The sequence below is a fragment of the Lathyrus oleraceus genome, chromosome 3 (genome assembly GCF_024323335.1).
Source record: "Lathyrus oleraceus cultivar Zhongwan6 chromosome 3, CAAS_Psat_ZW6_1.0, whole genome shotgun sequence".
Taxonomy (NCBI): Eukaryota; Viridiplantae; Streptophyta; class Magnoliopsida; order Fabales; family Fabaceae; genus Lathyrus; species Lathyrus oleraceus.
The window spans coordinates 27,113,457-27,257,635 of NC_066581.1; the positions used below are offsets into that span (position 1 = coordinate 27,113,457).

The window sequence follows — 144,179 nt, forward strand, 5'->3', positions numbered from 1 at the left end:
CTGAATAAGAGCATCCACTGTATTCTGAACCAAAATATTTCCAGTTTCAGTAACACTATTATTTTCCTTGGTTTCTTCATCAATGGATGTTGAAAATATGAACTGAATGTTCTCTTTGTGATGAGGACATATTGAATATATGGGCGCCTCAAGCCCCTCAAAGGTAAATAGTCTCCGTCCATTTGCATCCCACACCTTTATCAACTTATCATCTCCATAAGTTACAATGCACAATTGTTTATTTGGAAGAGCAAATGACAAATCATTCACACCACCAACATGGGCATCAATCTCTATACGCTGGGTTAGCTCATTTGAGCCGGTGTACGCATATAAATGAATCAGATGTTTGGTAAATGCAACACCAACAAAACTTCCACCAGGGCTCCATGTGACACGACTAACAGGTATAGGAGCCTCCTTGGATGCAGCTGCCTGAAATGGTAATGAGCACGCCGACACATCCCATATCTTGAACGACTTTGAGACCAACTTTTCTCGTAAAATGAGTTCCTAGAGGGTTTCTTCAAATTTGGTTCTCAACAACTCCCCAAATGACCATAGATCATTTGAAACAAGGAGCCTGTCTTATAGAGCAGCAATACCAGGGTCTCCCTTGGCAAACACCATTTCCACTAAATCAATAGTGACCCTAAAGAAAGGCCACTGATTTGTACATCTCTTGAAGCATTTGAAGATTTCTAATATCCTTGTCAATAACATGCTTGAATGCTGCCCCAAAGCCTAGCCACACTGGAAGATGAAACCTTGTTTGTGTCCAGGCAAAGATCCAAGGTATTGCACGGAGTGTTTCAATACCTCCACTTGGCTTTCGCTTTGCCGGTCGACTTCCGATATTCATACGGCCATACTCCAACTCTGGAGTGGCCAGCGTGAAATACTCAACAAAACGTGGTTCTTGGAATACCATACAACAATATTCTTCTGTGGCAATGACAACCATCTGATCCATCAAAGCACGTCATTCTGGTTTGGGAGATATTGGAGGATGCATTCCATGCTTTAGAGTAGCTGTAGTGAAACGTTGTAGTGTTCTGAAATACAAGTGCTGCTCACCAAACGATTGCTCAATAACTTCGCCTTGGACAGTTACACGGAGTGATCCATGGATAGTATCTAGAGGCTGAGACAAGATAGCAAGATGAGTAGGACCGCCACCTCTCCCAACAGTCCCTCCGCGACCATGAAACATGGTTAGTTTAACACCAAATTCCTTAGCTACCTTTATAAGCTCTTCTTGGGCCTTGTATAGCTGCCATGCTGTAGAAAACCTTCCAGCATCTTTACCTGAATCAGAATACCCAATCATGACTTCTTGTTTCCCATTGATCCAATTTCTGTACCAATCTATTGAAAACAACCTAGCCAAAGCAGCAGGAGCTACCTCCAGATCTGCAAGCTTCTCAAACAACGGTACAACTCTCAACGATTGCTTGACATGGCATTCGCGTTGCAGAAGTTCAACTGCAAGCACATCAGATGGTGCAGTAGCCATTGATATGATATACGCTCAAAAGTTGTCTGATGGTAATTCAACTATATTTTTGAAGTTCAGGTTATTGATGAAGGAAACATTTTTACATTCTTGCTCCACAACCTTGTAATAATGAGCAAACCTTATATTGCCATTTGTGTGATCAGGTTGTGCTATTGGTGATAAATCTTTGGTATTTTCCAGCTGCAAATAACACTCTGACAACAGACCAAATACATAAGCAAGGCGAAGTTTATTGCAAATTTCATCTTGACATGAGCTGAACTGAGTTGGTTTTTGAATTACAGGGGCTAACTTCTGGCAGGATAGCAGTGTAGATCGGTGGTATGCTGCTGCAAGATCATCAAATATGTCGGCAATTCTATTTGCTGCTTTCCCATGTATTCGTCCTTGAATTTGAAACATGTTTGACATGCTGACCTGAAGTAGTCCAAATGCGACTTTTGCATTACAGGAGGTTCATGGAGCAAGGGTGACGGATCAAACTGCTAGGTTCCTGATGCATTACTTGGCAGATTGATGTGTGGTTTGCGTCACTTTCTAGTTTTAACTGAGGCCTGTAAGCACAATGGTCAGTTCAGGAATTTAACTATTTTGAAATGACTTTGGTGGGTCTTAGTATGACGGTAACCGCACATATATAATCTTGTATGATATTACTAAACACTTCCAAACTCCTTTGCTTTGTCAATAAGACCAGCCCTTCCAAAGAAATGGACCATACAGGAATAATTCTCAATCCTTGGATTTATTTGCATAGACTTCTATCATTTTTCTGAATAGCAATTGTCCTTGTGCTACAAGACCAGAATGAATACAAGCTAATTGCTACCATTGTTACATGATCTGGTTTAATATTACTATTGAACTGATGTACAATTTATTTTGCTTGTTTGGAAACCAAAACCTACAGGTTTGAGGTCTGTTTAGATGTCGGCTATCAATGAGTAAAATTTCTTCATCTAAAGAGATGCAAGTAACAACAACAAGCTAAATCATCCATGACTTATGTTTTTTTTGGAAATGGAAGTTTAGAAGGACCCTATCAAAGTAAGTAACATCGAGTGTTGCTTCAGAGATTCCTTCAAAATTTCGACTTCAATTTCAGCTTTACTCGCTCGTTCATCAAGGCCTTCAGCGTCGTCTTGTGCCTTATTAAGATCACTTTCAATTTTGGACTACTTTTCCAAACTCTTCTGGTACTGAACAAAGAGAGCATCCTTGTCATACTGCATTTTGGACATGGTTTCCCTTAAGGTTTGAACTTCAGCATCAGATTCTTCTGAACTCCTTTCATTATTTTTTGATCGATGAACTGGACGGGAAAATCCTGGTCCTAGTGGTTGAGCCTCAGGGCCCAAAGAATTGCATGGCAAATCATCATTCAGGATGTAATGTGCTGAGTTGGGAAATGATTCTGGCATTGTTTTTTGTGCATGACGTAGCTCCCCCATTGCATGATCGTATCGCTCTGCTAATTCCCGGTATGCTCGGTAGAACTCCTCCACTAATTTCATGAGTTCCAGACGCTTCTTATAGTACATTTCTGCCCTCCTTGCAAATGAATCTGCTTCCTCTTCAATGAGCTTGATCATTGATTTGACTTTGGTGTCTATATCTGTAAGATTTTCCTGAAGCCATTTTGAATTCTTTGGGTTGTTGTGGCTATCCCACCACCAAGAATATAAGCGCCTGCACTCCGATTGTGACAAGGTATCCATGGCTAAGATGGTTTTGATTTGGCAAAAACTTGATGATATTAATGTTGTTCTTAATTGAGACTCTTCAGTTCTGTTTTGCCATTTCTTGTACCAGAAAAAAGTATGAAGATTTGAGTCAACCAAACCCCACAATCAGAAAATCTGACATTGGGATTATCATGATCACACACGGAAAATGCAAGAAACAAAGTAGCTTTTTGCTACCCCATTTTCTCAATCTCCAAGACAAATTGTACCAATGGGAGAGGAGCTAATAAACCGAGGATATTGTTGGTTGTTATTATTCATAGTTGCTCGTCGAAGGAAATTAAACAAATGACTCTCTAGTGTTTCCAAGTTCATGTAGTCCTCCTTAGAGGAAACAACTTTTAACATTGCCTCCTCTAGACGTTTTTTACAAGATCCTTAATCCTCCTTTTCTGAATATCATCAATTGGCTGATGATGATGCCGGTGCAATAACACATCACAGATCTCGCATGTTTTCTTTGTAGTGAAGTCATTGTCCTGATGCATTTCCTCCACAATTTTTCGCCAGAGTACGTGGAATAGATTCAAAAAGAAATGGCAGCAGTTGTGAGTTCATTGATGATTCTAGCAACATTGAAACCGGCAATGACATCGGCATCCGTGGTGGCCTGTCTCTGTGCATCATTGAAATAAGCTGGGGTGGTAACGACATCATCATAAAAGTGTCTTGCCAAGGAATGCTTTGGCGGTTTCCTTCATCTCTTTGATGCATCTTCATTATCCCACACCTATGAAGCATAAGGCTTTTGTGTTGGTTCAAAACTAGAATGAACGATATTGTGTCGTCCTCGAATTCCTATGATTGGTGCTGATTCTGAAGTTTGTTTTGTGAATAGTTTGGAAAACCTTTCTCATGCTTCCATGGTTCATTATGAGCGAAGTCGGCAATTTCCTCCTTATAATTAAAACTTAAGTGTTACCCTTGTAAATCATGTATGTTTCGGACAAGTTATTGATTTGTAATGAATATGACATTGATGTGAATGAAAAATTGGTGTTTCTCGTAGCAAGTCCAAAATCTTTCTTTGTATCTTAGAGACTTCATGTATTCATGTGATGAGATGTTTTTTTTATTATAAGTTATTCATATGCCATGTGCATGGATGATAATAATTGAATGAATGAACGAAGTAATCAAACTATGAATGAGCATGTGGAAATTCTTGAATATGAATGGAATTTTTTTCAATGTGAATGAAGAAAATATGAATGTAAATTTGGAATGTGAAAAACGTAAAAAATATGAAATAGTAAACATGAACATGTATGAAGGTGAATGAAGAAAGAATGCAAACGAGTGATTGATGGGGAAAAATTTTCAGGGCCAAAATCGGGGTATGACAGTAGTATAAAATAAACATATGGAACAAATGAGATAAACTTACTTTGTTGCGTAATGGAATGTGAAGTTGTTCACATTAACGGGGGATAGTGACAACACTCTCGCAAACCCCATGCTTGGAGAAAAATAACACAAGAATAAAATAAACAAGTACCCTTTCGTGCATTTTTACACAAAGAACTATATAGATGGGATAAAACAACTTAACCCCAGTTAATATGCGATGAACTTTTGTCTATCATTAACAAGGACCAGCTATTGAAGATGAGTACAATAATCTCGCATATCTTTATATGATACAATTATACTCCCACATACATGAAGGCATGGATAGCTAAGACTAAGGCGGTTGAACGAGTATTCAGAAATTGGAAGGATTCATACAAATAACTTCCACAATATCTGGTGGCACTTAAGCATTATGCTTCTAAAATAGTTGCAATTTTGGAGATCTTGTCGGTATATACCCCAAACAGGACTCGTGTTAGTGGAAATGGAATATTCCACCGACTCTTCTAGGCGTATGAACCATGCATCAAAGGTTTTGCATTCTGTAAACCTATTATACAAATTGATGGAACATGGTTGTACATGAAATATAAAGGAACACTACTCATGGCAGTGGCACAAGATGACAACATCAATATTTTTTCAATCGCCTTCGCTCTAGTTGAAAGGGAGACTACTGGTGGATGGAGTTTTTTCTAAAAAATCTCTGATTACACATTGGTCTTCAACCTAACTTATGCTTGATTTCAGACAGACATCTATCTATTGAGAGTGCTTATAAAAACCTTGATAACGGCTGGCAAGATCCTCCTTCTACGCATGTCTACAATATTAGACACATCGGTCAAAATTTCATGCGGGAGATCATAGACAAGATGCTACGAAAGAAGATTGTGAATCCAGGGTATGCATTAGTAGAACCTTCCTTCAAACACTACCACGAAGAGATCATATTGACAAATGCAGATGCATTAAGGTGGATCGATAATATTCCATTGGAGAAGTGGACTAGGGAATTCAACAATGGTCAATGATGGGGACACATGACAACAAATCTTATGGAATCAATGAACTATGTCTTCAAAGGCATCCAAAATCTACCGATAACCGCTTTGGCGAGAGCAACCAATTTTAGGTTAGAGTCACTATTTGAGATCAGACGCTTAAAATGGAGTTCAGTGTTACAATCAAAGCAATTATTTAGTGAAACTTCAATGAAATTCGTTAAGGAGGAAGTTTCCAAAGCTAACACACATGTGGTCACAATGTTTGACTGTTGTAAAGATTGATTCAGTGTAGATGAGGCAATGGACCATAACGAGGAGAGCCCAAGATGATATTATCGAGTCGAACTAGAGAGAGGTTGGTGCGATTGCGGAAAGTTCTAAGTCTTCCGCATGCGTTGTTCAGATGTCATAGCGACATGCTCAAAGGCTCAACAAGACCCTTCCAACTTACTATCTGCCACTTATAAAGTCATAAACTTATGCAATGTGTACAACAATAACTTTTCAGTGGTAGCAAAGGAAGATTATTGATATGCATATCAAGGGGAGATAGTTTGACACAATAAAATTATGCGAAGAAAGAAAAAGGATCGCCCTAAAATATATGTGCATTAAGCTATGTAAGAATACTTAAATCGTAAACATATACATTAATAAAGATGTATTAAAAACTAATTAAGATTGAATCAAATTGAATATTGATTTAATCAAAATTTAAAATTAAGATATAATTCAATTATTTTATTTTAAATAAAGAATTAAATAAGTGTAGATTTAATTTTTGAGAAAAAAGTGCAAGATCTAATTTAGCCTCTCAAGAAATAAAAATAATATCTAGGCTTTGTAGAAAATAATCCGTATTTTGTCCTTGTTTTATTTACATTTTATTTTATTTTATTTATAAAAAAAATAAAAGAAGAGAAAATAATGATTATTTAATAATTTGCTATTAGGAAAATAAAGACGGAAGGAAATAAATATTTTTATTTATAAAACAACATTAATGTCCTAAAGAAAAAAATATGATAAATTTATTTATTTTAAAATATAATAATAATATAAGAATATCCTAATTATTTTTTGTGTAAATTCTTGATATGACTAACTATACATTATTACTATTATTTTGTTAAATTAATGATTATTTATGTTTTTACATCTTTTTTGATATTAAACTCTTGAAATTAAATTTAAGATTTAGAAAAGGCTTGATAAAAACTAGGGTGGAATTATCTAAAATAATTTCATTTGTAAATGCTATTTGCCAGAAATAAGACTATAGGTTTTCAATCATAAACCACGGTAGAAAAATAGTTCTATTGTATTGTTAAACGAGTGACGCATCAAAAAGTTAGTTGATTTAGAGGTGATTGACGCTGAATTTATTGAGGAGAATTATGGTTTAATTCCCGCAACTATGATTGAGAGGAAGCTAAAATCACTTGATGTCAAAACTGATTCTCGAGTCAGACTAGTCAGTCTCTTTTATTTTCATTACTATTACCACTTTGAAGGTCGTCTCAATGAATATTGAAGCCTAAAATGAACTCTAAGAATTGAGTCTTTATAAAATTAATATTTTATATATAAATAATTTAAATATATTTTATTTTTTGGACTTTTTGAGATGCAAAATTATTTATTAAATTATAATAATCGATTTCTTGTCAAATTTCTTTTTCAATTGATAGTAAAGTCAATTCATTTAATCTTTATTAAGACATTGTTGATCTTAGATAGGATTTTATTAATTTTAATTTCAAAAAATATAACTAGACCTTTCAATTGTTCTATAGTAACATCAATGAACAATCACCTATATTTTCATATTACTTTTTTTCGTTTGTTTTAATAAATTTATCTAGAACCCTTTTTTACGATGCATTAAAGCTTAATTTGTTTTGTAGTTTTGAATAATCTGATTCATATTTTTGAGTTGACATTATATATTTTAAGATAAAAGCAAAAAATAATTTACAAAATATAAATAAATATTAAAGAGAAAAAAATTAGAACACTAGAACCTGATTTTCACAACATTAAGTGTTATATTATTACTTGTCTGTTTTCATGTTCCCCAAAAATAAATTATTGTTTGATTCAAAACCTAAAAAATTGATAACATGAAAAATATTTTAAAATTTGAAAATTAAAAGAGTTAAACCAACAAACAAATAAAAAATGAATAATTAAAAGAACGGGATTAAACACCATGCTGCAAGCAAATACACAAACTTATCAAATTGAATAATTCAAGATAAACATCACATACCTATAAATAGTGACGTAACAGAAAATAGAACTTGGAATGGAGAACAACTTAATAAAATAAATAGTTAAAGAGACTTGACAATAAAAGTATGAAATTGAGAGTAAGGGAGGAAGATGAAAAGGAAGAGAGAAAGATAATGTGTACGCTAACATTAAAAAAAAGGTGGGATGTGAATAGAAATATTAATAAAGGATGAAATAGAAATTGCAAACAATAAGGCTGAAAAATAATAACATATAGAGTATGGTAATCGACAACGACATTTAAGCAATGCAATTAACAAAATAAGTTATTTCTTTTAATTAATAATAATTGACAAGCTTTTTTTTACACAAAAATAAAATTGTTCTTTGAATTTAAAAACCACAACAATTGATTGATGTTATATTTATATATTTTTTTATAACTAAATGCTATATAGAAAGTGAGGATCAACTTACTTCATGAGTAAATTTTTTTTAGTTTGCTCCAAATCATAATCTTTAAATTGAATCTAATTTAATGGTTAATTAACATTTTTACTCAATTAACCATTAGATTAGATTTAATTTAAAGACTATGATTTAGATTAAGCTAAAAAACGTACTCTTAGAATAAGTTGATCCCCAAATATATATATATATATATATATATATATATATATATATATATATATATATATATATATATATATATATATATATATATATATATATATTAAAATAATTAAAATTTGAAGGAAAAGTGACTAACAATTCTAGTAAGGAGAAGAAAATTGTTAAAATACTTATGAATATATCTAAAGTAGATGATGTTGTCACCAATTTTCCTGGAAACCGCATGAAAGGTGTTGTGAAAATAGAAAAGGAAGATGGTCATGCCGAAGGTCCCTATCCTCCCGAACAACAAAAAGATTTTATGTTAGAACTAACTAGTATTGGACTAGCAACTGTCTCAATTACAAAGCAGAGCAAAGATACTAAAGAGTCTCTTCGTCCTTAAGATAAATCTAAAAGCCACCAATATGATTTTCTCTTTGATGTTGTTCATCTCAAAATTATCTATCCCATCAAGGATCAATATGAAAAATCTAAATCATATAAACCTTCTGATCTCCCTATTCCTAAAATTGTTGATGTAGTTTTAAACCCTAATTGAGACAAGTAAAACTATAAAAGATTAATATGATAATAATAACCAAACCATATAAACCCTAACAAATTATGATAACCATCTTGGTGAGAATGTCATTGAGAATTTCATGAGTGATGAAACTGGTGCGAGTAAACCCTTGCATGTAACCCTTGTTGAGGTTGATCCTAAAAGCATTTGTGAAAATGTGGTTCATGATGTCAACAAGAATCTGTCTAATGTTGCTCGTAAAGATGACATTTTGAGTGATAATGATTTAGAAGCCAATCAAGATGACGATAATAATGTTATTAAAGACTTTAGTACCAACAAGGAAGAAATAATCACATTCCAATACTATATAATGCTTTATGGTTTACGTTGTTTGTTGTGATCTCTATGGAGATTGTAATTGTTTTATAACAGGGTTTTGTCAGAAACTTATATTTTTGTATATGTACTAACATTGGGGAGAGTGTTTGAGTTAAAGTGAAAGATGTTTTAAATTCAGGTAGAGCCGAATTAGAATTTGGTAAAGGGCACTGGATTGGGGAGTCCAGATGAGACCTTCATGTACTATTGACTACTAATTAGTGAATTTCCTTTCGTTGGGTTGATGCCCTTCAAATGTAGGTGTTTTTGCATTGATCTGGGTTAACAATCTCTTATGTTATTTATTTTGTGTATTCATTATTTGTCGTTGCACCATCACATTGTTGTGTACATTGTCTGAATATTATGTGTGACATTTTGCCACAGTTAGAAAAGAATTTCACATGGTAGTGGTACAGTTAGACTTAAAATTTTCAATGATCATGAGTTTCTTCTTCACCATGTGAGGTATGTGTTGAACATGTGATTCCACAGACAAGAGGGGGTGGATTGTGGAGGTTTGAAAAACTTTGGTTGAAACAAAATTATTTGCAAAATCAGAGTTTAATTTTTCTTTTGTAAAACACATGAATAAATAGGCAGCAGAAAACCAAAACAAGAATTAATGGAAATTACAAGAAATAAGAGAGGGAGATTAATACCATAGAATCATACAGGTTTGGCCTTGAATGACCTACTTTTGTCCCCAAGAATTATTTTTGAGAGTATCCAATAAACTTAAGAGCTTTTAGAAAGATTTTCCCATGAACCTGCTTATACCAGGAAATGAACTTTTCAGGCTAACTTATAACCAAACAGTGAACAAGGCTTAAAATTTTTATTCTCCAAACCAAAAGATATTTTCCACGAGATGATTTCGCACTAAGATAGAGTTTTGAGTTGTCTATCCTCTGAACCAAACCGGGGTTTTACTAGTTTAGCTCGCAATCAAACAACAAATTTCTATGGAATAATATTTTACACAAGAGGTAAATCATATTTGGTAAATTAAAAATAAGCCCTTACCTAAAACAAATATCCTCACTTAGACTCGAGAATGCACTCAAAGCACTATGACTAAATATATGTGAGAAAATGAAAAAGAAGCTCTTTATTTTGTGTGAAATAATAAAGTAAGATCACTACTCATTTTCTAGATGTGAAAAAGTGATAAAGAAGCTCTTTATTTATAGAATATGGTATGATATAAATTTGGAAATAATCCATGTGCCAATTCAATGTCATAATCGATTAGGATAATCAATTAGACACTATAAATAGATTGTTAAGGCTCCAAATGAAATATTTTGATATTTAGCAATTACCAATCATTAAGAGACTGTCCCAATCAATTTTATACTCAACGAAAGAAACATATAATTGATTAGGTTAATGAGTTAATATATTATTTAGTGTAAAATAGTCTTCTAATTAGTCAGACACTCCTCTAATCAACTAGTTAGGCCACAAAACATTTTTCGAAGAGCTTGGAGTTGTGCTCTTTTGACTCTTGTGGAACTCTGGTACTTCTGCTTCATGGAGTGCCAAATGTGCTTGGCAATGTCTCGATTGAGGATCGTCTCCATAATGGTTCAATCAATGGCTTGGAACAGATAATTCTTAACCTTCAAATCTTTTAGCTTCTGGTCTGCACTTGATTTTTGTTGTACTGAAATTAGCTCCACTCCTTCTGTTGCAGGGACTCCAGTTTCCACCAAATTTCAATACTCCTTTGAGCGAAGAAAATTTTCCATAAGCATGGACCAATAATCGTAATGGCCATCAAACTTAGGAATTGCAGGTTGAACAATGTTATTCTCAGCTGCCATGCTTTGAATCTCTCTCTTTTCACTCTTCCTTAAGAAATTGCAGTTTCTTTTCTCTCAGAATCAAGCCCCGTGATGGAGCTCTGATACCAGATTGTTGTAAACCTTAAGCAGAAATAAATTCACACAAAATATATTAAATGAATTGTTATTTATTTGAAGAAAAACAAATGGCTTATATAAGCCTTAAAATGAGAAAAATAAGAAACAAACTACTCACGTTTTACTGATTCTAATAAAGTGGTAAATGACTAAGAAAATAGTAAAACTCTACCAACATGTCATAAATACTAGGATTTATTAACTGACTGCACTTTGACAACTTATGTTATAACCCTAATAACCCGAACATACCCAAATATTAATAACAATATTATTATCAAAACACAAGGGTCAAGTTGGAGGTTTCGTTGACACCCGTTCTATAATTAATATGTGTGTAAAAAATTATTAATAATATATACAAATTAATATCTATGATAATTTTAATATAAATGTACTTGTTAAAAAAATATTATAAAAATAATCATATATTTATAGAAATGTTTTTGGTATTTAGAGTATTTAATAGATTTAAAGTTATTTCACATAGAGTAATGAGAAATTTTATATATGATTTTTATAGAGAAAATTAGAGCATCCTCTCCAATTATAAGAATGAGTTACGACCATATATCCCACCTCCTTTGCTATTGATGTGAAGAGTAAGCAACTCATTATCCCTTGCTCAATTGCTCAAGTGCTAAAGATTAATTGGAAATAAAATATTTCTAGCATAATCTAGGGTTTACTGTGGAGACTTTTTTTCAATAAGCTTCCGATTCGTTTTAAGAGTTCATATGTTTTATTCTCTCCGGTTGCTTCACGTTTATAGATTCTGGTGTTGGTTTGATTGGGATATTTCTTCTTGCCACTCCCCAATAAACCTGACATCCTCCAAATTTTCCATATTTTCAAAATATTCTTGCTAATATTTTCACTTCAAATTTTACTTTTCTTTTATAATTTTCACATTTTCAAACATACTAAAATGAAGCTTTCGGTAGTTATTTTAAAATTTCTGAGACACAATTTTTCATATTTTTCAAAGTTCACGTATTTATATTGGAAATTTGAGAAAATCCAATAAAAAGATCACAAATTTCAAAAATCCCGAAATACAATACCAAAAATTCAAAAAATATCCTAGGATAAACAAAAAAATACCATAACTTTTGAAATTTCTAGTATACAAGGAAATTTTCAAATTTCTGATAGATAAGAAATTTTGATTATATTTGAAATTTCCGATAACAGATGCAAAAACAGACACTACTGGGAAGATGAAGTTAGGAAGTTTGTAATCTTGAACGCAAAACAACTTTTATGGTAAATATGTATCTATTATATGTGATGACTTTTTAATCGAACCAGTTATGCAGACCGTTGTGTCAAATAAAATTGAAAATTCATGTTTTTGATAATACTGGGATCATACCAGAAATTTGGCATTATTTTCAATTTTTGGTGGACCGGAATTTATAACCATTTTACGCAAAAGTGATGATTTTCGATATATCTTATTCGAAAATTTTGAAATTTTTGGTAAATAGCTTCCAAAAATTTAAAATTTATGGTACATATCTTACGAGAGCGGGAGAAAATCTGTAAATTCATAAAAATCTTGATATAGATGTGAAGAGTAAGAAACTCATTCTCCCTTGCTCAAGCGTCGGAGATTAATTCAAAAGAAAATATTTTTAGTATTATCCAGATTTTACTGTGGAGACTTTTTCTGACTAAGCTTCCGGTTCGGATCAGGTACCGAGAAGATGAAGTTAGGAAGTTTTAAATCTTGTATACAAAACAATTTTTGTGGTAAATAGGTATCTATTAAAAAACATTTAAAATTAAAATTGATATCCAGTATTTATTGAAGGATTAATAATGAATAATAGTTAAAAAACATTGAAGGATTAATAATAAAAAAACTATATATTCAGAATGAATAAATATATTTACAATTTTAATTATTAAAAACAAAAACTAAAATTGATATCCACTATTTATTGTCTTATCACATCTAGATCCGGTGTTCTAACTTATCACTCACACATAAACAATTTTGTAGAAACCACAACCATTGACACAAAGCAATAGAACCATCGTTCACTTAAGAAAAATAGATGTTTGCAAACTTGGAGAAAGGGAGAGTTTTGTGGAGAAAAGATTCAAGCTTGAATGTTTTGAACGATGGATTAGGTTGTGTTCATTTATAGGATATAATTGCTAGATGATTATAACTAATAATACCATATTTTAGGAAACTATCAGCCAAAAATCTAGGAAAGTAATCGTTACCCAATTTTAATTTTAAATATAATCTTTACTCTCTTAGGATTGAATCAAGATAAAATTTTATTTAGAATTTAATTAAGATTGCATTAAATTGAAAAACTTACTTTTTTGCGTAAGGGAATGTGAAGCTATTCCCATTGACGGGGGTAAGTGACAACATTATCAACCAACCCCATGCTTGGAGCAAAAAAACGCAAGAATAAAATGAACAAGTAGCCTTTTGTGCATTTTTATACAAAGAACTACATAGACGTGACATAACAGTTGTACCATAGTTAATACGCGATGAAATTTTGTCTGTCATTAGCAAGGATCCGTCATTGAACCTCAAGTACAATAATCTCACATATCGTTACACAATACAATTATACTCTCTCGTACAGGAATGCATGGATAACTAGAACTAAGGCGGTTGAACGAATATTCAGAAATTGGGAGGATTCGTACAAAAAACTTCTACAATACCTGATGGCACTTAAGCATTTTGCTATGGGGGCTATTGTGCATTTGAGACCCTGTCGACATATACCCCAGACATGACTCGTGTTAGTGGAAATGGAATATTCCACCGACTCTTATGGGTGTATAAACCCTACATCAAAGGTTTTGCGTTATGTAAACCTATTGTACAAATTGATGGAACATGATTGTATAGAAAATACAAAGGAACACTACTCATGGCAGTGACACAAGATGACAACATGAACATTTTTACAATCCCTATCGCTCTAGTTGAAGGGGAGACTACTGGTGGATGGATTTTTTCTCTAAAATATCTCCGATTACATGTTACTCCTCAACCTAACTTACACTTCATTTCATACATCTATCTATCTATTAAGAGTGCTTATAAAAACCTTGATATCGGCTGACAAGATCCTCCTGTTATGCATGTCTACTACATTAGACACATCACTCAAAATTTCATGCGGGAGATCAAAGACAAGATGCTACGAAAGAAGGTTATGAATGCACAATATGCATTAACAGAATATTCCTTCAAAAACTACCACAAAGAGATCAGATTGACAAATGCAGATGCAATAAGATGGATTGAAATATTCCATTGGAGAAGTGGACTAGGGAATTCGACAATGGTCAACGATGAGGCCACATGACAACAAATCTCGTGGAAACAATGAACTTTGTCTTTAAAGGCATCCAAAACCAACCGATATCCTCTTTGGTGAAAACAACCTATTTTAGGTTAGGGTTACAGTTTGAGATCAAACATTTAAAATGAAGTTTAATGTTACAATCAGAGGAGTTGTTTAGTGAAACTTCAATGAAATTCATTAAGGAGGAAACTTTCAAAGCTAACACACAAGAGGTCACAATGTTTGACCGTTGTAAAGGCTGGTTCAACGTAGATGAGGCAATGGACCACAAAGAAGGGAAGGCAATGGGACACTTCGAGTTGAACTAGATAGAGGTTAGTGCGATTGTGAAAGTTCCAAGCCTTCCGCATACCATGGTCACATGTCACAGAGACATGTTCAAAGGCTCGACAAGACGCTTCCAACTTACTATCCGCCGTTTATAAAGTCATAAAATTATGTAATATCTAAAACAATAGCTTTCTGGTGGTAGCAAATGAGGATTATTGGCCTGCATATCAAAGGGGAGATAGTTTGTCACAATGAAAATATGCAAAGAAAGAAAAAGGGTTACCCTAACAACACACATATTCAAACCAAAATGGATACGACGAACAAAATGGTGAGATTACGTAGTTCATGCCGTCAACCCGAACATAATCGTACAAATTGTCTCAATATTGTAGCAAACTCCACAACATAATTCAATAATCCACTTTTAGTCTTGCTTTTTATATGTAATTCATTTTATGTAACCATTTTATTTTAGATTGAAAATAACGTTCATTTCATAAATATCACAATATTCGGTTTCAACAACTAAACAACAATTTAAACAACAACTAAACAACAAGACAAACAAATACAATGACTAAACAACATATATATGCAATTACGACCATCATGACAATTTTCTCACAACTATTTATCATAATACGACAATCAATGTCAGTTTTACTTGACTTCCAAAACCGAATTTCTCCATTGTTGTTGTACACCATAACAAGTGTTTGAATTCTTCTGATATTTTCATCATCTGCAAAATCTCCATCTAACCAACAGATCAAGCTCTACTGAAGATGCTCGAAAGTCTCCGTGTTTCAGAGTCGGATCTTCATCAGAGGCTTTACTGCTGAATAAATCAAATTGATATTTATCTTGACAATATAACACATCATTTTGAAGATAAACTAGAGATAATTAAAAGGTGGGTGAAAAATGATGGATAAGAGATGCACTATATAAAAAAATTCAAAACAACACAGTAGCCACTGACTATGGCGCATGCTCCATAGACACTTACATGACATGATTGTATGCGCCACACCCTATGGCGCCTTGGTTCAAATTATGAGGGCATGTGTCATTGTCTGTGGCGCTTCCTCTCGTTGTCGAAATATTTTTGTTTGAAACATGGTTACTTTAGTATTTTTTCTAAAAATATGATTCTTTTGATTTTTTTTTTAAATATGATTATTATAAAAAAAATTCAAAATTGAGTGATCAAAATCACCTCAAAAAAGTTTAGCATACGGTGATTTTTAAGTATCTTCCGTTCTTTTTCAAATATACACTTTTTATAATAAAAAATCAAATAAAATATATGTGCATTAAAGTATTTAAGAATAACCTAAACTTATATAGTAATCTAGGATCATTTTAATATAATTGTATTGTTAAAAAAAATACTTAAACATAACCATGTGTTTGTAGAGATGTTTGTGGCATTTAGAGTATTTAATGAGAAATTTTATATATGATTTTTTATAAATAAAATTAGAGAATCCTCTCAACTCTAAGACTAAGGTATTTATGGATTCATGTGTTGGCTTGGTTGAGAGATTTCTTTCTACCACCCCCAATTAAACCCAATAGTCCCAATTTTTTAATATCTCCAAAATACCCTAGCTAATATTTACACTTCAAAATTTATCTTTCTTCTATAATTTTCACTTTTTCAAACATACTAAAACAAAATTTTCAGTAGTTATTTTAAAATATTCAATACGCAACTTCTCCATTTTTCAAAATTCACGGATTTATATCGGAAATCCGGGAAAATTCGGTAAAAATACTGGAAATTTCAAAAATTTCAGTATACAATATTGGAAATTCTCAAAATATCCGGGAACAAACAAAAATTTTCGGAAATTTTCAAAATTCCGATATATCAGAAATTTTGAGTATATTTGAAATTTCCGGTAACAGACCCTTAGAGACAGACTTGTACTAAAGATGCAAAAGCATGAGAATCAAAATATGTAGGACGAATTAGGCATTTGAAAGATGAAAATTACGAAGTCATCCTAAGTAGTTTTGTATTCTTGTACGTAGAACAACTTTTGTGGTAAATATGTATCTATTATATGTGATGACTTTTTAGTCGAACCATTTATGCATGCCGTTGTACCAAAAAAATGAAAATTCATGTTTTTGATAATTCTGAGACCATACCGGAAATTTGACATTATTTGCATTTTCCGATGTATTCGGAAAATTTAAATTTTTGGAATTTTTAACCATTTTATGCAAAAGTCATGATTTCCGGTATATCTTAATCGGAATTTTTTTAAATTTCCGATATATGGCTTACGGAAATTTGAAATTTACCGTACCTGTCTTACGAGAGCAATAAAAATCTGTAAATTCACAAAATTTTCCGTATGCACACAAAAATTATGATACGAAGCTGGAAATTTCAAAATTTCAGAGTTTTTTACAAGAGTATCAAGGTAAATTTGCTCAAAACAGAGGGTATCAGGTTTAATTGTGGGGTATCATGGACCACTTTCACAACTTTGATAGTTTGTTGACAGAAAGAATCAATATGATTTTTCGTCTGTTTTTTTAGTTTTCCATTGACTCTTTGACTAACTAGAAATGCTCACTTTTTCAAAGAGGATTTATTTATTGAGAAGGACTTAGTTTACTTGTGATTGGTTTGGAGCTAGTTGTAATACTTCTATTCATTCTAACTTCTTAGATTGACTTGACAATCCTTTATTGTATATTAGATTGTGGTTGTATGCTAATGTTTGAAAATCAATTCTACCTTTCTCTTTCTATTGAGTTGAGTATTACTTATACCACCCTCTCTCATCTAGGCTACTTGTCTTGCTTTCCTTAGAACCACCCTCTCTCATGCCAAGCCAAATTATTCCGGTACAATAATCAATAAAATAATTATAAATGACAATATGTAATAGTTAAAAAACATTGAAGGATTAATAATTAAAAATATATATAAATATTCATAAAGAATCAATATATTTACAATCTTAATTATTAAAAATTAAAATTAAAATTGATATCCACATCTAAACTCGGTGTTCTAATTTATCACTCACACATAAAGGATTTTGTTTATCTAATATTTGACGACCAATCTTCTTTAAATCCACCTTGCATGCATGTTCTTCAGGATATCTATGCATTTTACAAAATACATTTCCACAACGACAATTAAATCCTAATAGTCCCACTTTTTTGTTGCAACTCTTGCACCTATTTTTCTCTGTCTTTATGTTTTGATTGTCGGTAAGAGAAGTAGCTGCCATAGCCTCACAGATACTATCAGTATTAGGGGTCATTGAAGAACAAGAAGATGTTGATTCAAAAACAAAGCTTTCATCATTTGACTTTTCAATGTTTTCTTTGAGATAATCATTGTAACACTTTGAGCAGAGATTGTTGTTTGAAGAAGAACCGTAGAAACCACAACCATTGACACAAAGCAATGGAACCATGTTTCACTTAAGAAAAATAGATGTTTGCAAATTCGGAGAAAGGGAGAGTTTTGTGGAGAAAAGATTCAAGCTTGAAAGTTTTGAATGATGGATTAGGTTGTGTTCATTTATAGGATATAATTGCTAGATGATTGTAACTAATAATACTATATTTTAGGAAACTATCTGTCAAAAAATTAGGAAAGAATTAAATAAGTGTAGATTTAATTTTTGAGAAAAATATGCAAGATCTAATATAGTCTCTCAAAAAAATAAAAATAATTTCTAGGTTTTGAAGAAAATAATCCGGACTTAGTCCCTAATTTATTTGCATTTTATTTGATTTATTAAAAAATTTAATTAAATAAAATGAAGATAAAATAGTGATTATTTAATAGTTTTATAAAAGGTAAATAAATACGGAAGGAAATAAATATTTTTTTTATTAAACGACATAAATGTCCTAAAAGAACTAGTTTTTTTTAAATAAAATATTAATTTTGGTATATCCTAATCTTATGTAAATTCTGGATAGGACTAGTTATATATTATTTTTGTTTTGTTAAATTAATGATTATTTATGTTTTTAATTATTTGTTATATTAAACTCTTAAAATTAAATTTTTGATTTAGAAAATGTTAAAATCTCTTTTGAAATGATCTAAAATAACTTCATTTATAACTACCATTATTGTTACCACTTTGCAGAATATTTAAGTCTAAAACGAATTCTAAGAATTTGACATTTATAAAATTAATTTTTATATAAATAATTTAAATATACTTATTTTTTAGACTTTCTAAGATGTAAAATCATTTATTAAATTATCATAATCGATTTCTTATCAAATTTCTTTTTCAATGGATAGTAAAGTCAATCATTTAATCTTTGTTAAGGCATTGTTCATCTTAGATAGGATTTTATCAATTTTAATTTCAAAAACTACAACTAACCTTTTAATTGTTCTAGAGCAACATTATGAACAGTCACATATATTTTCATATATTATTTTTTTCGTTTGTTTGTGGTCAAGATTTTTAACATTTTAGATTTGAGAAATAAATATGTGGATTTTGTAGAGAAGAAAGAGAAGAACTCATAGGAAGGTAGGGATGACAAGGAGTAGGGGATACTATAGTATCCAAGCCCATACCCGCTAGCATATCAACGTTAGTACTCGTACCTAGGGATGTACATGAGTTGGATAAACTCACTAAATTCGGCCAAACTCATTCAAAATGATCCAAAAAAGAGGATTTGAATGGGTAATTCGGTTAATATGATCTTGGAAAATGAAAAATTATTCAAAATAATTGGATTTCAGGTAAACACAGACCCAACCCATAAAATCCACTCAATCCATAAAGTTTACCATTAACTATTAACTATTTTGTTTTTTATGTCTCTTAATGAATTGATATATGAACTAATATTTATATTTTTATCATTGTAATTTTGTTGAAGATATTAATGTTGAAGTCAAAACTTCCTTTTTGAATTATGAAGGATATTTTAACATTGTTATTGTCTCTTTTTTGTATTTTGATGAATGATGACTTTGATGTATTCATACTTGATTGCTTCAATTTTAGGCTCTTAATTTATGAGCCATGCATTTGAATTATTTAGGATATTACACTTTGATTATTTTGATTTTAATACTAGTAAGTTTTTAGTAATTTACGTAATTCTAGTTCTAGGTATTATCAGAGGTGGATCCAGACATTATATATTGATGTGGCTAAATATGAAAAAAAGTACGAAGTAAATTATATTCAGAATAAGAAATAATATTGTTTAATAAAGTACATTTACAATGAAAATTGTCTACTATCCATTTCTGGAAAATGAACTAAAAATAACAACATTGTTAATTGTTCCAAGACCATCTTTTTCTATAAAAGTTACAAGACGATCATTTAACCATTGATCACTCATTTTGTTACATAGTTGACTCTTCACAAACTTCATAGCTGAAAAATTACGTTTCACACTTGTAGTTGCTACCGGTAAGACTAAAGTCAAATTCAGAAACTTATAAACCATATCGAATGTGTTGCACTTATTTGTTTCCACAAGTTTTGCACAAAGATCTAAAATTCCTTTTAAATTTGCAAATTTTAGGTCACATATAACATTTCTAACATAATTTTGAAGTTGATTTCGCACCATAACTTCCGACATATTTACAAAATCATTTGATAAAACTGAACCATCCTTAATAATGTTTTCACATCAAAAGTTGCAAATGACGATGAGGGACTTAAACATGAAACACATTGTAAAAGTTCAGTATTCTCTTCATCAAACCTAGCATTAAGCTCGTGTAATTGCAAATCTAAAACACTAAAAAAACAATCATGCCTATAATGAGTCAAATTAGAAACACTAGAAGTTGTAGCATGTCGTCTAGGTTTCTTCCCTTGCACATATGGTGCCTCCATATCAGGCACATAAATATCATGCTTATTGCAAATTTCCATAATCTTAGATATAAGTTCTTCTCATCCATCATTCTTTATTTCTTGTAATTCTTGTTTGGTAGCATTGACAAGTGATAAAGCGTTCAAAATATCTTGATCACACTTTTGTAGCGTTACACTCAAATAATTTATAAATCCTAAAAATCTCAACCATCATATATAACATGAAGATAAAATCAAAAGAATGAAGCACATCTAACAAAAGCATAGTTTCACCATATACTCACTTTACATTTGATTTTCAACCACCCATTAATAAATGCAACCAAGCCAAGTGAAAAAATTGGAGAAATAAAATTAAAGATTGATAAATATGAGAGGAAGAGACGAGCATGAGAGATGGTGTGTGAGAGAGAGAGAAATGTGAGTTAATCATATTTTTTATAAATTATTCTAATAAACATGTATTTTTATATATAATATAAAAAAATTGATTATTCTAATAATAATCATTAGTGTATATATATAATATATAAAATATTTTAAAAAACTAGTGTGACTATAGCCACACCCTACCATCACCTGGATCCGTCCATGGGTACTACCGTAATACAAATTTGATTTTTGCAAATACTTTTATTATAAATTTTATATACTGTTTAGACATTTGCTGTTAAAAGAATAACGTTAATACGGTTAAAGTATTTTTCAAGAAAAAAAATAATTGGAGCCTTTTTTTAAAAAGAATGTCAAATTATTTACAATTATCCAATAAAACAAGGAAAAGAATTGGGCGACCCACTACTAAATCCAATGGTTTTATCCAAACCGACCCAATGATATTGTGGGTGGTTATTTTATTTCACCCAATTCAATATAGTCTATGTGGTATGAATTTTGACTTTGGCCAAACCCAACCCAAACTGACTCATTTACACCCCTACTCGTGTCCTCTAGGTATGTAAGTGCCCATACTCATACCTGTTACCCGCATTTATAATAAAAATAAATATATCAAGTATAAAATATCATATCATTTTAGCTTTTTAAGATCATTAAAAATTTTCAAAAAATTTACTATTGAATTAAGAAATAAACAAATACTTATATTAAATATGTAATGGTTTAACATTGACGTATTCTTAAAAATTGATAGACTTTTATTTTTATATGATAATATAAATTAAAATATATAAGTAAATATATTTTACGGGTATGGGGAGGGGTGGGTACTAAGGTGTCCATACCCGCATCCATACTCACTTATTTAAATAAATAATTATCCAAGTTTGTGCATGTACCCATTTTTGCGGATTTTTACCCTACCCATTATAGGTATTTTTGTGGGTACCTACTGGAAACGGGTCAAATTTCCATCCCTATAAGAAGGGACGACGTAAGGGTAAGACAACCCAAGCTAGTGAAGGAGAATAGCGATCCAAAACGCAGCGGAAATTAATTTTTTTTCCTTTAGTGATCCTTACGAATGGACATGATCAGTGATAAAATTATCACCTCTTATGGCGATTGAAACCTTTGATGCAGATCTAAGGAGTGATCACGAACGTTGAATGGTGACAACGCCTCTCCTCAGTTCACACGAACGGATTCCTTCAATCTCAGTGCTAACTGCTACGAATGAAGGCTTTAAGAGAGAGAGAGAGAGAGAGAGAGAAACGAAATTTCATATATACTAAATGCTTATGTAGAAGGGTTCTATTTATAGAACCACTTATGTGGGTTGTAAGCTAAAAAGTCCACTTAAGTGTATGTGGCCTATATCTTATGATATACCAAAACCACTTAAGCACGTGGTATCTTGCCATATTTCGTATTCTACTTAAGTGCACCATACCTTAAATTGTTCTACAATTAACTTAAGTGCACTATACCTTACGGTGTTCCTTATTTACTCTATCTCTCATCAATCCTTCCTTTTGTGTGTGACCATGTAGGTTCTCGCGACATTGGTAATTATATTAAATCATGTATTTAACATAATAAACAGTAAGCGGTATCTAGCAACACATCACTGCTACCAAAGACACGAAAATGTCATGTGATATGATAAATCCTTTTGTGATAATACTAATGTGTACAATTACCCTTTTGCCCTTATGTCTATATTGAACATAAAGCATAGACTGTGTCATCCTTGTCCAGTTTAATATTGAGCCCTTAGACATTTCTCCTATTATGCATGATGGACAAAATCCATCTAGGTCACTCATGTCCTTCAGCATGCTTAATGGAGTACCCATCAATTGTCTTTATGTTCATCCAGTTACAGACAATGTTTGATCAGCAATAAGGCACTCGACTCTACATCTAGGATCCATAGTGGTTTTAGGTCAAAGAGTGGTATACACCACTATCACCATGAGAATAACTTATGACACTTTGCATAACATTCTATATAGTATTCTCATAGCAGGTAAATCCAGTATAAATATTACTCTTAATATTCATACCTATGTTTAAGACTTGATAACTCCTTATCCATGATCCATGAGATGTGATCATCAGTCTATATACATAATAGTCTTAATGCTTTAATGTTATCCCATTTTACAACAAAGCTCGACTACAAATACTTTAAGAATATTGTCCTTATGTTTAATGGGATCTCATGATTAAGTCACACTTGATACATTAAACGGACTAACTATTCTAGAGACTTTATTAAATAAACATAATAAAAAAAGCCTTTTATTATTAATAAATAATTCGATACAAGTACCAAAAATATTGGACTCTAGGGCTTACACCAACAATCTCCCACTAGCACTAGAGCAAATCAGACATACCCCTAATGCCCATAGATCTAGTATGGACATCATGCTTCTGCTGCGCAAGAGGCTTTGTTAGTGGGTCAACAATATTGTCAAGTGTTGGTACTTTGCATATTTTCACATCTCCTCTATCTATTATCTCTCGACTGAGGTGATAACTCTGAAGTATGTGTTTGGATCGTTGGTGAGATCTAGGCTCCTTAGCTTGTGCGATAGCACCATTGTTATCACAATAGAGATCAATGGGATCCACAATGCTAGGAACTATGCCAAGTTCATTAATGAACTTTTTGATCCAAACAGCTTCCTTTGTTGCACTTGAGGCAGCAATATACTCGGCCTCAATTGTAGAATCAGCAACTATATCTTGCTTTGAACTTTTCAAGCTCACAGCGCCACCGTTTAAGCAAAACACATAACCAGATTGCGATCTAAAGTCATCTTTATCTGTCTGGAAGCTAGCATCGGTGTATCCAATTACAACAAGCTCTTCCTGACCTTCATATACCAAGAATGAGTCCTTAGTCCTTCTCAAATACTTAAGGATATTCTTGACAGCTACCCAATGAGTATCACCAGGATCAGATTGGTACCTACTCGTTGCACTTTAAGCATACGAGACATCTGGTCGAGTATATAACATGGCATACATGATAGATCCTATTGCAGATGCATATCGAATCTTATTCATGCAATCCCTTTCTTCCTTAGTTGAAAGGGATTGTGTTTTTGATAGACACAAGTCATGTTGCATAGGTATGAATCCTTTCTTGGAATCATGCATATTAAAGCGTCTCAGCACTTTGTCTATGTATGTACTCTGACTTAGGCCAAGTAGTTTTTGTGATCTATCTCTATAGATCCTAATTCCTAATAAATAGGCTGTTTCACCTAGGTCCTTCATAGAAAAGTATTTCCCCAACCAAGACTTTACTTGTTGTAGGGTAGGGACATTGTTTCCAATGAGTAATATGTCATCTACATATAATACCAAGAATACGATCATGCTCCCATTAACCTTCTTGTAGACACAAGGCTCATCTTCATTCTTGATGAATCCACATTGTTTTACTGTTTCATCAAAATGAAGATTCCAGCTTCTGGAAGCTTGCTTCAATCCATATATTGATCTTTGTAACTTACATATCTTTTGGGCTTCTTCTGGTATGTCAAGTCCTTCATGTTCTGTCATGTACACATCCTCAAGAAGATTCCCATTAAGGGAAGCAGTTTTGACATCCATCTGCCATATTTCATAATCATGATATGCAGCGATAGCAAGTAAAATCCGAAAAGATTTAAGCATTGCAACTAGTGAAAAGGTTTCATCATAGTCAACCCCATGAATTTTTTTATATCCTTTTACAACCATTATTCCCTTATAGGTATGTACCTTACCATCCATGTTTGTCTTCTTTTTGAAGACCCACTTGCATCCTATAGGGTTAACTCCTACAGGAGGCTCTACCAAGGTCCAAACCTGGTTTGTGTACATGGAATCCATTTCAGATTTCATGGCTTCTAACCACTTCTCAGACCCGGGACCAATTATGGCCTCTTGGTAGGTCACATGCTCATATTGATCCATGAGTAATACATCCCCTTGATCAGTTATGAGATATCCATATCTCTCAGGTAGGCGACGTATCCTGCTTGACCTACGTTGGTCTTGTTCTACTTGAGTAGGTTGCTCTTCCACAACTACTTATGTTTCCTGCTCTAATTCCTTCATAGGTGTATCAATGCTTTGTGATTCTTGAATTTCTTCAAGCTCTACTTTCCTCCCACTGATTCCTTTGGAAATAAAATCATTTTCTAGGAAAACTCTAGTTCGAGTGACAAACACTTTGCCTTCAGAAGGATTGTAGAAGTAATACCCTCTTGTTTCTTTAGGATACCCCACAAATAAGCATTTGTTATATTTGGGCTCAAGCTTAGTTGAAATTTGTCATTTCACATAAACTTCTCAACCCCAAATCTTCATGTAAGACATATGTGGTTTCATACCACTCCATATCTTATATGGTGTCTTCTCAACCTTTTTGGATGGAACACAGTTAAGTGTGTAAGCTATTGTCAATAGTGCATGTCCCCAAAAGGAGTTTGGAAGATCGGCATAACTCTTCATGGATCGGACCATGTCTAACAAGGTTCAATTTCTTCTCTCAGATACATCGTTCCATTAGGGTGTTCTAGGAGGAGTAAGTTGGGATAGAATCCCACACTCTTTCAGATGGTCATCAAACTCTAGGCTTAAATACTCACCACCTCGATCTGATCGAAGAGTTTTAATATTCTTACCTATTTGGTTTTGTACTTCATTCTTGAATTCCTTGAACTTTTCAAAGGACTCTGATTTGTGTTTCATTAAATACACATAACCATATCTACTGAAATCATCAATAAATGTGATGAAGTACTGAAAACACTACGCCAAAAACTGGAATAGACAGCGCCCCTTAGAGGGCGCTTTATTACAAAAGTGCACTCTAAAGTGAAGAGAAAAAATAAGGAGCATACTATTGGAATAGACAGCGCACTTTAGAGGGCGCTTTTGTAACAAAGCGCACTCTAAAGTGAAGCGAAAAAATAATGAGGAAATGGAGGGACACCAATAGAGGACGCTTTATTGAAAGCGCCCTCTAAGGGTAACCTTAGAGGGCGCTTTTTAAAAAGCGCTCTCTATGTACATGTACATTTCCAGTTTATAAGGCGCTTTTGGAAAGCCTTAGAGAGCGCTTTTAGAAGCGCCCTCTTAGGCCCCCTTTAGAGGGCGCTTTTGTAACAAAGCACCCTCTAAAGTTAAGCCAAAAAAAAAAATAATGAGGAAATGGAGGGACAACAATAGAGGGCGCTTTAGTGAAAGCGCCCTCTAAGGTTACCCTTAGAGGGCGCTTTTAAAAAAACGCTCTCTAAGTCCATGTACATTTCCAGTTTAGAAGGCGCTTTTGGAAAGCCTTAGAGAGCGCTTTCAGAAGCGCCCTCTTAGGCCCCCTTTAGAGGACGCTTTTTTTACAAAAGCGCCCTCTAAGGTCCCCTTTAGTAAACATTAAAATTATAACATATACTGCATGTCTCTTTATTTTCCCTCTCTATAAGCTATTTCGTTTACGTAACTGGGTTTTCTCTCTACTATGATTACTCTCTACTCCGATTACTCTCGTCCTCCGTTCGTTCTCCCTCCCTCACCGTCATCGTCGCCGTCGCCTTTTTCTGCTGCTGCGTTCACGTTCACGTCCACCGTCACTGTTCACTTTCTTCTCCATCGTTACCGTCACCTTGAAGGTATTTCTCTTCTCCATCGTTACCGTTCACTTTCTTCATGTGTTTGATTAGGGCATTTTCTAAACTTAGTTTTACATTTTGTGCATTATGTTGATTAATGTTGTTTAGGGCAAACTGAGTTTTTTATTTCTGATTGAAAACTGATATCATTTGAAGTGTGTTTGAGCTTGTGCTTGGAAGTTTGATGATTATGGATGCAAGTTTGTTCATGTTCCAAACACCATAAGTTTGCATTGGTCTTTTGCATGCAGTAGGTGTGTGTGAGTTTGTATTCAATAATGATAAAAAACAAAAGAGTTTAGATTGTTGTAACATGAGAGAAATGGAAGGTATATGAATGTGTTCACGTATTGAATCATTGTCTTACTTGGGTCTTATTGAATCATTTCTATATTACAGATAAAATGGCTAACCAAGACGATACCCATGACGCGAATGGATCACGTAACAATGTTGAAAAAGAAATCAAACGAGGATTGACTGTTATGAAGTCAATCATTCGTGCAAGAGACAAGGGTGTAAAATTTGAAGTACATTGGAGTGCTGAAGACCAACTAATTGAGCCTAACGGTTCAATGTTGGCAAGTTACATTGGTTTCCTTGTTCGACAACATATTCCGATTACATGTGATAATTGGAGAAGTCTGGACTTGAAGGTTGGCAAAGAAAAAATATGGTCGGAGATACAGGTACTTACCATATATTGTTATATGTTTTTTTGTTGACTATTTGTTGACCATATATTGTTATAATATTACTTTATAATAACACACTCCATGTGTATGTTTTTTAGAGATCCTTTCACATCGATGAAAGCCGGCAAAAATATTGTATTCAATTGGCCGGAAAAAGACTCCGAGGATTTCGATCCTTTTTGTCCAACAAATTTCTCAAGGATGAGGAAGGAAAATTTGTTGAAGCAGAACGGCCAATGAAGTATGCCGAGATTATTTCAGCCGATGAATGGGATAACTTTGTCGTCAAACGAAGAAACGAAAAATTCCATGTAATGTCTATTAATTATGGTATTATACAATTGTTAAGTTACTTGGTTCTAATATGCCTTAAACTTTTTTATCCAGGAAGTAAGCGACAAAAATCGGAAAAGGGCATCAAAACCCGCGTATCCGTACAAAAAAGGGCGTACGGGATATGCACGGTTACAACAAAGAATTGTGAGTATATTCAAATGCTATGAGCTTATACATTGTCACAATATGTTATAATTGATGATCTTATAATCTAATTTAATGTGTAGCTAACCGAGGAGAAAAGTGACGCAACATCTCTTCCGGAGCACGTATTATGGAAGGCTGCTCGGGTTGGGAAGGATGGGGCTGTCGTTGAAGCGGTCCAAAATGTTTATGACGAATGTGTAAGTATATGTAACATTATTTCTTTAATTATATCGAAAATTTTGTTAGACATATAATTAATTTTTAATCTCCTCTAATAATATTTCAGGAGACTTTATCCCAAACCTTACCTTCAACCGAGGTCCAGGATTGCAGGAGCGTACTTAGTCGAGTACTAAATGTTCCTGAGTATTCCGGTCGTGTGAGGGGTAAGGGTTTTGGTGTGACTCCGTCGTCATTTTATAAAAAACCAAAAACAAAATATCCTACCAACAAAGAGGTGATGGAGACCTTGGCGGAGTTAAGGGCACAAGTACTCCAACTGCAAAACGAGAATGCAAGGTATAGAGAGGAAAGGTGCGCTCCCGAGGCAAAAGATACTAGTGACCGAGCTAGTATCAATTGTCAACCGAAATTTCCCGAGGTAATTATATATGTTATTATGAAATTAAAATAGCACTTTTTTACTTGACACATATACACGTTAACAATAACATTTATTATTGGTTTAGGGCATTTCACCTTGTCAGCTGTATCTATCGTCACCAACTTATCGCATAGTTGGCAAGGGAAAAGTGCACAATACTTCGGGTGAATTACTTCACCATAATCCCCTCCCGGTGGGATATATGAAAGTTTCGGTTGACCTTGTATTAGATACGAACGCCCTTCTACCATTACCTGACGTTGTTTCAGAGACAATGTTGATGCGAGATGCAGTCGGATCCTTTGTTGGTTGGCCGTCAGATCTAATTTTCCCTGATGCCGAGGTATATATGTTCTAAATGATTATGAATATTTAGTATTCACATTTCAATTCAGCTACAATTATGATATTTAATCAATCCTTATTACATGGTAATGTTAGACTCCTACAAGACCCACACATAAAGTTGGTAAAGGGATTTCAAGACGCATCGAGTCGGTTGCATCTCAAAAAGAGGTACAAATATATATACCCATTGAATTATATACGCAACGATTCTGTTGCATCACAAAAAGTCATGATTTATTTTATATGAATTTTTAGGTTCCCGGTCGAAAGTTGAAAAGCGCTGCTAAGGATATTCCAACGACATCCGGGACAAAATCTCAAATTATGATGCGTCTTGAGAAAATGGTGGATGAGTCCGATATTATGCACGGGGCCATTCGTAGTATAGATTTTGATGAAGGTGTTTTCGGAGCTGCTCATTTCAAAATAATTGCAAAGGAGGACATGCAACAACTTTTTGAACACAACGAATTGGGCATCGCTGTCATTCATACATACATATGGTACTCCGATCAATCTATAATTTACTTAGTTGAACAATTTATTTACACATTTCAATGAGTAGTCTAATGTTTATTATGTTTCTATTTAAGGTATATGTATGTAACATTGATGCGGGGAACTGAATTGTGTAACCGTTTCAATTTTATTGCTGCTTCCCGTATCAACGCAACGTTAATAACGAAAAATCCAACATCCGTAAAGAATGATCTAGTCGATAGATTCATGGCGGCCTGCGATAATACTACACCCAGTTTGTATTTTTTACCGTTTAATTCTGGCAACGGGTTAGATTTTCTTAATTTCTAATAATTTCATTCTAATCTATGTATATCTTTTACGTAGAAAATTTTCATTCATCTAAATTTTTGTTTTATTTTACAGTGGTCATTGGGTGTTGGTTGCTATGGATCTTTCGAGACTAATAGTGTATTATCTCGATTCGTTATCGGGTGATTGGAGTAAATATCCGAGTATGAAGAAGACGGTTGACGCGTAAGTGAAATTCCCCTAAATATTCGTGTGTATTTGTATATTTAATTATGTCTGTCAGATTGATCTCAATATACGTTTTTATTTTGTTAGGGCAATAATAAAATTTAGATCGAAAAAGAATTATCGTAATAGGAAGGACATTACCTGGGTCAGAGTTCAGGTATATATTAAGTATCTTATTTTTGCTTATAATAGTGTTTGTTTTTTTGCTTATAATAGTGTTTGTAAGAAATTAACTATATATATATTGTTTGTTTTTCTGTGTAGTGTCCTCAGCAAAATAATTCGGTCGATTGCGGATTTTTTGTATTGAGATTTATGAGAGATATCATTGCGTTGAATCATATAGACATCCCAAAAATGGTATGGAATAATAACTTAGGGTTTATTTTAATATTATCGGATATTTCATCTAATTTGTTACTAAATCATGAATATGTTTTATTCTCTTAATTGTAGTACTTTGAGGAATACAAATCTTACTCAAGAGCTCATTTGGATGAAATAAAGGATGAATTGTGTCAATTCATTGTTGATCAAAGAATCATATAGCTAGGTTGTATATTGTTGTACATATATGTATGGAATGTTGTTGTTGTATGTTGTTGTTGTATATATGTTGTATATTGTTGTTGTACTTTTACTAAATCATGAATATGTTGTTGTATATTGTTGATCAAAGAATCATATATTAATGTTGTATATATGGAGGACTAATGTTGTATATAAATGGATTCATGTTGTATATATCAATGGATTAATGGTGTATAACATTGGATTAAAGGATGAAATCAATATGAATTTTACACTTTTGCAGCATGCGAACAGGTTACCAATTAAATATCCACTGTTTTTCAAACAATTTTTTTTAAAATAACTAACACTTTTAGAGGGCGCTTTGTCCAGAAAGCGCCCTCTAAACACTTTACATTGACAACTTTAGAGGGCGCTTTTTCCTGAAAGCGCCCTCTAAACACTTTACATTGACAACTTTAGAGGGCGCTTTTTCCTGAAAGCGCCCTCTAAACACTTTACATTGACAACTTTAGAGGGCGCTTTTTCCAGAAAGCGCCCTCTAAGGTGTCCCTTTATGGACCACTCCAGAGGGCGCTTTTTTCTGAAAGCGCACTATAATGTGGCCACTTTAGACAGCACTTTCTCCAGGAAAACAAAGCGCTGTCTTTACCTATGCCAGCGCCACTTTAGAGGGCGCTTAAAAGCGCTGTTATAGGCCAAAATAAGCGCCCTCTTTTCCCTTATTTGGCGTAGTGAAACCTCCTCTGGATAGTATGTTCAATGGTCCACATACATCAGTATGTATAAGGGCCAAAGATCATTAGCTCTTTCACCTTTTCCTATGAATGGAGACTTTGTCATCTTTCCAATTAAACAAGATCTGCATGTCTTATATGATTCATAATCAAAAGAATCCAAGAGTCCATATTTGGGGAGTTTGGAAATGCGTTTCTCATTTATATGGCCTAATTGACAATGCCAAAGGTAAGTTGGATTTAACTCATTAGGTTTCATCCTTTTAGTATTAATGTTATAAATCGGTATTTCAAGATCAAGGACATATAGTCCATTGTTCATTTGTGCAGTAGCATAGAATATATCATTCGAATAAATGGAGAAACAATTGTTCTTTATTATAAATGAAAAACCAAACTTGTCCAAGCAAGAAACAAAAAACAAAAATAATATTCCTACTAATTGCAGGTACATAATAACAGTTCTCTAACTGAATTATTAAACCACTAGGTAAAGTCAATACATAAGTTCCTACGGATAAAGCAGCAATCTTTGCTCCATTGCCCACTCGTAGGTCAACTTCACCTTTTGCCAAATCTCTACTCCTTTTTATCCCTTGCACATTGGTAAAAATGTGAGAACCACATCCAGTATCTAATACCCATGATGCAGAAGTAGATAAATTAATTTCAATAACAAAAATGCCTAAAGTTGAAGTCTCTACTCCATTCTTCTTATCTTCCAGGTACTTTGGGCAGTTTCTCTTCCAGTTTACGGTCTTACCGCAATGGAAGCAGGTGACTTCCTTTGCTATGCCTCCACTAGGCTTCAAAGCAGGAGTTATGGTTTGGGTTTGGCAACTTCCTTGCCTTTCCCTTTATCACCCTGCTTGGTGGGTCTTTTGTTCTATCTCTTTCCATTTCCGATCATCATAATGAACTTCCCTTTTGACTTCAGATTCTGCTCAGCAGTTCTTAGCATGGATAGCAGTTCAGGAAGAGATTTGTCCATATCATTCATATTGAAATTAAGGAAAAAAATGTCTGAATCTATCTGGGAATGATTGCAAGATCAAATCAGTCGCAAGTTCCTTTCCGAGGGGAAAACCCAACCTCCCAAGGTTCTCCATATACCCAATCATCTTGAGAACACGGGGACCCAATCATCTTGAGAACACGGGGACCCACGGTGATCGATCACACTATGCAGAGTTAGCGAGGGTGTAGGGGCAGCGCCCCGACGCAAAATTTTAATGAACAATTCATTTGAAATCGCCGTTGTTTTTCGCATCAACACTTGATACTTTAAAGCACAACTCTTGTGCAGTCATAACCTTAATCGCATAACTCTTTGACAACACAATCCTTGTACCGTCATGAACCCTAATGCACTAATTTCATACCGTCAAACACACCTCGATTGTTAATTCAGTATGATTGATCAACACGTCATTGCTTCACCATACTTTCGTTAGATTTCGAAGCAAATGACCACTGATCGCTCAAAGGAAAAAAACCATTAAGTGTTTGAATGAACGAAAGAGAAACAGTATATCATATATACCGTATTTTGCATCAAAATTACTTATATCATATATATAACTTGATCGATCTCAATTGTGTAACCTATGGGCGATCGATGTATAGCTGCTCCACCATACTAACATCGAATTCTGAAGCATAGTCAACATCAATCATCCAAATCGTACACACATGATGCCAAATTTAATTACTCGTTTATTCTTTGATTCATTTTTTCTTTTAATCGTATTAATACAAAAAATACAGAAAATAAACAACTATCAAATGCATGATTTCGTAAGTGGCTCTGATACCACTAAAGGAGAATAGTGATTCAAAACGCAGCGAAAATTAAAAATTTCTCCTTTCACTACGCCAAATAAGGGAAAAGAGGGCGCTTTTTTTGGCCTATAACAGCGCTTTAAAGCGCCCTCTAATCTGGCGCTGGCATAGGTAAAGACAACGCTTTTTTTCCTGGTGAAAGCGCTCTCTAAAGTGGCTCTTTAAGCCCTTTAAGGGCCACTTTAGAGGGCGCTTTTTAAAGAAAACGCACTCTAAAGTGGAAACTTTTAAGGGTTTAGAGGGCGCTTTTACTAGAAAGCGCCCTATAAAGTGGAAATTTAAAGGGTTTAGAGGGCGCTTATTTTGGAAAGCGCCCTCTAAAGTGGGTGGTTATTTAAATTTTTTTTTTAAAAAGCGCTATATTTTTTTATTTATTTTAGACAACCTGTATATTGAAGCAGTACACCTAAAACTGTATAATTTGAAGCCCTTTTTCACACATTGCATTCAACAAGCCTTATATACAACAATCCATACATATACAACAATCCACTGATATATAATCGTTTAACTTCTAAAGATTCTAAATATACAACCAATTCATAACTTAAAAAGAAATAAAACTAAGTAGCAAAAGCATCTCTGAGATGTATATTTTTTTTGCTAGCCGCAGTCTTCTTAGCAACAACCTCTTTTTGTTCAATATCAATAGCATGAAAGTAAAATATCATAAAATTAGTTAGGTGAAGTATAAGATCAAGAATTAACATTTTCTATGCATAAATATCATATAATTGTGTTTATACCTTTTTTTTTATGCAATTGACTCGATTTGCTGTAATAAAAGCCATTTTACCCGTAATAAAGAAAACAATTAAAATTATTTGACCTGTACCTTTTTCACTAAGTTCTCTTTCTTTTCTTGGTTGGAATATGTTCTACATGTCTCTTAACAACACGGACGGTTGGATTGATCCAAATACCCTCATTATGATCATTTCTAATATATGAATCATTTGATATAATATTCTCATCTTGATCATTTCTGGTAAACGATTCAATCTCAACATCAATATCACCTTGATCTCCAGTGTTTTCATCAATTACTTTGTTGGAAAAAAGAACTATAGACCATTTCGTACTTTTCGGATCATTGACATAGAACACTTGTCTAGCTTGAGAGGCTAGAATAAAAGACTCATCTTTGTATCCCACCCTATTAAGATCCACTTGCAAAAATCCTGACTTATCCATTCGAATGTCGTTATTATTTTCAACCCACTTGCAACCAAATATAGGAATCTGAAACTTCTCATAATCAAACACCCAAATGAACTGCGTCAACCCGTTTCCCATAACAACAACCCAAGCAAGGACATATCATTCTACTGGGGTCTTCGGCGTGCGCAACGGCAAACTTAACGAATTCTGATACCCCATTCTCGTACTCTCTCGACAAACGATTGAAAGACATCCATGTATTATCCATTACTAATTAGAATAAACAAAAAACAATTTCAGAAGAGAAACCAAAAATGGGATGAGACAAAACAATTTCGCTTTATTGAGTTAGTCTCTGTGCAGGGCATTCATGTCTCCAACAACAACCCAAAACCAAAACAATTTTGGTTTATTGAGTTAGTTTCTCAACATTTTCAGATATCTCTGACTTCAATAGCATGAGAATGTATGAACCATGCATTAAGCATTAGTGGTATGCACTAATTTGTAGCATAGTTATATATCATCATATAGTTTTTACAAAAGATAAACATTGACTAGAAAATATATATGTAGAATTGTATAATGGTCTAACTGAAAGCTAATAGAAGAATAGTCGACTCTAATTTACTCTATCAAATAACATCCATACCTAAACTTCTTAAGTTACTAGCTACGCTATGTATGCTAGAATAAATACACTCATAAGCTGCATAGTGTACCTTTGATTGGTAGAAGGTGTTTTAGATATTGCTGCCTCCTTTTTCTACATCGAGAAACAAATGGAACAGTTGGTGAAATTTAACCCATAATGCCTAGTCTCCATTGCTAGCATTGCAACATAATAATTATTGTTGAGAATACTCAATAAATGTATGAACCAAGAAAAATGAAACCAAAAATGAACAATAGCGAACGTCAGAAGAGAAACCAAGTGATATGAAGATTAGAAAAATACCTATGGTGTCAAAATCGAACAGCTAACAACGAATTAATAGAAGGAGGAAACGTCGTAGATCTAACAGAGGTGGAAGGAGAACGCCTTAGAAGTAGCGAAAATCGTAGCAGTGAGAACCCTAACGTGAAAAAGAACGAAAATAACAGAGAGTGAAATAACAAAATGCGCAGTATGCTATAATTTTAATGTTTACTAAAGGGGACCTTAGAGGGCGCTTGTGGAAAAAAAGCGCCCTCTAAAGGGGGCCTAAGAGGGCGCTTATGAAAGCGCTCTCTAAGGCTTTCCAAAAGCGCTTTATAAACTGGAAATGCACATGGACTTATAGAGCGCTTTTTTAAAAGCGCCCTCTAAGGGTAACCTTAGAGGGCGCTTTCTAAAAAGCGCCCTGTATTGTTGTCCCTCTATCTCCTCCTTATTTTTTCGCTTCACCTTAGAGGGCGCTTTATTACAAAAGCGCCCTCTAAAGTGCGCTGTCTATTCCAGTTGTTCGCTCCTTATTTTTTCGCTTCACTTTAGAGTGCGCTTTTGTAATAAAGCGCCCTCTAAGGTGCGCTGTCTATTCCAGTTTTTGGCGTAGTGTTTAGTGATCTTTATGAATGGGCATGATCAGTGATAGAATCGTTACCTCTTGTGGCGATTGAAACCTTTGATGCAGATCTAAAGAGTGATCACGAACGTTGAATGATGACAACGCCTCTACTCAGTCCACATGAACGGATTCCTTCAATCTCAGTGCTAGCTGCTACGAATGAAGGCTTTGAGTGAGAGTGAGAGAGAGAAACAAAATTTCATATATATCAAATGCTTCTGCACAAGGGTTCTATTTATAGAACCACTTGTGTGGGCTGTAAGCTAAAAAGCCCACTTAAGTGTATGTGGCCCATATCTTATGATATACCAAAATCCCTTAAGTACGTGGTACCTTACGATATTTCGTATTCCACTTAAGTGCACCGTATCTTACTATGTTCTACAATTCACTTAAGTGCATCATACCTTATGGTGTTCCTTATTTACTTCATCTCTGATCAATCCGTCCTATTGTGTGTGACCCTATAGGTTCTCGCTACATTGATAATTATATTAAATCATGTATTTAACATAATAAACAGTAAGCGGTATCTAGCAACACATCACTACTACCCAAGACACGAAAATGTCATGTGATCTGACAAATCCTTTTGTGATAATACTTATGTGTACAATTACCCTTTTTCCCTTATGTCTATATTGAACACAAGGCATAGACCGTGTCATCCTTGTCCAGTTCAATATTGGGCCCTTAGACATTTATCTGGTTACGCAGGATGGACAAATTCCATCTAGGTCACTCATGTCCCTCAGCATGCTTCGTGGAGTACCCATCAACTATCTTTATGGTCATCCAATTACGAACAACGTTTGATCAGCAATAATGCACTCGACACTACATCTAGGGTCCATAGTGGTTTCATATCGAAGGGTGGTATACACAACTATCACCATGAGAATAACTTATGACACTTTGCATAATATTCTATATAGTATTCTCATAGCGGGTCAATCCAGTATAAATATTACTCTTAATATTCATACCTATGTTTAAGACTTGATAACTTCTTATCCATGATCCATGAGATGTGATCATCTGTCTATATACATAATAGTATTAATGCTTTAATGTTATACCACTTTATAACAAAGCTCGACTACGGATACTTTAAGAATAATGTTCTTATGTTTAATGGGATGTCATGATTAAGTCACACTTGATACATTAGACGGACTAGCTATTCTAGGGACTTTATTAAACAAACATAATAAAGAAAAAACCTTTTATTATTAATAAATAATTTGATACAAGTACCAAAAGTATTGGCCTCTAGGGCTTACAACAACAGGTAGGGCTTTAGGCCTCCATATTTTAGGTAAAAAAAATTATTAATTTTTTAAAAATTTAGTTATGAATAAATAAAATGTCATAACTCTTTCGTTAAATTCTCAAAGAGTTTCGATTTGGGTGACTATGTGTTTGAGCAATTAGTTAAGCATGTAGAATCCTATGCCATAAAATTTCCTATTGGATTTTCATTTCTTATTTTTGGTATTTTGTTCAACCAAAAGAATAATATTGTTTGTGTTGAAATAAAGTAGGTGTACCTCCTGGTTTGTTAAATTTTAGTTGTAAGTTGTTTTCGAAGAAACATGTCTCTAACATTGTTCTTCTCAATATTCAAAAAAATGATAAGTATAATCTAGTTGTTGATGATGTACCACCCCTGCCTGGACCTGTTAGAACACATCTCCTAAAGGACTTTATGCAAGAAGCCAAGATTTTACAGGAAATCATATCTACGCCCAATGCTAGAGAGGGTGTGTGGGAAGGGCTAATTTTGAGTCCAAATGTTGCAGGTACTTTATCATCTCAACTTTTTGTATTACATGTTAAGAAAAATGACGTGACACTCTTTATAGATGAAGACATGGCCAATGATGATGAGGATGAAGATGTCGAGTATTATATTGTCTCTGATGAAGATTCAGATGCCTCCTTTCAATAACTTGTTTATGGGTTCACAATTTCTTTTCTTTTAACTGGATTTTTTTCTTTCAAGGAAGATATGTGTCATTTGTATGATTGAATATTTTTGTTTCACTCTTGATTATTTTTGTAACACCCTTCTAAATTACCCCAAATATTTAATTAAAACAACAAAGATATACATCAGAGTAAAGGTGCAAATAAGGGTGTCACACAAACACTTCACACCATTCACCATAATAACTGTCATGCTCTTTTATTAATTCAAAACAATTAAGCATTTGCACAATACACAGCGGATAGAAATCAAATCAATCATGCAAAACATGTAACACATTACATGTAAAATTATTCAACAAGGTAAAACATCCCGTCCCGATGTTACATCTATCAGAGCATGACCCACTAAGGAGACTACACTAGACTCCAAGCACTAGCTTCTACTCAATCACTGCTCGTTACCTGAAAAATAGTTGTAAGGGTGAGTTCCTCAATCGATATAAAAAGCATTATAAAATATCATGTAATGCTAAGTAAATAACACATTAATCACCCTAATCATATCACACATTCGGTAACGGCACATCAACTCAAATATCATACTCAATTCCAACACAATTCATACTCATACTCAATGCCAATACAAACACACGTATAATATTGGAATACATCCATTCATGGTATACGCCATACATACATTATGCAATGAGACTCCATGCATGCGACACCGACTATTCGTGAACATATAGTTCACCTCACCGATCAAATCCAGATACGGCTACCAAGCCCACTAGTCCCACTCATTTGAGACCTAGTGACTCACTCACTAATTCCTCACCATGGGAATTAGCTACCACCCCAAGGGCTATGCTATGCACGCTAATCACCTAGCATGCAAACATCAACAACAATCCACAATGATTTACTCACTAATTCCTCACCATGGGAATTAGCTACCACCATAAAGGCCACAATATGCATGCTAATTCACCTGGCAATGCAACATCATCAACAACAATCCACAATGGACATATGCTCACACTCTAAGCCATAAAACAGTCCATTCACCAACACATGCATAATATATACATTCACAACATTATGCATATTTTCACACATCATCAGCATATTTATCACATAATCATATCATGTCATGCCAATTAATCAATCACAGTATTAGCACACTCTACTAATACCTATACTACTCAAAACAACGGGAAATGATCCCTACTATATCACACACTGATATAGGCAACCATCAAATAGGTACACAACATTCAAATATTAATTTTTTCACTTTTCACACAGTGTTAACCGGTTAACACCCTGGGTTAACCGGTTAACGCAACACAGAACACGCTTCCTGGCAAAATTCAATAGTGTTAACCGGTTAACGCCCTGGGTTAACCGGTTAACGCAGACAGAACAGCAATATTTTCCCAACTCACAACAGTGTTAACCGGTTAACGCCCTGGGTTAACCGGTTAACGGAAGCAAAACAACAATACCTCACAATTCCTAACAGTGTTAACCGGTTAACACCCTGGGTTAACCGGTTAACGCAAGACAGAAAGTTGTTCCTGCGCTAACACGAAGCAGAACGCAGAATTCTCCGCATTTTCCGCCGTTGGAGGACTTCCAGACCTCCGATTTCGATTCCGTAAAAAGCTATACGTTCGGGAAATCACAACCCATCCAATTATAGATTCAATTTCAGTTTTAACACAACTTATCCAACACAATTTTTCAGCATTCAACATCCCAATTAGGGTCAATTCAACGGTTCATCACTACCCATTACATGTTAACCCATAATACCCATTAAACGACGATAAACCCCCCTTACCTGAGTTAATCCGGCGAATCTTTAAGCTTCAAGCTTTTCTCTTCTCCAACCTTCTTCCTCTTGCTCTGCCTCTTTGCCCTTTTTCCTCTTTTTGAGCCGCTTCTCTGTTTTCACGTAAAACCCTCTTTACCAAAAATGAAACTCTTTTCTCATTTCCCACTTATATACTTTCCAATAATTATTATTCCAATAATAATAATAATAATAATAATCCAAAAATTCCAATTATTTAATTAAATTAATAAATATAATATTAACTTAAATTAAATAATTATCTTATTTTATCGGGGTGTTACAACTCTCCCCCACTAAAAGAGTTTTCATCCTCGAAAACATACCTCAAGCGAATAACTCCGGATAAGACTCCTTCATCTGACTCTCAAGTTCCCAAGTCACATTGCCACCTGCTGGTCCTCCCCAAGCTACCTTCACCAAGGCAATCTCTTTACCCCGCAACTGCTTCAACTCTCGATCCTCGATCCTCATAGGTGATGTTTCAACAGTCAGGTTATCTCTCACCTGTACATCATCTACTTGGACAACATGCGACGGATCAGGAATGTACCTCCTCAACTGAGACACATGAAAAACCTCATGCAAATTCGCAAGTGACGGCGGTAAAGCGATACGATAGGCTACTTCCCCTGTCCTCTCCAAAATCTGATAAGGACCAATAAATCGAGGTGTCAACTTCTTCGACTTCAAAGCTCGACCAACCCCAGTTATCGGAGTGACACGAAGAAACACATGATCCCCCTCTTGAAACTCAAGTGACTTCCTCCTCTTGTCGTGATAACTCTTCTGACGACTCTGAGCAATTCTCATCTTCTCCTGAATCATCTTAATCTTTTCCGTAGTTTGTTGAACAATCTCCGGTCCAACCACAGTACTCTCACCGGACTCATACCAACATAAAGGTGTCCGACATCTCCTACCATACAAAGCTTCAAACGGTGCCATACCAATGCTCGAATGAAAACTATTGTTGTAGGTAAACTCAATCAAAGGTAAATAACAATCCCAAGCACCTCCCTTTTCCAAAACACAAGCCCTCAAAAGATCCTCCAGTGACTGAATCGTCCTCTCAGTCTGACCATCAGTCTGCGGATGATATGCAGAACTCAATCTCAGCTTAGTTCCCAAAGCCCTCTGCAAACCTTCCCAGAACTTCGATGTAAATCTAGGATCTCTGTCCGAAACAATACTCGACGGAATACCATGCAAACTTACAATCTTCTCGATATACAGCTCAGCTAATCTCTCTAACGGATAATCCATTCTGATCGGGATGAAATGAGCCGATTTTGTCAATCTGTCAACAATCACCCAAATAGCTTCAAAATTCTTACTTGTCCTCGGTAAACCAGAAACAAAATCCATACTGATACTATCCCACTTCCACTCTGGAATAGCCAACGGTTGCATTAGCCCAGACGGCTTCTGATGCTCAATCTTCGACTTCTGACAAGTCAAACAAGAATAAACAAAACTCGCAATTTCTCTTTTCATTCCCGACCACCAAAATAACTTTTTCAAATCATGATACATCTTCGTAGCTCCAGGATGAATACTCAGGCCACTATGATGTCCTTCCTCAAGAATACTCTTCTTAAGTTCGATAACATCCGGAATACACACCCGATTACCAAATTTCAAAACACCATTCTCATCAACTCTGAATTCACCACCTCGACCTTGATTCACTAGAGTCAACTTATCAACCAAAAGCACATCGGATTTCTGACCCTCTCTAATCTCATCCAGAATACTACTCGTTAACTTCAACATTCCCAATTTAACACTATTGTGAGTACTCTCACACACCAAACTCAAGTCTCTAAACTGCTCAATTAAATCCAATTCCTTAACCATTAACATAGACATATGCAATGATTTCCGACTCAATGCATCAGCCACTACGTTTGCTTTACCCGGATGGTAGTTCAAACCAAAGTCATAATCCTTCAGAAACTCTAACCATCTCCTCTGTCTCATATTCAGCTCTTTCTGATCAAACAAATACTTTAAACTTTTATGGTCACTGAAAACCTCAAATCTTGACCCGTACAAGTAATGCCTCCATAACTTCAGAACAAATACCACAGCTGCCAACTCTAAATCGTGTGTCGGATAGTTCCCCTCATGAACCCTCAGCTGTCTCGAAGCACAAGCTATAACCTGCTTATTCTGCATCAACACACCACCCAAACCCAACAATGAAGCATCACAGTAAACCTCAAATGATTCCGACGAACTCGGTAATATCAGAATAGGAGCAGTAGTCAACCTTCTCTTTAACTCTTGAAAACCTTCTTCACATTTTGAGTCCCAAACAAACGCTTGCCCCTTTCTAGTCAACATCGTCAACGGTAACGCCAACTTAGAAAATCCCTCGATGAATTTCCTATAATAGCCTGCAAGTCCAAGAAAACTCCTTATCTCAGAAACTGACTTCGGAGCTTCCCACTTAGATACCGCTTCTATCTTAGAAGGATCAACAGCAACACCACCTCTTGAAATCACATGACCAAGAAAACTAACCTCTTCTAACCAAAATTCACACTTAGACAGTTTAGCAAATAACTTCTTTTCTCGTAGAACTTCTAAAACCATTCTCAAATGCTCAGCATGCTCATCTTCCGATTTCGAATACACCAAAATATCGTCAATAAACACCACAACAAACTTGTCTAAATACGGATGGAAAATCCTATTCATATACTCCATAAATACTCCAGGCGCATTAGTCACACCAAAAGGCATTACAGAATACTCATAATGTCCATACCTGGTTCTGAAAGCAGTCTTCTGAATATCCTCAGTTTTCACACGTATCTGATGATACCCCGATCTCAAATCTATTTTGCTGAACACACTCGCACCAACCAACTGATCCATCAAATCATCAATCCTCGGCAAAGGATATCGATTCTTGATCGTCACTTTATTCAGTTGCCTGTAGTCCACACACAATCTCATAGTACCTTCTTTCTTCTTAACCAATAACACTGGTGCACCCCACGGTGACACACTCGGACGAATAAATTTCTTATCCAACAGATCTTCCAACTGACTCTTCAATTCAGTTAACTCAACAGCAGACATACGGTATGGAGCCATCGACACCGGCCTAGTACCAGGTACCAAATCAATCGAGAACTCAACTTCACGCTCTGGCGGTAATTCATTCACTTCTTCCGGAAACACATCAGGAAAATCACACACCACAGCTAGATCGCGAATCACAAGTTTATCTTTAGCCTCCAAAGTCGCTAACAGCATAAACAACTCTGCCCCATCTGCTACTGCCTCATTCACCTGCCTCGCTGATAGAAACAAATCCTTTCCTTCCTCAATCTCAGGAAAGATCACAGTCTTATCAAAACAGTTGATATAAACTCGGTTACACACCAACCAGTTCATACCCAAAATAACATCAATCTGCACTAGTGGAAGACACACTAGGTCCATCCCAAAGTCTCTACCAAAAATACGCAAAGGACAATTTAAACAAACTGAAGTAGTAGTCACCGAACCCTTCGCAGGAGTATCAATCACCATACTACCATGCATCTCAGATATCTCTAACTTAAGTTTCACAGCACAATCCAAAGATATAAAGGAATGAGTCGCACCTGTGTCAATAATAGCTACAAGAGGAAAGCCATTAATATAACACGTACCTCGGATCAAACGATCATCTGCAAAAGTCTCAGAACCCGATAAAGCAAAGACCTTGCCTCCCGACTGGTTCTCTCTCTTCGGCTTAGGACACTGTGGACTGATATGACCCACCTCTCCACAGTTGAAACAAGTCACAGTCTTCGACCGGCACTCTGCAGCCAAATGACCACCTTTTCCACACTTGAAACACTTCCTCTCAGCACTGGTACACTCATGGACACGATGTCCAGCCTGACCACATCTGAAACACTTAGCAGGGGCACTAGAGTCTCCCCCACTAGGCCTCTTCATCCCACTCTGTCTCTGGAAACCTTTGCCAACTGCATACGGTTTCCCACGATCATTCTGATTCTTGCCTTTCCTATCAACCCTCTGCTGATAGCTCTCCGCTCTGGCTTTGGTATCCTGTTCAAAAATCCTGCAACAGTCAACCAAATCAGAAAACACTCTAATCCGTTGATACCCAATAGCCTGCTTGATCTCGGGACGTAACCCGTTCTCAAACTTCACACATTTTGAAAATTCCCCAGTAGCCTCATCATAGGGAGTGTAATACTTCGACAGCTCTGTGAACTTAGCAGCATACTCCGTAACAGACCGGTTGCCCTGCTTCAATTCTAAGAACTCTATCTCTTTCTTTCCTCTGACATCCTCTGGAAAGTACTTCCTCAGGAATCTCTCTCTGAACACAGCCCAAGTGATCTCAGCATTCCCAGCAGATTCCAACTCAGTGCGGGTAGCAACCCACCAATCATCTGCTTCCTCTGACAGCATATGCGTACCGAACCTGACCTTCTGGTTATCGGCACACTCAGTCACTCGGAAGATCCTCTCGATCTCCTTCAACCACTTCTGAGCACCATCTGGATCGTATGCTCCCTTGAACATTGGAGGATTGTTCTTCTGGAACTCACTCAGTTGACGAGCAGCTCCCATTCCCACAACATTCGGATTCCCTCCAAGTACTCCAGCTAGCATACCCAGAGCCTCAGCAATCGCAGCATCATCTCTACCTCTTCCAGCCATCTCTATTCTGAAAACTCAACAAGCTAAAACAATAAGTACTGATAGGGTTACACAACACCTATCACGTACAGGGAAACAGAATAATTACAACTCGACTCGACCAACCAGGCTCTGATACCACTAATGTAACACCCTTCTAAATTACCCCAAATATTTAATTAAAACAACAAATATATACATCAGAGTAAAGGTGCAAATAAGGGTGTCACACAAACACTTCACACCATTCACCATAATAACTGTCATGCTCTTTTATTAATTCAAAACAATTAAGCATTTGCACAATACGCAGCGGATAGAAATCAAATCAATCATGCAAAACATGTAACACATTACATGTAAAATTATTCAACAAGGTAAAACATCCCGTCCCGATGTTACATCTATCAGAGCATGACCCACTAAGGAGACTACACTAGACTCCAAGCACTAGCTTCTACTCAATCACTGCTCGTTACCTAAAAAATAGTTGTAAGGGTGAGTTCCTCAATCGATATAAAAAGCATTATAAAATATCATGTAATGCTAAGTAAATAACACATTAATCACCCTAATCATATCACACATTCGGTAACGGCACATCAACTCAAATATCATACTCAATTCAACACAATTCATACTCATACTCAATGCCAAACAAACACACGTATAATATTGGAATACATCCATTCATATTATACGCCATACATACATTATGCAATGAGACTCCATGCATGCGGTACCGACTATTCGTGAACATATAGTTCACCTCACCGATCAAATCCAGATACGGCTACCAAGCCCACTAGTCCCACTCATTTGAGACCTAGTGACTCACTCACTAATTCCTCACCATGGGAATTAGCTACCACCCCAAGGGCTATGCTATGCACGCTAATCACCTAGCATGCAAACATCAACAACAATCCACAATGATTTACTCACTAATTCCTCACCATGGGAATTAGCTACCACCATAAAGGCCACAATATGCATGCTAATTCACCTAGCAATGCAACATCATCAACAACAATCCACAATGGACATATGCTCACACTCTAAGCCATAAAACAGTCCATTCACAACACATGCATATATATACATTCACAACATTATGCATATTTTCACACATCATCAGCATATTTATCACATAATCATATCATGTCATGCCAATTAATCAATCACAGTATTAGCACACTCTACTAATACCTATACTACTCAAAACAACGGGAAATGATCCCTATTATATCACACACTGATATAGGCAACCATCAAATAGGTACACAACATTCAAATATTAATTTTTTCACTTTTCACACAGTGTTAACCGGTTAACACCCTGGGTTAACCGGTTAACGCAACACAGAACACGCTTCCTGGCAAAATTCAATAGTGTTAACCGGTTAACGCCCTGGGTTAACCGGTTAACGCAGACAGAACAGCAATATTTTCCAACTCACAACAGTGTTAACCGGTTAACGCCCTGGGTTAACCGGTTAACGCAAGCAAAACAACAATACCTCACAATTCCTAACAGTGTTAACCGGTTAACACCCTGGGTTAACCGGTTAACGCAAGACAGAAAGCTGTTCCTGCGCTAACACGAAGCAGAATGCAGAATTCTCCGCATTTTCCGCCGTTGGAGGACTTCCGGACCTCCGATTCCGATTCCGTAAAAAGCTATACGTTCGGGAAATCACAACCCATCCAATTATAGATTCATTTCAGTTTTAACACAACTTATCCAACACAATTTTTCAGCATTCAACATCCCAATTAGGGTCAATTCAACGGTTCATCACTACCCATTACATGTTAACCCATAATACCCATTAAACGACGATAAACCCCCCTTACCTGAGTTAATCCGGCGAATCTTTAAGCTTCAAGCTTTCTCTTCTCCAACCTTCTTCCTCTTGCTCTGCCTCTTTGCCCTTTTCCTCTTTTTGAGCCGCTTCTCTGTTTTCACGTAAAACCCCTCTTTACCAAAAATGAACTCTTTTCTTATTCCCACTTATATATTTTCCAATAATTATTATTCCATAATAATAATAATATAATAATCCAAAAATTCCAATTATTTAATTAAATTAATAAATATATATTAACTTAAATTAAATAATTATCTTATTTTATCGGGGTGTTACAACTCTCCCCCACTAAAAGAGTTTTCGTCCTCGAAAACATACCTCAAGCGAATAACTCCGGATAAGACTCCTTCATCTGACTCTCAAGTTCCCAAGTCACATTGCCACCTGCTGGTCCTCCCCAAGCTACCTTCACCAAGGCAATCTCTTTACCCCGCAACTGCTTCAACTCTCGATCCTCGATCCTCATAGGTGATGTTTCAACAGTCAGGTTATCTCTCACCTGTACATCATCTACTTGGACAACATGCGACGGATCAGGAATGTACCTCCTCAACTGAGACACATGAAAAACCTCATGCAAATTCGCAAGTGACGGCGGTAAAGCGATACGATAGGCTACCTCCCTATCCTCTCCAAAATCTGATAAGGACCAATAAATCGAGGTGTCAACTTCTTCGACTTCAAAGCTCGACCAACCCCAGTTATCGGAGTAACACGAAGAAACACATGATCCCCTCTTGAAACTCAAGTGACTTCCTCCTCTTGTCGTGATAACTCTTCTGACGACTCTGAGCAATTCTCATCTTCTCCTGAATCATCTTAATCTTTTCCGTAGTTTGTTGAACAATCTCCGGTCCAACCACAGCACTCTCACCGGACTCATACCAACATAAAGGTGTCCGACATCTCCTACCATACAAAGCTTCAAACGGTGCCATACCAATGCTCGAATGAAAACTATTGTTGTAGGTAAACTCAATCAAAGGTAAATAACAATCCCAAGCACCTCCCTTTTCCAAAACACAAGCCCTCAAAAGATCCTCCAGTGACTGAATCGTCCTCTCAGTCTGACCATCAGTCTGCGGATGATATGCAGAACTCAATCTCAGCTTAGTTCCCAAAGCCCTCTGCAAACCTTCCCAGAACTTCGATGTAAATCTAGGATCTCTGTCCGAAACAATACTCGACGGAATACCATGCAAACTTACAATCTTCTCAATATACAACTCAGCTAATCTCTCTAACGGATAATCCATTCTGATCGGAATGAAATGAGCCGATTTTGTCAATCTGTCAACAATCACCCAAATAGCTTCAAAATTCTTACTTGTCCTCGGTAAACCAGAAACAAAATCCATACTGATACTATCCCACTTCCACTCTGGAATAGCCAACGGTTGCATTAGCCCAGACGGCTTCTGATGCTCAATCTTTGACTTCTGACAAGTCAAACAAGAATAAACAAAACTCGCAATTTCTCTTTTCATTCCCGGCCACCAAAATAACTTTTTCAAATCATGATACATCTTCGTAGCTCCAGGATGAATACTCAGGCCACTACGATGTCCTTCCTCAAGAATACTCTTCTTAAGTTCGGTAACATCCGGAATACACACCCGATTACCAAATTTCAAAACACCATTCTCATCAACTCTGAATTCACCACCTTGACCTTGATTCACTAGAGTCAACTTATCAACCAAAAGCACATCGGATTTCTGACCCTCTCTAATCTCATCCAGAATACCACTCGTTAACTTCAACATTCCCAATTTAACACTATTGTGAGTACTCTCACACACCAAACTCAAGTCTCTAAACTGCTCAATTAAATCCAATTCCTTAACCATTAACATAGACATATGCAATGATTTCCGACTCAATGCATCAGCCACTACGTTTGCTTTACCCGGATGGTAATTCAAACCAAAGTCATAATCCTTCAGAAACTCTAACCATCTCCTCTGTCTCATATTCAGCTCTTTCTGATCAAACAAATACTTTAAACTTTTATGGTCACTGAAAACCTCAAATCTTGACCCGTACAAGTAATGCCTCCATAACTTCAGAACAAATACCACAGCTGCCAACTCTAAATCGTGTGTCGGATAGTTCCTCTCATGAACCCTCAGCTGTCTCGAAGCATAAGCTATAACCTGCTTATTCTGCATCAACACACCACCCAAACCCAACAATGAAGCATCACAGTAAACCTCAAATGATTCCGACGAACTCGGTAATATCAGAATAGGAGCAGTAGTCAACCTTCTCTTTAACTCTTGAAAACCTTCTTCACATTTTGAGTCCCAAACAAACGCTTGCCCCTTTCTAGTCAACATCGTCAACGGTAACGCCAACTTAGAAAATCCCTCAATGAATTTCCTATAATAACCTGCAAGTCCAAGAAAACTCCTTATCTCAGAAACTGACTTCGGAGCTTCCCACTTAGATACCGCTTCTATCTTAGAAGGATCAACAGCAACACCACCTCTTGAAATCACATGACCAAGAAAACTAACCTCTTCTAACCAAAATTCACACTTAGACAGTTTAGCAAATAACTTCTTTTCTCGTAGAACTCCTAAAACCACTCTCAAATGCTCAGCATGCTCTTCTTCAGATTTCGAATACACCAAAATATCGTCAATAAACACCACAACAAACTTGTCTAGGTACGGATGGAAAATCCTATTCATATACTCCATAAATACTCCAGGCGCATTAGTCACACCAAAAGGCATTACAGAATACTCATAATGTCCATACCTTGTTCTGAAAGCAGTCTTCTGAATATCCTCAGTTTTCACACGTATCTGATGATACCCCGATCTCAAATCTATTTTGCTGAACACACTCGCACCAACCAACTGATCCATCAAATCATCAATCCTCGGCAAAGGATACCGATTCTTGATCGTCACTTTATTCAGTTGCCTGTAGTCCACACACAACCTCATAGTACCTTCTTTCTTCTTAACCAATAACACTGGTGCACCCCACGGTGACACACTCGGACGAATAAATTTCTTATCCAACAGATCTTCCAACTGACTCTTCAATTCAGTTAACTCAACAGCAGACATACGGTACGGAGCCATCGATATCGGCCTAGTACCAGGTACCAAATCAATCGAGAACTCAACTTCACGCTCTGGCGGTAATTCATTCACTTCTTCCGGAAACACATCAGGAAAATCACACACCACAGCTAGATCGCAAATCACCAGTTTATCTTTAGCCTCCAAAGTCGCTAACAGCATAAACAACTCTGCCCCATCTGCTACTGCCTCATTCACCTGCCTCGCTGATAGAAACAAACTTTCCTTCCTCAATCTCAGGAAAGATCACAGTCTTATCAAAACAGTTGATATAAACTCGGTTAAACACCAACCAGTTCATACCCAGAATAACATCAATCTGCACTAGTGGAAGACACACTAGGTCCATCCCAAAGTCTCTACCAAAAATACTCAAAGGACAATTTAAACAAACTGAAGTAGTAGTCACTGAACCCTTCGCAGGAGTATCAATCACCATACTACCATGCATCTCAGATATCTCTAACTTAAGTTTCACAGCACAATCCAAAGATATAAAGGAATGAGTCGCACCTGTGTCAATAATAGCTACAAGAGGAAAGCCATTAATATAACACGTACCTCGGATCAAACGATCATCTGCAGAAGTCTCAGAACCCGATAAAGCAAAGACCTTGCCTCCCGACTGGTTCTCTCTCTTCGGCTTAGGACACTGTGGACTGATATGACCCACCTCTCCACAGTTGAAACAAGTCACAGTCTTCGACCGGCACTCTGCAGCCAAATGACCACCTTTTCCACACTTGAAACACTTCCTCTCAGCACTGGTACACTCATGGACACGATGTCCAGCCTGACCACATCTGAAACACTTAGCAGGGGCACTAGAGTCTCCCCCACTAGGCCTCTTCATCCCACTCTGTCTCTGGAAACCTTTGCCAGCTGCATACGGTTTCCCACGATCATTCTGATTCTTGCCTTTCCTATCAACCCTCTGCTGATAGCTCTCCGCTCTGGCTTTGGTATCCTGTTCAAAAATCCTGCAACAGTCAACCAAATCAGAAAACACTCTAATCCGTTGATACCCAATAGCCTGCTTGATCTCGGGACGTAACCCGTTCTCAAACTTCACACATTTTGAAAATTCCCCAGTAGCCTCATCATAGGGAGTGTAATACTTCGACAGCTCTGTGAACTTAGCAGCATACTCCGTAACAGACCGGTTGCCCTGCTTCAATTCTAAGAACTCTATCTCTTTCTTTCCTCTGACATCCTCTGGAAAGTACTTCCTCAGGAATCTCTCTCTGAACACAGCCCAAGTGATCTCAGCATTCCCAGCAGATTCCAACTCAGTGCGGGTAGCAACCCACCAATCATCTGCTTCCTCTGACAGCATATGCGTACCGAACCTGACCTTCTGGTTATCGGCACACTCAGTCACTCGGAAGATCCTCTCGATCTCCTTCAACCACTTCTGAGCACCCTCTAGATCGTATGCTCCCTTGAACATTGGAGGATTGTTCTTCTGGAACTCACTCAGTTGACGAGCAGCTCCCATTCCCACAACATTCGGATTCCCTCCAAGTACTCCAGCTAGCATACCCAGAGCCTCAGCAATCGCAGCATCATCTCTACCTCTTCCAGCCATCTCTATTCTGAAAACTCAACAAGTTAAAACAATAAGTACTGATAGGGTTACACAACACCTATCACGTACAGGGAAACAGAATAATTACAACTCGACTCGACCAACCAGGCTCTGATACCACTAATGTAACACCCTTCTAAATTACCCCAAATATTTAATTAAAACAACAAATATATAACATCAGAGTAAAGGTGCAAATAAGGGTGTCACACAAACACTTCACACCATTCACCATAATAACTGTCATGCTCTTTTATTAATTCAAAACAATTAAGCATTTGCACAATACGCAGCGGATAGAAATCAAATCAATCATGCAAAACATGTAACACATTACATGTAAAATTATTCAACAAGGTAAAACATCCCGTCCCGATGTTACATCTATCAGAGCATGACCCACTAAGGAGACTACACTAGACTCCAAGCACTAGCTTCTACTCAATCACTGCTCGTTACCTAAAAAAATAGTTGTAAGGGTGAGTTCCTCAATCGATATAAAAAGCATTATAAAATATCATGTAATGCTAAGTAAATAACACATTAATCACCCTAATCATATCACACATTCGTAACGGCACATCAACTCAAATATCATACTCAATTCCAACACATTCATACTCATACTCAATGCCAAAACCACACGTATAATATTGGAATACATCCATTCATGGTATACGCCATACATACATTATGCAATGAGACTCCATGCATGCGGCACCGACTATTCGTGAACATATAGTTCACCTCACCGATCAAATCCAGATACGGCTACCAAGCCCACTAGTCCCACTCATTTGAGACCTAGTGACTCACTCACTAATTCCTCACCATGGGAATTAGCTACCACCCCAAGGGCTATGCTATGCACGCTAATCACCTAGCATGCAAACATCAACAACAATCCACAATGATTTACTCACTAATTCCTCACCATGGGAATTAGCTACCACCATAAAGGCCACAATATGCATGCTAATTCACCTAGCAATGCAACATCATCAACAACAATCCACAATGGACATATGCTCACACTCTAAGCCATAAACAGTCCATTCACCAACACATGCATAATATATACATTCACAACATTATGCATATTTTCACACATCATCAGCATATTTATCACATAATCATATCATGTCATGCCAATTAATCAATCACAGTATTAGCACACTCTACTAATACCTATACTACTCAAAACAACGGGAAATGATCCCTACTATATCACACACTGATATAGGCAACCATCAAATAGGTACACAACATTCAAATATTAATTTTTTCACTTTTCACACAGTGTTAACCGGTTAACACCCTGGGTTAACCGGTTAACGCAACACAGAACACGCTTCCTGGCAAAATTCAATAGTGTTAACCGGTTAACGCCCTGGGTTAACCGGTTAACGCAGACAGAACAGCAATATTTTCCCAACTCACAACAGTGTTAACCGGTTAACGCCCTGGGTTAACCGGTTAACGCAAGCAAAACAGCAATACCTCACAATTCCTAACAGTGTTAACCGGTTAACACCCTGGGTTAACCGGTTAACGCAAGACAGAAAGCTGTTCCTGCGCTAACACGAAGCAGAACGCATAATTCTCCGCATTTTCCGCCGTTGGAGGACTTCCGGACCTCCGATTTCGATTCCGTAAAAAGCTATACGTTCGGGAAATCACAACCCATCCAATTACAGATTCAATTTCAGTTTTAACACAACTTATCCAACACAATTTTTCAGCATTCAACATCCCAATTAGGGTCAATTCAACGGTTCATCACTACCCATTACATGTTAACCCATAATACCCATTAAACGACGATAAACCCCCCTTACCTGAGTTAATCCGGCGAATATTTAAGCTTCAAGCTTTTCTCTTCTCCAACCTTCTTCCTCTTGCTCTTCCTCTTTGCCCTTTTTCCTCTTTTTGAGCCGCTTCTCTGTTTTCACGTAAAACCCTCTTTACCAAAAATGAAACTCTTTTCTTATTTCCCACTTATATACTTTCCAATAATTATTATTCCAATAATAATAATAATAATAATAATAATCCAATAATTCCAATTATTTAATTAAATTAATAAATATAATATTAACTTAAATTAAATAATTATCTTATTTTATCGGGGTGTTACAATTTTCCCCTATAATTTTGTTGTTTGTTGATGTTATATCCCCTTATGTGGCTAATTTTTTTGTTTTTTGTATGCCCTTGTAGGCCTGACATTAGTCTCTTTCCTTTGTCCTTTTTTATTTGCTATTATTGCTATTCATGAAGTGAATTGCATATTACTCTTTATACTCTGTTGTGATTTATGTTCTCTAATCTAAAAGATGTTCTGTTGTGATATGATGTTTGTGGCACAATGATTTTTTTAGTGTTCTTATGTGAGTCTGGAATTTTTTATGATCTACAAATGATGAACTGGAAGAGAGTGTGTAAGAATATGCATAACATCTTTAATGTTGTTGATTTTCCAAAAAAATAGCCTTAAGGGGAGTTTGTTATTACACTTGATTGCCAATTTTTTGTAAGTAACTTGTTAAGCAAGACGTTTTGACATGGTGTGAGACATTGTGTCTCGATCTATTTACTTGGCACATGTTTCATATTTTATTAGATTTTTCTCTACAAGATTTGTTTCCTTTTTTGTTAAATCAGGAACTTGATTCAAAATGAATTTTCCTTTGATTTTACTCTTAATCCTTTGGTGAAGTTTTTGGAATTCTTATTTATTTTTAAGTAAGATTTATTTATATTTGATTCTCAATGATTTAGAATTGATTTTGTGGAGTTTTATTTTATTTATATTTTTGGAAGCCATACACTTTTTGTCAAAACCTTATTGGCCTTATATGTTGGATGTTGTGTATTATTATTTAAAGAGAGGTTCCCTTCGTGTGAAGACTTAAACCAACCTGCAATGTAACTAACTAACAGAACCTCATCTCAAATCTCTCCAATCCCCTAACATAATTCAAAAAAATTGTAGCAACCTCTTCAACCTTTAACGGTCTCAACAAACTCCAACTGGTAAATGAATACCCTTTTTATCATAACTGACAGAGGTGACCAAGTTGTAATTTGGATTGCGATTTTCCCTTTTTAATTTGGTTATAACTCATGTTTAAGTAGATTTTAACCATTAGGATTAATGTTCACTTTAATTGTCCATTTAATCGATTCATTTGGTTTGTGATCATATTGATAAATTAAAAATCCAATTTCAATTTAGGTGATGAATTCTTTGTATGTCTAATTTCATTTGCCATGATCATATGATAGATCTTTGATTACTTTTCATTGATTAATCCATTACCATTCAAATCGGTTTTAACCATTGAATATGCTTACATATTGTTGCATCATTCTTATTCATTTGACTTGATCTCATGCTAACCCGTTTGTTGTTTTGTATCCACATGTGACTTTGAGATCCGGGCTCACTCCTAGCTAGTCATGCTCCTAACCAATCCATTCTCATTCAACAGCCTTGTATTATTTGAAGTACCATGCCACTTGTATACTTTAGGCATAATACACAGTTTAATACTTTATAACTTGTATTTCCTTTTCATTCTCTTATGATGTATTGTGTGGATCCATCCCCCCATTTTGTGTTGAATGCTCCCCCACCCCATGATCATGTAATAACATAGATTTATCACTTTCTAGTTAATTCACCATGCATGCTAATAACGAAGATAAAATAGAAAATGATAAACAAAGCATTTCGAAAGAAACAAAAGGTACTTGATTCAACGTCAAGTTATTTTTCGAATAAAACTCACACCATTGCAACGTGAATATTTGATCCAACGACAAGTATTCCCCATTTATTCCATTATCCATTATATCATCTCTCCTCCATTTTATTCTCAACTTCATTCTATCTCTCACTCTCATTCTTCACTCACATTTTTCATCAAAAATTCAACCACTTGATCCAACGCCAAGTTTCTTTTTCAAAACCATTTTCATAACAAATCGGAATGCAAAATGGGGTGTACGTGCTTGTACATAACATTCAAGTACTTGGGTTGTCGGCCGTACCTAGCCTGAGGACCCAACACTTGACTTTCCCCCTTAAAACATCTAATGATTCAAACAAGTTAGATCTAGGTGCTATGAGGGAGAAAAGGAGTAGTTAGGACTTCATTGTCCTCTCAATTCCCAAGTACTCTGATTGTCGACCGTACTTAGTCGATGGTCAGATACTCGTCTCCCTCTAAGTTCCAATGATTAGACTTGCCAAACTACTTTCATAATTCAAATCTCTTTTTTGGATGAAAAATAGTGGTTATGATAACATTGTCCTCTCAACTCCCGAGTTCTTGGACTGTTGACAGTATCTAGCCAAGGGTCTAATGCTTGTCTCCGTACATAAAATCAACTCCGACAAATCAAATCATCTTTTGCCTTAGGGCATCCTTTCCAAAACCTGTCAGGAAGAACGTGTTACTTCCATTCCACCGTGAATAACGCTTAAGCATTCATGGGTGAGCAAGTAATGTTTAACTGCTAGAGTTTGAGCCAAGAACATCCACTTTACCGCAAACAAGCAAATACTTCTCGCTCCCATGATAGAGTATACAAGTAAGTGAACAGTAGCATGCGAATGTTAATATTGCTCAGTAAAAACAACCAAATAAATGTTCCGTTTGTAAGCTGAACTACGGAGCTCTGACTTCCTTATTGCACGTATGAGGATACATAGGTGCAAGGGCCCAAATCCTTGGCAAGCAACATATTATTTCATCTCATTCCCTATAGCAAGCAACATATAGATAAAAAACATCCATACCCATTTGATACGAGCAAGTGGTTCCCATGGAGTACCATGGATGTGAGGGGTGCTAATATCTCCCCTTTGCATAACCGACTTCCGAATCCACTCTTGGTTGCAAGACCATTTCTCTCATTTGGGGTTTTATCACTATTTTCCCTTTCCTTTGGAATAAATAAAATCCGGTGGCGACTCTGTATTTTTCGCGATGCGACAAGACTGTTCTTTTTTCCCCCATTTGTATGCGATATTTAGATTTCGTTACTCTGATCTATAACATTGGACGAACGAATGTTTTGGTCTTATTATTTGTTATTTATTTTAAAGTTAATTGACGTTTAAGGAATTTTCCATAATCATGTTTTATGTTATGATACTTATTTGGTTATTGAGTTACTTTATTTGATTTTTTCCCCGTAACGATGAGCCTATGTAAAGGCGATTAAGTGATGTCAGGTGTTTAAATTAATGCATGTTTTATATAACTCGTGTTATGGAGCAGGTTTATGTTGTGTTTGAGTGACACCTTATGTGTGTAGTTGTTTTATATTTGTATTATTTCGCATTTTGGGGTTTAGGGTGTTACATTGCATACAGATTATAAAACAAAACATAGACTCCAATGTGAATGTGATTATCTAACTGCAACACTTTTTCAACAACGAGTTTAGTCAGTTGAGTTTCTCGATGGTTACAACATACATCAATTACAACTCTGGCATACATCAAGATTCCATCTTTTTTTGGTGCGCCATTGTATTATGTGTAAATTCCGAGCTCTGGAGCATAACGAAGATATCCTACCAATTATAATAAATTTGTTTAGAATAATTTAGTTGCTTAATGTTACAAGACAATAGTGTTTAACTATGATTTTAGCTTTGAGGAAATAGAAACGCACATTGTATCAACGTAGGTCACATTGGTTCCTCATATAGCTACCATAGTCTGAATTCGACCCAACGAGTTTAACACTGTAAATTTAAATGATGCAGTTGTCTGGAAGAAGAAAATAGTCAAATATAACATCATAAGCTTTCTAGAAGTGTATGACATGACTTTAATGGAAGATGCAGGATAAATTGATCTATAAGAACATAATAAAGTATAACCTGCACTCAAAAACTCAGTATCCGAATTGCATCGAATATATTTCAATGATTCACTTGTCTGGAAGAAGAAAACAGTCAAACATAACAAGTGATAGTGTTATAAGCAGTCGTACATAAGTCGGTTATTCTCAAACAAGTGGATCTATCCCTCCTCCTTTGAGTATTATTCTTTCATCACAAGGAAAAAAACAAACACCTCATGCTTAAATACCGAAATAACTAAGAACAAAAGGTACATGTTCAAATAATAAACAAGTACGGAAAGAAAACCTTTTAGATTCTTTTCTAAAGTTCGACTATACTTCACACGTGACAATGATAAGGAGATATGTATCTTTTGTAATAAAGTATATGCACACACTAGCTCTAGGAATATAATCATTAGCATAAACAAACATCTTAGTCTCAATAAGAAATTTGATAAGAGAAAAAAAAATTGGTGTAGGCAAAGATTGTGAAGATAACCCTAATAAGACTGTTATTTTTGAATTTGTTAAATTTAATCAAGAACTTACATTGTTATTCGATGTAAATATGATAATTATGGATGATTTTTATTTAAAAATATTGAAATGAAAGACTTAGGTATTATGTTATTGTGGATTGTCTCAAATTTGAAGGTTCTACTCGTGTTAGAATGGTTAAATATTGCATGCTTTTGTATAATGATGTGAAAGAGAAGTCAAAGAGCATATGGTCTTTAAATAAGTAAATTGTTTCTTTTACCATAGATTGTTGGACACATGTACAAATTGAATAACATGTGCATATTTTTCATTGATGAGTGGTAAGAGTTGAATAAGATATATATTGAGTTTAAATATGATTTCGTATCACAAGGGAAAAAGAATTGATAAGTTCTTAAAGGCATATGCTTCAAATAGTGGAGGATCGAAAATTTTTAGTGTGTAACTATTGATAAAGTAAGTGTTAATAATGTTGCATTCCCATATCTTATTAGAGGAAAGAGTGGTTGGATTGATGCATGTACAACAATTATTGAGCACCTCATATGCATGAACTCCTCATTTAACAAAGTATGACCACTCAAATTACTATTCTTCTAATTAGATATGTGAGATCAATATTATTAGCACTTTCATTATCTACAATTATACAACAAACGTTTTAATCCCATTCTTTCAAGGATGTCTCTAAGCATTTACCAATTATTTATCCACTGTGATCTAAAATTAGATTCAAGCTCAATATTTTCTTATTTAACTCAAACACATGTCATTTAAATTTTGTACCGATATCCAACAATTGATGGTAAGAGATACCATTTGTTTATTTGTAGACAACATGCTCTTCAATTTCTTTTTCTCATCATTATACAAAAATATGCAATCTTGAGCAACAATGACATGAATAGGAACTTTAAATCTAGAACAATTCACACTAACAAAATATCTAAATACTTCATTTTGAACATATTCAAAAACAAACTCACTCATAATTATCATCTTTGTAAAAACTAACTGTGTCGATTTTTGACTAAATTCAAAAAAATTAAAACTAACATTTCTATTAGGACCATCTTCACAACTTTTTATAAGACCAATTGTTTTTTCCTCTTATCAAATTATATATTTGGATTATTAGGATACTTCTTCATATGTTTGTTCATGATAGTGGTTCAATTCCTAGAACTACTGCATGCATGAATTTTGTCACAAAAGATATGTATAATTTTTTCATTGTCTCTTGCGAAGGACAATCATACTTTAGAAATGGGTATATTAGATTTTATTTTTAGAACTTGTGTATCTTCTATAGATATACTTTATGGTGTTTCTAGTTGTGTTATGTTTAAGCTTGAGGTGGTTGTTATTTTCTTTGTGAGAAAAGAATGACACTTAAAGGAGACGAGGAATTCATTTGTTGGAGAAATTGTCAAAATACTACCTTCCAATTATATAATATTATGCAATTCATTACATACAAAAAGACATGTTTACATTGTTAGATTACAAATAAAATTCATCCAAACATATGTCACTAGAACAATCCCTTATAGCATGTTTAAGACATTTGTTGTAGTTCATCCCTAGATCAGACCATCTAAACCGAAAAACGTACAGAATAAATTATTTACAGTTAGTTATAGTTGTCGCACCTTGAAAAATGGGGATACGATTTTAAAGCGAAGTGCGATCGCACGCTCGCAATGATGGACTGAACAGAGTCGCCACCGAACTTTATTTATTCCTAAAAAGGAAAGGGGAAATATCGATAAAACCTCTAAAAGAAAGGATAAGATATGGTCATCGCAACCAATATCAGGGTTCGGGAGTCGATTACGCAAGGGGAAGGTATTAGCACCCCTCACGTCCATTGTACTCAACGGGAACCATTAGGTCAGTTGTGTGTGTTAGTGTTAGTTTGAAATGTTAGGCTTTTCAAGTTATTAAGTGGGAAAGAAAGAAAGGATGAGAGGAGAATAATTTTGGATTTTTGACGAAGGACTAAACCTAAGTTTTTTATTAGTGGACCTGACAAGATTTACAAATCCTGCTCCTACGTATCTCAATAGAGAAGTCAAGGCTTACGTAGTTCTGGGTAGAAAAATGTTTGTTTGTTGGTCGATTTTAGCGAAAGCTACTTTGTGTCAAATCGACGAAAACATTGTTGGACAACCCAAAACAGGTAGAAAAACATTGCCTTGCATTGTTTTGAAACAAAGTACCTTTCGTTTGAGAAAAGGTTTGAAGGGTTAATCGCACGGCGGCGAGAAAAAGAAATTGATTGGTTTGATGTGTTTTGAGTAATGGCGAGAACTTGGATGAGCGAGATATCCATCTCGAATCCTAGTCTCAAGAGTGCGTGGTATACACCACGTTCCATTTCCATCTTATTTGCAAAAATGTTTAATAAGCATTAAGTGTTTTTGAGGTTTGATTGAGAAAGGGTTTGAAGAAACCGCATTTGACAATTTTAAATGATGGCGAGAGTTAAGATAGGCGAGGCATCCACCTCGAATCTTAATCTCAGGAGTGTGTGGTATACACCACATTCCATTTCCATTTTTATTGAAAGGTGTTTAGATAGGAATTAAGTATTTTGAGTTTTTGTTGTGAAAATGACTTGACATTAGATCAAGCATTGATGGACGTTTAAGAGAAATATTTGAATGAGTGTTTGAGAGAAAACAAAGTAGATAAATTTGGATGATGGCGAGAGCTAGGGTAGGCGAGACATCCATCTCGAACCCTAGTTTCAATAGTGCGTGGTATACACCACGTTCCATTTCCATCTTTATTGAAAATGTCTTAAATATGAATTTTAATATTTTTTGAGTTTTTGTTATGAAAAAATGGCTTGACGTCGGATCAAGCGTTTGATAAAGTTTTGAAAGAAATGGAATAGAATGGGAGGAAGAAATGGATTTGATTCGTTTCTTGAGAAAAATACTCGGCGTTGGATCGAGTCATTATTTTTGATCTTTTGGAAATGGTTGATTTTATTCTTGTGTTAGTAGCTAACTAAACAATCAAACCAATAAAGAAATGAAAAGCAGTAAAATTATTACACATCGGGGGAGTGGGGGTACATTTTGTCAAATGGGGATTCAAAGTACTGGAATAATTAAATCGGGCCCAAACAACAAATAATGCAATGTATGAGTGTAAGTGCAAGAGAACTGGCTCATTGTAAGAAGGCCCAAGAGTAAGCCATGTGAAGAAAATAAATAACACAACAAGTTATATTTACAATACACTTCAAAATTAAATCGAAAAAAAGTAAAATCGGGATTTGCACGGATGGAAATTGAGGGACACATAAAACCTAAATAATGTGCTCAAAACCGGTTTGCACATATTGACAACAATTGAAATGTCATATGTGATTAGTCAAAACGCGGCGAAATACTATCACTATATCGATAAAAATAATCACAGATAAATAACAAGAAAATTGCCAAATCCATAAATTAAAATCGATGTTTAAACAATAAAATAAATTGATGACAATTGTAAAAATTAACAAAAGTCAGGAAATGAAAATAAAACATAAAGATTAGGAATATGAATTATACAAGGATGGAACTCATGATCCTATTATAACCCAAAGGCTCTAATGAAGACATAGTGTTAAATAAAGAAAATGGAATGGAACTCGAATAAAATACAGCATCAGGGTATCAAACCCACAACCAAAGGCCTACCAAACCAACGCTTTAGCCAACTCCGCCAAGTAGGCATCCCTGTCATATGGTTTCAAGCACTAATACATAAGATAAAAAAACGGACCAAAACCTTTTAAATAAAATACAAAGTTGAAAAAACAGTAGGAGAACAAGTTCATCTTTAACGCACATAAATTCTGTTTCTTTCCATTTTTGAACAACAAAGATTTAACGGCAAGATAACCACACAAAATGGAAGCTTCAAGGGATCTAAACGGAGAAATGGAAATAGAAACTCGAAAAGGAAACTAACCGGTTGCGGCGAGATTGACCGATGGATGTAGGTAAGGTTCCGCCTGAACCGATTTTTGATCTTCCGCTCTTCACCACCAAGAACAAATATGGTTTTCTTTCTTCCTTGTCGCCAGCTCCTTTTTCTCTTAATGAACAGTAGCGACTCCTCTAAGGAATTAGGGTTTTTCGGCTCTTGAACAGTAGCCGTTAATCTTCTCCTCCTCTTTGTGAACAGTATCCGCTCCTTTTATAGTCCCACTGCTAGGGTTTTGCATTGGCCGCTAAGATCAAAGGGATGTCGAACTTGGAAGTGCTTTTGGTGCTGCCAGTTTGTCTACCCCGTTTTGGTGTTTATTCTGAAAAAGGTAACATGTACCTTGTACTTCTTCTGTGAAAATGTTTTATTTTTGTTGCTTGTGAACCTTTACTGCCTTACTGAGTTATTGTGATTTTTTACTGCAGTGAAATTTCTCGACACACTTGAAGAAATGGAGTGTGTGTAATATTGATACAAAATGGGCATCCTGTCTACTACTTCAGCAAGCAAATGGAGCGAGTATTGCAGCATGGACATGTTCAAAACCATTATGAGAAGGCAAATCATTTGGCTTGATCTCAGTATCCGGTACCAGAGCTTCGGGCAAAACATGAACATCCAAAGACAAAATCATGGCATTTTCAGAAGCGCTTGAATGAATTTGCTGGGTGTTAACATTTTCCAGAAGTAACATTATTCAAATGTCCCTTATTTGCACCAAATTACTTCCTCTCATGACCATAAGACTGAAAATTCTTCTTTACGGTACATGATGACATGAGAACCTGTTTAAATGTAGAATCAAGAATTGACAACTTCAACTTCTCTAAGACTTCATCATGCAGCTTCTGTCTGCACAGTGCAACTGCAACATACTCTATAATCTTGGGATTACATTCAACTATTCTTGAAGGTTGAAATTTTGAGTTGTAGGGAGGGAATATTATTTGTGAGTTCTTTTCAAATCCAGGTGGCATGTCACCAAACTCCTCTTCATCAACCACGTCATTTAAATGTCCACACAATTCTTGAAATGCTTTTGAGAAGACATTAGACATTTAGTTTCGAGGTGAAAACGTGCAAATTGAGTCTATACCTTCCGCAGGATCGACAGACTTGTCATTTAGAATTTCTTTAACTGATGTTTTACTTGTAAGCATCTCTGAGATATGGCAGTTGTTATCATCAACCTGCAGCAACTCACTGAATTTATCTTTTCTAGGAAAGGAATTACTAGGTTTACTTCCTTTTTAACAACACTTAGACCTGTTGTCAAGTCTCGTGATGAAAGCTTTCCATGAACACATGCAGTTAAGATTGCTTCCAGGATAAAAGGAAGAGCTTCCATTATTTCCCATGCAGGAAGCACGGGTCTTTGAAGAGCATCATCACCAGATTTTATGAGGGAGCTACATGTATTACTGCTAGTTGGTGATGAAGAACTACTTGACAAAATCCCACCTTTAGTCATCTTCTGGTAAATCATGCTTAAGATCACAGTAGCAGTTTGATGCAGGTCTGTTTGCAAACCATGTGCAAATTCAGATTCACCTAACAATAGTGAAGGGATGACCCTTTTTTATGAACATCAATGTAGGTCTTGCCAATCAACTGTGAGAATGCTTTATTGTTAAAGAGGAAGGCATGAACAGGCTCATCTACATCCTTCATGTAACTACCCAATGCAGCCACATACTCATGTCTGATGGAATGAATCAATCCACAAACCTGATAATATTTGGCTCTCTCACATAGGTCTAGCAAAAATGGGACATCCCAATCGGACTCAGGAACTACTTCCAGAAGTGCAAGCACTTGTTTATCTCTATTTTTCGGAGTTGAACTTATGAGAAGAAACATTAGCTAAGAAGCGATTGTCTAATGTCAGATATTCCAATATTCGACAAAGCATGTCCTTTGAAACTTTAGCTCTTTGGTGACCAACATAATATGCAATGAACACAAACAGACAACCTTTGCCGTTTGAAGGCCACTCTTTTGTTAATCCGTCATCACCAACACTAGAGGTTGTATCCGATGGAGCAACATTCATATAAGTTATCTGAATAAGAGCATCCACTGTATTCTGAACCAAAATATTCTCAGTTTCAGTAACACTATTATTTCCCTTGGTTTCTTCATCAATGGCTGTTGAAAATATGAACTGAATATTCTCTTTGTGATGAGGACATATTGAATATATGGGCGCCTCATGCCCCTCAAAGGTAAATAGTCTCCGTCCATTTGCATCCCACACCTTTATCAACTTATCATCTCCATAAGTTACAATGCACAACTATTTATTTGGAAGAGCAAATGACAAATCATTCACACCACCAACATGGGCATCAATCTCTATACGCTGGGTTAGCTCATTTTGAGTCGGTGCACGCATATAAATGAATCAGATGTTTGGTAAATGCAACACCAACAAAACTTCCACCAGGGCTCCATGTGACACGACTAACAGATATAGGAGCCTCCTTGGCTGCAGCTGCCTGAAATGGTAATGAGCACGCCGACACATCCCATATCTTGAACGACTTTGAGACAAACTTTTTTCGTAAAATGAGTTCCCAGAGGGTTTCTTCAAATTTGGTTCTCAACAACTCCCCAAATGACCATAGATCATTTGAAACAAGGAGCCTGTCATATAGAGCAGCAATACCAGGGTCTCCCTTCGCAAACACCATTTCCACTAAATCAATAGTGACCCTAAAGAAAGGCCATTGATTTGTACATCTCTTGAAGCATTTGAAGATTTCTAATATCCTTGTCAATAACATGCTTGAATGCTGCCCCAAAGCCTAGCCACACTGGAAGATGAAACCTTGTTTGTGTCCAGGCAAAGATCCAAGGTATTGCACGGAGTGTTTCAATACCTCCACTTGGCTTTCGCTTTGTCGGTCGACTTCCGATATTCATACGGCCATACTCCAACTCTTGAGTGGCCAGCCTGAAATACTCAATAAAACGTGGTTCTTGGAATACCATACAACGGTATTCTTCTGTGGCAATGACAGCCATCTGATCCATCCAAGCACGCCATTCTGGTTTGGGAGATATTGGAGGATGCATTCCATGCTCTAGAGTAGCTGTAGTGAAACATTGTAGTGTTCTGAAATACAAGTGCTGCTCACCAAACGATTGCTCAATAACTTCGCCTTGGACAGTTACACGGAGTGATCCATGGATAGTATCTGGAGGCTGAGACAGGATAGCAAGATGAGTAGGACCGCCACCTCTCCCAACAGTCCCTCCGCGACCATAAAACATGGTTAGTTTAACACCAAATTCCTTGGCTACCTTTATAAGCTCTTCTTGGGCCTTGTATAGCTGCCATGCCGCAGAAAACCTTCCAGCATCTTTACCTGAATCAGAATACCCAATCATGACTTCTTGTTTCCCATTGATCTGATTTTTGTACCAATCTATTGAAAACAACCTAGCCAAAGCGGCAGGAGCTGCCTCCAGATCTGCAAGCTTCTCAAACAACGGTACAACTCTCAACGTTTGCTTGACATGGAATTCGCGTTGCAGAAGTTCAACTGCAAGCACATCAGATGGTGCAGTAGCCATTGATATGATATACGCTCCAAAGTTGTCTGATGGTAATTCAACTATATTTTTGAAGTTCAGGTTATTGATAAAGGAAACATTTTTACATTCTTGCTCCACAACCTTGTAATAATGAGCAAACCTTATATTGCCATTTGTGTGATCAGGTTGTGCTATTGGTGATAAATCTTTGGTATTTTCCAGCTGCAAATAACACTCTGACAATAAAACAAATACATAAGCAAGGCGAAGTTTGTTGCAAATTTCATCTTGACATGAGCTGAACTGAGTTGGTTTTTGAATTACAGGGGCTAGCTTCTGGCAGGATAGCAGTGTAGATCAGTGGTATGCTGCTGCAAGATTATCAAATATGTCGGCAATTCTATTTGCTGTTGACCCATGTATTCGTCCTTGAATTTGAAACATGTTTGACATGCTGACCTGAAGTAGTCCAAATGTGACTTTTGCATTACAGGAGGTTCATGGAGCAAGGGTGACGGATCAAACTGCTAGGTTCCTGATGCATTACTTGGCAGATTGATGTGTGGTTGGCGTCGCTTTCAAGTTTTAATTGAGGCCTGTAAGCACAATGGTTAGTTCAGGAATTTAACCGTTTTGAAATGACTTTGGTGGGTCTTAGTATGACGGTAACCGCACATATATAATCCTGTATGATATTACTAAACACTTCCAAACTCCTTTGCTTTGTCAATAAGACCAGCCCTTCCAAAGAAATGGACCGTATAGGAATAATGCTCAATCCTTGGATTTATTTGCATAGACTTCTATCATTTTTCTGAATAGCAATTGTCCTTGTGCTACAAGACCAGAATGAATACAAGCTATTAAAACTGCTACCATTGTTACATGATCTGGTTTAATATTACTATTGAACTGATGTACAATTTATTTTGCTTGTTTGGAAACCAAAACCTGCAGGTTTGAGGTCTGTTTAGATGTCGGCTATCAATGAGTGAAGGTCCTTTGTCTAAAGAGATGCAAGTAACAACAACAAGCTAAATCATCCATGGCTTATGTTTTTTTTGGAAATGGAAGGTTAGAAGGATCCTATCAAAGTAAGTAACATTGAGTCCTGCTTCAGAGATTCTCTCAAATTTTCGACTTCAATTTCAGCTTTACTCGCTCGTTCATCGAGGCCTTCAGCGTCGTCTTGTGCCTTATTAAGATCACTTTCCATTTTGGACAACTTCTCCAAACTCTTCTGGTACTGAACAAAGAGAGCATCCTTGTCATACTGCATTTTGGGCATGGTTTCCCTTAAGGTTTGAACTTCAGCATCAGATTCTTCTGAACTCCTTTCATTATTTTTTGATCGATGAACTGGACGGGAAAATCCTGGTCCTGGTGGTTGAGCCTCAGGGCCCAAAGAACTGCATGGCGAATCATCATTCAGGATGTAATGTGCTGAGTAGGGAAATGCATCTGGCATTGTTTTTTGTGCATGACGTAGCTCCCTCATTGCATGATCGTATCGCTTTGCTAATGCCCGGTATGCTCGGCAGAACTCCTCCACTAATTTCATGAGTTCCGGACGCTTCTTATAGTACATTTCTGCCCTCCTTGCAAATGAATCTGCTTCCTCTTCAATGAGCTTGATCATTGATTTGACTTTGGTGTCTATATCTGTAAGATTTTCCTGAAGCCATTTTGAATTCTTTGGGCTGTTGTGGCTATCCCACCACCAAGAATATAAGCGTCTGCACTCTGATTGTGACAAGGTATCCATGGCTAAGATGGTTTTGATTTGGCAAAAACTTGATGATATTAGTGTTATTCTTAATTGAGACTCTTCAGTTCTGTTTTGCCATTTCTTGTACCAGAAAAAAGTATGAAGATTTGAGTCAACCAAACCCCACAATCATAAAATCTGACATTGGGATTATCATGATCACACACGGAAAATGCAACAAACAAAGTAGCTTTTTGCTACCCCATTTTCTCAATCTCCAAGACAAATTGTACTAATGGGAGAGGAGCTAATAAACCGAGGATATTGTTGGCTGTTATTATTCATAGTTGCTCGTCGAAGGAAATTAGACAAACGACTCTCTAGTGTTTCCAAGTTCATGTAGTCCTCCTTAGAGGAAACAACTTTTAACATTGCCTCCTCTAGACGTTTTTTGCAAGATCCTTAATCCTCCTTTTCTGAATATCATCAATTGGCTGATGATGATGCCGGTGCAATAACACATCACAGATCTCACATGTTTTCTTTGTAGTGCAGTCATTGTCCTGATGCATTTCCTCCACAATTTTGTGCCAGAGTACGTGGAATAGATTCAAAAAGCAATGGCAGCAGCTGTGAGTTCATTGATGATTCTAGCAACATTGAACCCGACAATGACATCGGCATCCGTGGTGGCCTGTCTCTGTGCATCATTGAAATAAGCTGGGGTGGTAACGACATCATCACAAACTGTCTTGCCAAGGAATGCTTTGGCGGTTTCCTTCATCTCTTTGATGCATCTTCATTATCCCACACCTATGAAGCATAAGGCTTTTGTGCTGGTTCAAAACTAGAATGAACGATATTGTGTCGTCCTCGAACTCCTATGATTGGTGTTGATTCTGAAGTTTGTTTTATGAATAGTTTGGAAAACCTTTCTCATGCTTCCATGGTTCATTATGAGCGAAGTCGGAAATTTCCACCTTGTAATTAAAACTTAAGTGCCACCCTTGTAAATCATGTATGTTTCGGACAAGTTATTGATTTGTAATGAATATGACATTGATGTGAATGAAAAATTGGTGTTTCTCGTAGCAAGTCCAAAATCTTTCTTTGTATCTTAGAGACTTCATGTATTCATGTGATGAGATGTTTTTTTTTATTATAAGTTATTCATATGCCATGTGCATGGATGATAATGATTGAATGAATGGACGAAGTAATCGAACTATGAATGAGCATGTGGAAATTCTTGAATATGAATGGAATTTTTTTTCAATGTGAATGAAGAAAATATGAATGTAAATTTGGAATGTGAAAAACGTAAAAAATATGAAATAGTAAACATGAACATGTATGAAATTGAATGAAGAAAGAATGCAAACGAGTGATTGATGGGGAAAAATTTTCAGGGCCAAAATCGAGGTATGACAGTAGTATAAAATAAACATATGGAACAAATGAGATAAACTTACTTTGTTGCGTAATGGAATGTGAAGTTGTTCACATTAACGGGGGATAGTGACAACACTCTCGCAAACCCCATGCTTGGAGAAAAATAACACAAGAATAAAACAAACAAGTACCCTTTCGTGCGTTTTTACACAAAGAAATATATAGATGGGATAAAACAACTTAACCCCAGTTAATATGCGATGAACTTTTGTCTATCATTAACAAGGACCAGTCATTGAAGATGAGTACAATAATCTCGCATATCTTTATATGATACAATTATACTCCCACATACATGAAGGCATGGATAGCTAAGACTAAGGCGGTTGAACGAGTATTCAGAAATTGGAAGGATTCATACAAATAACTTCCACAATATCTGGTGGCACTTAAGCATTATGCTTCTAAAATAATTGCAATTTTGGAGATCTTGTCGGTATATACCCCAAACAGGACTCGTGTTAGTGGAAATGGAATATTCCATCGACTCTTCTAGGCGTATGAACCATGCATCAAAGGTTTTGCATTCTGTAAACCTATTATACAAATTGATGGAACATGGTTGTACATGAAATATAAAGGAACACTACTCATGGCAGTGGCACAAGATGACAACATCAATACTTTTTCAATCGCCTTCGCTCTAGTTGAAAGGGAGACTGCTGGTGGATGGAGTTTTTTCTAAAAAATCTCTGATTACACATTGGTCTTCAACCTAACTTATGCTTGATTTCAGACAGACATCTATCTATTAAGAGTGCTTATAAAAACCTTGATAACGGCTGGCAAGATCCTCCTTCTACGCATGTCTACAATATTAGACACATCGCTCAAAATTTCATGCGGGAGATCAAAGACAAGACGCTACGAAAGAAGATTGTGAATCCAGGGTATGCATTAGCAGAACCTTCCTTCAAACACTACCGCGAAGAGATCATATTGACAAATGCAGATGCATTAAGGTGGATCGATAATATTCCATTGGAGAAGTGGACTAGGGAATTCAACAATGGTCAATGATGGGGACACATGACAACAAATCTTATGGAATCAATGAACTATGTCTTAAAAGGCATCCAAAATCTACCGATAACCGCTTTGGCGAGAGCAACCTATTTTAGGTCAGAGTCACTATTTGAGATCAGACGCTTAAAATGGAGTTCAGTGTTACAATCAAAGCAATTATTTAGTGAAACTTCAATGAAATTCGTTAAGGAGGAAGTTTCCAAAGCTAACACACATGTGGTCACAATGTTTGACTGTTGTAAAGATTGATTCAGTGTAGATGAGGCAATGGACCATAACGAGGGGAGCCCAAGATGATATTATCGAGTCGAACTAGAGAGAGGTTGGTGCGATTGCGGAAAGTTCCAAGCCTTCCGCATGCGTTGTTCCGATGTCATATCGACATGTTCAAAGGCTCGACAAGACCCTTCCAAGTTACTATCTGCCACTTATAAAGTCATAAACTTATGTAATATGTACAACAATAACTTTTCAGTGGTAGCAAAGGAAGATTATTGATATGCATATCAAGGGGAGAAAGTTTGACACAATAAAATTATGCGAAGAAAGAAAAAGGATCGCCCTAAAATATATGTGCATTAAGCTATGTAAGAATACTTAAATCGTAAACATATACATTAATAAATATGTATTAAAAACTAATTAAGATTGAATCAAGTTGAATATTGATTTGATCAAAATTTAAAATTAAGATATAATTCAATTATTTTATTTTAAATAAGTGTAGATTTAATTTTTGAGAAAAAATGCAAGATCTAATTTAGCCTCTCAAGAAATAAAAATAATATCTAGGCTTTGTAGAAAATAATCCGGATTTTGTCCTTGTTTTATTTACATTTTATTTTATTTTATTTATAAAAAAAATAAAAGAAGTGAAAATAATGATTATTTAATAATTTGCTATTAGGAAAATAAAGACGGAAGGAAATAAATATTTTTATTTATAAAACAACATTAATGTCCTAAAGAAAAAAATATGATAAATTTATTTATTTTAAAATAAAATAATAATATAAGAATATCCTAATTATTTTTTGTGTAAATTCTTGATATGACTAGCTATACATTATTACTATTATTTTGTTAAATTAATGATTATTTATGTTTTTACATCTTTTTTGATATTAAACTCTTGAAATTAAATTTAAGATTTAGAAAAGGCTTGATAAAAACTAGGGTGGAATTATCTAAAATAATTTCATTTGTAGATGCTATTTGCCAGAAATAAGACTATAGGTTTTCAATCATAAACCACGGTAGAAAAATAGTTCTATTGTATTGTTAAACGAGTGACGCATCAAAAAGTTAGTTGATTTAGAGGTGATTGACGCTGAATTTATTGAGGAGAATCATGGTTTAATTCACGCAACTATGATTGAGAGGAAGCTAAAATCACTTGATGTCAAAACTGATTCTCGAGTCAGACTAGTCAGTCTCTTTTATTTTCATTACTATTACCACTTTGAAGGTCGTCTCAATGAATATTGAAGCCTAAAATGAACTCTAAGAATTGAGTCTTTATAAAATTAGTATTTTATATATAAATAATTTAAATATATTTTATTTTTTGGACTTTTTGAGATGCAAAACTATTTATTAAATTATAATAATCGATTTCTTGTCAAATTTCTTTTTCAATTGATAGTAAAGTCAATTCATTTAATCTTTATTAAGAAATTGTTGATATTAGATAGGATTTTATTAATTTTAATTTCAAAAAATATAACTAGACCTTTCAATTGTTCTATAGTAACATCAATGAACAATCACCTATATTTTCATATTATTTTTTTTCGTTTGTTTTAATAAATTTATCTAGAACCCTTTTTTACGATGCATTAAAGCTTAATTTGTTTTGTAGTTTTGAATAATCTGATTCGTATTTTTGAGTTGACATTATATATTTTAAGATAAAAGCAAAAAATAATTTACAAAATATAAATAAATATTAAAGAGAAAAAAATTAGAAAACTAGAACCTGATTTTCACAACATTAAGTGTTATATTATTACTGATCTGTTTTCATGTTCCCCATAAATAAATTATTATTCGATTCAAAACCTAACAAATTGATAATATGAAAAATATTTTAAATTTGAAAACTAAAAGAGTTAAACCAACAAACAAATAAAAATGAATAATTAAAAGAACGGGATTAAACACCATGCTGCAAGCAAATACACAAACTTATCAAATTGAATAATTCAAGATAAACATCACATACCTATAAATAGTGACGTAACACAAAATAGAACTTGGAATGGAGAACAACTTAATAAAATAAATAGTTAAAGAGACTTGACAACAAAAGTATGAAATTGAGAGTAAGAGAGGAAGATGAAAAGGAAGAGAGAAAGATAATGTGTACGCTAACATTAAAAAAAAGTGGGATGTGAATAACAATATTAATAAAGGATGAAATAGAAATTGCAAACAATAAGGTTGAAAAATAATAACATATAGAGTATGGTAATCGACAACGACATTTAAGCAATGCAATTAACAAAATAAGTTATTTCTTTTAATTAATAATAATTGACAAGCTTTTTTTTACACAAAAATAAAATTGTTCTTTGAATTTAAAAACCACAACAATTGATTGATGTTATATTTATATATTTTTTTATAACTAAATGCTATATAGAAAGTGAGGATCAACTTACTTCATGAGTAAATTTTTTTTAGTTTGCTCCAACTCATAATCTTTAAATTGAATCTAATTTCATGGTGTCATACGGTGAACTGACTTGGGGTATTTTGCTTTTTATCGCAATGTCGCGGATAGCAAGAGTCGCCACCGACTTTTCTTTTATCCAATAAGGAAAGGTGGAAAAGAACAGGAAAGACCTCAATAGATTTTGGGTTCGGGAGGTACATTATACAAAGGGAAGGTATTAGCACCCTTTGTATCCATGGTTATCCATGGGCTCTTAATTGCTGGATCACTTATATTTTTGTCTGAAAAGTGTTGGTGAATTGTTTAAAAATGTTTCGAAAAGAGAGTTTAACTTTGTAATGATTCTCGTATGAATGTATACAAAGTATTTATCTCGTTTGATTTTGAAAACGGTTTAGAAAAATGTAACTTGGTGATGATTCTAGTATGAATGTATACCAAGTGGTGATTTTCTAGGATTTTGCAAAGTGTGAGGGGTGGGAAATGTTTTAGGTTATGATCCAGCAATTGAGAGTTATACCTTCCTAAGGTCGTTATGAACGTTTCCTATCCTTATGAGGGTAAAATTGTCCTTACTATTGAGAAGTAAGTAATTTTACCCTTTGGATGTTTAGGGTCATCGATAGGTCATTGAAGGCAACAGTTGTAAGGATACCTTAGCATTCGAAGGGACGATCATCATTTAACCGTAGGCTACACCGAAGGGTCATCGAGGGACAAAATCGTGTTTTCGAAGGCAACATCCGAGGGACCATGATTTATTTTATGATGATTTAACCGAAGGGTCTTTGCTAAGTGTATCCCTACATTCGCGGGACATGACCGTTATACCGTAATACCGTAGGGCAGCAAAAAGAGGTACAATTATACTCCCACATACATGAAGGCATGGATAGCTAAGACTAAGGCGGTTGAACGAGTATTCAGAAATTGGAAGGATTCATACAAATAACTTCCACAATATCTGGTGGCACTTAAGCATTATGCTTCTAAAATAATTGCAATTTTGGAGATCTTGTCGGTATATACCCCAACAGGACTCGTGTTAGTGGAAATGGAATATTCCATCGACTCTTCTAGGCGTATGAACCATGCATCAAAGGTTTTGCATTCTGTAAACCTATTATACAAATTGATGGAACATGGTTGTACATGAAATATAAAGGAACACTACTCATGGCAGTGGCACAAGATGACAACATCAATACTTTTTCAATCGCCTTCGCTCTAGTTGAAAGGGAGACTGCTGGTGGATGGAGTTTTTTCTAAAAAATCTCTGATTACACATTGGTCTTCAACCTAACTTATGCTTGATTTCAGACAGACATCTATCTATTAAGAGTGCTTATAAAAACCTTGATAACGGCTGGCAAGATCCTCCTTCTACGCATGTCTACAATATTAGACACATCGCTCAAAATTTCATGCGGGAGATCAAAGACAAGACGCTACGAAAGAAGATTGTGAATCCAGGGTATGCATTAGCAGAACCTTCCTTCAAACACTACCGCGAAGAGATCATATTGACAAATGCAGATGCATTAAGGTGGATCGATAATATTCCATTGGAGAAGTGGACTAGGGAATTCAACAATGGTCAATGATGGGGACACATGACAACAAATCTTATGGAATCAATGAACTATGTCTTAAAAGGCATCCAAAATCTACCGATAACCGCTTTGGCGAGAGCAACCTATTTTAGGTCAGAGTCACTATTTGAGATCAGACGCTTAAAATGGAGTTCAGTGTTACAATCAAAGCAATTATTTAGTGAAACTTCAATGAAATTCGTTAAGGAGGAAGTTTCCAAAGCTAACACACATGTGGTCACAATGTTTGACTGTTGTAAAGATTGATTCAGTGTAGATGAGGCAATGGACCATAACGAGGGGAGCCCAAGATGATATTATCGAGTCGAACTAGAGAGAGGTTGGTGCGATTGCGGAAAGTTCCAAGCCTTCCGCATGCGTTGTTCCGATGTCATATCGACATGTTCAAAGGCTCGACAAGACCCTTCCAAGTTACTATCTGCCACTTATAAAGTCATAAACTTATGTAATATGTACAACAATAACTTTTCAGTGGTAGCAAAGGAAGATTATTGATATGCATATCAAGGGGAGAAAGTTTGACACAATAAAATTATGCGAAGAAAGAAAAAGGATCGCCCTAAAATATATGTGCATTAAGCTATGTAAGAATACTTAAATCGTAAACATATACATTAATAAATATGTATTAAAAACTAATTAAGATTGAATCAAGTTGAATATTGATTTGATCAAAATTTAAAATTAAGATATAATTCAATTATTTTATTTTAAATAAGTGTAGATTTAATTTTTGAGAAAAAATGCAAGATCTAATTTAGCCTCTCAAGAAATAAAAATAATATCTAGGCTTTGTAGAAAATAATCCGGATTTTGTCCTTGTTTTATTTACATTTTATTTTATTTTATTTATAAAAAATAAAAGAAGTGAAAATAATGATTATTTAATAATTTGCTATTAGGAAAATAAAGACGGAAGGAAATAAATATTTTTTATTTATAAAACAACATTAATGTCCTAAAGAAAAAAATATGATAAATTTATTTATTTTAAAATAAATAATAATATAAGAATATCCTAATTATTTTTTGTGTAAATTCTTGATATGACTAGCTATACATTATTACTATTATTTTGTTAAATTAATGATTATTTATGTTTTTACATCTTTTTTGATATTAAACTCTTGAAATTAAATTTAAGATTTAGAAAAGGCTTGATAAAAACTAGGGTGGAATTATCTAAAATAATTTCATTTGTAGATGCTATTTGCCAGAAATAAGACTATAGGTTTTCAATCATAAACCACGGTAGAAAAATAGTTCTATTGTATTGTTAAACGAGTGACGCATCAAAAAGTTAGTTGATTTAGAGGTGATTGACGCTGAATTTATTGAGGAGAATCATGGTTTAATTCACGCAACTATGATTGAGAGGAAGCTAAAATCACTTGATGTCAAAACTGATTCTCGAGTCAGACTAGTCAGTCTCTTTTATTTTCATTACTATTACCACTTTGAAGGTCGTCTCAATGAATATTGAAGCCTAAAATGAACTCTAAGAATTGAGTCTTTATAAAATTAGTATTTTATATATAAATAATTTAAATATATTTTATTTTTTGGACTTTTTGAGATGCAAAACTATTTATTAAATTATAATAATCGATTTCTTGTCAAATTTCTTTTTCAATTGATAGTAAAGTCAATTCATTTAATCTTTATTAAGAAATTGTTGATATTAGATAGGATTTTATTAATTTTAATTTCAAAAATATAACTAGACCTTTCAATTGTTCTATAGTAACATCAATGAACAATCACCTATATTTTCATATTATTTTTTTCGTTTGTTTTAATAAATTTATCTAGAACCCTTTTTTACGATGCATTAAAGCTTAATTTGTTTTGTAGTTTTGAATAATCTGATTCGTATTTTTGAGTTGACATTATATATTTTAAGATAAAAGCAAAAAATAATTTACAAAATATAAATAAATATTAAAGAGAAAAAAATTAGAAAACTAGAACCTGATTTTCACAACATTAAGTGTTATATTATTACTGATCTGTTTTCATGTTCCCCATAAATAAATTATTATTCGATTCAAAACCTAACAAATTGATAATATGAAAAATATTTTAAAATTTGAAAACTAAAAGAGTTAAACCAACAAACAAATAAAAAATGAATAATTAAAAGAACGGGATTAAACACCATGCTGCAAGCAAATACACAAACTTATCAAATTGAATAATTCAAGATAAACATCACATACCTATAAATAGTGACGTAACACAAAATAGAACTTGGAATGGAGAACAACTTAATAAAATAAATAGTTAAAGAGACTTGACAACAAAAGTATGAAATTGAGAGTAAGAGAGGAAGATGAAAAGGAAGAGAGAAAGATAATGTGTACGCTAACATTAAAAAAAAGTGGGATGTGAATAACAATATTAATAAAGGATGAAATAGAAATTGCAAACAATAAGGTTGAAAAATAATAACATATAGAGTATGGTAATCGACAACGACATTTAAGCAATGCAATTAACAAAATAAGTTATTTCTTTTAATTAATAATAATTGACAAGCTTTTTTTTACACAAAATAAAATTGTTCTTTGAATTTAAAAACCACAACAATTGATTGATGTTATATTTATATATTTTTTATAACTAAATGCTATATAGAAAGTGAGGATCAACTTACTTCATGAGTAAATTTTTTTTAGTTTGCTCCAACTCATAATCTTTAAATTGAATCTAATTTCATGGTGTCATACGGTGAACTGACTTGGGGTATTTTGCTTTTTATCGCAATGTCGCGGATAGCAAGAGTCGCCACCGACTTTTCTTTTATCCAATAAGGAAAGGTGGAAAAGAACAGGAAAGACCTCAATAGATTTTGGGTTCGGGAGGTACATTATACAAAGGGAAGGTATTAGCACCCTTTGTATCCATGGTTATCCATGGGCTCTTAATTGCTGGATCACTTATATTTTTGTCTGAAAAGTGTTGGTGAATTGTTTAAAAATGTTTCGAAAAGAGAGTTTAACTTTGTAATGATTCTCGTATGAATGTATACAAAGTATTTATCTCGTTTGATTTTGAAAACGGTTTAGAAAAATGTAACTTGGTGATGATTCTAGTATGAATGTATACCAAGTGGTGATTTTCTAGGATTTTGCAAAGTGTGAGGGGTGGGAAATGTTTTAGGTTATGATCCAGCAATTGAGAGTTATACCTTCCTAAGGTCGTTATGAACGTTTCCTATCCTTATGAGGGTAAAATTGTCCTTACTATTGAGAAGTAAGTAATTTTACCCTTTGGATGTTTAAGGGTCATCGATAGGTCATTGAAGGCAACAGTTGTAAGGATACCTTAGCATTCGAAGGGACGATCATCATTTAACCGTAGGCTACACCGAAGGGTCATCGAGGGACAAAATCGTGTTTTCGAAGGCAACATCCGAGGGACCATGATTTATTTTATGATGATTTAACCGAAGGGTCTTTGCTAAGTGTATCCCTACATTCGCGGGACATGACCGTTATACCGTAATACCGTAGGGCAGCAAAAAGAGGTCCAAAATCACATGTTTAAAGGTCATATTTTAAAGTCAATTAGGTGATTAGGATGAATCTCCACATTAAAATCAATACATTAAAATCAATACATTAAAATTAATACATTAAAATTAATTAAGCAATTTAGGATGGATCTTCATAAGGGTATCCCACAAATAAAGTGAAAGGCCTAAACAACACTCTTTTCCTGGGATATGTGAACCTTTACAAAATTCAGCAAACGGGTTAGAATATCAATCAGGGTGCAATCGAGGATTACACCGCAAAAGAAAACACAGCAGCATGAATGTCAGGCAAAACAGTGCATAATTAACATAGAATAGATCAGGTTACGCATAGGACATAACAAATATCAACGGCTGTCCCGTTCGCCTCTGCCTCGCCTAGAGAGGTCCTAGCGAATGCTCGCTACATGCTCGCTTAGCGATGTGCTAGCGAGCGGCTGCGGGTTTTGAATTTCAGAACAGTATGATCTCAGCATGCTGCATGCCTTATTGCATTCAATTACAGAAATAATATAGTCAAACACTCAGGATATTCAGGCGTACTGGAATTCACATGCAAAGTCTAATTACATATCCAAAAATTCAATCATGATGTATTATGTATTTAGAGATTTACAAATTGGAAGCATAAAACAATAATGATACACAAACCTGTTTGCAATGGAGTGGTAATGCTGAATTGGCAAGTCACTTTTGGTATCGGGTTGAGTTGGGCGGCGGTAACTTCGGTGCGGATGAGCGGCCGTCAGGGTTTCTTCACTCCGACTTCTCTGGGCTACTCTCCGGGGTTGCTATGCCAGGGTTTCCGGTCGTCTCCGTCTCGGTTTTTCGTTCTCCTTTTCATTACTGAAGTGCTGGTATTTATAATGCTCTTTTTTGTGACCTAATGGGCTCAGAATGAAGCCCGAAATTTTCTGTTGTCTGTCAGCTTCGCTAGGCGAGCGTGTAGCGAACGTGTAGCGAATGTTCGCTAGGAGAGCGTGTAGCGAACGTGTAGCGAACGTTCGCTAGGCGAGCGTGTAGCGAACGTGTAGCGAACAGGCCAGTTTGGGTCATTTTCTGGATTGGGCCATTCGTGAGCTGGGCCTTTGTTCCTTTAAGATCAGTGTCATAAAAATGAGTTGGAATGCCCTGAAAAATGTCTTAAAATATTAATGGGCAAATTTTGGGGTATGACAGCTGCCCCTGTTCAATATTCTTGAACCGAGAGAGTCAGAATGGTATGTACGCCATTCGTGGTCTGGAGGTGGAAGATTATTGAACACTTAGAGCGCCCCAAAAATTTGCACTTGTCAATTAGTTAGTCTGGATGGAGATGGGCTTAAAGATGCCATCTAGGAAGTTGATGATGAGAGAGCTTCAGAGTGCGTCGTACGTTAGAAGATATCTGAAGTCATGGGTGTCACTGGGTCATACGCCAGACCGTATAGTGAGTCATCCATTAGGCCGTCGACTTCACTGGGGAGTTAGAATGGGTCATACGCCGCTGGGGATAACATATCAGAATGGATCATACGCTAGATCGCACCTGAGTTGCAGAATGGGCCGTCTGTTAGGCTGTATCTGACGAAAAGTAGTCGTACGCTAGACTGCACCTCGGGATGTACCGTACGCTGGGTAGTATCTGAGGAATGAAGATCCGAATGGGTCGTACGCTAGACCGTATTGTTGGAGGAGTAATATGTTGTGCCGAATCAAAATGAGATAAGAATCCGAATGAGTCATACACTGCTGGGGATAAAGGATCAGAATGGAACGCATGCTAGATCGTATCTGAGTTGCAGAATGAAACCTCCATTAAGCGGGTGATTCCACTGGGGATAGAAGATCAGACCGGATCGTATGCTAGATCCTATCTGAGTTGAAGATCCAAATGGGTCTTATGCTAGACCGTATTGGAGTTGCAGGATGAGCCGTCCGTTAGGCTGTGTCTGGTGATGAAAGGGGGTAGCCGTACGCTAGACTACACTTCAGAAATGTACCGTACACTAGGTAGCATCTGAGGAGATGAAGGTCTAACTGGGTCGTACATTAAACCGTATCTGAGCAGAATGAGCCGTCCATTAGGCTGAATCTGATTATAAAAGGGGGTAGTCATATGCTAGACTACACTTCAGAAATATACCGTACACTAGGTAGCATCTGAGCAGATGAAGGTCTAACTGGGTCGTACATTAAACCGTATCTGAGCAGAATGAGCCGTCCATTAGGCTGAATTTGATGATAAAAAGGGGTAGTCGTACGCTAGACTACAATTCAGAAATGTACCTGTCACTAGGTAGCATCTGAGCAGATGAGGGTCTAACTGGGTCGTACATTAAACCGTATCTGAGCAGAATGAGCCGTCCATTAGGCTGAATCTGATTATAAAAGGGGGTAGTCATATGCTAGACTACACTTCAGAAATATACCGTACACTAGGTAGCATCTGAGCAGATGAAGGTCTAACTGGGTCGTACATTAAACCGTATCTGAGCAGAATGAGCCGTCCATTAGGCTGAATTTGATTATAAAAGGGGTAGTCGTACACTAGACTACAATTCAGAAATGTACCTGTCACTAGGTAGCATCTGAGTAGCAGAAGGTCTAACTGGGTCGTACATTAAACCGTATCTGAGCAGAATGAGCCTTCCATTAGGCTGAATCTGCTTATAAAAGGGGTAGTCGTACACTAGACTACAATTCAGAAATGTACCTGTCACTAGGTAGCATCTGAGTAGCAGAAGGTCTAACTGGGTCGTACATTAAACCGTATCTGAGCAGAATGAGCCGTCCATTAGGCTGAATCCGCTTATAAAAGGGGTAGTCGTACACTAGACTACAATTCAGAAATGTACCTGTCACTAGGTAGCATCTGAGCAGATGAGGGTCTAACTTGGTCGTACATTAGACTGTATTTAAGCAGCATCTGAGGACTTGAAGGTCTAACTTGGTCGTACATTAGACTGTATTTGAGTGGCATCTGAGGACTTGAAGGTCTAACTTGGTCGTACATTAGACTGTATTTGAGTGGCATCTGAGGACTTGAAGGTCTAACTTGGTCGTACATTAGACTGTATTTGAGTGGCATCTGAGGACTTGAAGGTCTAACTTGGTCGTACATTAGACTGTATTTGAGTGGTTGAAGGTCAGAATGGATCGTACGCTAGATCGTATCTGAGTTGTTGAAGGTCAGAATGGATCGCATGCTAGATCGTATCTGAGTTGAAGGAGTCATATGTTGAGCTGAATCAGAATGAACTGTACGCTAGGCTATATCTGCTAGTATTTGTATATGTTGTATTTGCAATGAATGTCTGGGATGTACTTATAGATGCCATCGTTAGGAAGATGTCAGAATGAATGTTGACACGGAGTATATCTGAAAGATGTATCTGAAGAAGAAAGTAGTCGTACGCTAGACTGCACCTCGGAATATACCGTACGCTAGGCAGTATCTGAGGGATATAGTTAAATCTTGAATGTAATAGATAAAGATGCCCGTCTGAATGGACCTTTGTTTTGACTGCGTCAGGAGGATAATTGACCTGAAAAATAAAGTTAGCTTCATGCTATGTCATGATGCATGCTATGAAACGATGTAATGTATATGATGCGGAATGAAATAAATGTGAACATTGTATGCAAGTATGTGATGTGAAATGATGTAATGAATGCACTATGCTTCTGAAACGTTCTTCCGGGGGACTCTACTGGGAAAATAAATCTCATTCTTCTGGTTGGAGATATTTGTATTGATGACCCTTTCTTAGCTGGGGGATACTTGATTGCCGTCTGACGATGGAAACACTCAACAGAGCCTGGCTGGGGGTGGAAGAGATGACCCATTTGTCTAGTAATGCCAATTTCTTCTGGGGAATAACTGGCGTTGCCGGGGAATCGAATCAACAACGGATTCATTGGGAAGCATGGTTAGACCTTCTCCTCGATCCTGAAGTCGTGTAGTAATTGCTATTACCATTCTAGGCATGCATTTTTGGTAAACATTGATCATATTCAAATGCCTAAATCAATTCAAAGTAAATCAATGGACGTTTACGCAAACAAAACAGAAAAGGTAAAACAAAAGCGTCTTTTTGGAAATGAAATTGTATTGATTTTGAAAGAGGGCCTGTAAACAGGCAATTTGTGTACAAGGAGACAGAAATCCTAGTAAGAGGAAATCGTCAAGAAAACAAAGAGAAAGCTATGCAGAAAAGGTCCCATTGATTTTAATTCCACTACTGTCATTATGTCTTCAAGCGTCTCATCTCCTGTTGTCGGATGGAAGTGATTGGCTTGTTCAGTCCTTGGAACTTGGTTGAAGCTGACTGAGAACGGGACATAGTCTTACGCTTTAATCCCTAATTTTTGCCTGGACCGCCTTTTCAGGTTTTCAGTCCACCAGGATACCCTTTTTTGCCCAAGCCGCCTTTTCAGGGTTTCGACTTGCCGGGTGTACGTTTTTATATGTTTATCCCTAATTTTGCCCGAACCCTTTTGGTTTGCCGGGATGCCCTTACTTTTGCCTAGATACGTCGACCTAGCGGGTCTCTTTTATGCGTAGTATTTTTTAACTATGTCCGCGTTCACAGGATGCGGGAAATCTTCGCCGTCCATCGTAGCAAGTATCATGGCTCCACCAGAGAATATCCTCTTAACCATAAATGGCCCTTCGTATGTGGGAGTCCATTTACCTCTGGGATCACCTTGCGGTAGAATGGTACGCTTGATAACTAAGTCGCCGATTTGGTACACTCGTCTCTTGACCTTTTTGTTGAATGCCTGGGTCATACGCATCTGATATATCTGCCCATGACAAACAGCCGCAAGTCTCTTTTCATCAATCAGATTTATCTGATCGAGTCGAGTTTGAATCCATTCATCCTCATCTAAGCCTGCATCCTTCACAATTCTTAGAGAGGGAATCTGAACTTCCACTGGTAAAACGGCTTCCATTCCATAGCCTAAAGAGAAAGGGGTTGCCCCTGTCGAAGTGCGGTAACCATGAAGAGCAAAAGGTAACATCTCATGCCAGTCTTTGTATGTTACTGTTATATTCTTGATATTGTTAGCAGCCTCCACGGCGCCGTTCGTCTTTGGCCGGTATGGAGAAGAGTTATGGTGTTTTATTTTGCACTGCATGCAGAGTTCAGTTTAGTACCATTATCAGTGATAACTCTTTCAGGAGACAGCAGGTTTCTCGAATGTATATTTGATAAGATCCATCTTAGAAATCAATAAAGTGGTATGATTCAACATATACTGTCTTAGTCGGCGAGCAGCCCAAGCCAAAGCGCAACAAGCTTTCTCGAGCTGTGAGTATCTTGTTTCACAGTCGGTACCTTTTGCTAAGGCAGTGTATGACATGCTCTTTTCGACCAGACTCGTCATGTTGCCCCGACACACACCTCATTGAATTTTCTAACACGGTCAAATATATGATGAGAGGTCTTTCTTCAACTGGTGGTATCAGAATTGGAGGTTCTTGGAGATATTTCCTGATTTTGTTATTCATCATTCCATGCCATCTCTTGATTTTTCTTTTTTAGTAATTTGAAGATGGGTTTGCAGGTAGCAGTCAAGTGTGGAATGAATCGGGCAATGTAATTCGAGTGCCCCAAGAAACCTCTGACTTCTTTCTTGTCTATTTCAGTACTTAGATCTACAGTTTCAATTGACTCCTCATGCGGCTGTATAGTTTTTTCTTCTTGCAGCAACAGTCTGGCAAGTTCTCAGGTACTTCACAATCTTCCTCGCTTCCATCCTCGGCTTGGTAGATCGTATTTTCAAAGTCATAATGAACAGTAGCAGAGTCATTACCAACAGGATCCAGAGTGGATATGGATCGGCAAATTGTTACGTGAGTGTGTGCAAGAAACATAGCTTGTTTGAAAAATGACAGGAAAGATAAAGAGCGCAATATTTGAATGCAAAAAGTCCATTGATTTATTGAATATGAATATGCTTATGAAAATGACAAACCCTTAAAATTAGCTATTATGCCCCGGGTATAGACACAATGCTTTTGAAATACTAAAATAGCAATAACAATTACTCCCGACTAAAGGAAATCGGGATAGTGTCTTCAGCCTTCCAATTATTGAGTCCGTCACCAATTGTTGGGTAGGCCCAGCTATCCAGGTCGCAATCGCTATCAGCATCCTCTATAGCATTAAGAGTTTTGTCATGATTAGGCAGAGGAGCAGTGATGACCTTAGGAGTCTCAGGCGGATCCAATTCAAATTCTCCGGCGTCGATCATATCCTGAATTTTATTCTTCAACGACCAACAATCGTTTGTATTATGCCCGGGGCTATCGGAGTGATACGCACACCTGGCGTCGGGATTATAACTAGGAGAAGTAGTGTTGGGTTTTGCAGGAGGATCTCTGAGGGTAATTAAATTTGCTTTTAGCATACCCTGCAGTGCTTGTGCTAAAGTCATATTGATCTTCGTAAACTGCCTTCTTCCCGGGTTAATATGCCTCACAGATTTCTTGTCTTTTCTCTTCTCGAGCAAGAGAGCCTTCAGTTCTTCCTTCCCCTTGGATAAGTTCAAGATCATCTCCTGGAGTTGAGCATTCTGAGTATGGAGATCCTTGACAGTTTGTCCGAGGTCCATTTTTCTGTTTGCATGAAAACCGTGAGAACATTGATCCCTTTAGAACACCTGTTGTGCAATGTTATGCTATGCAATGTATGAAATGTTTTCAAGGACTTTTGGAATTTAACTTCGCATAAACTACCAAAAAAAAAAAAAAAAGGAAACTTTTTTTTTTTTTTTTTACAAAATAGAGCAAAGTTAAATCCCTAAGTCCTCGAAATGGTTAGTCCAATGCCATGATGTTATGATGTTATGATGTTAAGTAAATAACAAGCACAAGCAAGTCACACAACCATCATTCCTAAGTTTTAAGGCTTGCATGAGTTCCATAGGTAAGTACCTTCCCTACTGAAGTTTGGTTGGTTCAACCTGTCCTAGAATAGTAACCGGGTTCTAGAAGGATCTCAGATCATCGACCTTTCTTTAAGTCCACTTCAGTGCAACGCCAAGTGGTTGACCAAAGCTTCCCTAAATTCCAATCTCAAAGAGTGTAGTATCGAGTCTCAACCAACCCCAGTCGGAACCGAAGTCAGTTATCTCACTACTTTCTAATGGCTAAGATGAGTCAATTAGGGTTCTAAAGGTCTGGTTAATGCTTTGATGACACCACGCGAATGCCAAATTTTTCCTCAAGTAAACATGAGGAACATCAGGACATCCAAAGTGTCACATTAACCGTAGCCATCGTTTTAACCATTCCAGTATACGCCGGATAGTCGCGACGATCTATTGCTACTTACCTAAGGTACACTAGATCCGGGTGTAGGATCTTTCACTCAAAAATTCCCTTAAAAGAAGGAACAATTTAAAACATAAATGATTTTTAAGGTGACCTCTCTTTGTATGTCCCCAGCAGAGTCGCCAGTTCTGTCATACGGTGAACTGACTTGGGGTATTTTGCTTTTTATCGCAATGTCGCGGATAGCAAGAGTCGCCACCGACTTTTCTTTTATCCAATAAGGAAAGGTGGAAAAGAACAGGAAAGACCTCAATAGATTTTGGGTTCGGGAGGTACATTATACAAAGGGAAGGTATTAGCACCCTTTGTATCCATGGTTATCCATGGGCTCTTAATTGCTGGATCACTTATATTTTTGTCTGAAAAGTGTTGGTGAATTGTTTAAAAATGTTTCGAAAAGAGAGTTTAACTTTGTAATGATTCTCGTATGAATGTATACAAAGTATTTATCTCGTTTGATTTTGAAAATGGTTTAGAAAAATGTAACTTGGTGATGATTCTAGTATGAATGTATACCAAGTGGTGATTTTCTAGGATTTTGCAAAGTGTGAGGGGTGGGAAATGTTTTAGGTTATGATCCAGCAATTGAGAGTTATACCTTCCTAAGGTCGTTATGAACGTTTCCTATCCTTATGAGGGTAAAACTGTCCTTACTATTGTGAAGTAAGTAATTTTACCCTTTGGATGTTTAAGGGTCATCGTAGGGTCATCGATAGGTCATTGAAGGCAACAGTTGTAAGGATACCTTAGCATTCGAAGGGACGATCATCATTTAACCGTAGGCTACACCGAAGGGTCATCGAGGGACAAAATCGTGTTTTCGAAGGCAACATCCGAGGGACCATGATTTATTTTATGATGATTTAACCGAAGGGTCTTTGCTAAGTGTATCCCTACATTCGCGGGACATGACCGTTATACCGTAATACCGTAGGGCAGCAAAAAGAGGTCCAAAATCACATGTTTAAAGGTCATATTTTAAAGTCAATTAGGTGATTAGGATGAATCTCCACATTAAAATCAATACATTAAAATCAATACATTAAAATTAATACATTAAAATTAATTAAGCAATTTAGGGTGGATCTTCATAAGGGTATCCCACAAATAAAGTGGAAGGCCTAAACAACACTCTTTTCCTGGGATATGTGAACCTTTACAAAATTCAGCAAACGGGTTAGAATATCAATCAGGGTGCAATCGAGGATTACACCGCAAAAGAAAACACAGCAGCATGAATGTCAGGCAAAACAGTGCATAATTAACATAGAATAGATCAGGTTACGCATAGGACATAACAAATATCAACGGCTGTCCCGTTCGCCTCTGCCTCGCCTAGCGAGGTCCTAGCGAATGCTCGCTACATGCTCGCTTAGCGATGTGCTAGCGAGCGGCTGCGGGTTTTGAATTTCAGAACAGTATGATCTCAGCATGCTGCATGCCTTATTGCATTCAATTACAGAAATAATATAGTCGAACACTCAGGATATTCAGGCGTACTGGAATTCACATGCAAAGTCTAATTACATATCCAAAAATTCAATCATGATGTATTATGTATTTAGAGATTTACAAATTGGAAGCATAAAACAATAATGATACACAAACCTGTTTGCAATGGAGTGGTAATGCTGAATTGGCAAGTCACTTTTGGTATCGGGTTGAGTTGGGCGGCGGTAACTTCGGTGCGGATGAGCGGCCGTCAGGGTTTCTTCACTCCGACTTCTCTGGGCTACTCTCCGGGGTTGCTATGCCAGGGTTTCCGGTCGTCTCCGTCTCGGTTTTTCGTTCTCCTTTTCATTACTGAAGTGCTGGTATTTATAATGCTCTTTTTTGTGACCTAATGGGCTCAGAATGAAGCCCGAAATTTTCTGTTGTCTGTCAGCTTCGCTAGGCGAGCGTGTAGCGAACGTTCGCTAGGCGAGCGTGTAGCGAACGTGTAGCGAACGTTCGCTAGGCGAGCGTGTAGCGAACATGTAGTGAACAGGCCAGTTTGGGCCATTTTCTGGATTGGGCCATTCGTGAGCTGGGCCTTTGTTCCTTTAAGATCAGTGTCATAAAAATGAGTTGGAATGCCCTGAAAAATGTCTTAAAATATTAATGGGCAAATTTTGGGGTATGACAAATGGTTAATTAACATTTTTACTCAATTAACCATTAGATTAGATTTAATTTAAAGACTATGATTTAGATTAAGCTAAAAAACGTACTCTTAGAATAAGTTTATCCCCAAATATATATATATATATATATTATATATACATATATATATATATATATATATATATATATATAATATATATATATATATATATATATATATATATATATATATATATATATATATATATATAATATATATATATATATATATATATATATATATTATATATATATATATATATATATATATATATATATATTAAAATAATTAAATTTTGAAGGAAAAGTGACTAACAATTCTAGTAAGGAGAAGAAAATTGTTAAAATACTTATGAATATATCTAAAGTAGATGATGTTGTCACAAATTTTTCTTGGAAATCGCATGAAAGGTGTTGTGAAAATAGAAAAGGACGATGGTCATGCCGAAGGTCCCTATCCTCCCGAACAACAAAAATATTTCATGTTAGAACTAACTAGTATTGGACTAGCAACTGTCTCAATTACAAAGCAGAGCAAAGATACTAAAGAGTCTCTTCGTCCTTAAGATAAATCTAAAAGCCACCAATATGATGTTCTCTTTGATGATGTTCATCTCAATATTATCTATCCCATCAAGGATCAATATGAAAAATCTAAATCATATAGACCTTCCGATCTCCCTATTCCTAAAATTGTTGATGTAGTTTTAAACCCTAATTGAGACAAGTAAAACTATAAAAGATTAATATGATAATAATTTGTGAGAATGTTATTGAGAATTTCATGAGTGATGAAACTGGTGCGAGTAAACCCTTGCATGTAACCCTTGTTGAGGTTGATCCTAAAAGCAATTGTGAAAATGTGGTTCATGATGTCAACAAGAATCTGTCTAATGTTGCTCGTAAAGATGACATTTTGAGTGATAATGATTTAGAAGCCAATTAAGATGACGATAATAATGTTATTAAAGACTTTAGTACCAACAAGGAAGAAATAATCACATTCCAATACTATATAATGCTTTATGGTTTACGTTGTTTGTTGTGATCTCTATGGAGACTGTAATTGTTTTATAACAGGGTTTTGTCAGAAACTTATATTTTTGTATATGTACTAACACTGGGGAGAGTGTTTGAGTTAAAGTGAGAGGTGTCTTAAATTCAGGTAGAGCCGAATTAGAATTTGGAAAAGGGCACTGGATTGGGGAGTCCAGATGAGACCTTCATGTACTATTGATTACTAATTAGTGAATTTCCTTTCGTTGGGTTAATGCCCTTCAAATGTAGGTGCTTTTGCATTGATCTGGGTTAACAATCTCTTATGTTATTTATTTTGTGTATTCATTATTTGTCGTTGCACCATCACATTGTTGTGTATATTGTCTGAATATTGTGTGTGACATTTTGCCACAGTTAGAAAAGAATTTCACATGGTAATGGTACAGTTAGACTTAAAATTTTCAATGATCATGAGTTTCTTCTTCACCATGTGAGATATGTGTTGAACATGTGACTCCACAGACAAGAGGGGGTGGATTGTAGAGGTTTGAAAAACTTTGGTTGAAACAAAATTATTTACAAAATCAGAGTTTAATTTTTCTTTTGTAAAACACATGAATAAATAAGCAGCAGAAAACCAAAACAAGAATTAATGGAAATTACAAGAAATAAGGGAGAGAGATTAATACCATAGAATCATACAGGTTTGGCCTTGAATGACCTACTTTTGTCCCCCAAGAATTATTCTTGAGAGTATCCAATAAACTTAAGAGCTTTTAGAAAGATTTTTCCATGAACCTGCTTATATCAGGAAATGAACTTTTCAGGCTAACTTATAACCAAACAGTGAACAAGGCTTAAAATTTTTATTCTCCAAACCAAAAGATATTTTCCACGAGATGATTTCGCACTAAGATAGAGTTTTGAGTTGTCTATCCTATGAACCAAACCGGGGTTTTACTTGTTTAGCTCGCAATCAAACAACAAATTTCTATGGAATAATATTTTACACAAGAGGTAAATCATATTTGGTAAATTAAAAATAAGCCCTTACCTAAAACAAATATCCTCACTTAGACTCGAGAATGCACTCAAAGCACTATGACTAAATATATGTGAGAAAATGAAAAAGAAGCTCTTTATTTTGTGTGAAATAATAAAGTAAGATCACTACTCATTTTCTAGATGTGAAAAAGTGATAAAGAAGCTCTTTATTTATAGAATATGGTATGATATAAATTTGGAAATAATCCATGTGCCAATTCAATGTCATGATCGATTAGGATAATCAATTAGACACTATAAATAGATTGTTAAGGCTCCAAATGAAATATTTTGATATTTAACAATTACCAATCATTAGAAACTGTCCCAATCAATTTTATACTCAACGAAAGAAACATATAATTGATTAGGTTAACGAGTTAATATATTATTTAGTGTAAAATAGTCTTCTAATTAGTCAGACACTCCTCTAATCAACTAGTTAGGTCACAAAACATTTTCCGAAGAGCTTGGAGTTGTGCTCTTTTGACTCTTGTGCAACCTCAAACAAAGCAATGAACTTATAACATGAGAAGTGTAATTGAACAAACAAGAAGCAAATAATTTACAAACAAACTCTCACATTAAGTGTACAGAGTTTATTAGAACTAAACTAGTTTCTTTATTAACAAATTCACGGTATCAATCTCACATTAGCAACACAGAATCATGATTCATAACAAACTTTGAAAATTTTGACTAAACACAAATCTCCATACTCTACCTACCAGACTTCTTCAAAGAAACAAGAAATATGTAAAGTCAGTTTTGTAACGAATTCACACAATAGTACCATAGCCATCAAAACATCACACATATGTTTATGTGTGGAGAGGGGAGAGAGTGAAAAATCCACCAAAACAAACTGGGGAATATAGAGAGGTGACATGGGGAAAGATCCACCAAAACGATTATGATAGGAAGTTGGATTATGTGGCGTGCATAAGCCTCACGTGTAGTATGGAATACATGGCAGGATATTAATTATGAAAAGAGAGTCCCTAGAGTTCAAATGTTCTTTCTCACACTTCAACTTGTATGGTTTTAAGTTCAATTGTGGTTGTCTCCTATAAAAACAAAACCATTATGTTGAAAATTATTAACAACGTCTGAATTCTGATTTAGTGCAATAGAAAAAAAAAGATATCTCTTCATCACTAACTACTCCCTTCGACCCTTTTGTTCAAAGGCGGTATTGCCACCTTTGATAATTTCAACACTACGGCAAGATCATATGCATTGTTGGCATCGAAGGTTCCAAGTGAAGCGCGTCGTACACTGAGAAGTTTCAGAAACACTTAAGAAAATAATGGCGGTTGAAATCGACATTTTATTACTAATATTACGTCGTTCGACAAAACCGACGTAATCAACTTTAAATTGTGGCTTTACGTGAATTTTTGTAGTGAATGGTGAGATTATGTAGTTCATGCCATCAGCCTGGACACAATCGTACAAACTGTCTCAATGTTGGAACAAGCTCCAGAACATAATTCAACAATCCACTTTTAGTCATGCATTTTATATGTAATTAATTTTATGTAACTATTTTATTTGATATTAAAAACGACATTCATTTCTTAAATATCACAATATTCGGTTACAACAATTAAATAACAATTTAAACTATAATTTAAACAACAACAAGACAAATAAATATGATGACTAAACAACATATATATGCAATTACAACCATCGGGATAATTTCCTCACAACTATGCACCATAATACTACAATCAGTGTCAGTTTTAACTGACTCTCAGAAAAGACTTTCTCCATTGTTGTTGTACACCCTAACAAATCTCTAAACGCTTCTGATCTTTTCACTGTCTACAAAGTCACATCTAACCAACAGATCAAGTTCCTCTAAAGATGTTCGACCGTGTTCTAGAGTCGGATCTCCATCGGAGACTTTACTGCTGAATAAATCAAATTAACATTTCTCTTGACAATATAACACATCATTTTGAAGAGAAATTGAAGGAGAGAATTAAAAGATGGATAAAAAATGACAGGGATGAGATGCTTTATATGTATAAACAAAATACAGTAGCCACTGATTATGGCACATGCTTTTAGATTATGCATGCATGCACCATATGCAACGACATAACATGAATCAAATTTGAGTGATCAAAATCACCTAAAAAATTTAACATACGGTGAAATTTTAAGTATCTTTCATTTTTTTTCAAATATAAACTCTTTATAATAAAAAAATTAAATAAAATATATGTGCATTAAGATAGGTAAGAATACTTAAACCCTAAACATATATATTAATAAAGATGTATTAAAAATTAATATGACAATATCATATTATAATACAATTATTTTGAAATATACCATTCTATAATTGATATGTGTGTAAAAAAATTATTAATAATATATACATATTAATATCTATGATAATTTTAATATAAATGTACTTGTTAAAAAAATATTATGAAAATAATCATATATTTATAGAAATGTTTTTGGTATTTAGAGTATTTAATAGATTTAATGTTATTTCACATAGAGTAATGAGAAATTTTATATATGATTTTTATAGAGAAAATTAGAGCATCCTCTCCAATTATAAGAATGAGTTACGACCATATATCCCACCTCCTTTGCTATTGATGTGAAGAGTAAGCAACTCATTATCCCTTGCTCAATTGCTCAAGTGCTAAAGATTAATTGGAAATAAAATATTTCTAGCATAATCTAAGGTTTACTGTGGAGACTTTTTTTCAATAAGCTTCCGATTCGTTTTAAGAGTTCATATGTTTTATTCTCTCCGGTTGCTTCACGTTTATAGATTCTGGTGTTGGTTTGATTGGGATATTTCTTCTTGCCACTCCCCAATAAACCTGACATCCTCCAAATTTTCCATATTTTCAAAATATTCTTGCTAATATTTTCACTTCAAATTTTACTTTTCTTTCATAATTTTCATATTTTCAAACATACTAAAATGAAGCTTTCGATAGTTATTTTAAAATTTCTGAGACACAATTTTTCATATTTTTCAAAGTTCACGTATTTATATTGGAAATTTGAGAAAATCCAATAAAAAGATCACAAATTTCAAAAATCCCGAAATACAATACCAAAAATTCAAAAAATATCCAAGGATAAACAAAAAATACCATAACTTTTGAAATTTCTAGTATACAAGGAAATTTTCAAATTTCCGATAGATAAGAAATTTTGATTATATTTGAAATTTCCGATAACAGATGCAAAAACAGACACTACTGGGAAGATGAAGTTAGGAAGTTTGTAATCTTGAACACAAAACAACTTTTATGATAAATATGTATCTATTATATGTGATGACTTTTTAATTGAACCAGTTATGCAGACCGTTGTGTCAAATAAAATTGAAAATTCGTGTTTTTTTATAATTCTGGGATCATACCAGAAATTTGGCATTATTTTCAATTTTTGGTGGACCGGAATTTTTAACCATTTTACGCAAAAGTCATGATTTTCGATATATCTTATTCAAAAATTTTGGAGAGCCGTTTCTTCTTTTATTTTGACCACTTCCATAACTTTGATATTTTATTCACAGGAAGGTGTTTGTTTTTTTGGTTTCGGTTGACTCTTTGAGTAACAAGAAATGCTATCTTTTTCAAAAGGGATTTGTTTATCGAGAAAGACTTAGTGTTTTTAGTTAAACTTCACTCTTAGCTTCTTAGATTGACTTGACAATCCTTTTTTGCTTATTAATTCTTACTTTTTTATATTCTCATCGATATATTCTTTGTTTATAAAGACAAAAAAAAACTACCCACATTTTATTAAGTGGATTGCCACAACGATGGTCCAAATCCTTACAATAATGAATAATAATAGTTAAAAAACATTGAAGGATTAATAATAAAAAAAACTATATATTCAGAATGAATAAATATATTTACAATTTTAATTATTAAAAACAAAAACTAAAATTGATATCCACTATTTATTGTCTTATCACATCTAGATCCGGTGTTCTAACTTATCACTCACACATAAACAATTTTGTAGAAACCACAACCATTGACACAAAGCAATGGAACCATGTTTCACTTAAGAAAAATAGATGTTTGCAAACTTGGAGAAAGGGAGAGTTTTGTGGAGAAAAGATTCAAGCTTGAATGTTTTGAACGATGGATTAGGTTGTGTTCATTTATAGGATATAATTGCTAGATGATTATAACTAATAATACCAAATTTTAGGAAACTATCTGCCAAAAAATTAGGAAAGTAATCGTTACCCAATTTTAATTTTAAATATAATCTTTACTCTCTTAGGATTGAATCAGGATAAAATTTTATTTAGAATTTAATTAAGATTGCATTAAATTAAAAAACTTACTTTTTTGCATAAGGGAATGTGAAGCTATTCCCATTGACGGGGTAAGTGACAACATTCTCAACCAACCCCATGCTTAGAGCAAAAAAACGCAAGAATAAAATGAACAAGTACCCTTTTGTGCATTTTTATACAAAGAACTACATAGACGTGACATAACAGTTGAACCATAGTTAATACGCGATGAAATTTTGTCTGTCATTAGCAAGGATCCGTCATTGAACCTCAAGTACAATAATATCACATATCGTTACACAATACAATTATACTCTCTCGTATAGGAATGCATGGATAATTAGAACTAAGGCGGTTGAACGAATATTCAGAAATTGGGAGGATTCGTACAAAAAACTTCTACAATACCCGATGGCACTTAAGCATTTTGCTATTGGGGCTATTGTGCATTTGAGACCCTGTCGACATATACCCCAGACATGACTCGTGTTAGTGGAAATGGAATATTCCACCGACTCTTATGGGCGTATAAACCCTACATCAAAGATTTTGCGTTATGTAAACCTATTGTACAAATTGATGGAACATGATTGTATAGGAAATACAAAGGAACACTACTCATGGCAGTGACACAAGATGACAACATGAACATTTTTACAATCGCCATCGCTCTAGTTGAAGGGGAGACTACTGGTGGATGGATTTTTTCTCTAAAATATCTCAGAAACCTACCGATATCCTCTTTAGTGAAAACAACCTATTTTATGTTAGGGTTACAGTTTGAGATCAAACATTTAAAATGAAATTTAATGTTACAATCAAAGGAGTTGTTTAGTGAAACTTCAATGAAATTCATTAAGGAGGAAACTTTCAAAGCTAACACACAAGAGGTCACAATGTTTGACCGTTGTAAAGGCTGGTTCAACGTAGATGAGGCAATGGACCACAAAGAGGGGAAGGCAATGGGATACTTCGAGTTGAACTAGATAGAGGTTGGTGCGATTGTGAAAGTTCCAAGCCTTCCGCATACCATGGTCACATGTCACAGAGACATGTTCAAAGGCTCGACAAGACGCTTCCAACTTACTATCCGCCGTTTATAAAGTCATAAAATTATGTAATATCTACAACAATAGCATTCTGGTGGTAGAAAATGAGGATTATTGGCCTGCATATCAAAGGGGAGATAGTCTGACACAATGAAAATATGCAAAGAAAGAAAAAGGGTTACCCTAACAGCACACATATTCAAACCAAAATGGATACGACGAACAAAATGGTGAGATTACGTAGTTCATGTCGTCAACCCGAACATAATCGTACAAATTGTCTCAATATTGTAGCAAGCTCCACAACATAATTCAATAATCCACTTTTAGTCTTGCTTTTTATATGTAATTCATTTTATGTAACCATTTTATTTTAGATTGAAAATAACGTTTATTTCATAAATATCACAATATTCGATTTCAACAACTAAACAACAATTTAAACAACAACTAAACAACAAGACAAATAAATACAATGACTAAACAACATATATATACAATTACAACCATCAGGACAATTTCCTCACAACTATGCATCATAATACGACAATCAATGTCAGTTTTAATTGACTCCCAAAACCGAATTTCTCCATTGTTGTTGTACACCATAACAAGCGTTTGAATTCTTCTGATATTTTCACCATCTGCAAAATCTCCATCTAACCAACAGATCAAGCTCTACTGAAGATGCTCGAAAGTCTCCGTGTTTCAGAGTCGGATCTTCATCAGAGGCTTTACTGCCATTGCCTGTGGCGGTTCCTCTCGTGGTCGAAATATTTTTGTTTGAAACATGGTTACTTTAGTATTTTTTCTAAAATGATAATTCTTTTGATTTTTTTTTAAATATGATGATTATAAAAAAAAAATCAAAATTGAGTTATCAAAATCACCTCAAAAAAGTTTAGCATACGGTGATTTTTAAGTATCTTCCGTTCTTTTTCAAATATACACTTTTTATAATAAAAAATCAAATAAAATATATGTGCATTAAAATATGTAAGAATAACCTAAACTTATATAGTAATGAAGATGTATTAAAAACTAACATGACAATATATATACAAATTAACATCTAGGATCATTTAATATAATTGTACTGTTAAAAAAAATACTTAAACATAACCATGTGTTTGTAGAGATGTTTGTGGTATTTAGAGTATTTAATGAGAAATTTTATATATGATTTTTTATAAAGAAAATTAGAGAATCCTCTCAACTCTAAGACTAAGGTATTTATGGATTCATGTGTTGGTTTGGTTGAGAGATTTCTTTCTACCACCCCCAATTAAAACCAATAGTCCCAATTTTTTAATATCTCCAAAATACCCTAGCTAATATTTACACTTCAAAATTTATATTTCTTCCATAATTTTCACTTTTTCAAACATACTAAAACAAAATTTTCAATAGTTATTTTAAAATATTCAATACGCAACTTTTCCATTTTTCAAAATTCACGGATTTATATCGAAAATCCGAGAAAATTCGGTAAAAATACTGGAAATTTCAAAAATTTTAGTATACAATACTGGAAATTCTCAAAATATCCAGGAACAAACAAAAATTTTCGGAAATTTTCAAAATTCCGATATATCAGAAATTTTGAGTATATTTGAAATTTCCGGTAATAGGACGAATTAGGCATTTGAAAGATGAAATTACGAAGTCATCCTAAGTAGTTTTGTATTCTTGTACGTAGAACAACTTTTTGTGGTAAATATGTATCTATTATATGTGATGACTTTTTAGTCGAACCATTTATGCATGCCGTTGTACCAAAAAAATGAAAATTCATGTTTTTGATAATTCTGAGATCATACCGGAAATTTGACATTATTTGCATTTTCCGATGTATCGGAAAATTTAAATTTTTGGAATTTTTAACTATTTATGCAAAAGTCATGGTTTCCGGTATATCTTCATTGGAATTTTTTTAAATTTCCGATATATGGCTTACGGAAATTTGAAATTTACCGTACCTGTCTTACGAGAGCAATAAAAATCTGTAAATTCACAAAAAATTTCGTATGCACACAAAAATTTTCACTTTTTCAAAGAGGATTTATTTATTGAGAAGGACTTAGTTTACTTGTGATTGGTTTGGAGCTAGTTGTAATACTTCTATTCATTCTAACTTCTTAGATTGACTTGACAATCCTTTATTGTATATTAGATTGTGGTTGTATGCTAATGTTTGAAAATCAATTCTACCTTTCTCTTTCTATTGAGTTGAGTATTACTTATACCACCCTCTCTCATCTAGGCTACTTGTCTTGCTTTCCTTAGAACCACCCTCTCTCATGCCAAGCCAAATTATTCCGGTACAATAATCAATAAAATAATTATAAATGACAATATGTAATAGTTAAAAAACATTGAAGGATTAATAATTAAAAATATATATAAATAGTCATAAAGAATCAATATATTTACAATCTTAATTATTAAAAATTAAAATTAAAATTGATATCCACATCTAAACTCGGTGTTCTAATTTATCACTCACACATAAAGGATTTTGTTTATCTAATATTTGACGACCAATCTTCTTTAAATCCACCTTGCATGCATGTTCTTCAGGATATCTATGCATTTTACAAAATACATTTCCACAACGACAATTAAATCCTAATAGTCCCACTTTTTTGTTGCAACTCTTGCACCTATTTTTCTCTGTCTTTATGTTTTGATTGTCGGTAAGAGAAGTAGCTGCCATAGCCTCACAGATACTATCAGTATTAGGGGTCATTGAAGAACAAGAAGATGTTGATTCAAAAACAAAGCTTTCATCATTTGACTTTTCAATGTTTTCTTTGAGATAATCATTGTAACACTTTGAGCAGAGATTGTTGTTTGAAGAAGAACCGTAGAAACCACAACCATTGACACAAAGCAATGGAACCATGTTTCACTTAAGAAAAATAGATGTTTGCAAATTCGGAGAAAGGGAGAGTTTTGTGGAGAAAAGATTCAAGCTTGAAAGTTTTGAATGATGGATTAGGTTGTGTTCATTTATAGGATATAATTGCTAGATGATTGTAACTAATAATACTATATTTTAGGAAACTATCTGCCAAAAAATTAGGAAAGAATTAAATAAGTGTAGATTTAATTTTTGAGAAAAATATGCAAGATCTAATATAGTCTCTCAAAAAAATAAAAATAATTTCTAGGTTTTGAAGAAAATAATCCGGACTTAGTCCCTAATTTATTTGCATTTTATTTGATTTATAAAAAATTTAATTAAATAAAATGAAGATAAAATAGTGATTATTTAATAGTTTTATAAAAGGAAATAAATACGGAAGGAAATAAATATTTTTTTTATTAAACGACATAAATGTCCTAAAAGAACTAGTTTTTTTAAAATAAAATATTAATTTTGGTATATCCTAATCTTATGTAAATTCTGGATAGGACTAGTTATATATTATTTTTGTTTTATTAAATTAATGATTATTTATGTTTTTAATTATTTGTTATATTAAACTCTTAAAATTAAATTTTTGATTTAGAAAATGTTAAAATCTCTTTTGAAATGATCTAAAATAACTTTATTTATAACTACCATTATTGTTACCACTTTGCAGAATATTTAGGTCTAAAACGAATTCTAAGAATTTGACATTTATAAAATTAATTTTTATATAAATAATTTAAATATACTTATTTTTTAGACTTTCTAAGATGTAAAATCATTTATTAAATTATCATAATCGATTTCTTATCAAATTTCTTTTTCAATGGATAGTAAAGTCAATCATTTAATCTTTGTTAAGGCATTGTTCATCTTAGATAGGATTTTATCAATTTTAATTTCAAAAAATACAACTAACCTTTTAATTGTTCTAGAGCAACTAACATTTTAGATTTGAGAAATAAATATGTGGATTTTGTAGAGAAGAAAGAGAGGAACTCATAGGAAGGTAGGGATGACAATGAGTAGGGGATACTATAGTATCCAAGCCCATACCCGCTAGCATATCAACGTTAGTACTCGTACCTAGGGATGTACATGAGTTGGATAAACTCACTAAATTCGGCCAAACTCATTCAAAATGATCCAAAAAAGAGGATTTGAATGGGTAATTCGGTTCATATGATCTTGGAAAATGAAAAATTGTTCAAAATAATTGGATTTCAGGTAAACACAGACCCAACCCATAAAATCCACTCAATCCATAAAGTTTACCATTAACTATTAACTTTTTTTGTTTTTTTTATGTCTCTTAATGAATTGATATATGAACTAATATTTATATTTTTATCATTGTAATTTTGTTGAAGATATTAATGTTGAAGTCAAAACTTCCTTTTTGAATTATGAAGGATATTTTAACATTGTTATTGTCTCTTTTTTGTATTTTGATGAATGATGACTTTGATGTATTCATACTTGATTGCTTCAATTTTAGGCTCTTAATTTATGAGCCATGCATTTTAATTATTTAGGATATTACACTTTGATTATTTTGATTTTAATACTAGTAAGTTTTTAGTAATTTACGTAATTTTAGTTCTAGGTATTATCAGAGGTGGATCCAGACATTATATATTGATGTGGCTAAATATGAAAAAAAGTATGAAGTAAATTATATTCAGAATAAGAAATAATATTGTTTAATAAAGTACATTTACAATGAAAATTGTCTACTATCCATTTCTTGAAAATGAACTAAAAATAACATCATTGTTAATTGTTCCAAGACCATCTTTTTCTATAAAAGTTACAAGACGATCATTTAACCATTGATCACTCATTTTGTTACATAGTTGACTCTTCACAAACTTCATAGCTGAAAAATTACGTTTCACACTTGTAGTTGCTACCGGTAAGACTAAAGTCAAATTCAGAAACTTATAAACCATATCGAATGTGTTGCACTTATTTGTTTCCACAAGTTTTGCACAAAGATCTAAAGTTCCTTTCAAATTTGCAAATTTTAGGTCACATAGAACATTTCTAACGTAATTTTGAAGTTGATTTCGCACCATAACTTCCGACACATTTACAAAATCATTTGGATAAAACTCAACCATCCTTAATAATGTTTTCACATCAAAAGTTGCAAATGACGATGAGGGACTCAAACATGAAACACATTGTAAAAGTTCAGTATTCTCTTCATCAAACCTAGCATTAAGCTCATGTAATTGCAAATCTAAAACACTAAACAAACAATCATGCCTATGATGATTCAAATTAGAAACACTAGAAGTTGTAGCATGTCGTCTAGGTTTCTTCCCTTGCACATATGGTGCCTCCATATCAGGCACATAAATATCATGCTTATTGCAAATTTTCATAATCTTAGATATAAGTTCTTCTCATCCATCATTCTTTATTTCTTGTAATTCTTGTTTGGTAGCATTGACAAGTGATAAAGCGTTCAAAATATCTTGATCACACTTTTGTAGCGTTACACTCAAATAATTTATAAATCCTAAAAATCTCAACCATCATATATAACATGAAGATAAAATCAAAAGAATGAAGCACATCTAACAAAAGCATAGTTTCACCATATACTCACTTTACATTTGATTTTCAACCACCCATTAATAAATGCAACCAAGCCAAGTGAAAAAATTGGAGAAATAAAATTAAAGATTGATAAATATGAGAGGAAGAGACAAGCATGAGAGATGGTGTGTGAGAGAGAAATGTGAGTTAATCATATTTTTTATAAATTATTCTAATAAACATGTATTTTTATATATAATATAAAAAAACTAATTATTCTAATAATAATCATTAGTGTATATATATAATATATAAAATATTTAAAAAAAAACTAGTGTGACTATACCCACACCCTGCCATCACCTGGATCCGTCCATGGGTACTACCGTAATACAAATTTGATTTTTGCAAATACTTTTATTATAAATTTTATATACTGTTTAGATATTTGATGTTAAAAGAATAACGTTAATACGGTTAAAGTATTTTTCAAGAAAAAAAATAATTGGAGCCTTTTTTTAAAAAGAATGTCAAATTATTTAGAATTATCTAATAAAACAAGGAAAAGAATTGGGCGACCCACTACCAAACCCAATGGTTTTATCCAAACCGACCCAATGATATTGTGGGTGGTTATTTTATTTCACCCAATTCAATATAGTCTATGTGGTATGAATTTTGACTTTGGCCAAACCCAACCCAAACTGACTCATTTACACCCCTACTTGTGTCCTCTAGGTATGTAAGTGCCCATACTCATACCTGTTACCCGCATTTATAATAAAAATAAATATATCAAATATAAAATATCATATCATTTTATCTTTTTAAGATCATTAAAAATTTTCAAAAAATTTACTATTGAATTAAGAAATAAACAAATACTTATATTAAATATGTAATGGTTTAACATTGACGTATTCTTAAAAATTGATAGACTTTTATTTTTATATGATAATATAAATTAAAATATATAAATAAATATATTTTACGGGTATGGGGAGGGGTGGGTACTAAGATGTCCATACCCGCATCCATACTCACTTATTTAAATAAATAATTATCCGAGTTTGTGCATGTACCCATTTTTGCGGATTTTTGTGGGTACCTACTGGAAACGGGTCAAATTTCCATCCCTATAAGAAGGGCGACGTAAGGGTAAGACAACCCAAGCTAGTGAAGGAGAATAGTGATCCAAAACGCAGCGGAAATTAAATTTTTTTCCTTTAGTGATTCTTACGAATGGACATGATCAGTGATAAAATTATTACCTCTTATGGCGATTGAAACCTTTGATGCAGATCTAAGGAGTGATCACGAACGTTGAATGGTGACAACGCCTCTCCTCCGTCCACACGAACGGATTCCTTCAATCTCAGTGCTAACTGCTACGAATGAAGGCTTTAAGAGAGAGAGAGAGAGAGAGAGAGAGAGAGAAACAAAATTTCATATATATCAAATGCTTATGTACAAGGGTTCTATTTATAGAACCACTTATGCGGGTTGTAATCTAAAAAGTCCACTTAAGTGTATGTGGCCTATATCTTATGATATACCAAAACCACTTAAGCACGTGGTATCTTGCCATATTTCGTATTCTACTTAAGTGCACCATACCTTAAATTGTTCTACAATTAACTTAAGTGCACTGTACCTTACGGTGTTCCTTATTTACTCTATCTCTCATCAATCCTTCCTTTTGTGTGTGACCATGTAGGTTCTCGCGACATTGGTAATTATATTAAATCACGTATTTAACATAATAAACAGTGAGCGGTATCTAGCAACACATCATTGCTACCAAAGACACGAAAATGTCATGTGATCTGATAAATCCTTTTGTGATAATACTAATGTGTACAATTACCCTTTTGCCCTTATGTCTATATTGAATATAAGGCATAGACTGTGTCATCTTTGTCCAGTTTAATATTGAGCCCTTAGACATTTCTCCTGTTACGCATGATGGACAAAATCCATCTAGGTCACTCATGTCCTTCAACATGCTTCATGGAGTACCCATCAATTGTCTTTATGTTCATCCAGTTACAGACAATGTTTGATCAGCAATAAGGCACTCGACTCTACATCTAGGATCCATAGTGGTTTTAGGTCAAAGAGTGGTATACACCACTATCACCATGAGAATAACTTATGACACTTTGCATAACATTCTATATAGTATTCTCATAGCAGGTCAATCCAGTATAAATATTACTCTTAATATTCATACCTATGTTTAAAACTTGATAACTCCTTATCCATGATCCAGGAGATGTGATCATCAGTCTATATACATAATAGTCTTAATGCTTTAATGTTATCCCATTTTACAACAAAGCTCGACTACAAATACTTTAAGAATATTTTCCTTATGTTTAATGGGATCTCATGATTAAGTCACACTTGATACATTAAACGGACTAGCTATTCTAGGGACTTTATTAAATAAACATAATAAAAAAAAGCCTTTTATTATTAATAAATAATTCGATACAAGTACCAAAAATATTGGACTCTAGGGCTTACACCAATAATCTCCCACTAGCACTAGAGCAAATCAGGCATACCCCTAATGCCCATAGATCTAGTATGGACATCATGCTTCTGCTGCGCAAGAGGCTTTGTTAGTGGGTCAAGAATATTGTCAAGTGTTGGTACTCTGCATATTTTCACATCTCCTCTATCTATTATCTCTCGAATGAGGTGATAACTCTGAAGTATGTGTTTAGATCGTTGGTGATATCTAGGCTCCTTAGCTTGTGCGATAGCACCATTGTTATCACAATAGAGATCAATGGGATCCACAATGCTAGGAACTATGCCAAGTTCACTAATGAACTTTTTGATCCAAACAACTTGTTGCACTTGAGGCAGCAATATACTCGGCCTCAATTGTAGAATCAGCAACTATATCTTGCTTTGAACTTTTCCAGCTCACAGCGCCACCGTTTAAGCAAAACACATAACCAGATTGCGATCTAAAGTCATCCTTATCTGTCTGGAAGTTAGCATCGGTGTATCCAATTACAACAAGCTCTTCCTGACCTTCATATACCAAGAATGAGTCCTTAGTCCTTCTCAAATACTTAAGGATATTCTTGACAGCTACCCAATGAGCATCACCAGGATCAGATTGGTACCTACTCGTTGCACTTAAAGCATACGAGACATCTGGTCGAGTATATAACATGGCATACATGATAGATCCTATTGCAGATGCATATCGAATCTTATTCATGCAATCCCTTTCTTCCTTAGTTGAAGGGGATTGTGTTTTTGATAGACACAAGTCATGTGCATAGGTATGAATCCTTTCTTGGAATCATGCATATTAAAGCGTCTCAGCACTTTGTCTATGTATGTACTCTGACTTAGGCCAAGTAGTTTTTGTGATCTATCTCTATAGATCCTAATTCCTAATAAATAGGCTGTTTCACCTAGGTCCTTCATAGAAAAGTATTTCCCCAACCAAGACTTTACTTGTTGTAGGGTAGGGACATTGTTTCCAATGAGTAATATGTCATCTACATATAATACCAAGAATACGATCATGCTCCCATTAACCTTCTTGTAGACACAAGGCTCATCTTAATTCTTGATGAATCCACATTGTTTTACTGTTTCATCAAAATGAAGATTCCAGCTTCTGGAAGCCTGCTTTAATCCATAGATTGATCTTTGTAACTTACATATCTTTTGGGCTTCTTCTGGTATGTCAAATCCTTCAGGTTCTGTCATGTACACATCCTCAAGAAGATTCCCATTAAGGAAAGCAGTTTTGACATCCATCTGCCATATTTCATAATCATGATATGCAGCGATAGCAAGTAAAATCCAAAAAGATTTAAGCATTGCAACTGGTGAAGAGGTTTCATCATAGTCAACCCCATGAATTTGTTTATATCCTTTTACAACCAATCTTTCCTTATAGGTATGTACCTTACCATCCATGTCCGTCTTCTTTTTGAAGAGCCACTTGCATCCTATAGGGTTAACTCCTACAGGAGACTCTACCAAGGTCCAAACCTGGTTTGTGTACATGGAATCCATTTCAGATTTCATGGCTTCTAACCACTTCTCAGACCCGGGACCAATTATGGCCTCTTGGTAGGTCACATTCTCATATTGATCCATGAGTAATACATCCCCTTGATCAGTTATGAGATATCCATATCTCTCAGGTAGGCGACGTATCCTGCTTGACCTACGCTGGTCTTGTTCTACTTGAGTAGGTTGCTCTTCCACAACTACTTGTGTTTCCTGCTCTATTTCCTCCATAGGTGTATCAATGCTTTGTGATTCTTGAATTTCTTCAAGCTCTACTTTCCTCCCACTGATTCCTTTGGAAATAAAATCCTTTTCTAGGAAAACTCTAGTTCGAGTGACAAACACTTTGCCTTCAGAAGGATTGTAGAAGTAATACCCTCTTGTTTCTTTAGGATACCCCACAAATAAGCATTTGTTAGATTTGGGCTCAAGCTTAGTTGAAATTTGTCATTTCACATAAACTTCTCAACCCCAAATCTTCATGTAAGACATATGTGGTTTCATACCACTCCATATCTTATATGGTGTCTTCTCAACCTTTTTGGATGGAACACAGTTAAGTGTGTAAGCTATTGTCAATAGTGCATGTCCCCAAAAGGAGTTTGGAAGATCGGCGTAAGTCGTCATGGATCGGACCATGTCTAACAAGGTTCAATTTCTTCTCTCAGATACATCGTTCCATTAGGGTGTTCTAGGAGGAGTAAGTTGGGATAGAATCCCACACTCTTTCAGATGGTCATCAAACTCTAGGCTTAAATACTCACCACCTCGATCTGATCGAAGAGTTTTAATATTCTTACCTATTTGGTTTTGTACTTCATTCTTGAATTCCTTGAAATTTTCAAAGGACTCTGATTTGTATTTCATTAAATACACATAACCATATCTACTGAAATCATCAATAAATGTGATGAAGTACTAAAAATCATTCAATGGTCCACATACATCAGTATGTATAAGGGCCAAAGATCATTAACTCTTTCACCTTTTCCTATGAATGGAGACTTTGTCATCTTTCCAATTAAACAAGATCTGCATGTCTTATATGATTCATAATCAAAAGAATCCAAGAGTCCATATTTGGGGAGTTTGGAAATGCGTTTCTCATTTATATGGCCTAATTGACAATGCCAAAGGTAAGTTGGATTTAACTCATTAGGTTTCATCCTTTTAGTATTATTGTTATAAATCGGTATTTCAAGATCAAGGACATATACTCCATTGTTCATTTGTGCAGTAGCATAGAATACATCATTCAAATAAATGGAGAAACAATTGTTCTTTATTATAAATGAAAAACCAAACTTGTCCAAGCAAGAAACAAAAAACAAAAATAATATTCCTGCTAATTGCAAGTACATAATAACAGTTCTCTAACTGAATTATTAAACCACTAGGTAAAGTCAATACATAAGTTCCTACGGATAAAACAGCAACCTTTGCTCCATTGCCCACTCGTAGGTCAACTTCACCTTTTGCCAAATCTCTACTCCTTTTTATCCCTTGCACATTGGTACAAATGTGAGAACCACATCCAGTATCTAATACCCATGACGCAGAAGTAGATAAATTAATTTCAATAACAAAAATACCTAAAGTTGAAGTCTCTACTCCATTCTTCTTATCTCCAAGGTACTTTGGGCAGTTTCTCTTCCAGTTTACGGTCTTACCGCAATGGAAGCAGGTGACTTCCTTTGCTATGCCTCCACTAGGCTTCAAAGCAGGAGCTATGGTTTGGGTTTGGCAACTTCCTTGCCTTTCCCCTTTATCACCCTGCTTGGTGGGTCTTTTGTTCTATCTCTTTCCATTTCCGATCATCATAATGGACTTCCCTTTTGACTTCAGATTCTGCTCAGCAGTTCTTAGCATGGATAGCAGTTCAGGAAGAGATTTGTCCATATCATTCATATTGAAATTACGGAAAAATTGTCTGAATCTATATGGGAATGATTGCAAGATCAAATCAGTCGCAAGTTCCTTTCCGAGGGGAAAACCCAACCTCCCAAGGTTCTCCATATACCCAATCATCTTGAGAACACGGGGACCCAATCATCTTGAGAACACGGTTATCGATCACACTATGCAGAGTTAGCGAGGTTGTAGGGGCAGCGCCCCGACGCAAAATTTACATGAACAATTCATTTGAAATCGACGTTGTTTTTCGCATCAACACTTGATACTTTAAAGCACAACTCTTGTGCAGTCATAACCTTAATCACATAACTCTTTGACAACACAATCCTTGTACCGTCATGAACCCTAATGCACTAGTTTCATACCGTCAAACACACCTCGATTGTTAATTCAGTATGATTGATCAACACGTCATTGCTTCACCATACTTTCGTCAGATTTCGAAGCAAATGACCATTGATCGCTCAAAGGAAAAAAACCATTAAGTGTTTGAATGAACGAAAGAGAAACAATATATCATATATACCGTATTTTGCATCAAAATTACTTATATCATATATATAACTTGATCGATCACAATTGTGTAACCTATGGGCGATCGATGTATAGCTGCTCCACCATACTAACATCGGATTCTGAAGCATAGTCAACATCAATCATCCAAATCGTACACACATGATGCCAAATTTAATTACTCGTTTATTCTTTGATTCATTTTTTCTTTTAATCGTATTAATACAAAAAATATAGAAAATAAACAACTATCAAATCCATGATTTCGTAAGTGGCTCTGATACCACTAAAGGATAATAACGAACCAAAACGCAGCGGAAATTAAAAATTTCTCCTTTGGTGATCTTTATGAATGGGCATGATCAGTGATAGAATCGTTACCTCTTGTGGCGATTGAAACCTTTGATGCAGATCTAAGGAGTGATCACGAACGTTGAATGATGACAATGCCTCTACTCAATCCACATGAACGGATTCCTTCAATCCCAGTGCTAGCTGCTACGAATGAAGGCTTTGAGTGAGAGTGAGAGAGAGAAACGAAATTTCATATATATCAAATCCTGATGCATTACTTGGCAGATTGATGTGTGGTTTGCGTCGCTTTCAAGTTTTAACTGAGGCCTGTAAGCACAATGGTCAGTTCAGGAATTTAACCGTTTTGAAATGACTTTGGTGGGTCTTAGTATGACGGTAACCGCACATATATAATCCTGTATGATATTACTAAACACTTCCAAACTCCTTTGCTTTGTCAATAAGACCAGCCCTTCCAAAGAAATGGACCATACAGGAATAATGCTCAATCCTTGGATTTATTTGCATAGACTTCTATCATTTTTCTGAATAGCAATTGTCCTTGTGCTACAAGACCAGAATGAATAGAAGCTATTAAAACTGCTACCATTGTTACATGATCTGGTTTAATATTACTATTGAACTGATGTACAATTTATTTTGCTTGTTTGGAAACCAAAACCTGCAGGTTTGAGGTCTGTTTAGATGTCGGCTATCAATGAGTGAAGGTCCTTCATCTAAAGAGATGCAAGTAACAACAACAAGCTAAATCATCCATGGCTTATGTTTTTTTTTGGAAATGGAAGGTTAGAAGGATCCTATCAAAGTAAGTAACATCGAGTGCTGCTTCAGAGATTCTTTCAAAATTTCGACTTCAATTTCAGCTTTACTCGCTCGTTCATCGAGGCCTTCAGCGTCGTCTTGTGCCTTATTAAGATCACTTTCCATTTTGGACAACTTCTCCAAACTCTTCTGGTACTGAACAAAGAGAGCATCCTTGTCATACTGCATTTTGGGCATGGTTTCCCTTAAGGTTTGAACTTCAGCATCAGATTCTTCTGAACTCCTTTCATTATTTTTTGATCGATGAACTGGACGGGAAAATCCTGGTCCTGGTGGTTGAGCCTCAGGGCCCAAAGAACTGCATGGTGAATCATCATTCAGGATGTAATGTGCTGAGTAGGGAAATGCATCTGGCATTGTTTTTTGTGCATGACGTAGCTCCCTCATTGCATGATCGTATCGCTTTGCTAATGCCCGGTATGCTCGGTAGAACTCCTCCACTAATTTCATGAGTTCCAGACATTTCTTATAGTACATTTCTGCCCTCCTTGCAAATGAATCTGCTTCCTCTTCAATGAGCTTGATCATTGATTTGACTTTGGTGTCTATATCTGTAAGATTTTCCTGAAGCCAATTTGAATTCTTTGGGCTGTTGTGGCTATCCCACCACCAAGAATATAAGCGTCTGCACTCCGATTGTGACAAGGTATCCATGGCTAAGATGGTTTTGATTTGGCAAAAACTTGATGATATTAGTGTTATTCTTAATTGAGACTCTTCAGTTCTGTTTTGCCATTTCTTGTACCAGAAAAAAGTATGAAGATTTGAGTCAACCAAACCCCACAATCATAAAATCTGACATTGGGATTATCATGATCACACACGGAAAATGCAACAAACAAAGTAGCTTTTTGCTACCCCATTTTCTCAATCTCCAAGACAAATTGTACTAATGGGAGAGGAGCTAATAAACCGAGGATATTGTTGGCTGTTATTATTCATAGTTGCTCGTCGAAGGAAATTAGACAAACGACTCTCTAGTGTTTCCAAGTTCATGTAGTCCTCCTTAGAGGAAACAACTTTTAACATTGCCTCCGCTAGACGTTTTTTCCAAGATCCTTAATCCTCCTTTTCTGAATATCATCAATTGGCTGATGATGATGCCGATGCAATAACACATCACAGATCTCGCATGTTTTCTTTGTAGTGCAGTCATTGTCCTGATGCATTTCCTCCACAATTTTGTGCCAGAGTACGTGGAATAGATTCAAAAAGCAATGGCAGCAACTGTGAGTTCATTGATGATTCTAGCAACATTGAACCCGACAATGACATCGGCATCCGTGGTGGCCTGTCTCTGTGCATCATTGAAATAAGCTGGGATGGTAACCTGATTTTCACAACATTAAGTGTTATATTATTACTGATCTGTTTTCATGTTCCCCAAAAATAAATTATTGTTCGATTCAAAACCTAACAAATTGATAATATGAAAAATACTTTAAAATTTGAAAATTAAAAGAGTTAAACCAACAAACAAATAAAAAATGAATAATTAAAAGAACGGGATTAAACACCATGCTGCAAGCAAATACACAAACTTATCAAATTGAATAATTCAAGATAAACATCACATACCTATAAATAGTGACGTAACACAAAATAGAACTTGGAGTGGAGAACAACTTAATAAAATAAATAGTTAAAGAGACTTGACAACAAAAGTATGAAATTGAGAGTAAGAGAGGAAGATGAAAAGGAAGAGAGAAAGATAATATGTACGCTAACATTAAAAAAAAGGTGGGATGTGAATAACAATATTAATAAAGGATGAAATAGAAATTGCAAACAATAAGACTGAAAAATAATAACATATAGAGTATGGTAATCGACAACGACATTTAAGCAATGCAATTAACAAAATAAGTTATTTCTTTTAATTAATAATAATTGACAAGCTTTTTTTTACACAAAAATAAAATTGTTCTTTGAATTTAAAAACCACAACAATTGATTGATGTTATATTTATATATTTTTTTATCACTAAATGCTATATAGAAAGTGAGGATCAAATTACTTCATGAGTAAATTTTTTTTAGTTTGCTCCAAATCATAATCTTTAAATTGAATCTAATTTAATGGTTAATTAACATTTTTACTCAATTAACCATTAGATTAGATTTAATTTAAAGACTATGATTTAGATTAAGCTAAAAAACGTACTCTTAGAATAAGTTTATCCCCAAATATATATATATATATATATATATATATATATATATATATATATATATATATATATATATATATATATATAAAATAATTAAAATTTTGAAGGAAAAGTGACTAACAATTCTTGTAAGGAGAAGAAAATTGTTAAAATACTTATGAATATATCTAAAGTAGATGATGTTGTCACAAATTTTTCTTGGAAATCGCATGAAAGGTGTTGTGAAAATAGAAAAGGACGATGGTCATGCCGAACAACAAAAATATTTCATGTTAGAACTAACTAGTATTGGACTAGCAACTGTCTCAATTACAAAGCAGAGCAAAGATACTAAAGAGTCTCTTCGTCCTTAAGATAAATCTAAAAGCCACCAATATGATGTTCTCTTTGATGTTGTTCATCTCAATATTATCTATCCCATCAAGGATCAATATGAAAAATCTAAATCATATAGACCTTCCGATCTCCCTATTCCTAAAATTGTTGATGTAGTTTTAAACCCTAATTGAGACAAGTAAAACTATAAAAGATTAATATGATAATAATAACCAAACCATATAAACCCTAATAACTTCTGATAACCATCTTTGTGAGAATGTCATTGAGAATTTCATGAGTGATGAAACTAGTGCGAGTAAACCCTTGCATGTAACCCTTGTTGAGGTTGATCCTAAAAGCATTTGTGAAAATGTGGTTCATGATGTCAACAAGAATCTGTCTAATGTTGCTCGTAAAGATGACATTTTGAGTGATAATGATTTAGAAGCCAATTAAGATGACGATAATAATGTTATTAAAGACTTTAGTACCAACAAGGAAGAAATAATCACATTCCAATACTATATAATGCTTTATGGTTTACGTTGTTTGTTGTGATCTCTATGGAGATTGTAATTGTTTTATAACAGGGTTTTGTCAGAAACTTATATTTTTGTATATGTACTAACACTGGGGAGAGTGTTTGAGTTAAAGTGAGAGGTGTCTTAAATTCAGGTAGAGCCGAATTAGAATTTGGAAAAGGGCACTGGATTGGGGAGTCCAGATGAGACCTTCATGTACTATTGACTACTAATTAGTGAATTTCCTTTCGTTGGGTTGATGCCCTTCAAATGTAGGTGCTTTTGCATTGATCTGGGTTAACAATCTCTTATGTTATTTATTTTGTGTATTCATTATTTGTCGTTGCACCATCACATTGTTGTGTACATTGTCTGAATATTGTGTGTGACATTTTGCCACAGTTAGAAAAGAATTTCACATGGTAGTGGTACAGTTAGACTTAAATTTTCAATGATCATGAGTTTCTTCTTCACCATGTGAGATATGTGTTGAACATGTGACTCCACAGACAAGAGGGGGTGGATTGTGGAGGTTTGAAAAACTTTGGTTGAAACAAAATTATTTGCAAAATCAAAGTTTAATTTTTCTTTTGTAAAACACATGAATAAATAGGCAGCAGAAAACCAAAACAAGAATTAATGGAAATTACAAGAAATAAGGGAGAGAGATTAATACCATAGAATAATACAGGTTTGGCCTTGAATGACCTACTTTTGTCCCCCAAGAATTATTCTTGAGAGTATCCAATAAACTTAAGAGCTTTTAGAAAGATTTTCCCATGAACCTGCTTATATCAGGAAATGAACTTTTCAGGCTAACTTATAACCAAACAGTGAACAAGGCTTAAAATTTTTATTCTCCAAACCAAAAGATATTTTCCACGAGATGATTTCGCACTAAGATAGAGTTTTGAGTTGTCTATCCTCTGAAACAAACCGGGGTTTTACTTGTTTAGCTCGCAATCAAACAACAAATTTCTATGGAATAATATTTTACACAAGAGGTAAATCATATTTGGTAAATTAAAAATAAGCCCTTACCTAAAACAAATATCCTCACTTAGACTCGAGAATGCACTCAAAGCACTATGACTAAATATATGTGAGAAAATGAAAAAGAAGCTCTTTATTTTGTGTGAAATAATAAAGTAAGATCACTACTCATTTTCTAGATGTGAAAAAGTGATAAAGAAGCTCTTTATTATAGAATATGGTATGATATAAATTTGGAAATAATCCATGTGCCAATTCAATGTCATAATCGATTAGGATAATCAATTAGACACTATAAATAGATTGTTAAGGCTCCAAATGAAATATTTTGATATTTAGCAATTACCAATCATTAGAGACTGTCCCAATCAATTTTATACTCAACGAAAGAAACATATAATTAATTAGGTTAACGAGTTAATATATTATTTAGTATAAAATAGTCTTCTAATTAGTCAGACACTCCTTAGAGGAAACAACTTTTAACATTGCCTCCTCTAGACGTTTTTTTGCAAGATCCTTAATCCTCCTTTTCTGAATATCATCAATTGGCTGATGATGATGCCGATGCAATAACACATCACAGATCTCGCATGTTTTCTTTGTAGTGCAGGCATTGTCCTGATGCATTTCCTCCACAATTTTGTGCCAGAGTACGTGGAATAGATTCAAAAAGCAATGGCAGCAGCTGTGAGTTCATTGATGATTCTAGCAACATTGAACCCGACAATGACATCGGCATCCGTGGTGGCCTGTCTCTGTGCATCATTGAAATAAGCTGGGGTGGTAACGACATCATCACAAACTGTCTTGCCAAGGAATGCTTTGGCGGTTTCCTTCATCTCTTTGATGCATCTTCATTATCCCACACCTATGAAGCATAAGGCTTTTGTGCTGGTTCAAAACTAGAATGAACGATATTGTGTCGTCCTCGAACTCCTATGATTGGTGTTGATTCTGAAGTTTGTTTTATGAATAGTTTGGAAAACCTTTCTCATGCTTCCATGGTTCATTATGAGCGAAGTCGGAAATTTCCTCCTTGTAATTAAAACTTAAGTGCCACCCTTGTAAATCATGTATGTTTCGGACAAGTTATTGATTTGTAATGAATATGACATTGATGTGAATGAAAAATTGGTGTTTGTCGTAGCAAGTCCAAAATCTTTCTTTGTATCTTAGAGACTTCATGTATTCATGTGATGAGATGTTTTTCTTTATTATAAGTTATTCATATGCCATGTGCATGGATGATAATGATTGAATGAATGAACGAAGTAATCGAACTATGAATGAGCATGTGGAAATTCTTGAATATGAATGGAATTTTTTTTCAATGTGAATGAAGAAAATATGAATGTAAATTTGGAATGTGAAAAACGTAAAAAATATGAAATAGTAAACATGAACATGTATGAAGTTGAATGAAGAAAGAATGCAAACGAGTGATTGATGGGGAAAAATTTTCAGGGCCAAAATCGAGGTATGACAGTAGTATAAAATAAAACATATGGAACAAATGAGATAAACTTACTTTGTTGCGTATTGGAATGTGAAGTTGTTCACATTAACGGGGGATAGTGACAACACTCTCACAAACCCCATGCTTGGAGAAAAATAACACAAGAATAAAACAAACAAGTACCCTTTCGTGCGTTTTTACACAAAGAACTATATAGATGGGATAAAACAACTTAACCTCAATTAATATGCGATGAACTTTTGTCTATCATTAACAAGGACCAGTTATTGAAGATGAGTACAATAATCTCGCATATCTTTATATGATACAATTATACTCCCACATACATGAAGGCATGGATAGCTAAGACTAAGGCAGTTGAACGAGTATTCAGAAATTGGAAGGATTCATACAAATAACTTCCACAATATCTGGTGGCACTTAAGCATTATGCTTCTAAAATAGTTGCAATTTTGGAGATCTTGTCGGTATATACCCCAAACAGGACTCGTGTTAGTGGAAATGGAATATTCCACCGACTCTTCTAGGCGTATGAACCATGCATCAAAGGTTTTGCATTCTGTAAACCTATTATACAAATTGATGGAACATGGTTGTACATGAAATATAAAGGAACACTACTCATGGCAGTGGCACAAGATGACAACATCAATACTTTTTCAATCGCCTTCGCTCTAGTTGAAAGGGAGACTGCTGGTGGATGGAGTTTTTTCTAAAAAATCTCTGATTACACATTGGTCTTCAACCTAACTTATGCTTGATTTCAGACAGACATCTATCTATTGAGAGTGCTTATAAAAACCTTGATAACGGCTGGCAAGATCCTCCTTCTACGCATGTCTACAATATTAGACACATCGCTCAAAATTTCATGCGGGAGATCAAAGACAAGACGCTACAAAAGAAGATTGTGAATCCAGGGTATGCATTAGCAGAACCTTCCTTCAAACACTACCGCGAAGAGATCATATTGACAAATGCAGATGCATTAAGGTGGATCGATAATATTCCATTGGAGAAGTGGACTAGGGAATTCAACAATGGTCAATGATGGGGACACATGACAACAAATCTTATGGAATCAATGAACTATGTCTTAAAAGGCATCCAAAATCTACCGATAACCGCTTTGGCGAGAGCAACCTATTTTAGGTTAGAGTCACTATTTGAGATCAGACGCTTAAAATGGAGTTCAGTGTTACAATCAAAGCAATTATTTAGTGAAACTTCAATGAAATTCGTTAAGGAGGAAGTTTCCAAAGCTAACACACATGTGGTCACAATGTTTGACTGTTGTAAAGATTGATTCAGTGTAGATGAGGCAATGGACCATAACGAGGGGAGCCCAAGATGATATTATCGAGTCGAACTAGAGAGAGGTTGGTGCGATTGCGGAAAGTTCCAAGCCTTCCGCATGCGTTGTTCCGATGTCATAGCGACATGTTCAAAGGCTCGACAAGACCCTTCCAAGTTACTATCTGCCACTTATAAAGTCATAAACTTATGCAATGTGTACAACAATAACTTTTCAGTGGTAGCAAAGGAAGATTATTGATATGCATATCAAGGGGAGAAAGTTTGACACAATAAAATTATGCGAAGAAAGAAAAAGGATCGCCCTAAAATATATGTGCATTAAGCTATGTAAGAATACTTAAATCGTAAACATATACATTAATAAATATGTATTAAAAACTAATTAAGATTGAATCAAGTTGAATATTGATTTGATCAAAATTTAAAATTAAGATATAATTCAATTATTTTATTTTAAATAAAGAATTAAATAAGTGTAGATTTAATTTTTGAGAAAAAAATGCAAGATCTAATTTAGCCTCTCAAGAAATAAAAATAATATCTAGGCTTTGTAGAAAATAATTCGGATTTTGTCCTTGTTTTATTTATATTTTATTTTATTTTATTTATAAAAAAAATAAAAGAAGTGAAAATAATGATTATTTAATAATTTGCTATTAGGAAAATAAAGACGGAAGGAAATAAATATTTTTATTAATAAAACAACATTAATGTCCTAAAGAAAAAAATATGATAAATTTATTTATTTTAAAATAAAATAATAATATAAGAATATCCTAATTATTTTTTGTGTAAATTCTTGATATGACTAGCTATACATTATTACTATTATTTTGTTAAATTAATGATTATTTATGTTTTTACATCTTTTTTGATATCAAACTCTTGAAATTCAATTTAAGATTTAGAAAAGGCTTGATAAAAACTAGGGTAGAATTATCTAAAATAATTTCATTTGTAAATGCTATTTGCCAGAAATAAGACTATAGGTTTTCAATCATAAACCACGGTAGAAAAATAGTTCTATTGTATTGTTAAACGAGTGACGCATCAAAAAGTTAGTTGATTTAGAGGTGATTGACGCTGAACTTATTGAGGAGAATCATGGTTTAATTCCCGCAACTATGATTGAGAGGAAGCTAAAATCACTTGATGTCAAAACTGATTCTCGAGTCAGACTAGTCAGTCTCTTTTATTTTCATTACTATTACCACTTTGAAGGTCGTCTCAATGAATATTGAAGCCTAAAATGAACTCTAAGAATTGAGTCTTTATAAAATTAGTATTTTATATATAAATAATTTAAATATATTTTATTTTTTGGACTTTTTGAGATGCAAAATTATTTATTAAATTATAATAATCGATTTCTTGTCAAATTTCTTTTTCAATTGACAGTAAAGTCAATTCATTTAATCTTTATTAAGACATTGTTGATCTTAGATAGGATTTTATTAATTTTAATTTCAAAAAATATAACTAGACCTTTCAATTGTTCTATAGTAACATCAATGAACAATCACCTATATTTTCATATTACTTTTTTTCGTTTGTTTTAATAAATTTATCTAGAACCCTTTTTTACGATGCATTAAAGCTTAATTTGTTTTGTAGTTTTGAATAATCTGATTCATATTTTTGAGTTGACATTATATATTTTAAGATAAAAGCAAAAAATAATTTACAAAATATAAATAAATATTAAAGAGAAAAAAATTAGAACACTAGAACCTGATTTTCACAACATTAAGTGTTATATTATTACTGATCTGTTTTCATGTTCCCCAAAAACAAATTATTGTTCGATTCAAAACCTAACAAATTGATAATATGAAAAATATTTTAAAATTTGAAAATTAAAAGAGCTAAACCAACAAACAAATAAAAAATGAATAATTAAAAGAACGGGATTAAACACCATGCTGCAAGCAAATACACAAACTTATCAAATTGAATAATTCAAGATAAACATCACATACCTATAAATAGTGACGTAGCACAAAATAGAACTTGGAGTGGAGAACAACTTAATAAAATAAATAGTTAAAGAGACTTGACAACAAAAGTATGAAATTGAGAGTAAGAGAGGAAGATGAAAAGGAAGAGAGAAAGATAATGTGTACGCTAACATTAAAAAAAAGGTGGGATGTGAATAACAATATTAATAAAGGATGAAATAGAAATTGCAAACAATAAGGCTGAAAAATAATAACATATAGAGTATGGTAATCGACAACGACATTTAAGCAATGCAATTAACAAAATAAGTTATTTCTTTTAATTAATAATAATTGACAAGCTTTTTTTTACACAAAAATAAAATTGTTCTTTGAATTTAAAAACCACAACAATTGATTGATGTTATATTTATATATTTTTTTATCACTAAATGCTATATAGAAAGTGAGGATCAAATTACTTCATGAGTAAATTTTTTTTAGTTTGCTCCAAATCATAATCTTTAAATTGAATCTAATTTAATGGTTAATTAACATTTTTACTCAATTAACCGTTAGATTAGATTTAATTTAAAGACTATGATTTAGATTAAGCTAAAAAACGTACTCTTAGAATAAGTTTATCCCCAAATATATATATATATATATATATATATATATATATATATATATATATATATATATATATATATATATATATATATATATATATATATATTAAAATAATTAAAATTTTGAAGGAAAAGTGACTAACAATTCTTGTAAGGAGAAGAAAATTGTTAAAATACTTATGAATATATCTAAAGTAGATGATGTTGTCACAAATTTTTCTTGGAAATCGCATGAAAGGTGTTGTGAAAATAGAAAAGGACGATGGTCATGCCGAACAACAAAATATTTCATGTTAGAACTAACTAGTATTGGACTAGCAACTGTCTCAATTACAAAGCAGAGCAAAGATACTAAAGAGTCTCTTCGTCCTTAAGATAAATCTAAAAGCCACCAATATGATGTTCTCTTTGATGTTGTTCATCTCAATATTATCTATCCCATCAAGGATCAATATGAAAAATCTAAATCATATAGACCTTCCGATCTCCCTATTCCTAAAATTGTTGATGTAGTTTTAAACCCTAATTGCGACAAGTAAAACTATAAAAGATTAATATGATAATAATAACCAAACCATATAAACCCTAATAACTTCTGATAACCATCTTTGTGAGAATGTCATTGAGAATTTCATGAGTGATGAAACTGGTGCGAGTAAACCCTTGCATGTAACCCTTGTTGAGGTTGATCCTAAAAGCATTTGTGAAAATGTGGTTCATGATGTCAACAAGAATCTGTCTAATGTTGCTCGTAAAGATGACATTTTGAGTGATAATGATTTAGAAGCCAATTAAGATGACGATAATAATGTTATTAAAGACTTTAGTACCAACAAGGAAGAAATAATCACATTCCAATACTATATAATGCTTTATGGTTTACGTTGTTTGTTGTGATCTCTATGGAGATTGTAATTGTTTTATAACAGGGTTTTGTCAGAAACTTATATTTTTGTATATGTACTAACACTGGGGAGAGTGTTTGAGTTAAAGTGAGAGGTGTCTTAAATTCAGGTAGAGCAGAATTAGAATTTGGAAAAGGGCACTGGATTGGGGAGTTCAGATGAGACCTTCATGTACTATTGACTACTAATTAGTGAATTTCCTTTCGTTGGGTTGATGCCCTTCAAATGTAGGTGCTTTTGCATTGATCTGGGTTAACAATCTCTTATGTTATTTATTTTGTGTATTCATTATTTGTCGTTGCACCATCACATTGTTGTGTACATTGTCTGAATATTGTGTGTGACATTTTGCCACAGTTAGAAAAGAATTTCACATGGTAGTGGTACAGTTAGACTTAAAATTTTCAATGATCATGAGTTTCTTCTTCACCATGTGAGATATGTGTTGAACATGTGACTCCACAGACAAGAGGGGGTGGATTGTGGAGGTTTGAAAAACTTTGGTTGAAACAAAATTATTTGCAAAATCAAAGTTTAATTTTTCTTTTGTAAAACACATGAATAAATAGGCAGCAGAAAACCAAAACAAGAATTAATGGAAATTACAAGAAATAAGGGAGAGAGATTAATACCATAGAATAATACAGGTTTGGCCTTGAATGACCTACTTTTGTCCCCCAAGAATTATTCTTGAGAGCATCCAATAAACTTAAGAGCTTTTAGAAAGATTTTCCCATGAACCTGCTTATATCAGGAAATGAACTTTTCAGGCTAACTTATAACCAAACAGTGAACAAGGCTTAAAAATTTTATTCTCCAAACCAAAAGATATTTTCCACGAGATGATTTCGCACTAAGATAGAGTTTTGAGTTGTCTATCCTCTGAAACAAACCGGGGTTTTACTTGTTTAGCTCGCAATCAAACAACAAATTTCTATGGAATAATATTTTACACAAGAGGTAAATCATATTTGGTAAATTAAAAATAAGCCCTTACCTAAAACAAATATCCTCACTTAGACTCGAGAATGCACTCAAAGCACTATGACTAAATATATGTGAGAAAATGAAAAAGAAGCTCTTTATTTTGTGTGAAATAATAAAGTAAGATCACTACTCATTTTCTAGATGTGAAAAAGTGATAAAGAAACTCTTTATTTATAGAATATGGTATGATATAAATTTGGAAATAATCCATGTGCCAATTCAATGTCATAATCGATTAGGATAATCAATTAGACACTATAAATAGATTGTTAAGGCTCCAAATGAAATATTTTGATATTTAGCAATTACCAATCATTAGAGACTGTCCCAATCAATTTTATACTCAACGAAAGAAACATATAATTGATTAGGTTAACGAGTTAATATATTATTTAGTATAAAATAGTCTTCTAATTAGTCAGACACTCCTTAGAGGAAACAACTTTTAACATTTCCTCCTCTAGACGTTTTTTGCAAGATCCTTAATCCTCCTTTTCTGAATATCATCAATTGGCTGATGATGATGCCGATGCAATAACACATCACAGATCTCGCATGTTTTCTTTGTAGTGCAGGCATTGTCCTGATGCATTTCCTCCACAATTTTGTGCCAGAGTACGTGGAATAGATTCAAAAAGCAATGGCAGCAGCTGTGAGTTCATTGATGATTCTAGCAACATTGAACCCGACAATGACATCGGCATCCGTGGTGGCCTGTCTCTGTGCATCATTGAAATAAGCTGGGGTGGTAACGACATCATCACAAACTGTCTTGCCAAGGAATGCTTTGGCGGTTTCCTTCATCTCTTTGATGCATCTTCATTATCCCACACCTATGAAGCATAAGGCTTTTGTGCTGGTTCAAAACTAGAATGAACGATATTGTGTCGTCCTCGAACTCCTATGATTGGTGTTGATTCTGAAGTTTGTTTTATGAATAGTTTGGAAAACCTTTCTCATGCTTCCATGGTTCATTATGAGCGAAGTCGGAAATTTCCTCCTTGTAATTAAAACTTAAGTGCCACCCTTGTAAATCATGTATGTTTCGGACAAGTTATTGATTTGTAATGAATATGACATTGATGTGAATGAAAAATTGGTGTTTCTCGTAGCAAGTCCAAAATCTTTCTTTGTATCTTAGAGACTTCATGTATTCATGTGATGAGATGTTTTTCTTTATTATAAGTTATTCATATGCCATGTGCATGGATGATAATGATTGAATGAATGAACGAAGTAATCGAACTATGAATGAGCATGTGGAAATTCTTGAATATGAATGGAATTTTTTTTCAATGTGAATGAAGAAAATATGAATGTAAATTTGGAATGTGAAAAACGTAAAAAATATGAAATAGTAAACATGAACATGTATGAAGTTGAATGAAGAAAGAATGCAAACGAGTGATTGATGGGGAAAAATTTTCAGGGCCAAAATCGAGGTATGACAGTAGTATAAAATAAACATATGGAACAAATGAGATAAACTTACTTTGTTGCGTATTGGAATGTGAAGTTGTTCACATTAACGGGGGATAGTGACAACACTCTCACAAACCCCATGCTTGGAGAAAAATAACACAAGAATAAAACAAACAAGTACCCTTTCGTGCGTTTTTACACAAAGAACTATATAGATGGGATAAAACAACTTAACCTCAATTAATATGCGATGAACTTTTGTCTATCATTAACAAGGACCAGTTATTGAAGATGAGTACAATAATCTCGCATATCTTTATATGATACAATTATACTCCCACATACATGAAGGCATGGATAGCTAAGACTAAGGCAGTTGAACGAGTATTCAGAAATTGGAAGGATTCATACAAATAACTTCCACAATATCTGGTGGCACTTAAGCATTATGCTTCTAAAATAGTTGCAATTTTGGAGATCTTGTCGGTATATACCCCAAACAGGACTCGTGTTAGTGGAAATGGAATATTCCACCGACTCTTCTAGGCGTATGAACCATGCATCAAAGGTTTTGCATTCTGTAAACCTATTATACAAATTGATGGAACATGGTTGTACATGAAATATAAAGGAACACTACTCATGGCAGTGGCACAAGATGACAACATCAATACTTTTTCAATCGCCTTCGCTCTAGTTGAAAGGGAGGCTGCTGGTGGATGGAGTTTTTTCTAAAAAATCTCTGATTACACATTGGTCTTCAACCTAACTTATGCTTGATTTCAGACAGACATCTATCTATTGAGAGTGCTTATAAAAACCTTGATAACGGCTGGCAAGATCCTCCTTCTACGCATGTCTACAATATTAGACACATCGCTCAAAATTTCATGCGGGAGATCAAAGACAAGACGCTACGAAAGAAGATTGTGAATCCAGGGTATGCATTAGCAGAACCTTCCTTCAAACACTACCGCGAAGAGATCATATTGACAAATGCAGATGCATTAAGGTGGATCGATAATATTCCATTGGAGAAGTGGACTAGGGAATTCAACAATGGTCAATGATGGGGACACATGACAACAAATCTTATGGAATCAATGAACTATGTCTTAAAAGGCATCCAAAATCTACCGATAACCGCTTTGGCGAGAGCAACCTATTTTAGGTTAGAGTCACTATTTGAGATCAGACGCTTAAAATGGAGTTCAGTGTTACAATCAAAGCAATTATTTAGTGAAACTTCAATGAAATTCGTTAAGGAGGAAGTTTCCAAAGCTAACACACATGTGGTCACAATGTTTGACTGTTGTAAAGATTGATTCAGTGTAGATGAGGCAATGGACCATAACGAGGGGAGCCCAAGATGATATTATCGAGTCGAACTAGAGAGAGGTTGGTGCGATTGCGGAAAGTTCCAAGCCTTCCGCATGCGTTGTTCCGATGTCATAGCGACATGTTCAAAGGCTCGACAAGACCCTTCCAAGTTACTATCTGCCACTTATAAAGTCATAAACTTATGCAATGTGTACAACAATAACTTTTCAGTGGTAGCAAAGGAAGATTATTGATATGCATATCAAGGGGAGAAAGTTTGACACAATAAAATTATGCGAAGAAAGAAAAAGGATCGCCCTAAAATATATGTGCATTAAGCTATGTAAGAATACTTAAATCGTAAACATATACATTAATAAATATGTATTAAAAACTAATTAAGATTGAATCAAGTTGAATATTGATTTGATCAAAATTTAAAATTAAGATATAATTCAATTATTTTATTTTAAATAAAGAATTAAATAAGTGTAGATTTAATTTTTGAGAAAAAAATGCAAGATCTAATTTAGCCTCTCAAGAAATAAAAATAATATCTAGGCTTTGTAGAAAATAATCCGGATTTTGTCCTTGTTTTATTTATATTTTATTTTATTTTATTTATAAAAAAAATAAAAGAAGTGAAAATAATGATTATTTAATAATTTGCTATTAGGAAAATAAAGACGGAAGGAAATAAATATTTTTATTTATAAAACAACATTAATGTCCTAAATAAAAAATATGATAAATTATATTATTTTAAAATAAAATAATAATATAAGAATATCCTAATTATTTTTTGTGTAAATTCTTGATATGACTAGCTATACATTATTACTATTATTTTGTTAAATTAATGATTATTTATGTTTTTACATCTTTTTTGATATTAAACTCTTGAAATTAAATTTAAGATTTAGAAAAGGCTTGATAAAAACTAGGGTAGAATTATCTAAAATAATTTCATTTGTAAATGTTATTTGCCAGAAATAAGACTATAGGTTTTCAATCATAAACCACGGTAGAAAAATAGTTCTATTGTATTGTTAAACGAGTGACGCATCAAAAAGTTAGTTGATTTAGAGGTGATTGACGCTGAACTTATTGAGGAGAATCATGGTTTAATTCCCGCAACTATGATTGAGAGGAAGCTAAAATCACTTGATGTCAAAACTGATTCTCGAGTCAGACTAGTCAGTCTCTTTTATTTTCATTACTATTACCACTTTGAAGGTCGTCTCAATGAATATTGAAGCCTAAAATGAACTCTAAGAATTGAGTCTTTATAAAATTAGTATTTTATATATAAATAATTTAAATATATTTTTATTTTTGGACTTTTTGAGATGCAAAATTATTTATTAAATTATAATAATCGATTTCTTGTCAAATTTCTTTTTCAATTGACAGTAAAGTCAATTCATTTAATCTTTATTAAGACATTGTTGATCTTAGATAGGATTTTATTAATTTTAATTTCAAAAAATAACTAGACCTTTCAATTGTTCTATAGTAACATCAATGAACAATCACCTATATTTTCATATTACTTTTTTTTGTTTGTTTTAATAAATTTATCTAGAACCCTTTTTTACGATGCATTAAAGCTTAATTTGTTTTGTAGTTTTGAATAATCTGATTCATATTTTTGAGTTGACATTATATATTTTAAGATAAAAGCAAAAATAATTTACAAAATATAAATAAATATTAAAGAGAAAAAAATTAGAACACTAGAACCTGATTTTCACAACATTAAGTGTTATATTATTACTGATCTGTTTTCATGTTCCCCAAAAATAAATTATTGTTCGATTCAAAACCTAACAAATTGATAATATGAAAAATATTTTAAAATTTGAAAATTAAAAGAGCTAAACCAACAAACAAATAAAAAATGAATAATTAAAAGAACGGGGTTAAACACCATGCTGCAAGCAAATACACAAACTTATCAAATTGAATAATTCAAGATAAACATCACATACCTATAAATAGTGACGTAACACAAAATAGAACTTGGAGTGGAGAACAACTTAATAAAATAAATAGTTAAAGAGACTTGACAACAAAAGTATGAAATTGAGAGTAAGAGAGGAAGATGAAAAGGAAGAGAGAAAGATAATGTGTACGCTAACATTAAAAAAAAGGTGGGATGTGAATAACAATATTAATAAAGGATGAAATAGAAATTGCAAACAATAAGGCTGAAAAATAATAACATATAGAGTATGGTAATCGACAACGACATTTAAGCAATGCAATTAACAAAATAAGTTATTTCTTTTAATTAATAATAATTGACAAGCTTTTTTTTACACAAAAATAAAATTGTTCTTTGAATTTAAAAACCACAACAATTGATTGATGTTATATTTATATATTTTTTTATAACTAAATGCTATATAGAAAGTGAGGATCAACTTACTTCATGAGTAAAATTTTTTTAGTTTGCTCCAAATCATAATCTTTAAATTGAATCTAATTTAATGGTTAATTAACATTTTTACTCAATTAACCATTAGATTAGATTTAATTTAAAGACTATGATTTAGATTAAGCTAAAAAACGTACTCTTAGAATAAGTTTATCCCCAAATATATATATTATATATATATATATATATATATTATATATATATATATATATATATATTATATATATATATTAAAATAATTAAAATTTGAAGGAAAAGTGACTAACAATTCTTGTAAGGAGAAGAAAATTGTTAAAATACTTATGAATATATCTAAAGTAGATGATGTTGTCACAAATTTTTCTTGGAAATCGCATGAAAGGTGTTGTGAAAATAGAAAAGGACGATGGTCATGCCGAACAACAAAAATATTTCATGTTAGAACTAACTAGTATTGGACTAGCAACTGTCTCAATTACAAAGCAGAGCAAAGATACTAAAGAGTCTCTTCGTCCTTAAGATAAATCTAAAAGCCACCAATATGATGTTCTCTTTGATGTTGTTCATCTCAATATTATCTATCCCATCAAGGATCAATATGAAAAATCTAAATCATATAGACCTTCCGATCTCCCTATTCCTAAAATTGTTGATGTAGTTTTAAACCCTAATTGAGACAAGTAAAACTATAAAAGATTAATATGATAATAATAACCAAACCATATAAACCCTAATAACTTCTGATAACCATCTTTGTGAGAATGTCATTGAGAATTTCATAAGTGATGAAACTGGTGCGAGTAAACCCTTGCATGTAACCCTTGTTGAGGTTGATCCTAAAAGCATTTGTGAAAATGTGGTTCATGATGTCAACAAGAATCTGTCTAATGTTGCTCGTAAAGATGACATTTTGAGTGATAATGATTTAGAAGCCAATTAAGATGACGATAATAATGTTATTAAAGACTTTAGTACCAACAAGGAAGAAATAATCACATTCCAATACTATATAATGCTTTATGGTTTACGTTGTTTGTTGTGATCTCTATGGAGATTGTAATTGTTTTATAACAGGGTTTTGTCAGAAACTTATATTTTTGTATATGTACTAACACTGGGGAGAGTGTTTGAGTTAAAGTGAGAGGTGTCTTAAATTCAGGTAGAGCCGAATTAGAATTTGGAAAAGGGCACTGGATTGGGGAGTTCAGATGAGACCTTCATGTACTATTGACTACTAATTAGTGAATTTCCTTTCGTTGGGTTGATGCCCTTCAAATGTAGGTGCTTTTGCATTGATCTGGGTTAACAATCTCTTATGTTATTTATTTTGTGTATTCATTATTTGTCGTTGCACCATCACATTGTTGTGTACATTGTCTGAATATTGTGTGTGACATTTTGCCACAGTTAGAAAAGAATTTCACATGGTAGTGGTACAGTTAGACTTAAAATTTTCAATGATCATGAGTTTCTTCTTCACCATGTGAGATATGTGTTGAACATGTGACTCCACAGACAAGAGGGGGTGGATTGTGGAGGTTTGAAAAACTTTGGTTGAAACAAAATTATTTGCAAAATCAGAGTTTAATTTTTCTTTTGTAAAACACATAAATAAATAGGCAGCAGAAAACCAAAACAACAATTAATGGAAATTACAAGAAATAAGGGAGAGAGATTAATATCATAGAATCATACAGGTTTGGCCTTGAATGACCTACTTTTGTCCCCCAAGAATTATTCTTGAGAGTATCCAATAAACTTAAGAGCTTTTAGAAAGATTTTCCCATGAACCTGCTTATATCAGGAAATGAACTTTTCAGGCTAACTTATAACCAAACAGTGAACAAGGCTTAAAAATTTTATTCTCCAAACCAAAAGATATTTTCCACGAGATGATTTCGCACTAAGATAGAGTTTTGAGTTGTCTATCCTCTGAACCAAACCGGGGTTTTACTTGTTTAGCTCGCAATCAAACAACAAATTTCTATGGAATAATATTTTACACAAGAGGTAAATCATATTTGGTAAATTAAAAATAAGCCCTTACCTAAAACAAATATCCTCACTTAGACTCGAGAATGCACTCAAAGCACTATGACTAAATATATGTGAGAAAATGAAAAAGAAGCTCTTTATTTTGTGTGAAATAATAAAGTAAGATCACTACTCATTTTCTAGATGTGAAAAAGTGATAAAGAAGCTCTTTATTTATAGAATATGGTATGATATAAATTTGGAAATAATCCATGTGCCAATTCAATGTCATAATCGATTAGGATAATCAATTAGACACTATAAATAGATTGTTAAGGCTCCAAATAAAATATTTTGATATTTAGCAATTACCAATCATTAGAGACTGTCCCAATCAATTTTATACTCAACGAAAGAAACATATAATTGATAAGGTTAACGAGTTAATATATTATTTAGTGTAAAATAGTCTTCTAATTAGTCAGACACTCCTCTAATCAACTAGTTAGGCCACAAAACATTTTTCGAAGAGCTTGGAGTTGTGCTCTTTTGACTCTTGTGGAACCCTGGTACTTCTGCTTCATGGAGTGCCAAATGTGCTTGGCAGTGTCTCGATTGAGGATCGTCTCCATAATGGTTCAATCAATGGCTTGGAACAGATAATTCTTAACCTTCAAATCTTTTAGCTTCTGGTCTGCACTTGATTTTTGTTGTACTGAAGTTAGCTCCACTCCTTCTGCTGCAGGGACTCCAGTTTCCACCAAATTTCAGTACTCCTTTGAGCGAAGAAAATTTTCCATAAGCATGGACCAATAATCGTAATGTCCATCAAACTTAGGAATTGCAGGTTGAACAATGTTATTCTCAGCTGCCATGCTTTGAATCTCTCTCTTTTCACTAGCCATTGTCAAGAGTCTCACATTAGGATGAGATATAGTATTATCATATGTTTAAGAAGTGTCATCTATTGTCTAATTAAAATTATAATATCAACTATTGAATAAGAATTGATAGGTAATAAACAATTTTAAATAAAAAAGTAAAGAAAACTAAAGTGCAACCTCAAACAAAGCAATGAACTTATAACATGAGAAGTGTAATTGAACAAACAAGAAGCAAATAATTTACAAACAAACTCTCACATTAAGTGTATAGAGTTTATTAGAACTAAACTAGTTTCTTTATTAACAAATTCACGGTATCAATCTCACATTAGCAACACAGAATCATGATTCATAACAAACTTTGAAAATTTTGACTAAACACAAATCTCCATACTCTACCTACCAGACTTCTTCAAAGAAACAAGAAATATGTAAAGTCAGTTTTGTAACGAATTCACACAATAGTACCATAGCCATTAAAACATCACACATATGTTTATGTGTGGAGAGGGGAGAGAGTGAAAAATCCACCAAAACAAACTAGGGAATATAGAGAGGTGACATGGGGAAAGATCCACCAAAACGATTATGATAGGAAGTTGGATTATGTGGCGTGCATAAGCCTCACGTGTAGTATGGAATACATGGCAGGATATTAATTATGAAAAGAGAGTCCCTAGAGTTCAAATGTTCTTTCTCACACTTCAACTTGTATGGTTTTAAGTTCAATTGTGGTTGTCTCCTATAAAAACAAAACCATTATGTTGAAAATTATTAACAACGTCTGAATTCTGATTTTGTGCAATAGAAAAAAAAAGATATCTCTTCATCACTAACTACTCCCTTCGACCCTTTTGATCAAAGGCGGTATTGCCACCTTTGATAATTTCAACACTACGGCAAGATCATATGCATTGTTGGCATCGAAGGTTCCAAGTGAAGCGCGTCGTACACTGAGAAGTTTCAGAAACACTTAAGAAAATAATGGCGGTTGAAATCGACATTTTATTACTAATATTACGTCGTTCGACAAAACCGACGTAATCAACTTTAAATTGTGGCTTTACGTGAATTTTTGTAGTGAATGATGAGATTATGTAGTTCATGCCATCAGCCTGGACACAATCGTACAAACTGTCTCAATGTTGGAGCAAGCTCCAAAACATAATTCAACAATCCATTTTTAGTCATGCATTTTATATGTAATTAATTTTATGTAACTATTTTATTTGATATTAAAAACGACATTCATTTCTTAAATATCACAATATTCGGTTACAACAATTAAATAACAATTTAAACTATAATTTAAACAACAACAAGACAAATAAATATGATGACTACAACCATCAGGATAATTTCCTCACAACTATGCACCATAATACTACAATCAGTGTCAGTTTTAACTGACTCTCAGAAAAGACTTTCTCCATTGTTGTTGTACACCCTAACAAATCTCTAAACGCTTCTGATCTTTTCACTGTCTACAAAGTCACATCTAACCAACAGATCAAGTTCCTCTGAAGATGTTCGACCGTGTTCTAGAGTCGGATCTCCATCGGAGACTTTACTGCTGAGTAAATCAAATTAACATTTCTCTTGACAATATAACACATCATTTTGAAGAGAAATTGAAGGAGAGAATTAAAAGATGGATAAAAAATGACAGGGATGAGATGCTTTATATGTATAAACAAAAAATATCCAAGGATAAACAAAAAATACCATAAGTTTTGAAATTTCTAGTATACAAGGAAATTTTCAAATTTCCGATAGATAAGAAATTTTGATTATATTTGAAATTTCCGATAACAGATGCAAAAACAGACACTACTGGGAAGATGAAGTTAGGAAGTTTGTAATCTTGAACACAAAACAACTTTTATGATAAATATGTATCTATTATATGTGATGACTTTGTAATCGAACCAGTTATGCAGACCGTTGTGTCAAATAAAATTGAAAATTCATGTTTTTTATAATTCTGGGATCATACCAGAAATTTGGCATTATTTTCAATTTTTGGTGGACCGGAATTTTTAACCATTTTACGCAAAAGTCATGATTTTCGATATATCTTATTCGAAATTTTTGAAATTTATGGTACCTATCTTACGAGAGCGGTAAAAATATGTAAATTCACAAAAAATTTGGTATCCACACAAAATTTTCAATATGAAGCTCGAAATGGTAAGATTTTCAGAATTTTTACAAGTATCAAGATAAATTTACTTAAAACGTAAGGTGTCATGTTTAATTGGAGAGCCGTTTCTTCTTTTATTTTGGACCACTTCCATAACTTTGATATTTTATTCACAGGAAGGTGTTTGTTTATTTGGTTTCGGTTGACTCTTTGAGTAACAAGAAATGCTATCTTTTTCAAAAAGGGATTTGTTTATCGAGAAAGACTTAGGGCCTGTTTGAAATGCATCTTAAAAACTCTTTTTTAGTTTTTAAAAATTTAAAATTTAAAAACTTGTTTGAATATAATGTTTTGCAAAAGTGTTTTTAAAAACTATTTTTTATATTTCAGTTTTTAAAAGCAAAAAAGTGAAACAGTTTAGTTGTGTTTTGCTTCTTACTTTTTAGTTTTTAGTATTATAAAACTTGAAGAAAAAATATAAAAATTTATAATTTTCATTAATAGCATTAATGTAATTTTAATAATTTTTATATTTTAAAATAAAATAGAAAAATGTATTTGAGAGAGTGCGTTATTTCTTTTATTTATGCTTTTTTTTATGTATAAGTAACCTTTTCAAATATGTTTATTTATTTTACTTAATTTTTTTTGTGTTTCTTAATTATTTTCACTATATAATTTTTTTTTTCAATTAAACGTGGAATCCCATTTTTTACTTGTTTTTTTTCTTATTATTATTACAAACAAGTATTATGTGATTTGTAAAATTAAAAAATTGATTTAACCCAATTATTTGTATTCGACCAAATATCAATTAATTTTCTTACGTTTGTAATATTTTATACAATAAAATAGATTTTAAAAGTAAATGACAAAATATGCATTTTTATTCTCTTCTTAAAATACTATTAAAAGATTAGATTATCAAACAAGTTTTTTCATTTTCATATTTTCAAAATAGTTTTTAAAAATTAGTTTATCAAATAAATTTTTTTGTTAATTTTCTTCTTAAAAATAGTTTTTTAAAATAGATTTGAAAAACAAATTTGAAAAACTAAAATTGAAAACTGTTTCAAACAGGCCCTTAGTGTTTTTAGTTAAACTTCACTCTTAGCTTCTTAGATTGACTTGACAATCCTTTTTTGCTTATTAATTCTTACTTTTTTATATTCTCATCGATATATTCTTTGTTTATAAACAAAAAAAAAACTACCCACATTTTATTAAGTGGATTGCCACAACGATGGTCCAAATCCATACAATAATGAATAATAATAGTTAAAAAACATTGAAGGATTAATAATAAAAAAAACTATATATTCAGAATGAATAAATATATTTACAATTTTAATTATTAAAAACAAAAACTAAAATTGATATCCACTATTTATTGTCTTATCACATCTAGATCCGGTGTTCTAACTTATCACTCACACATAAACAATTTTGTAGAAACCACAACCATTGACACAAAGCAATGGAACCATGTTTCACTTAAGAAAAATAGATGTTTACAAACTTGGAGAAAGGGAGAGTTTTGTGGGGAAAAGATTCAAGCTTGAATGTTTTGAACGATGGATTAGGTTGTGTTCATTTATAGGATATAATTGCTAGATGATTATAACTAATAATACCAAATTTTAGGAAACTATCTGCCAAAAAATTAGGAAAGTAATCGTTACCCAATTTTAATTTTAAATATAATCTTTACTCTCTTAGGATTGAATCAGGATAAAATTTTATTTGGAATTTAATTAAGATTGCATTAAATTAAAAAACTTACTTTTTTGCGTAAGGGAATGTGAAGCTATTCTCATTGACGGGGTAAGTGACAACATTCTCAACCAACCCCATGCTTGGAGCAAAAAAACGCAAGAATAAAATGAACAAGTACCCTTTTGTGCATTTTTATACAAAGAACTACATAGACGTGACATAACAGTTGAACCATAGTTAATACGCGATGAAATTTTGTCTGTCATTAGCAAGGATCCGTCATTGAACCTCAAGTACAATAATCACACATATCGTTACACAATACAATTATACTCTCTCGTACAGGAATGCATGGATAATTAGAACTAAGGCGGTTGAACGAATATTCAGAAATTGGGAGGATTCGTACAAAAAACTTCTACAATACCTGATGGCACTTAAGCATTTTGCTATTGGGGCTATTGTGCATTTGAGACCCTGTCGACATATACCCCAGACATGACTCGTGTTAGTGGAAATGGAATATTCCACCGACTCTTATGGGCGTATAAACCCTACATCAAAGGTTTTGCGTTATGTAAATCTATTGTACAAATTGATGGAACATGATTGTATAGGAAATACAAAGGAACACTACTCATGGCAGTGACACAAGATGACAACATGAACATTTTTACAATCGCCATCGCTCTAGTTGAAGGGGAGACTACTGGTGGATGGATTTTTTCTCTAAAATATCTCCGAAACCTACCGATATCCTCTTTAGTGAAAACAACCTATTTTAGGTTAGGGTTACAGTTTGAGATCAAACATTTAAAATGAAATTTAATGTTACAATCAAAGGAGTTGTTTAGTGAAACTTCAATGAAATTCATTAAGGAGGAAACTTTCAAAGCTAACACACAAGAGGTCACAATGTTTGACCGTTGTAAAGGCTGGTTCAATGTAGATGAGGCAATGGACCACAAAGAGGGGAAGGCAATGGGATACTTCGAGTTGAACTAGATAGAGGTTGGTGCGATTGTGAAAGTTCCAAGCCTTCCGTATACCATGGTCACATGTCACAGAGACATGTTCAAAGGCTCGACAAGACGCTTCCAACTTACTATCCGCCGTTTATAAAGTCATAAAATTATGTAATATCTACAACAATAGCTTTCTGGTGGTAGCAAATGAGGATTATTGGCCTGCATATCGAAGGGGAGATAGTCTGACGCAATGAAAATATGCAAAGAAAGAAAAAGGGTTACCCTAACAGCACACATATTCAAACCAAAATGGATACGCCGAACAAAATGGTGAGATTACGTAGTTCATGTCGTCAACCCAAACATAATCGTACAAATTGTCTCAATATTGTAGCAAGCTCCACAACATAATTCAATAATCCACTTTTAGTCTTGCTTTTTATATGTAATTCATTTTATGTAACCATTTTATTTTAGATTGAAAATAACGTTTATTTCATAAATATCACAATATTCGTTTTCAACAACTAAACAACAATTTAAACAACAACTAAACAACAAGACAAATAAATACAATGACTAAACAACATATATATGCAATTACAACCATCAGGACAATTTCCTCACAACTATGCATCATAATACGACAATCAATGTCAGTTTTAATTGATTCCCAAAACCGAATTTCTCCATTGTTGTTGTACACCATAACAAGCGTTTGAATTCTTCTGATATTTTCACCATCTGCAAAATCTCCATCTAACCAACAGATCAAGCTCTACTGAAGATGCTCGAAAGTCTCCGTGTTTCAGAGTCGGATCTTCATCAGAGGCTTTACTGCCATTGCCCTGTGGCGCTTCCTCTCGTGGTCGAAATATTTTTGTTTGAAACATGGTTACTTTAGTATTTTTTCTAAAAATATAATTCTTTTGATTTTTTTTTAATATGATGATTATAAAAAAAAATCAAAATTGAGTGATCAAAATCACCTCAAAAAAGTTTAGCATACGGGGATTTTTAAGTACTCTTCCGTTCTTTTTCAAATATACACTTTTCATAATAAAAAATCAAATAAAATATATGTGCATTAAAATATGTAAGAATAACCTAAACTTAAATAGTAATGAAGATGTATTAAAAACTAACATGACAATATATATACAAATTAATATCTAGGATCATTTAATATAATTGTACTGTTAAAAAAAATACTTAAACATAACCATGTGTTTGTAGAGATGTTTGTGGTATTAGAGTATTTAATGAGAAATTTATATGATTTTTATAATAAAATTAGAGAATCCTCTCAACTCTAAGACTAAGGTATTTATGGATTCATGTGTTGGTTTGGTTGAGAGATTTCTTTCTACCACCCCCAATTAAAACCAATAGTCCCAATATTTTAATATCTCCAAAATACCCTAGCTACTATTTACACTTCAAAATTTATATTTCTTCCATAATTTTCACTTTTTCAAACATACTAAAACAAAATTTTCAATAGTTATTTTAAAATATTCAATACGCAACTTTTCCATTTTTCAAAATTCACGGATTTATATCGGAAATCCGAGAAAATTCGGTAAAAATACTGGAAATTCTCAAAATATCCGGGAACAAACAAAAATTTTCGGAAATTTTCAAAATTCCGATATATCAGAAATTTTGAGTATATTTGAAATTTCCGGTAATAGGACGAATTAGGCATTTGAAAGATGAAATTACGAAGTCATCCTAAGTAGTTTTGTATTCTTGTACGTAGAACAACTTTTGTGGTAAATATGTATCTATTATATGTGATGACTTTTTAGTCGAACCATTTATGCATGCCGTTGTACCAAAAAAATGAAAATTCATGTTTTTGATAATTCTGAGATCATACCGGAAATTTGACATTATTTGCATTTTCCGATGTATCGGAAAATTTAAATTTTTGGAATTTTTAACCATTTATGCAAAAGTCATGATTTCCGGTATATCTTCATCGGAATTTTTTTAAATTTCCGATATATGGCTTACGGAAATTTGAAATTTTCGTCTGTTTTTTTAGTTTTCCATTGACTCTTTGACTAACTAGAAATGCTATCTTTTTCAAAGAGGATTTATTTATTGAGAAGGAACATAATAAACAGTGAGCGGTATCTAGCAACACATCACTGCTACCAAAGACACGAAAATGTCATGTGATCTGATAAATCCTTTTGTGATAATACTAATGTGTACAATTACCCTTTTGCCCTTATGTCTATATTGAACATAAGGCATAGACTGTGTCATCCTTGTCCAGTTTAATATTGAGCCCTTAGACATTTACGCATGATGGACAAAATCCATCTAGGTCACTCATGTCCTTCAACATGCTTCATGGAGTACCCATCAATTGTCTTTATGTTCATCCAGTTACAGACAATGTTTGATCAGCAATAAGGCACTCGACTCTACATCTAGGATCCATAGTGGGTTTAGGTCAAAGAGTGGTATACACCACTATCACCATGAGAATAACTTATGACACTTTGCATAATATTCTATATAGTATTCTCATAACAGGTCAATCCAGTATAAATATTACTCTTAATATTCATACCTATGTTTAAAACTTGATAACTCCTTATCCATGATCCATGAGATGTGATCATCAGTCTATATACATAATAGTCTTAATGCTTTAATGTTATCCCATTTACAACAAAGCTCGACTACAAATACTTTAAGAATATTGTCCTTATGTTTAATGGGATCTCATGATTAAGTCACACTTGATACATTAAACGGACTAGCTATTCTAGGGACTTTATTAAATAAACATAATAAAAAAAAGCCTTTTATTATTAATAAATAATTCGATACAACTACCAAAAATATTGGACTCTAGGGCTTACACCAATAATCTCCCACTAGCACTAGAGCAAATCAGGCATACCCCTAATGCCCATAGATCTAGTATGGACATCATGCTTCTGCTGCGCAAGAGGCTTTGTTAGTGGGTCAAGAATATTGTCAAGTGTTGGTACTCTGCATATTTTCACATCTCCTCTATCTATTATCTCTCGAATGAGGTGATAACTCTGAAGTATGTGTTTGGATCATTGGTGAGATCTAGGCTCCTTAGCTTGTGCGATAGCACCATTGTTATCACAATAGAGATCAATGGGATCCACAATGCTAGGAACTATGCCAAGTTCACTAATGAACTTTTTGATCCAAACAACTTGTTGCACTTGAGGCAGCAATATACTCGGCCTCAATTGTAGAATCAGCAACTATATCTTGCTTTGAACTTTTCCAGCTCACAGCGCCACCGTTTAAGCAAAACACATAACCAGATTGCGATCTAAAGTCATCCTTATCTGTCTGGAAGCTAGAATCGGTGTATCCAATTACAACAAGCTCTTTCTGACCTTCATATACCAAGAATGAGTCCTTAGTCCTTCTCAAATACTTAAGGATATTCTTGACAGCTACCCAATGAGCATCACCAGGATCAGATTGGTACCTACTCGTTGCACTTAAAGCATACGAGACATCTGGTCGAGTATATAACATGGCATACATGATAGATCCTATTGCAGATGCATATCGAATCTTATTCATGCAATCCCTTTCTTCCTTAGTTGAAGGGGATTGTGTTTTTGATAGACACAAGTCATGTTGCATAGGTATGAATCCTTTCTTGGAATCATGCATATTAAAGCGTCTCAGCACTTTGTCTATGTATGTACTCTGACTTAGGCCAAGTAGTTTTTGTGATCTATCTCTATAGATCCTAATTCCTAATAAATAGGCTGTTTCACCTAGGTCCTTCATAGAAAAGTATTTCCCCAACCAAGACTTTACTTGTTGTAGGGTAGGGACATTGTTTCCAATGAGTAATATGTCATCTACATATAATACCAAGAATACGATCATGCTCCCATTAACCTTCTTGTAGACACAAGGCTCATATTAATTCTTGATGAATCCACATTGTTTTACTGTTTCATCAAAATGAAGATTCCAGCTTCTGGAAGCTTGCTTCAATCCATAGATTTATCTTTGTAACTTACATATCTTTTGGGCTTCTTCTGGTATGTCAAATCCTTCAGGTTCTGTCATGTACACATCCTCAAGAAGATTCCCATTAAGGAAAGCAGTTTTGATATCCATCTGCCATATTTCATAATCATGATATGCAGCGATAGCAAGTAAAATCCAAAAAGATTTAAGCATTGCAATTGGTGAAGAGGTTTCATCATAGTCAACCCCATGAATTTGTTTATATCCTTTTACAACCAATCTTTCCTTATAGGTATGTACCTTACCATCCATGTCCGTCTTCTTTTTGAAGACCCACTTGCATCCTATAAGGTTAACTCCTACAGGAGACTCTACCAAGGTCCAAACCTGGTTTGTGTACATGGAATCCATTTCAGATTTCATGGCTTCTAACCACTTCTCAGACCCGGGACCAATTATGGCCTCTTGGTAGGTCACATTCTCATATTGATCCATGAGTAATACATCCCCTTGATCAGTTATGAGATATCCATATCTCTCAGGTAGGCGACGTATCCTGCTTGACCTACGCTGGTCTTGTTCTACTTGAGTAGGTTGCTCTTCCACAACTACTTGTGTTTCCTGCTCTATTTCCTCCATAGGTGTATCAATGCTTTGTGATTCTTGAATTTCTTCAAGCTCTACTTTCCTCCCACTGATTCCTTTGGAAATAAAATCCTTTTCTAGGAAAACTCTAGTTCGAGTGACAAACACTTTGCCTTCAGAAGGATTGTAGAAGTAATACCCTCTTGTTTCTTTAGGATACCCCACAAATAAGCATTTGTTAGATTTGGGCTCAAGCTTAGTTGAAATTTGTCATTTCACATAAACTTCTCAACCCCAAATCTTCATGTAAGACATATGTGGTTTCATACCACTTCATATCTTATATGGTGTCTTCTCAACCTTTTTGGATGGAACACAGTTAAGTGTGTAAGCTATTGTCAATAGTGCATGTCCCCAAAAGGAGTTTGGAAGATCGGCGTAAGTCGTCATGGATCGGACCATGTCTAACAAGGTTCAATTTCTTCTCTCAGATACATCGTTCCATTAGGGTGTTCTAGGAGGAGTAAGTTGGGATAGAATCCCACACTCTTTCAGATGGTCATCAAACTCTAGGCTTAAATACTCACCACCTCGATCTGATCGAAGAGTTTTAATATTCTTACCTATTTGGTTTTGTACTTCATTCTTGAATTCCTTGAAATTTTCAAAGGACTCTGATTTGTATTTCATTAAATACACATAACCATATCTACTGAAATCATCAATAAATGTGATGAAGTACTAAAAATCATTCAATGGTCCACATACATCAGTATGTATAAGGGCCAAAGATCATTAACTCTTTCACCTTTTCCTATGAATGGAGACTTTGTCATCTTTCCAATTAAACAAGATCTGCATGTCTTATATGATTCATAATCAAAAGAATCCAAGAGTCCATATTTGGGGAGTTTGGAAATGCGTTTCTCATTTATATGGTCTAATTGACAATGCCAAAGGTAAGTTGGATTTAACTCATTAGGTTTCATCCTTTTAGTATAAATGTTATAAATCGGTATTTCAAGATCAAGGACATATAGTCCATTGTTCATTTGTGCAGTAGCATAGAATATATCATTCAAATAAATGGAGAAACAATTGTTCTTTATTATAAATGAAAAACCAAACTTGTCCAAGCAAGAAACAAAAAACAAAAATAATATTCCTGCTAATTGCAAGTACATAATAACAGTTCTCTAACTGAATTATTAAACCACTAGGTAAAGTCAATACATAAGTTCCTACGGATAAAGCAGCCACCTTTGCTCCATTGCCCACTCGTAGGTCAACTTCACCTTTTGCCAAATCTCTACTCCTTTTTATCCCTTGCACATTGGTACAAATGTGAGAACCACATCCAGTATCTAATACCCATGACGCAGAAGTAGATAAATTAACTTCAATAACAAAAATACCTAAAGTTGAAGTCTCTACTCCATTCTTCTTATCTTCCAGGTACTTTGGGCAGTTTCTCTTCCAGTTTACGGTCTTACCGTAATGGAAGCAGGTGACTTCCTTTGCTATGCCTCCACTAGGCTTCAAAGCAGGAGCTATGGTTTGGGTTTGGCAACTTCCTTGCCTTTCCCTTTATCACCCTGCTTGGTGGGTCTTTTGTTCTATCTCTTTCCATTTCCGATCATCATAATGGACTTCCCTTTTGACTTCAGATTCTGCTCAGCAGTTCTTAGCATGGATAGAAGTTTAGGAAGTGATTTGTCCATATCATTCATATTGAAATTACGGAAAAATTGTCTGAATCTATATGGGAATGATTGCAAGATCAAATCAGTCGCAAGTTCCTTTCCGAGGGGAAAACCCAACCTCCCAAGGTTCTCCATATACCCAATCATCTTGAGAACACGGGGACCCAATCATCTTGAGAACACGGTGATCGATCACACTATGCAGAGTTAGCGAGGTTGTAGGGGCAGCGCCCCGACGCAAAATTTACATGAACAATTCATTTGAAATCGACGTTGTTTTCGCATCAACACTTGATACTTTAAAGCACAACTCTTGTGCAGTCATAACCTTAATCACATAACTCTTTGACAACACAATCCTTGTACCGTCATGAACCCTAATGCACTAGTTTCATACCGTCAAACACACCTCGATTGTTAATTCAGTATGACCATTGATCGCTCAAAGGAAAAAAACCATTAAGTGTTTGAATGAACGAAAGAGAAACAATATATCATATATACCGTATTTTGCATCAAAATTACTTATATCATATATATAACTTGATCGATCACAATTGTGTAACCTATGGGCGATCGATGTATAGCTGCTCCACCATACTAACATCGGATTCTGAAGCATAGTCAACATCAATCCTCCAAATCGTACACACATGATGCCAAATTTAATTACTCGTTTATTCTTTGATTCATTTTTTCTTTTAATCGTATTAATACAAAAAATATAGAAAATAAACAACTATCAAATCCATGATTTCGTAAGTGGCTCTGATACCACTAAAGGATAATAACGATCCAAAACGCAGCGGAAATTAAAAATTTCTCCTTTGGTGATCTTTATGAATGGGCATGATCAGTGATAGAATCGTTACCTCTTGTGGCGATTGAAACCTTTGATGCAGATCTAAGGAGTGATCACGAACGTTGAATGATGACAATGCCTCTACTCAGTCCACATGAACGGATTCCTTCAATCCCAGTGCTAGCTGCTACGAATGAAGGCTTTGAGTGAGAGTGAGAGAGAGAAACGAAATTTCATATTGTCATACGGTGAACTGACTTTTGGTGTGTTTTTAATTGCAATGTCGCGGTTAGCAAGAGTCGCCACCGACTTTTCTTTTATCCAATAAGGAAAGGTGGAAAAGAACAGGAAAGACCTTAATTTAGATTTTTGGGTTCGGGAGGTACATTATACAAAGGGAAGGTGTTAGCACCCTTTGTATCCATGGTTATCCATGGGCTCTTAATTGCTTGATCACTTATGTTTTTCTTGTCTGAAAAAATGTGTGAGAGCTGTTTAGAAAATGTTTTGAAAAGAGAATTTAACTTTGTAATGATTCTTGTATGAATGTATACAAAGTGGTTATCTCGTTTAGTTTTGAAAGTTATTTAGAAAAATATAACTTGACAATGATTCTAGTACGAATGTATGCCAAGTGGTGATTTTCTAATGGAGGTTTTGAAAAGTGTGAGGTGTGAAAAGTAATTTTAATTGTGAGCAAGCATTTAGGAGTTATACCTACCCAAGGTCTTTATGGGCATTTCCTATCCTTATGAGGGTAAAACTGTTCTTACTATTGAGAAGTAAGTAGCTTTATCCTTTGGATGTAAAAGGGTCATCGTAGGGTCATCGATTGGTCATTGAAGGCAACAGTTGTGAGGATACCTTAGCATTCGAAGGGACGATCATCATTTAACCGTAGGCTACACCGAAGGGTCATCGAGGGACAAAATCATATATTCGAAGGCAACATCCGAGGGACTATGATTTATTTTATGATGATTTAATCGAAGGGTCTTGGCTAAGTGTACCCCCACATTCGCGGGACATGACCTTAACACCGTAATACAGTAAAGCAACAAAGAGAGGTCCAAGATCACTTATTTAAAGGCAAAGTTTTACAATTAATTAGGTAGCCGTAATCAAGTAGGTAATTAGATCCATATTAAAATCAATACATTAAGAACAATTAAGCCATTAGGGTGGATCTTCGCCATAAAATTAATACATTAAAATCAATTGAGTAATTCAGGGTGAATCTCCATAAGGGTACCCCACAAATTAAGGGGAATACCTAACAAGCAATCCTTTCCTGAGGCACGTGAACCTTTACAAAACTCAACAAAATATGTCAGAACACCAAATCAGGGTGTAATCGAGGATTACACCACAAGGAAAAAAAAAAGATCACAACAGTAAATAAGGTCGAATAAATGATGCATGACAAAACATGAGTAAAAAATAAGAACAGAAAAGTCGGCTACTGTCCCGTTCGCCCCTGCCTCGCCTAGCGAAGGCTTAGCGAATGCTCGCTGCATGCTCGCTTAGCGATGTGCTAGCGAGCGGCTGCGGATTCTGGTTTTGATATCAGTATATTTTCAACCAATTTTATGCCTTATGGCTTTCATTACCGCAATTATATGGTTAATCATTTAAGGTATTCAGATACATATTAAAGTTCACATGCCAAACTTAAGCTATTTTCATAAATCTAATCATGAAGCCATATGTAGATTAAGAACATAAGGCAATAATAGCAAGGTAAATCTGTTGGCAACTGAACTGCGACTTCGAATCGACAAATCGGATTGAATTGGGCAGAGGTAGACCTTGGTGCCGCCGAGTTCCTTCAGGGTTCGTCTCCAGTGAGTATCAGGGTTTGCTTGCTAGGGCTCTCCTTTCTCCGTTTCGTTCCCCGTTTTCGTTTTTTCTCCCTCCCCTTCCTGACTGAAGCTTGGCTATTTATAATGCTCTTGTTGTGACCTAATGGGCTCAGAATGAAGCCCAGAAATTCTGATATTCGCAAGCTTCGCTAGGCGAAGGAGTTGCTCGCCTAGCGAGCAAGCTAGTTTGGGCTTTTACTGGATCTGGTGCTTCGCTGGGGCGAGTGTCATAACGAAGGGTTCGCTAGGCGAAGGAATTTCTCGCCTAGCGAGCAAGCTAGTTTAGGCCCTTTTCTGGAGTGGGTCTGTTGTGAGCTGGCCTTTTGTCCCTTTAAGGTTAGTGCCTTGCAGAATAAGTTGGAGTGCTTCGAGAAATGTTTTGCGAGATTAATGGGCAAATTTTGGGGTATGACAGTTGCCCCTGTTCAATATTCTTGAACCGAGAGAGTTAGGATGGCATGTATGCCATTCGTGGTCTGGAGGTGGAAGATTATTGAACACTAGAATGCCCCAAAAATTACACTTGTCAATTAGTCTTGATGGAGATGGGCTTAAAGATGCCATCCAGGAAGTTTGATGATGAGAGCTTCAGATTGTGTCGTACGTTAGACCAATTTGCAGACATGGGTGCCACACCGGGTCATACGCTAGACCGTATAATGAGTCATCCATTATGCTGTCGACTTCGCTGGGGAGTCAGAGTGTGTCATACACTGCTGGGGATAAGGGATCAGAATGGATCATACGCTAGACCGTATCTGAATAGCAGAGTGAGTTGTTCCTTAGGCGGATGACTTTGCTGGGGATGAAAGATCAGAATGGATCGTACACTAGATCGTATCTGAGTTGCAAGATGAGCCGTCCATTAGGCTGTATCTGAGGAAGGTGGAATTAGAATAGATCGTACGCTAGATCATATCCGAGTTGAAGATCCAAAGGGGTCGTATGTTAGGCCGCGTTGGAGTTGCGGAATGAGTCATCTGTCAGGCCGCGTTTGAGGATGAAAGGGTAGTCGTATGCTAGACCATGTCAGAATGTACCGTATGCTAGGTAGCATCTGAGGAGATGAACATCCGAATGGGTCGTACGCTAGACCGTCTTGAAATAATCGAAGGAATCATATGTCGGGCTGAATCAGAATGAACCGTACGTTAGGCTATACCCGATGATATTTGTATATGTTGTATCCGCAATAAATGTCTGGGATGGGCTTAGAGATGCCATCATTAAGAGAATGTCAGGATGAATGTTGACATGGAGTATATCTGAAAGATATATCTGTAATCGATAAAGATGCCCGCCTGAGTGGATCTTTATTTGACCGTATCAGGAGGATGCTTAGCCTGAAAAATCAAGTTAGTTTCATGCAATGTCATGATGCATGAGATGCAAATGTTGTATGCATGCGTGTGCTGCACAATGACGTAATGAATGAATTATGCGTCCGAAATAAATGCGAACATTGTACGCATGTATATGATATGGAATGATGTAATGAATGCACTATGTGTCTGAAACGTTCTTCCAGGGGACTCCACTGGGGAAATAAATCTCAGTCTTCTGGTCGGAGATATTTGTATTGATGACCCTTTCTTAGCTGAGGATACTTGATTTCTGTCTGATGGCGAAAAACACTCAACAGAGCCCGACTGGGGATGGAAGAGATGACCAGTCTGTCTGGCGATGCCAACCTCTTCTGGGAAATAGCTGGTTCTTGTTGGGGAATAGAATTAGCGACGGATTCATTGGAAAGCATGGTTAGACCTTCTCCTCGATCCTGAAGTCTTGTAGTAATCGCTATTTCTATTTTAGGCATGTATTTTTGTAAACATTGATCGTATTCAAATGCATAAATCAATTCAAATTAAATCAATGGATGTTTATGCAAGCAAAGCAGAGGAAGTAAGACAACAGCATTTTTCGAAATAAAATTGTATTGATTTTGAAAGAGAGCCTATAAATAGGCAATTTGAGTACAAGGAGACAGAAATCCTAGTAAGAGGAAATTGTCAGGAAAACAGAGAGAAAGCTATGCAGAAAAAGTCCTATCGATTCTAATTCCACTACTGTCATTATGTCTTCAAGCCTCCAATCTCCTGCTGTCGGATAGAAGTGATTGGCTTGTTCAGTCCCTTTGACCTGGTTGAAGCTGACAGAGAACGGGACATAGTCATACGCTTTAATCCCTAATTTTTTCCTGGACCGCCTTTTCAGGTTTTCAGTCCACCAGGATGCCCTTTTTTGCCCAAGCCGCCTTTTCAGGTTTTCGACTTGCCGGGTGTACGTCTTTATTTGTTTATCCCTAATTTTTGCCTAGGTACGTCGACCTAGCGGGTCTCTTTTACGCGTAGTATTTTTTAACTATGTCCGCGTTCACAGGATGCGGGAAGTTTTCGCAATCCATTGTAGCAAGTATCATGGCTCCACCAGAGAATACTTTCTTAACCATAAATGGCCCTTCGTATGTGGGAATCCACTTGCCTCTGGGATCACCTTGTGGTAGAATGATACGCTTGATCACCAAGTCGCCAATTTGATACACATGTCTCTTGACTCTTTTGTTAAATGCCTGGGTCATGCGCTTCTGATATATCTGCCCATGACAAACAACCGCAAGTCTCTTCTCATCAATCAAATTTATCTGATCGAGTCGAGTTTGAATCCATTCACCCTCGTCTAAACCCGCCTCTTTCATGATCCTTAGAGAGGGAATCTGAACTTCCACCGGTAAGACGGCTTCCGTTCCGTAGACTAAAGAGAAAGGAGTTGCCCCTGTCGAAGTGCGCACTGAAGTGCGATAACCATGGAGAGCAAACGGTAACATCTCATGCCAATCTTTGTACGTTATTGTCATCTTTTGTATGATCTTCTTGATATTCTTATTAGCCGCCTCCACGGCGCCGTTCATCTTTGGCCGGTACGGGGAAGAGTTATGGTGTTTTATTTTGAACTGCGTGCAGAGTTCAGTAATCATCTTGTTGTTCAAATTAGTGCCATTATCAGTGATAACTCTTTCAGGGATGCCGTATCGACAGATGAGATTATTCTTGATGAATCGTGCCACCACATTCCTGGTAACAGAAGCAAATGAGGCTGCCTCTACCCACTTTGTAAAGTAATCAATAGCAACAAGGATGAAGCGATGTCCATTAGAAGCCGTAGGTTTGATCTCTCCGGTCATATCAATGCCCCACATTGCAAAGGGCCAAGGGGCCGTCAACACGTTTAATGGAGCAGGAGGTACATGTATTTTATCCGCATAGATCTGGCACTTGTGACAAGTTGTGGCATGATGGTGGCAATCAGCTTCCATGGTAGACCAATAATACCCTGATCTCAGAATCTTCTTGGCCATTTTATGTCCACTAGAGTGAGTCCCAAAAATACCGTCATGCATGTCTTCCATAATCTTTTCTGCTTCCTTTTTATCCATACAGCGAAGAAAAGTCGAGTCATGATTACGTTTGTATAATACTCCATTACTCAAAAAGAATTTAGCGGAGAACCTCCTCAGGAATTTTCTGTCATTGATGGACGCCCCTTCAGGGTATTCCCGAGCTTCTAAATACCTTTTTACTTCGTGGAACCACGGTTTCTCTTCTACTTCATCAGCGTTAAGTTCATAACAATATGCTGGTTCATCTAGTCGTTCAATGGTGATCCTGGGAGCTTCATTGTCCCATCTGACTTTGAACATAGATGACATGGTGGCCAAGGCGTCTGCCAACTGATTCTCCTCTCGTGGAATATGTTCGAATGTAATCTCTTCAAAGTATGGGATTAATGTCAACACCCGCTCTCGATAAGGGATGAGATTCGGATGTTTAGTGTCCCATTCTCCTTTGATCTGACTGATTACTAAGGCTGAGTCTCCGTATACGCTTAAAAACTTGATTCTCAGGTCTATAGCAGCTCTGAGTCCCAAAATACATGCTTCATACTCGGCCATATTGTTGGTACAGTCGAAACATAGTCTAGCAGTGAAAGGCGTATGGCAACCCTTGGGAGAAATAATTACAACACCAACGCCATTACCCAACGCATTAGAAGATTTATCGAAAACCATAGTCCATCGGGATCCCGGTTCGGGTCCTTCATCCGGTCCCGGTTCTTCATAATCAGTAACAAGCATGACATCCTCATCTGGGAACTCAAAATTCATAGATTGGTAATCATCCACTGCTTGATGAGCCAAATGATCGGCTAGCACGCTTCCTTTGATTGCTTTCTGGGTAGTATACTGGATGTCATACTCTGTTAAAATCATCTGCCATCTCGCTATTCTCCCGGAGAGGGCAGGTTTCTCAAATATGTATTTGATGGGATCCATCTTAGAAATCAACAAAGTGGTATGATTCAACATATACTGTCTTAGTCGGCGAGCAGCCCAAGCCAAAGCACAGCAAGTTCTCTCGAGCAGTGAGTATCTTGTTTC

At 34.6% G+C, this 144,179-nt stretch overlaps 2 protein-coding genes and 2 pseudogenes across 2 annotated transcripts; all 4 read right to left on the minus strand.

Moving 5' to 3' along the window:
* Positions 1-498: 498 nt before the first annotated feature.
* Positions 499-64,805, minus strand: LOC127132248 (phosphoenolpyruvate carboxylase, housekeeping isozyme-like; annotated as a pseudogene).
* Positions 17,956-18,442, minus strand: LOC127132251 (zinc finger A20 and AN1 domain-containing stress-associated protein 6-like). Its single transcript, XM_051061170.1, has one exon. The coding sequence runs from the start codon at positions 18,382-18,384 to the stop codon at positions 17,956-17,958; it is 429 nt and encodes a 142-aa protein (XP_050917127.1). The 5' UTR covers positions 18,385-18,442.
* A 31,282-nt stretch (positions 64,806-96,087) lies between the features above and the next one.
* Positions 96,088-96,574, minus strand: LOC127128883 (zinc finger A20 and AN1 domain-containing stress-associated protein 6-like). The gene has a single exon (XM_051058252.1). The coding sequence runs from the start codon at positions 96,514-96,516 to the stop codon at positions 96,088-96,090; it is 429 nt and encodes a 142-aa protein (XP_050914209.1). The 5' UTR covers positions 96,517-96,574.
* A 1,671-nt stretch (positions 96,575-98,245) lies between these two features.
* Positions 98,246-107,343, minus strand: LOC127129471 (protein NETWORKED 1A-like; annotated as a pseudogene).
* Positions 107,344-144,179: the final 36,836 nt, after the last annotated feature.

Coding starts and splice junctions, on each gene's coding strand:
- LOC127132251 (XM_051061170.1), bottom strand. CDS start 18,384: ATGGTTCCATTGCTTTGTGTCAATGGTTGTGGTTTCTACGGTTCTTCT.
- LOC127128883 (XM_051058252.1), bottom strand. CDS start 96,516: ATGGTTCCATTGCTTTGTGTCAATGGTTGTGGTTTCTACGGTTCTTCT.